This window comes from Chelonia mydas, chromosome 15 (genome assembly GCF_015237465.2).
Source record: "Chelonia mydas isolate rCheMyd1 chromosome 15, rCheMyd1.pri.v2, whole genome shotgun sequence".
NCBI lineage: Eukaryota > Metazoa > Chordata > Testudines > Cheloniidae > Chelonia > Chelonia mydas.
Genome location: NC_057856.1, coordinates 28,159,913 through 28,304,091, shown reverse-complemented (window position 1 = coordinate 28,304,091; position 144,179 = coordinate 28,159,913). Strand labels below are relative to the sequence as shown.

General features: G+C 47.0%; 1 protein-coding gene across 30 annotated transcripts; it reads right to left on the bottom strand.

Annotated features, from left to right (window-relative positions):
• Window positions 1-32,275: 32,275 nt before the first annotated feature.
• RPH3A (rabphilin 3A) lies at window positions 32,276-141,506 on the bottom strand. Of its 30 annotated transcripts, none has more exons than XM_043529511.1 (25): window positions 141,041-141,184; window positions 139,280-139,347; window positions 132,485-132,539; window positions 108,533-108,634; window positions 106,671-106,682; window positions 91,548-91,691; window positions 76,748-76,868; window positions 75,609-75,695; window positions 73,490-73,655; window positions 72,163-72,204; window positions 69,834-69,872; window positions 69,242-69,349; window positions 66,206-66,367; window positions 60,078-60,152; window positions 59,519-59,578; window positions 56,596-56,838; window positions 54,067-54,146; window positions 51,197-51,271; window positions 48,344-48,453; window positions 46,776-46,902; window positions 45,537-45,593; window positions 44,070-44,221; window positions 42,003-42,084; window positions 40,613-40,709; window positions 32,276-39,341 (listed from the first exon to the last, which is right to left on the bottom strand). In XM_043529511.1, the coding sequence occupies exons 4-25, from the start codon at window positions 108,613-108,615 to the stop codon at window positions 39,211-39,213; spliced, it is 2,253 nt and encodes a 750-aa protein (XP_043385446.1). In that variant the 5' UTR covers window positions 108,616-108,634; window positions 132,485-132,539; window positions 139,280-139,347; window positions 141,041-141,184; the 3' UTR covers window positions 32,276-39,210. The 30 variants fall into 30 exon arrangements, with proteins under 30 accessions (XP_043385446.1, XP_037734826.1, XP_043385447.1 ...); XM_037878898.2 differs by lacking the exon at window positions 141,041-141,184 and adding an exon at window positions 140,398-140,544; XM_043529512.1 differs by lacking the exon at window positions 141,041-141,184 and adding an exon at window positions 139,547-139,565.
• Between the last annotated feature and the right edge of the window lie 2,673 nt (window positions 141,507-144,179).

Here is a 144,179-nt window from a genome sequence, read left to right as displayed (position 1 = left end):
AAGCTCTGCAGAGGAAATTTGTCTCACCCCCACCTACCCACACGGGTGGCCATATTTGCTGAAAACTCACTGCGCCGCCTGGTCTCTTTCAAGAGCCTTGGTTTGGTAACAGAGCACGGCTAGGATTCAGGGGTTCTCGTGGCAGTGAGCATTTGGAAGATTACCAGCCGGGTACTGCAAGTGAATCGCATTTCCTTGGCACGTCTCCTCTCACTGCAGGCTCTGCCTTACCCGTCCCTTGCAGTGGGATGCCCCATGCAGCAGGAGCACTGGTGTGTGGGGCTACTGAACATATGGCCCTGGCTTTGTGCCAGGAGTGCTCCAAAGGGTCATGAGCGTGCTAAGCCGGCTCTAATCTCCGCCCCCTGCAGAACACGGATTCGGGCTCTTTAGGAGAACTCCAAAACCTGCAAAAACCAGGGGGCTCTTTCATTAGTATTAAAAGGGAAATTGCTGCATGAGGAGCTGGTGAAGAGAACATCCTGACCTCAGCTCTTGTCTTTGTAATCAGCTGTGAACTGGTGCTTACACACCGTTGGAAAGAACTCTGAGATATGCAGAGGAAGGACCAGATGTTCAACTGATGCAAACTGGACTGGGTTCGTACACCTCATGGGCACCCTGCTGACTTGTGCCAGCTGAGGATCTGGCCCAAAAGGTCCTAAATGTTCGTTATTGTACTAACAAAATGATCAGGATCTAGCATGGCAGTAATGGGCGGTCACGGGCGTTTGCAATGCAACTTCAAACTGCACCAGGGATTTTTTCATGCTTTGTGTGTATAAAAAGATCTTCTACACTTTCCACTGAATGCATCCGATGAAGTGAGCTGTAGCTCATGAAAGCTTATGCTCAAATAAATTTGTGAGTCTCTAAGGTGCCACAAGTACTCCTTTTCTTTTTGCGAATACAGACTAACACGGCTGTTACTCTGAAACCAGGGATTTTTTTTATAACTACGTTTATTCAGAGTGAGTTTTCCAACATCTTGTTTCTGGTGAAGCTGCTCTTTACTCAGATAGGTTCAAAGGTGGGAATTATGGGGCGTGATTAATGAAGCAATGTAGAGCTCACTTGTAGCTCTCAGAACCAGAGCGGGTGTGTAAGGGGCAGGACCATCTTCTTGTTCTGTGTTTGTGCAGCACCTCGGACAACCCCAGTTTTCAAGAATCAGGATGTTGCAAAAAAATAAATAAATAAATAAAAGAAATGCAGCTATCCAAGCTGCCCCACTCTCTTGAAAGAGGTTTAACTATTTATCGTCTCCCCCTTTTCCTACACCCAGTTAGCATTTGACTGATACTTAATAGCCAACATACAAGCCCTTGCTGGGTAAAATTTCCCCCCTGGTCCCCCCCACACAGAGGGCTAGTCACCATGTAAGATCTCAAAGCACCATCTATGTGAGACCTATGTGTGCATGGACCTTCTCAAGGTCCTCTCTGCAGGGGTGAAATTGGCCCTTGTGTTAAGCCACTTCTATTGCCTTCATTGATTGGAGGAGGGCAGGGCAGTCACATTTCTTGTCTGCACAGAATTCACCTTGTATAAACCATGCAGTGGATGATTTGTTAGGGAAGCCCGATTGAGAATAACGCTGCTAAGACACCCAAAAGTGAGAGAGCCAAGAGAGGGCTACTCGTGAGGCCCCTACCGAGCCGAGCCATGCAGGTAGGTCTGCCTGGGTGGCAAGGTCTGAAAGGCAGCTGCCCTAAATTGGGGGTGAGCGAAAACTGGGAGCGAGCTTTCCTGAAGTCTGGGCTGCGAAGTGACAGATGAGGCAATGAGGTTAGGTAAATCGTCTGTGTCGCTGCCTGTAATCTCCCGCGCACACCTGTGATCGGTGGAATTAATCAGGCTGGCGCTGATCACATATATTGTTCCACAGGTGTTTGTTTCTTCGCTCTCAGCTTTTTTATGTTTAGAAGGGGAAACCGTAAATAGCCCTCTTGCGAGCTGGTAAGGAAAGCTGCTAGGATTCAGCCTAAAAGCTCCGATCGCTCCGTTACTACGCATAGGTGCAGATACACGCATCTGTGCAAAACGCAGCGGGTGGGGGAGAGAACCAGTGTCAGCTCTTTGGGGCAGGAAATCCAAGGCCCTGAGCCTGCGAGCTGCTCTGTCCAGGCTGACCACCACTGGCATCCATGCAGGGCTCTGCAGAATGGTGACCTATGAGCTACATCCGAGGGCTTGACTTGCCCTTCTGCAGGAGCCCTGTGTGCTGGGTTGGCAGGCCAGGGCCCAGCTGGCCTAGACCAGCTCGTTGACAATTCTGCACCCCTGCAGTGGCCCAGAGCAGCCAGGTCTGCAAGTTAGTGCTACCCTGACCTGTATGGAGGAGGCACTGGCCCCTGCAGACCCTCACTGGGGGAGACCCAAACAGCCTCTTTCATCTTCTCGCACTGCTGCTTGTGCCAGTAGAGGGATAAATCTGGCTCACAGACGACTAGATGCACTTGGACACCAAGAAGAGGGGACGCCTATTGGGTGGAGGGATCATAGAGATGCGCTTTGGGTGGGCCTTATTCACCCCATAAAATTCCTCTCCCATCTAGTGATTTCCCCAAGCGGAGCAACCAGCAAACAACTCAGCGCTGTCTGCTCTGCAGCAGAACTGCCAGCTGCTTAGGAGTGCAGGGCAGAAGCAGGCTGCATCTTTGTATCCAGCAAAAAGGGGTAAAGGGATTTGTTTGGTCTCCCTCTAATTCCCCAGTGTGACTGAAACATTGGGTTAATTGAGGCAAACTGGGAAGAATGGAAATGTGATTGTCCCCCATCCAGTAAACATGACAGCTCATCAGTCACTGCTCCATTGGACTGATGGTGGGAGCAGACAGAAGATGTTTCCCGTGGTGAACGATGCTGCTTGCTAGTGACTGCCGAGTCTGTGCTGGAAGGAACGCGTACCTCTGGGTGTTACATTTTGTTGCAGCTGTTGCACAGTTCCCCAAGTTCAGTTTCCTCATCTACGAGTGAACGTTCAGTCTCTGGAAGGCCTGCTGTGTGGTGATGAATTTTCTGTTGTACCAGATTCTGCACGGAGGCAACAGCCTTTGGCGAGGGAGCGGTGGGAGCAGCAGGAGCGTTTGCTCTCTACCTTGGTCTCTGAGCAGAGACATTTCCTGAAGCAGAGTTGCTCCCAGGGAACCTGGCATTGGGTGGGCTGAGATCCCTGAGAAAAGGGGCTGTCCTGCATGCTGTTTGACCTCTTCAGTTCCAGAACTGGTGTATGCATGTAAATGCGAAACGATACAGACAGAACATGCTCAGACTTCGCGTCAGTGATTTCTCCTCTACTGGGAAGTTGACTTGAAATTATCTGCCTGGATCCATCTCAGAGGAACATGAACCACAGGGACTGACTTGTGCTGGGCTCTTCCAGTGGCTAAAATTTTGTGTCATTCAAACTCCTGCCAATAAATACGTTGTGAGAAAACTTCCTCCCACAAGAGATGTTTGCAGAGGCCTAGGCTGGCTGCCCCTGCCACTGGAAGAGTGTCTATCTCCTTCTACCAGCTCACCCATCCCTTTCCTAACACCTCACACAGTCCGTCCACTACCCTAACCAGCTGAACTCGACAACCCTCTTGCTGCCCACAGAGGAATTTTTCTAGGCAAGGGCTCAGCCCTGGTTATGCGTCCAACTGGGAGGCCTAAAGCAAGAGATGAGGCCAGGCAATGGAGCATCGGCTCTGTCTCCTGAAGGCAGACACTTCCTCTGGGGCTCTCAGTGCTGCAGTGGGGAGAGGAAGAGGAGGGTGTGCTGGGGTCATGATGGGTGGGCACAGCTCACAAGACACATCCAGGAGAGGAAGGAGGAAGAGAGTCACAGCCCTCCTGCCTTATGGTAGCCAGCAGAGCTGTCGGAATAACCAACGGGTCCACTTCGGTGGCTGAGCCGAAAACTGAAAACAAAGAACATTTCCTTTCTGAGAAGTTGCTACCCGCTTTAGAGTCTGGCTCTAGGGCAGTGAGCCTGAAGCATGCCTCTCCTTTTGGCATGTAATTCAAACAAATACTTCTACAAATCTAGCCGCCGATGGCCTCTTTGTTCCACACCAACTTGGGGTAGTGTATTGATCAGCCCGGAAAGCTGATTAGGAAAGCAATACCTGGAAGAGAAATTGTGGTAAGTGACAGGAAACAAAAGAGGAAGAGCCTCCAAAGTGAAATGGTAAAAGTCCAGAAGGAATTGTCTAATGGGAGCCACCCTCCCGCTGGACCAGTGGCTCTCAACCTTTCCAGATTACTCTACCCCTTTCAGGAGTCTGGTTTGTCTTGCGTACCCGCAAGTTACACCTCACTTAAAAGATACTTGCCTAGTACAGTACTCAGAATAAAAATACAGAAGTGTCACAGCACATTATTACTGAAAACTTGCTCTCTCTCATTTCTACCACATAATTATAAAAATTAATCAACTGGAATATAAATATTGTACTTTATTGTGTATAGTCTATAGAGCAGTATAAATAAGTCATTGTCTGTATGAAATTTTAGTTTGTACTGACTTCAGTAGGGCTTTTTATGTAGCCTATTGTAAAACTAGGCAAATATCTAGATAAGTTGATGTACCCCCTGGAAGACCTCAGAGTACCCTCAGAGGTACGTGTATCCCTGGTTGAGAATCATTGTGCTAGAATGTTGCCTCAGGCAAAGAAACTCCCACTTATTTTAGCAGGTTTGGACTACATTTTAGCCAGTCGTTCCTCATAACTGTCATAACAGCATTACTGTCTTTTCTAGAGATTTCTGGATGTGTGTGTTGTTTACATAATACTGCTGTATAGAAACTTTGAGTAGATCTTTCTCATTTAATACACCCATTTCCTTCTTTTCTCCTTGCTGCACCTGTCCATCACTGACCAAATTATCCCATGGTCCAACCAGTAAGTCAGTGACTCGGGTGAAAAGCTTGGCTTGCCATCTCCAGTATGTATTCCAAACCAGCCGCCTTTCTGCTTCTCCCAGAAAGGGGCAAAGGCGGCTTTCCCTTTTGAAGGATCACCCACTGGGGGGAGGGAGGGGGGGGAAATCTTACTCCTTATGGTCTTTTTAAAAGATCCAGATTTATTAAGGACAGAATCCTACTGCATCAAAAATTGTACACACAGATAGCTACCCCTGTTGATTAAAGACAGAAGGACTTGCACTTTCCCATAATTCCAATTACTGGTAACTGAATCTCCCATCTATCACACCTTCCAGCACTGGCCACTTTCTATTTACATGAGAAACTTTGAAGCCCTGTTGTTTACTACGGCAGATCCCTTCCAGAGGCACAGCGAGGGAGGCCTCAGCAAAGCAGCAAGGTGGGAAGAGGGTTACGTTGCACCCCAAGGTGAGATACCTGTATCAAGCAGACAGCTTGCTGAGCGGAACCCACGCACTCTAATGCATGCCCTTTTTGCACCTGCATTCTGTGCACCTGGACAACTCCAGTGCAGCCCATGACAGCACAGACGCTTAGCACATGAATTTCAGAGTGGAAAGTTAATCAGCATGTGTTGTCCAGTCGTGCCTCCAGCAGCATCTGGCAATTATGGAGATGGTTAGGCCACAAATGTTGTTCCTGGGTCATTCTTCCAATTATTAAAACAAACCAAAAAAGCACCTCCCCCCTCCAGTTCATATTTCAATGGTGATGATTGTGCCAAAGGCCAACCCATTGAGGTTGATTGTAAAACAAAAGCAAACACCAGTGTCATCATGTACCTCCTTGCTACCCTGCTGTAGCTGGCAATTAGTTCCAATGCAGCATTTTTTCATATGCTTTAAGACATGCAAGCTAAGTCGTACTGTGGGTTTGTGTAGCTACAGATTCTTCTGTGATTATTTGATGGCATTTTTTAAAATTTGATTGGCCTACCTTAATACCCTTTATCTGGGTTTGCTTTCTGCAAACAACATAGTCAATGCATTTACAGGCAGGAATGTTGGCTGGAAGAAAAATCATTTGAGAATAAAGACCTTTGAGCTCCTAGAAGTTAATAACTCTAGATGATGCGCTTCCATCAGAGAGCAGAAATTATACTGTTTGATTCATCCAACCAACCGAGCTCCCATTTCAGCAACTCAATACTTGCCATGAATTGCCTGAGAGGACTATACAGACCAAATACTATGCACCGTAGCTAGTTAGCAAATTTGGAACAAATATATTCATTAAAATAAACTGTTCATACACCAATCACATAGGGAAAATAAGATGGTTTCTTTTAAAACAAATAAATGATTAATACTCAACTCTAGTTTGTGACAAAGCTCTGTCTTGTCTCCGTGGGTCACACGTTTCCTGGCGGACTTCGCTGGCCTCAGAGGCTCACCGTGACCCTCCACGTAGCCCTTCTCTCTCTAGAGGCAAGGGTCACAGCCTACTGAGCCATTTTCATCATAAGCCAGCGAGGGAGGTGAGGAGAAGCTACCCTCCCTTGCACAGTCTCTGTTGTCTCCCAGTCTCAGTGATTAATCAGGGAGGGGGCAAAGGGGGGAGCCCGGGCCCGCCCTCTACTCCGGGCTCCAGCCCAGGGACCCTAATAGTATCAGCTATGGTAGCTGACCTTTTAGAAACATGACATGTACAATTCCCTGGGCTACTTCCCCCACAGCAGCCCCCACTTCCTCAAGCTCCACTTCAACCTTTCCGCAGGGCCTCCTTCCTTGTGCCTGATATGGTGTGTACTACTCAGCCTCTCCAACAGCGCAACTTCCTCCCACAGCTCCTGACATCCACACCCACCTGACCAACTGGGAGGCTTTTAACTAGGTTCAGTCAGTCCCTGATTGGCTTCAGGTGTCCCAATCAATCTAGCATTCTCCCTGCCTTCTGGAAAGTTCTTAATTGGCCCCAGCTGTCTTAATTGACCTGGAGCAGCTGCCATTTAACTTATCCTGGTACCAGAGATTTGCTTAGCCTGGAGCTAATATATCTATCTCCCACTACTTTTCTACAGCCATATGGCTTTGCCCCATGACAAGTTTTAATTAACATTACAAGAGCTCTTGTTATCTCATGGGAAAACGCTCTTCTCCCACCACCTCTGCTTAAATAGTTTGACGTTTGTATTTTCATTCCATTTGTCTGAACATTAATTTTGTCTAAAAAGAAAGTACATCTACATAATACACATAGAACGTGCGTACTATCAATAAATACCCTGCCCATGTTTAGTCAGGCTAGTCATTGTACATGTGGATGCATCACTATTCATTTGTCTCAATAGATTACTCTTTTTTAGCTTTGTTAATATCTTTCTGTGTATAATATATATCATTCCCCAGCTCTCCAGTGGATAGAGTTGAAACTGTTCAGTTATGTGTTACAGAACCTTATACTGCTAATGACTGAGGGAGCTTCTCCACTGACTCTCCAGAAAGGCCAGATCTGCAAACCCAAGAACTTAGGATAATTTGGGTAAGCAGCTAAAATTCTGAATGCAAGATGGCACATTTGAAATAGACTCCTAGTTTCCCCAGGGCTTGAGGGGGCAAACAAACAAAATTCTAGTGCATTTGATTATCTTGCTCACCACCTGTAAGGGGAGAAGAACCAGCCCCTTACATGGGTAGAAGATAAAAATGCCTTATCCCTGCTGTGGACCACAGCACCTATAACTAGCAGGCAACAAAGGGCAGCTTGTATTTACATGTCCCTAAGTCTTTTCTGTATCATTCCATTTAATAGCGCCACTGTGAACTGATTTACTGAGACAGAAGAGAATCCGTAGCTCAGTGACAGGATGTTTACTATCAGCCTGCTAGGAAATGATTACTTCTGGGTCATTTTGAACCTCCAGACTATGATGCAGTGCCTCATATATTAAATTGCCGTACATAAAAATACTGGTGCAAGAAAGCTTTGTATTTCATGACTTAATGGAAACTACCACATGGTGTGAATTGGCTTCGGGGTGAGGGGGGCCCTCCGGTACAAACTGTGAAAACGTATTGCTTTTCGTCGTATCCCTTCCCCACCCCAACCATAGATTTTGCTTGCACTAACAGTAACTAATCTGCTGTGGGTGAAAGCAGCCTTCTGCAGCGAGGCAGAACAAGGCACAGACACTATTCAAGTCCCACTTGCTGCAGTTTGTCTCTACTCTTGTGAGCCCGTAACCATTATAGGTGCCCGGGGGGACCCCATCACCTCCTCCTCAAACAGCTCCACTCCCCACCTCCTCACTTTGGGAGTCCAGTTAAATCCCTCCTTGTTTTTAAGACAGTCCGTGGACTTCCCCACTGAGTTCAAAAAGTTTTGTCTCTGCCCTCTCGCTCTGACCAGCTCTGGGCTCAGAGCATGGGGAATCTCTTCTGGTGGCACAGGATCCTGAGCACCCTAGAGAGGCAGGACAGGCTTGTTCAATTCCTGGCTCTTCCCCAGATTTCCTGAGTGAGCCATGCCTACTCAGCTTCTCTGTGCCTTTATTTTCCCATCTGTGAACTGGGCTAACACGGCCTTTCTCCCCTCCTTTGGCTGTTAGACAGGGGACGCTAAAGAGCAAGAACTGTCTCGCCACACACGATGGGGCTGTGATTTCAGTTGAGGCCACTCGGTGCAACCATAATACACATAATAACATGACCAAACTCTAATTTTTCACAGAACGCCAGGAAAACACAAAATGAGAGGGGTGCAAACAATGAGGAAAGCAGGGAGGAAAAGCTGCAAAAGATAGCCATCATTTTCATAAGCCCTTGGCAGCACCTGCTAACAGCAATCTGGGCTCCTTGGAAAATATCACAGCTGGGTCCCCTGTGCCCCACCTCAGGGCCATGAGCTCATGTTTGTGTAAGGTGATAGCAGCAGGGGCCACACTCAAACACCCTCCTACCTTAGTGCCTTCACATCACAGCCCTGAGCCCAGATTCTCTGTACTTCGCTAGGATCCCCTTCCCCTGGCCTGGGCACTGAACCAGGAGGGGTGCTGCCTGAGTTCGAGTCTTGCTTTTAAAGCAATCGCAGGCTCTCAGCCTTGGCGTAGCCCCCACTCTGCCCTGCCCCCCGGTGCAAAGCCGGGGGGGAAGCAGAAGGTAGCTGAGGGAGTGGAGCGCAGTACGATTAAGGCTGAGAACGACTGCGTGATGCATTTGTCAAATAATTTGCCCTCAGAAACATTCCTGGACTATGTTCTCTGATGCTTTCCCTTCTGCTCGGCCTGCCAACAGCACCGCAGAAACGTGCTGGCGATGGCTTACGCGGTTTGTGTTGTGAGTACATAGCTCCATGCTGGATGGGCTAGAATGCCTGCATGGCCATCGGTGCCTATTAAGCTCTGCCTGGATTATCTAGTTTTTGAAAACATGCCGGAGAGACGTAGCAAACTGCTGCATGGGTAGAGCAACTGTTTCAAGAACAAACAGAACCCAATAACAAAGCTACTCCAAAAGGGTGGCGGAATCAAGAGCACTGGGTTCTGACTTAAATGGGAATACTCATGTGCCTGACCTGACGCAGGCGCCGAAGTGATTGCAGGGTCAGGGCGTGGTTCTGCAGAGGTCTAAAACTCACCAACAATTCATTCTAGAAGGAAGGGGCAGGGCTTTAAGGATAAGCTGGGCAGCTCCCATGTTCTAAATTTTGAGCTTCCATCCCTTTAAGTCCCACCTGCCAGTCATAACCAACCAGGAACATCTGGCACATCTGGGCGGAGCATCTGGAATTTGAAAGGCGTATACTCTCTCTTTGTGACAACAACAACTAAAAAGATTTTTCATTTGGCATTGAGGTTTATAACAACAACATGGCTCTCCATAGAGCAAGCTCTTATCAGTTAGATAACAATCCACTGTTCAGCTTTGCTTAACTGACCTCTAATTACCGAAGCTAAACCTTATCTGGTTAATTAAGACAAGCTGTGGCAATGCCTAATTAATTAATTTTCTCCAACATTCCTTTTTAAACAGACGCTCACATTTTAATTTCTGACTCTGAATGGGTTTTAGAGAGAAGTGTCAAGCCGGATTTTCTTTTTTCCAGTTCCAAAGATGAACCTCTTGTATGATGACCTAGGTCATCTTGTCCATTCCTCTGTGAACGGTTGTGTATTCCCTGGGTTACCTAATCCCCTTTAAACTCCTAAATCTATGAATGGTCATTGTGACTAATGGAGGAACAAAACCCAAAAGGTTTTACTGCTCTTCTTCAGGTTAAGAACCTAAAAGGTTTAGACCACTACAATAGCAACTTCTCAGCTAAGCCCAGCTACTGTTTCAAGCTTCGTTCGTCGTTTCTGCTAGAACGCTTGGAGTGCTCTGCAATGATCCATTCACAGCGAGCATTAACTCCATTAAGAGGACTATAGGCTACAATATGCTATGGCTGAGTCAGTTCTGCCAACTTGGTCTGATCTCTACTTTGTATAAGTATATACACATGGGGCCAATCCCTTGGGTCTCAATTCCGTTTTTCACTCATTCCTTAGGCAAACTCAGTTGAACTTGATGGAGGTTTCAGCTAAATAAGGATTGAAAAAGCAGCTCTCACTTTGACCCTTTTAAATCAATGCTTCTAAGAAAGATGAGCTCAATCACAGCACGGAGACCTAGATCCATGCCTCAAGCACCCCAAAATTCAGGTGTGTTTGGATCGCCCTCTAGACAGTAAGAGTGCTGTCCCTCCAATAGGCCCCGTTATTGATCTATTGCCAGCTTCGCCATTAAAACAAACAGGAAATGCCATATGTCAGAACTGAAAACCGAGGAGAAACCTGTCGCCCTTTGATGAACTCAGCTGAGCTCAGAGTACCTCTCCTGCCCCAGCCTTGGATCCAGCACGGTTCTCTTTTTACTCGCCATTTTTAAAAATTAGTATCTAAACAACTCTATCAGCATAGTCAGTGGAACCTGGAAGGGGCTACATTTTAATAATTGCAAGAGTAATATGTGCCTGGCAGGGAATGCTGGGATAGTAAAGAAGATTTTCTGCCCCACGCTGCAGGAGTAGCCAATAACCCGGTCATGGCTTCTATCAATGTAGCTGTCCCAGGGTAAACAAGACCTTCCTTGAAGTTTTGCACCAACTAGGATCTTGGAGATGCAATTTAGTCAAATTTTCACTGTCTCAACGAGGAACTCAATGAAAAATCAGGCCTTGATTGTGCGTTTATAATTAAGTGCTACTTGTTGCCCGCTAACGATTGACTAATATTAGAAATTCAGGGCTGTGTAGATCTGCTAGGTGCATAATCAGCAGTTTTTTATTACTGCTGCCCTTGTCTTGTAGCCATACCCAGCTGTTATCTCTTGCCTTTATCTAGACTGTACGCTCTTCAGGGCAGGAACTGTCTTTTAGTGGACAATTGTACAGGGCCCCTCATCAGGATTGACCCACAGGGTTTGAACCCAGGATCTTTAGTACCAAAGCATTATAGACCTCTACCATTTGAGCTAAAGGAGTAGTTCCATGTGCGCTCATGAGTAGTAAGCTGTTATCCTCTAGTCCTCTAGCTAATAGCAAGGATACATGTATTTTGCCAATATGTTGCACTATCATAATACAACTAGTAATAATTTGAAATCTCCAGAGAACAATATGAAACACAACCGACTGCTTCAGATAAGCTATGTGATCAAAGGTTGTTTTCTCCAAGGAGGAAAGGAAAAAAGCATAGCCCCATAAATTTAATCCAGGAATATTACTAACACTGCAGTGTTTAGACCATTTCTTATTCAGAGTCTATAATCTGGAGCCAGGTACACATGCTGAGTACTCTGAATATATTTACAATAAAATCAGCATAATGCACAATTAATATTCAGCATGTGCTTAATCAAAAAACTCCATTCCATATTCCAGTTAGGCTCACTGTTTGCTGGCATAGCCTGTATTTTTGTTTAAATGCATATGCGGTCAATTGGAATTCAGAATTTACGGTAGCTGCCGAACGCTCTGCTCCCTGATGGCAATAAGTTATATTCCCATTATGCAGCATGCAATAAAAAAAAAGGGCTGATATTTATTCACTGGATTTGGAGAAAGTCTTAGAAACCCACACAGCTACTCCAGCGTGGCTCCATATTTCACACACTATGTCGCTCTAACCCACTACTGTTTAGGGAATCCAGAGGTAGCACTTGAAAAGCCGAGAGGCATTCTGCAGAAAGGCTGTTATAGCTAGAGATCACCGGAGAGCCCTTGTTACTTGGGAGCCTAACTTAACCCTGCAGTAAACAAGCACCAGGGAAGCTGAAAACGTCAGCACTAAGACTGAATGCAGTGGGTCAGAAAATCTAAATCTACAGACAGACAGGGACACGGTTACCATGCATTGCTGACCAGTCTTGTTAATACCCTTGGTATAGTCAAAACTCTCTCCAAAGGAGCCATTGTTGTGCATGACATTAAGGCCCCTATAATTAGGCCTGCTGACTTGGTGTCATTCAAAACCTTATACCCCCATAATGGCACTGTGGGGTGGGAGGGGAGCCTTTATTCATCTGTAGGGTGAACAGTGAGAACCCAGGCTAGGCTGAGTGAATGCTCTGTTTGGACATACAACTTGAGGTATGGCTCCCACCCAGGTCTCCCAGTGGCCAGGAGGGCACTGAGCGCCTTCCAACAAAGCTCTGAATGCCTGTGGCTGGAGAGTGAGCTGCAGTCAACTGAGTGGTGTGAAACTGTCCATGCCGCTTGTGTCCCCTACGAGCTGTCTCCAGCCCAGGTGACGCAACCCCACTGCATCGGGCCAGCAGCCCCTTAGAGCCACCAGCTGGGGAGGCAAGCAGAGCAATGCACACAAGCGAAAGGATAGCCGTTATTTTTAGGCTGGGCACCTGTGGAACGAAAGCCATTGATCTGAGCTCATAATTACATCGTTATCTGTGCCCTGTGAGATAAAGAGACTTCCAGCTGCAAGCTTTTGGAAAAGCAGAGCTATAAAGAGGATAGAAGAGGGATTGATTTATTTGAGCTCCTCTATTTTTAAATTAAATGTTAAATTAAAAAAAAACTTTTCCTAAGATGGAAAGGACTGAAACATTTCAGTCAGACAGTCCAACACTCACACTCCGTGGTGGCCTTCCAATGGGCAGCTTGTCACACTGCGGGGGGTCCAAACAAAGGCCTCAATCCTGCTGCCCTTCATAGGGGTGCATCTGTGCTGAGCCACATATGAGGATAAAGTGCTTACGTTTTCCACTCTTCTGGCCTTCTGGTTTGAGTGGGGATCTGAAAGGTCTTTTAGAAGAGAGAGAAAATGATCAGCAAGCCGTGGACAAGGAAATCTGCCCAGACCCTCAATAAAATGAATCCATTTATATTCATAAGGCCAACAGGATTCTTCTGAGTTTAACACTTTCCCCCTCCCTTTCCTCTCAGACACTAATTAGGATTATATTTATTTATTTGTATTTCGACCTGGTTGAAGTTTTTCATACACTTTTTCTTTCCCCAACAAAAAAATGGGTATTTGCCCAAAATGTAAATTTTTAGAACAATTTTCATTTTGGTTGAAATTGCTTTTTAATAAGAACACCACGTTCTCCTCCCCCGCCCCGGAAAAAGGGAGGGACAAAGTAGAAAGGAGAGAGGAAGGGGAGGGAAGCTTCGCCATCAAACCTTTTCTCATTTAAAAATAAAACGTCAGGACAATTTTTGTCAAGAAAATGAAAAACGTCCTGAAAATTTTCCAGTCCCCTCAATATTTTTTTACTATTTTTTACCATGTTTCAACCAGCTCTGCTGACAACCAAAAACTTTTGTTTGTTTCTGAATATGGATTTAGGCTAATTTTAGGTCTGAACATTTTGACCTAAATATTTCGAAGACTGCTGATAGTCCAGTGTGTGGTGTACAGAGGCTGGAATGTCCTCTCTTCAGGGCATAAATTCAAAATATTCCAATGTCCAAATTATCAATACACCCATTTTTTCCCAGTCACTAAGGCTGTGATTCTTCTTGTATTGAAGATAAGCGTTTGTCCTTGTACAAAGCTTGGTTGGTATATACGGTCACTGAATCTGTGCACATCTTCCTGTTCTGCTGCATTCGTACCATTCCAATGCCTACATCTGGTGTTTCCATCAGTGATCTGCCATGAGTGATTAAAAAAAAAAACAGATGCCAATGAGGAGCTATTAAGCTGTTGGGGGACAGTTGGGTAGCTAAGAGTCCCAATGAAAGTTACACGACAGTTAGTGAGAGTCACTCTCCTAGCACATCAACAAGTTGGCTAAGCACCAACAGGTGGCCTGAACTGGCTTTTGGGGCAAAGAAGTAATACATAATCACACTGCTCAGAGCTCAGCTGCCTTTAAGGACTCCTCCGTTGAAGCAATGGAAGAACCTATCAACATGCTCATAAGGGGAAAGCGCTGAAAATATCTCCCAGAGCTCCCCTCTCTACAAGGGGGAGGTGCACGTTTGTACACCCCTTCGTGGCATGTCCAAACTTCACATCTGGTTCAGCTCATTAGCAAAAGAGGCCAGTTGCACAATGCAGACCCATTGTGATGGTTCTTGGGGTACTCAGGACCGTGAGTCACCTTGTTACCCTTTACCAGCAGGACAGAATGTGACATGCCAGGGTGCAATGCAGACTGCTGAAGGGATGTGTCACTTCCACTCTAGCCCCACTAACCTTGGGTGCCTTACACTGCAGTAGCTCCCACCTGGCCCACTCACAAACAGCCTTCCAGCATGCAGGCCACCCCCTGAGTGCGTGTGTGTGTAACTGCAGCCTGCCAGCCACACTCGGATTATTCTCTGGCTCTCACCAGCCTAGGTTATACTGCAGGGTGACCACAACACACTCCTAGTCCTGGCTTTTCTCCCAAAAGCTTGTGTTTAGCACTGTCCAGACCTCTCCTGGACAGTCCAGAGATATGAGGTCTGTTGTCCCGTTAAGGGAACATTACACAACTTGCCACCTTAAATGGAGTTACCCAGGTAATTTTATGTAAACACACTGGATTCATTTCAATTAAAGAATAAAAGAAGTTGATTTAACTGCAAAGAGAGAGATTTTAAGTGCGTACGAGTAAAGAGGCATAAAAGTTAGAAATGGTTACAGGAAAAATAAAGTTAAAATGCTTCCTAGTGCCTAATTTAAACTATACTTGACTGAAAGTAGAGTCCTTACCCCATCCTTCCAATAGCATTACTAACCAAACTTTTCAGGTCAGGACTCTTCCCCCAAAGTCTAACAGCTGTTTCTTTTGTCTTTGAAAAGAGGGAGATAGACAGGGAGAGAGATCCCTTGGGGTATTTGCCCCTCACTATTATAGTTTGGCCCCACCCCCATAAAGTTCTATTCAACTGAGCAGAAGGAGACGTGGAGTCTAGTGGTGGGGGGAGTCTTGCTAAATTGTTTTCTAAGTTGCAGCTCTGTTTGTTCCTGCCCCCTTTCTTTGCCAAAGAATGGCCTCTTGATAAGTGATGGCCCATCAGCTTTGATGACACCTGGCTAGAGGCGTCAGCTTGTCCTTTGTCTTTGAGAAACAGATTTACCCACTTCCCAGACCTAATTGTTGAACTTCAGTCATGATTTCCACTTATGTTCATAACTTTACATAATTGTTAAATACACTTTACTATGATATTATTGCCCAGTGAGTTATTAGTTTTTACATATACAAGGCATATTTTGTACAAAAGATGATTACAGTCGTGTGTGGACTGTGAATACAGGGGAGTATTTGCTAGTGTTTAGCTGGGTGTCAGCTCCCTGACACTGTTAGAGAGCTTATTCCTTCACTCTCCCACTTCCCTGGTCCTTCTCGCATGAACAGAGAGCAACAATACCTGAAGTCCAAAGGTGCAAACAATTCGATGTTTATTGGGGTGAACTTCCAGCAAGCTTAAATACAAGTTCCTTTTTCCTTATTTTCAAATCCCAGCTTACTTCCTGTTTGCCCCTAATTTATATAGTAATATTCTTAGCTATACCTTAACCAATCATTCTACTGAAATTTAACTAACCAATCCTAACATATTGTAACATGATTAGCTAACCAATTATATCCCACCACCTTAATTAGTTTACACCCAGCAAAATTAATTATACAGCAGACAGAAACAATCACAGAACCAGACAGAGACCATGCCAATAAACAATAGCAAAGTGGGAACTATAATGACAAAACAATACAGAAGTGAGGATTTCACAACTACATCTATAAAGACATAAGAGTTTCCCAGCTGTGTCTATTGATAAGTGAGTTCTGACCAGACAGAAAACTATCAACCTCAATTTCCTTTTACATCTTCTAGGCACTTCCCTTTCTCTGGAGGTGATAGGCACTATCAGGACAGGATTGTATCCTAACAGCCCAATAGCACCTTCTTTCAACGTGACTACTTTGGAATGTGAGGATGTGACCGGTCGCTTCCCAGCTTATGGCTGCCTCTGTCGCTTAGCCAAAGGCCTTAGCCTAAGAACAGGGCCTCAGGCTGTCACAGTAAGAGAAGGACCTTACACTGGCAGACAGTGATTTTGATTTTTTCTTTTATACCTCTAACTAGCCAAGTGATAAGAATACACCTAAATTCTTAAAGTACAGGCCTTTACAGACAGGCCTGAATATCTATATCCTAACAGACACCACCAGCCTGTTAGCCAGCCAAGCACTCTCCTCTGGGCAATGCTAGCCCTTACTGTGCTTTGCTGGTTAACAAAAGGTGTGCCCCAATCCCTTATGACGCTTTCCCCTTCTCCTCTGAACACTGACAGTAATATCAGGTCCGCTGTCCCCATGGGAACAGTGCACACACCAACTTGTATGATGGAATTCCCCGTGCTTAATATCACAGCACTGAGATATATTCAGAGTGAAAACAATATATTTGTGATCAAAGATTCAAGCAATTGGGAGTAAGGATAATGGAAACAAAAGGAATATATAACCTCCTGTCTAAAGAAGTCTTATCGCATCCGAGTCAGAATAACCCCTCGAGCTTATTTTCCTGTGTGCTGCTGCCCAGTTGATTTCACATCACCCTGTTGACTATGTATGAAGCTGTGCAGCCAGAGTGTTAGCTTACAATGCTTATTTTACATGCCAACAGAGAGATAGGTGAATAATCATCTCTTGTCTGATTGAAAAACCTGCTTGTCAACACTACCTTGATGCAGACTTTAAAGCACATTTTCAGTATACGTACATAACTCCTGGAATGGCTGTGAAATGTACGCCTAGATACTATATTAATGACCAGTGTGACCTTGGCTTGCATGTAAGACCTTGCATGATATTCTTTGGTGAATCAAAATGTCTATACCAGGATCAGGATATTCTTGTAACCCCCTTACCAGCTAGAATTGAGGGGGTTTGGGGGTCACACCCATATCCCAGGTGAGCTCCACAAAGCTCAATAGTGTTCAGAGCCAGGCACATCACTCACTGCAGGCCTGAAAGGAGACAGACAAGATGCGCTAAATAACATCTATCCACATCTGACCAGAGTAACCTACCCTGCTTGGGTCCTCAGCAGCATTTCAGTACTAAAATCCTGAGCCTCTACCATTTGAGCTAAAGGACTAAGGGTGATACCTAGCAGCTACCGTACAAGCTTGGACCAGCCACTAGAGGGGGACAAAGACTCACTTTCACCTAGTGTGGATTACTCAAGGAAATGCCACACCCCAGAGGCAAATGGAATTTTGCATAAGGAGAATAATTGCCTCGCTGGTAACCTTGTTCTGAACCAGATTTGTTTTATTTTTGGGGGTAGCTGAAGTAAAGTCCCAAGCATGACTGGTTTATGTCTGTAGGAAACACTGAGGGCCAGATTTATCTCCATGGGTCCTGAGTGAAAAGCAGGATGGCAATATACAGGAGGTAGGGTGTTTACTGAAAAATGGTGAAATACAGACCAAAATGTTGTTATTCTAAAAAAGTATCAGAAACCAAGTGACAGACAGAGAGGAATGAGGATCACACAATAAAATGTTCACCCACCAAACCTCTGAACCACAAAGAATTGAATATTTCACATTCTGGTTCATTCAGATTTTGTGAGATTGCTTTAATTCCGCTTGCCTGCAGCTCGTGAGCTGGACAAAGGAGAGTACTAGCTGCCATTGGCTAGGTGAATTACCTGCACACTTCGTTTTACCAGTGACCAAGAGCAATGGCAAGTTTTTAGCTCCCACAAAGGGCAATACTGGGAGATTAGATGCAATCTGAGGAACTACTGCCATTTGCTGACTTGAGTCCATTTTATTTTATGTTGGACAAGTGAAAAAATGACACCATAAGACCAGATTTAAGGGAGTTGGAAAGAACAGGAATTGCATTATTAAGTTATTGTCAGACTTTTAGGTCCCAGTCCTGCAAAGTGCTCTGGGTGCAGGATCAGGGCCCAAGTGGGTAGATTCTAAGAATACAATTGGGGACATCCTGTCTAACTGCCTACACTATACAGGTCTCTACATTCTTACAATAGTCCCACCAATGCTTCATATCCCCGCCCTTAATTCTCTGCAGTAACAGAAATTGGGCGTGAAAAGAGACGCCCTGTCCCAAAAGAAGTGATCAGAGCCCCATCACTGCAGACTACTGGGACTAGGGTATCTATCAATTTAACAGGATGCCTGGCTCTGTGAGATTTACTTCAAGGGGAAGGTGATAAAAGGGGAGAGTAGAAGGAAGATGGATCATACTAACTCCTATCACAGTACTTGGAATCATGGTACTTCTTAAACAGGAGTCACTTATTAAAGAAAACAGCAACCGACACAAACAGGCTTCCACACAGCTCTAGTTCCAGCTTTGTCACCCTTGTTTACCAGGTACCACATCTTATCTGGAATTCTGTATAGCTCAGAGATACCTAGTGGCTGAATAACGTACTGCAAGTAAACCTATCATTACAGACCCTACAGTTTTCTTGGACTACAGCTCTCTTTTCCAGAAAAGGGTGGTCACATCTCACTGTGCATGACACTAAGGCTTGCCACACCCTGGCTCCATCAGACCAATAGAACCTGAATTCTTGTACATTAAAAGCTCTGGGGTGGCCTGACCTGCATTATATATATCCTGCCTCAAGAGAGGGCAAAAACCTTACACCTTGTCAGCTCTTCAGACAAAGAGGCCTGCTTCCCTCCACTCACTGCTTCTGCAGCAGCACCTGTCTAATTGCTCTAGCCCCTACCCAAAACCAGCATGGGATCCGCTTCCATGTCAGCTGCTTAGTGGGCCTGCTGTTACCCTTGTTTTACCGCGCTCTCAATGAAGAGCAGATCTGTATTGATTTCAGAACTAGAGCTGTAAATTACTGGTCACGACTGGCTTGGCCAGTACCGAGATGAGAATCTATTGATTGCACCAAAGGTCTAGATCTAATTAGCCCACAAGGAAACTCATTGAAACAGCAGAAAAATCCAGACGTCCTGAGGCATAATTAAACTGCAAAGCTACCTGCAAGAGCATAACCTGCAATTAACGGTCCTGGTCAAGGATCAATTGGGATGCAAGGGATCTTTCGCAGAGGAGCTGGGAACAAAGTCAGGGCAGGCAGCTTGTTAAATGGTAACAGAAAACGCCCTTTTTATCCCAATGTCTTCTCCAAATCTCCATTTGTACTTTGAAGAGTACTCGGGGCTCAGATAGCCATCCCAAACTGGGGCAACCTCTTCTTGGATTAAACTTGGGTAAGTTACATTACCAATCAAAAGTTCATTTTGGACTGAAAAATTGAACCGTTTCCTTTAGACAATGTTAAATGGGCATTTTGACCATTTTAAAAGCTTTTTTCCAACCTTTTCTTAAATCAGGAAATTCATCAAAATTGACCCTTTCCTGCAAACAGTTTTGGTTTCAATGAACTGGCATCTCTCCCACACACAAAAATTTTTTATTTTATTTTTTTTTATACAAAAAAGATCCTGACAGCTGTACCTAAAGGCACGTGAGATGGGATCTGCTGCAACTTCTGAGGGCTACACTTTGATCACCTTGCTCTCACTGGTGAGCAGTTATTCTCACCAGCAGCCCCACCGACGTGAAGTTGCTCTTGTCAGTAACTGACCACCACATGAGTATAGCAGGCCATAAACATCAACCGAGCGCCAAATTACAGCAGTTGCCTGCATGGGACATGCTTCTTGTATTGTGATGTCTTGACATGCAGTCATCCTGATTTCAGGAGTGCTCTGTAAATGGGAGATGTCCATAAATATGCAATAGCTCACAGACAAAGTCCTAGCAGATAGCTCTCATGGCACTTATGAATACGTAGCACAGGCCCTTGGTTTTGTCGGACCAACATCGTGTAGTACGCTGTAAATGGCTTCCTCTGTGCAGCTGTTGATGTGGAGCACTTAACAATCCTATTGCAATGCATCATCACAGCATGACATCTTCACCGCCTTCACAGTAACTTCAGGAGGAGACTGCAAGCTTTCCTGGAAGAACATGAGACAGTCTCCTGAAGGTCAGGGCAGGTGCTAACCCTAAAGCAGCACTGTGGTGGAGACTGGATGTAATTATAGCCTTGCACGTCTAAGTCACCACCGCAAAGCCAGCACAGGCTGGTGGGGTCTGAAAGCTGTTGCCATCTGATGCTGTGAAGTGATTTTGGGTGGGTCTCCATCCCGTTCTTAGGAGACAGGTGACCACATCACTAAAACCATTGTCTCCATTAATATCACTTCCCCCCACACCCTTGCTGGCAGCCTGAGCAGAGAGTCCAGAGCCTGCACGGACATAAAGACTGAATTATACTCACCTTCTAGTGGTGATCTCTGCAGAGCATGCGTGAGGCAGATTGGCAGGGCAGCATGGGGAACCTTGCTCTTCCACTGCCCTACTGTACTGGTTTGGGGATACAAAGACGCTGTTGATCTCCAGGGTTGTTAGCATCATTTATCAGCACTGAGGGGGAAATTCACCTTTGTGCACAGGGCAACACAAGGCCTATGCACCACTTAAGACCTCAAAATAGAATTGAAGTGGGAGTTAAGCATATGGCATTACTAGAATGACCCACATACGCCCGATCGCGGGGGGACATGCCATTTGTTAGGGAGCTGGCAGGAAATAAGTTCAACAAAAATATTTCTGGAACAGCAGCCTGGCTAAGCACCCAGGTGTCAGAATTCCCACTCCTAACTCCATAGCCAAACCATCCACCAGGTGAGGATCTGGAGTCACTGTAATACAGACACAGGCTGGAAGCGTTACCTCAGAAAGCAAAGGAGAAATTAACTCCCTTTAGCTCAACTAAAATATAAAACTTCCAAGGGACCTTATGTAGCCATGTTTGGACTTGTATATCAGGGCCGGGTCATGGGCAGTCAGACCTAGTGGTCAGAGCTGGGGTCCGCAGTCAGGAGCCAAGAGTCAGGATACCAGGGGGTCAGAGACAGGAGACAAACTGCAGATCAGAACCACAAGTCAGGAACCGGAGTCAGGCCAGGTCAGGGCACCAGGAAGTCAAGCTCGGGGAGCAGGAGGCACACAGTCCAGGGCAGAGTGGAGCCCAGCTGTTCAGACAGCTTCCTGCTCCTGGTTTAAGTATGGCCAGTAGGCCAATCAGCTGCTCTGGGACGCTGCCAATGAGATGTCGGGGCGGAGCCTCAAATTGGGGCTGGGCTTCTTGGGTCCTGAGTCAGCTATTGTCAGCAGACTGCCAAGGGGAAGGTTGAAGTGTGGCTGCTCCTCTAGACCCGGATTCGAGGCCCGTGGGTCATGACATCGTGCTTCCCCGGGTTTTGCCCCCTCTCCTGCATGCACCCAAACGCTTGTGCCCATCTGGGGCTGTGCGCATGTGCATTCTGCCTCGTGCGTGTTCAAGCTGCACCTGCAGGCGGCTGGGTGAGCAAATGAAGGCTGAACGTTAGTTCCTGCGGCCCCCTTGTTCTATTATTTGATGGCTAGTGTAGACCCTAGGGCCTCCCAGAAGGACCAGCTAAACAGTGCAAAAAGCCGTGCACCAGCATGTCATTAACCGCTCAACTGTGGCCAAACATTCCAGCCGAACACACCTGCTGTGCAGCTGAGTGTACCGGGTACAGGGTAACACGCCCCTGATTTCAGCAGAACGATGGCACAGCCGGTACGGCGCAGAGACCCGCAGAGAAAGGAAAGCACAGGAGGAAGTGGGACGGAAACACAGGAAATTGAAACGTGTCCACAGGGACGGGATGGCTCAGGGGAGTCATAGCGGGGGGTAAAGGCTCCCACCCCTAGGTCCCTGGGTGAGATAAGGCAGAGGTTGGCAGCAGTGGAAAAGACAGTACTTCCCTCTGACAGTGGCCTATGTGAAGTGAACTGATGGTCCCAGCCCAGCTCTTGGCTGCAGATTCAGTGTGACATAAAACACTGTCACAACCGCCATCCTTGCGCCTGATCCAGCCTTCCTGTTGACTGCAGTGGAGGTCGGCTAAGGCCTAGGGTAGGTCAAAACTTTTCAGTCAAAGCTCTTTTTGACGAAAAATTGGTTTTTCATCAAGTGTCTGGTTTAAAAAGTCGGCTTTCCTTAGAACAGTTAGATTTTGGTGGGGGGGCGGTTTGGGGGGATGGTTAATCAAAAAATGGAATGCCCCAAAACCCAAACGTTTTGATGCCGACATTCTGCTGCAGTGCCTCATGAGAGTGGAGTTTGGGTGCATCATGCTCCAATTGTCTTCCATGACCTGCACTCCCTAGTCAGACATCTTCTCCCATGATGCACTGCAGCCACGCGACAGCCATGAGGCACCATCTCCCCAGCCCAAGAAGGGAGAGTGTGATGCATCATGGGAGATGTAGTCTAACCTGGGGAGCCCAAGCTGTACAGGAGAATGGGAGCATGAGTTACCTAAACTACAACTCCCAGGAGGCACCAGAGCAGCGTTTCAGAATCGAAGCATTTCAGTTTTCAGCTGAAGTGGTTTGGATTTGGATTTTTGCACAGAATTTTTTTTGTCTTACGTAAACATTTTCGGCAGCAAGGAGCCCATTTTCCCACCAGCTCTACCCAGGCCTCTGGTTCCCAGTCTCGGCAGCTAGACAGGACTGAATGGCCACAAGAAGTAAACTCCCTTTCCCCCTAGCAGGACACGACTGAGGCAGGGGATGCTGGCAGTGCTGTGCTCATTGCCTGCTCTGTGGCTATATCAAGGGCTTCACTTTACAGAGCAGAATCTTTAGCCATCAGTAGATTCCCCTTTTTTAAAGAAACATCAAGAGTGAGAATCACACGGTCTGTAAAGAGCCCTGGCACCATGGAAACACAACCCACATTGCTGGCACTAAACAAGTCATAGATACACAAATGCCTAGTGTCACAAAGCCAGTGCGGTTACCCCAGGGGTTAATCTGTCCCCAGGGTGTAGCGCTGATTGGAGAGAAGCAGCCAACTGAAAGGAGTGGGGTGACCTTTTGGGTTCTCCTTGTCCCAAACCAGAAAACACAGGCTGTTCTGTCTGATTTTCCAGGGGCACAGAAGACAGAGTACACAAATGCTTTGTCTTGAATGCTGTAGCCCTTTGAATAGAGAACCCCCCATGACTTGTCCTCTGTTGACGTCAGCATGTTCCACTGGGCCCCTCCCGGGGAGCCAGGGGGAGCCAGGGATCACCTCGCTAATTTAAACCCTGACAATTCCATAATTTCCCCAAAATCTCACGACTCGTGTGTTGTTAATGCTGCCGCCATGTGACGTCTAGGAGGGCAAGTGCTGAATTCTTGCCCTTTTAGTTTTAGGCAGGAAAGAAGCAAGAAGATCAAAGGCACATACGTTCATTCAGTGAGTTAGTTCCATGGAGCCAGTGCATTGGCTGCTGGTGGCCTATCACGAATTAATTAGATTAATAGCTCACACTTCTATAGCACTTTTCCCTCCAGAAACACCCAAGGGCTTTACAGAGGTTTGTATCCTTTGCTGTATGAGGAAACTAAGTCATGGAGCCTTTCCCAGTGAAATAGCAGCACTGCGGGGGCTAGAACCCAGATCTCCTGATTTGGCATCCAAGGCCCACTCCGTTAGGCCACACTTCCCCCTTAGATACAAGTGCTCCACTAAATTGTCCCCAGTAGACAGCACAAACAGACCCCCGGATGGTGCCACCTTAAGGCATAAGGAAAACAGTGGCACTCCATTGTCAAACACAAGATTGATCAAACAGATGTACCTCGCACAGGGCTCTGAATCCAGGACACTCTGGTTCTGATGGACCAGCACAACAGAATCTAGGGGGGTGAAAAAAATCCTATGAGAGCCACAGACCAGCCCTTGGGGAAAAGGAATTCCCCATCTCCAGCCACTGCAGCAAACACTCTGCACATAAATGGACTGTACTCTAGGCTAGACTTGGGGACTTGGAGTCAGGATTCATGGGTTCTATTCCTGACTTCTGATTCATTGTGTAACCTGGGCCAACCTCTCTTAAAAATGGTTGAATAATGGTCTCCTAGGTTAAGGCCAGCTTCTGAGCCCCTTCGTCCCATTCCATCAAAGAGCCAGTAGAATGGGAGTCACGGAAGTATCCTAGAGCTAGACCACTGTAGGAGTACGGCTCTACCCAATGTGGCCGCTAGCTGGCTCCGTAAGGCTCTTCGAGATTTTCAGCCGAAGCCCACTATAGAAGTGCAAATCCTCACCCGTATCATTAGGCCAAATCTTGAGCTCGCCGCAAAACTTCCATTGGTACAAAAATTAATAAATGAGAGCTGAGGAAGACGCAGCCACATTCTTGTTCATTTATTGCTAGATTCTTGGGCTGAATGGCTTGGTGGTTATATTTGGAGCAATATTTCAGAGTAACAGCCGTGTTAGTCTGTATCCGCAAAAAGAAAAGGAGGACTTGTGGCACCTTAGAGACTCACAAATTTATTTGAGCATAAGCTTTCGTGAGCTACAGCTCACTTCATCAGATGCATGCAGTAGAAAATACAGACTGTATTCACAAAAGCTTATGCTCAAATAAATGTTGTTAGTCTCTAAGGTGCCACAAGTCCTCCTTATTTGGAGCACTAGTGACACCTGCTGCAGGCTCTGGATATTGCAGCTGGGTATCAAGATTTCCTATTGAATGCTACAGCTCATCCTCATGGATGTAAAATTCACCCGTGATTTTCGAGGGCGAGTTTATTCACTGTGCTCTCCAAGCTTCCGGTCAAATAGATGTGCCTTTCGCAGGGCTCTGAATCCAGGAGACTCTGGTTCTGATGCACTAGCACAAAAGAATTGGGGGGGGGGGGCAGGGGGAGAAGTCTATGAGATCTACAAAACAGCCATTTGAGAAAAGGAATTGCTCCTCTCCAGCCACACTGCACATAAATGACACTCCATTCGTCAGACCCCAACACCTACCTGGCCTCAGTCCAGGTGTCTCAGCTTAGAACTTCCTGCCCATGCTCCTTCTTCTCACCCCACCACACCCAGTCAATTCATGCCAGGGAAAGAAGGATGCTTGTAGACAGCTTCTGCAGCTCATCTTCCCAGACTCTGGCTCCGGTGTCCTTCTCCAGGCAGCCCAGCCAGTTCCCTCTGCTCCTTGATGGCAGGCTGGACTCAGCTTTGGTGCCATGGGACAGTGCAGGGAGCCTGCACTCACTGTAATCCAACCCACTGCTCCTTGCAGGAGAAGTTGGGCAGCAAGTGACAGATCCTGGCTGGTCAGGGGGATGGGCAAGGGAACATTTTACTCTCCATCTAAAAATTCTGTTTTCAAATTCTGAGTCCTATGGGAAAATGCCACATTCCCCCATGAGGGAATTGCAGAGTCCACAGGGCTCTGATTGAGATGAATGGGGCAGGTTGTACCTCTCAGAGCAATGGCTTCAGGCTCTCTGAAGACTCAAACAGGCATCTCTGCTTCAGTGACACTCAGGCCACCTTTTCAAGGTTATCTCCACTTCCACAAGGGTGGGGTACAGTGTTTTGGACTCTAAAGCCCAAGGCCCTGCTTTTCAGAAGTGCTGGGCACTACAGACCCCACTGGGAGCAGCAGGTCAGGCCACCTGCAGATTGGTGCCTAAATATGGATTTAGAAGCCTAACTTTAAGCACCCAGCTTTGAAGATTTTGGCGAAGGTGACCTGCCGGGTCTTTTCCACCCATTATGTCCTGTACTCTAGAGTCGAGCAATCCAGTGCATTACACCTCTGTTCCAAACTCGGGCAAGTTCAGGAACATTTCTAAATTTCCCAGGAGCAAGGTCGTGCATAACTAGCATAGATAACAGACAGACATGCTGGGCCAAACGCCTCCCTGGTCTCAGCTGCTAGAACAGATTTGCCCTTGGAAGCCGAAAAGCCCATTTTAGAACCAAACGCAATGTGACTCCCTGGCTAAGCAGTAGCGAGCAAAGTCCGCCCCAGGAGTCTTCCAAGTGAAACCCCAGTGCAGGCTGATGGAAAAGCCAGGCACCCCCAATATGGGAGTGGACATCTGGGGAAAGAAAGCTCTTCATTTATTTATTGATATAGTCATGTGTCCCCATCATCCCCGGGGCCGTGTCTGTCTGCAGAGAAAGCAAACAATGCACCATGCTCCCTGCATGCAGGGCTGGCCCATGCAGCTTGGAATCCTACCCAAGCCTGGGGTGCCACTTTCAACAGAATTAACTCCGTGGTCACTGTGCACCATTCGGCACTTGCCCATCCTGCCCCACCAGCCCAACTCTCTGCCATGTCCCCAATAGCTGCCTGCCCAGGGGCAGAGGGAGCCCAGCCCTACGTACACACCTAACCCCTGACCCCAGCCAGTGGGACTGGCCCCTGGTTTGCAGAGAGGGGTGGATTTGCTCCATAGGAAAGTCCAAAACGCTTCGGACACAGGGTACCTGAAATGGGGGTCACTGATTGCCACGCACTGAGTGGTTGAGGGAGGGGGGTGTTGTCTAGTGGCTAGACTGGGCCTACAGGCCAGGATGCCTGGGTTCTCATCCCATCCAGGCCAGACAGCCAGGGTCCGTCTCATCCACAGGCTGCTGGATGGACCCTGTTCTCGCAGTCTGTTGGGATGCGGCTGTTGCCTTGGTGGGCAGTGCCCTCTGCTGGTGAGAATTATTAGTTTCGCCCTCAGAAGCGTAACACTTCCTCTCTCCAAAGTATTCTCCCCCTCGGAGCTGGGAGGGGGGATGAGCATCCCAGAATGTTGCCAAGACGACTCCTGCCCCGGCAACCTCCCAAGCCCCCAATCCATAGGCTCAGTAATGCTTCCTCATGGGAGGAAGGGGAAAAGCCACATCAGCTGGGTTGGAGGAACAATCAGGCTAAGGGAAGTTAAAGGAATTCCCCACCCAGTCCCAGGAGGAGCCTCCAGGGCAGGGGTCTGACTCCTTGGGGCAGTGTGGTGTGGGGCACTTGCATGATGGCGTCTGCCACTAGCATGTTAGGTGACCGTGGGCAAGTTATGGCCCTTCTCCATGCCTCAGTTTCCCCAGCTGTAAGATGGGGAGAATCATAGAACTGGAAGGGACCTTGAGAGGTCATCTAGTCCAGTGCCCTGCACTCAAGGCAGGACTAAGTATTATCTAGCCCATCCCTGACAAGTGTTTGTCCAACCTGCTCTTAAAACTCAGCTTTCACATTAGATGGAAAACCGGGGTCCTGACTCTTTCTGCTCTTCATGGCCAGAGGGCACGCTGTACAAGAATCAGCCGGTGTCGCTGCAATATCCAGGCCAAATTCCAAGTTCGACAACTGTATTGTGCCTAACTTCATCCTAGTGCGGTTCTTATACCACAACCCTCTCGGTGGTATCTGGGCTCTTAGGGTTTCAGTCAGAAAGATTATTCTTTCATCCTACCTGCCCTAGACAGTTACTGTCACTTATCCCACCCCAGAGGTGGCTGCATTTCAGGGGCCGACAAAGAGATTCTGCAATTAAAGGGCCCAACTCTGAAAGGTGCTGGGTGCCCTCAGCTTAGCTCAAGGCTGGTTCCACACAACTTCCTTAAAGTCATTCCGCAGAGAGACCTCTGGCGTTAATGCTGGCGCGATCATTTCTGCAGCGTGTTTCCTTTACCCCTCCTTGAGGCCCAACTAACAAAAGGCAAGAGATCAAGCAATACAAGGACAAAGCTGCCAAGGCCAATCAAAAACCGAATGGCGGAGGCTGCTGGGTTTGCCTTCCTCCCTCATCCGCTGACAGCGTGCTTTTTGTCTTCAGGTCCTTAGTCATAGGACCAAACTCAAACTCCTCTGAAATCAGTAGAAATTGATTTGACCCATGGGGCAGAGATTCAGAGGTTACAGGGATACCGTCTTCCAGCGATAGCTCCTTCGAGAAGGGAAGTGATTTGTGTCTTAAGATATGTTTACCCTTGTGTAATTTCCAGCTAAACTTTGAGCTGGCCTGGGTCTATCTACACCAGCTGGAAACTACCTTCCAGCTCCTGTGGAGACATACCCGTACTCTAAATCACGTTCGAGATGCTCAGGTGTTACAGTCATGGGCCCCCTGCAAAATGTCTAATAAATGCTAATAAAGTTAATGGCCATTGGCTGGCCTTCCTGGGAGCCGCAGCACAGCTGGGAGAATCAGCTACCCCAGGTTGTTACAGAGCATGAGGCTGGCTTCCTGAGTGCTGTCCCAAAGCCTTACGAGAAAGGTCACTTTCTGGTCACCCTGGGTCTCTAGGATGCAGGGGCTGGTACAACGTCAGTGCGGGAGGTCTGCTTCCCACTCTCCGCCACTCTGCCCTCAGGAGCGAGGCGGGAAGGTTGCAGGGAATCCAGGCGGACGGGAGAGCCAGCCCCTTTTCAAACGTAAGGTTACCTGAGCCGCAAAGAGGTGACAGAAGGCCCTGGGAGTCAGGAGGTCAGGGTTTATCCTAGCTCTGGCTTTCTGGGACAGACCTGGGCAGGTTGTTTCTCTCTGTGGGCCTCAGTTCCTCCTCTGTAGAAAGAAGCTAATAATAGTTCCCCACCTCACAACCGGCATTGCAAGAGTTGCCATAATTCATGCCTGGGTAGAAAGTGTAGGACACAGCAGCCTCGGGAAACCACTGAATTAGGTATGCAGCATGTAACCACCTGTATGAGGCTTTGATCAGGGCAGCAGCATTAATGCAAACTGTTCTTGCAAAGAGCACCCTCTGAGCTTTCACTGAGCACGACTGGTCAGGACTTGGTCTTATTTCTTATCCACAGGACGCAATGACTCACAAAACAACTGCTAGGAACGCAAGTCCAGCCCCTGGGTTTTGCTGGGTTTTTTTAACTCACCTTTTGTGGTTTAAGCTGCTGATTTGGACCATTGAAACCATCTTCCTCAAATCAGCCCTTCCTGCAGATTGCAGCTTTCAGAGCTACTGCAGACAGGCGCGCTTGGTGGAGTTGTACCAGCCAGTGCTTCCTGATGCTGTCTGATGCCAGCAGATGGCACTGCCGTCAGCAGGAAGGGGCGCTGCCCCAGCACAGCCCCAGGTGCAGCTCAGCTCCCTGCTAATGAGAACAGGCTCACAGCAGCAGCGGAGCTGACAGCTAACGCAGGCGATCCAGATGCTGGCGTTTCCCAGGAGGGACATGAGAATAGAAAAGGGTTTGGTGGCCGTGATTCACTGGAGCATCATCTAAGCCATAAGGGAACTTTTTCCATGTGGGGCGGAGCAGGAGAAGGGTTACGTAGCTCTAAATCTGGCTCACAGGGACCTATGCAAGGGCTTGATTAGTTTCAGGTCTCTTTGATTGTTGCTCCATAGCCGGGGCAGGGCTTTTCCCTACCATCAGTTATGGAGTTGAGGAATTCTGTTTTATTCTGAACCAATATTTACATCAGAGATCAAAGACCTCTCTCGCTCTCCACTCAGGGTTTCCGACCCCCAGGTTGAAGGTAATAGGCACCAGATCCCAGGGAGATTTTGGCCTGTTTCCAGCCATCTCTGATGCTGAAACACTTCCCAACCTCCCACTGAATCTCTTCTATTAAAGACCGGGATCTGCTTTTCTTACATTTTATGCAAAGGTTTGGGGGCTTCTACATAATTCAGCAGGGTGGCTGGTTGGGAACTAAAGGATCTGCTTTGGCAGCCATGAACAATGACTATTATTGGCAGGGGCAGTTAAAATCTATTTAGTATCATGAAATGCTGATTTTTAAAATATCATTCCATCCGTTCTAGAACATAGCCTTATTCTTCTTGGGCAACTAAGCCAAGCTTGGAAGAGATAAAGGAATCAGTGGTCAAGGTTGGTTCTTGGGCTTTATCCTGTGTCCCATGCCCTACCTAAGTTAGTCTTCCAAGGAGGGTCTTCTGTGCCTACCTAAATAATAGCACTTTTAATCAAAAGAGCAAGCTGGGATGGTCACCTGTTCCCCTGTCTAAGGAAGGCCTCTTTCCCCGGGCTGAAATCGGATTATTCATGGTAATTTTTTTTTCAGACTATAACCAACGTCAGCTGTGAAGCTGTTCTGAGGCTCAAAGAACTTCTTCAGACTCATTTTAAACATATAGCTCACTATTCAATTACTGCCACCAGCCGCAAAAGGGATGCCTGGCAAAGAGGAGGCAAACAAACAAGGAATGTGAATTTCAGTGCAGTCAGGCACACAAAAACTGCACGCAGTAAGCATTCTGACTTCTGAATACTGAATAAAATAGCAACAGATCCTCGCTTAGCTGAATTCATTGCTAACAGCTCTGCGTATATTTTAGATGATGCTCTCAATCTGAATAGCATTTCAGGAGATATAAACCAGTCAGTCTTTTACATCAAAAAGTAAATTCCTTGTCAGCATAACAAAGTCCTGCTGACTCTGAGCCTCCTAGACTTCGTGCATAATGCGTGCGTGGTATTGTGAAGGAAGCTAATTGCACTGGAACGTGTTTGGATCCTAAAATATTCTATAGTACGAGCAACGACAAGAATTTTAATACCCATAATGTCCCATTCTAAGCACAGGGCCTTTCAGAACCAGGCAGAGGGCCACTGAACATTGCAGGGGTTGGAGTGGGTTGAATTTTGGACAGAAGACTATTAGATTCTTTTTGGCTTGCAGACCAATCCCAGTCAAGTCAGTTGCAGCCGGGTACTCGTAAGCATTCCGCGAATTCTGCCTCACCACCTAGATCCCTTAAACTCCCTTCTGGCCTGACAGTTCTATGGGTCTATGACTAGTTTGCAGGTGACCATTTTCAGATCAGGTCTCCACAAACTCTACTGTTCAGTATTCATGGTGTGCAGCTGCTCATTTGTAGGTACGTCTACACAGCCACCGGAGGGTGTCATTTACAGCTCGGGCAGATGTACATGTGCCAGCTCAGTGCGAGGTTCACACTAAACGCCGGGCATGGCTCCGGTGGCACGGGCAGTTGCTCCAGCTAGTCACGTGAACACCACCTCACCTGCCACCCTGGGTACGTGCTCGGGTGGCTAGCAGTGCAGTTCCCACACTTATTTCGGTACTAGCTCGAGCAGACCTACTGCGGGTACATCTACCTGAACTGGGAATCGCCTCCCAGCTGCAGGGTTGATGCAACCTAAGTTACAAGGGGTGTGTCTGGATGGAGGACGTCAATGGGAGTTAAACACATGCTTCAATGTTTGACTGGGGCCTAAGGGACTGGAACGCTTTAGCTAGGAGTGTGCCCAGCAGCAGATGTGCCGTATGACGTTGCAGGTGACAAATCACTCATGCTACAATCAGATTCACAAATATCTTTCCCATATGTGGGGGTTGAGAAGAAATTTCTCCCCCGGTCAGATGGCAGAGACCTTGGGGAGTTTCATCTTCCTCTGCAGTGTGTGGATTTAGGTCTCATGCCAGGATTATCTGGGTGTCTCTCACTTAAATCAATTCCCTGCCACGGTGGGGGCCTCGGGCAATTCTGCACCTCGGTCCCTGATAATAGTCTAGTCTCCTGTGGGCTGTAATTCTTTGGTCTAATTCCAGTTGTTGGGTTTGGTGTGCAGGTGCTAGGTGGTGTTGATGGTCTGTGTCATACAGGAGGTCAGACTGTATGACGTGGGGTCTCTTCTGGCCTTAAACTCTATGATCCATTGTGGTTGCTGGAATACTAGTGAATAATAATCCCTACCAGCAATTGTAGTGAGGTGACCTCACCATTCAATCCATATTCACCATTCAATCCATATTGGGTTTTTCATTATCTGACTAAAAGCCGATTCCACAGTGTTCCTAGGATTTGAAGCCGTATCATCCACGAAAGTCAGCCCACACTAACACAATATGGTATACACCCATTCCTGAGACACACGCGCTGTTCCTAAACTCACAGTGAAGCGGAACATCCACACCGGGTATAAATCTATTGTGATCAGTGAGGCCATGCTGACGTACACCAGCTCAGGAGTTGGCCCATTTGGTTGTCCTACTGAAGTTAATCTCCTTCAGTGAGGTTGTTGAAGTAAAATTAAAACCAAGAAGCTTGTCTGGGTTTTTTCCAATAGTCTTACTTTATTAGATATCACACGAAGAGAGAAGATGTTTGTACCTGCATGCAGCGGAAGACTGGAGAGTATTTCTAGTTTCTGTGTTACATTTCTCTTTCATTATTGGTAAACTGACATTTTGCTGTAAAATCACTGCATGCTAGTTAGAACGCAAACATCATTAGACAAGGCTCCTGCCCCATTCCCAAGCCATGTGTGCATGCTTTATTTACAAAGGCAAAAACTAGGTCAGGTCACAAATCGCCAACACAAAAATCAGGAACGGGTGAGAAATGGAGACATTGAATGTGACTTACGCAATACTCAGAAAGTGGTATCAGCAATGGAAAATGTTTTTAACAAGTATATGACTTGAATATAACTTCTTCAAAACTAAAGCAGACCAAGTCGGGAATGTTAAGAGAGGTGATGGTAAGAAGTTGCCAGGTAAAGTCAATCTTTGTTTAATTGTTCTGTGTGTTTATATGTATACACACAAAGAAGGCTTTACTGCCATTTGTCTTTTAAAGGAATTGCTTAGACGATTTTTTGTGGGGAGGGGTCCCCAGGAATTAACATCTGCATTCAAACTTTGCTCCTTGACACATCAGGATTATCTAAATTATGATGTCAATTCTATAATAGAACATTACAGCATAGGACACTGCTAGACCTATAAATACTGTGAGCCCAATTTCCCCACTCAGCATCGAAGGTGGTCAGTTCCACACTTTAGTGCTTGAATTGGCAGAGTCTAATGCAGATTATTTCAATGCCTATGACAAGTTAAGTACTCACATTAATGCCCCACAGTAAGCATCCAAGTTTGAAAATTAAGCCTTGTTTGCAATCCACTTTTTACTTACTTAACATAAAAAGGCAAATTTATACAAAACCTCTGGAAAATAGGGAGGGAATGATAGATTTGGCAAAAAAGGCATTTAGATTGAAGAAAAGACTGAGGGCACTTTAGACATGTATGCTCAAATTTACCACTCAGAAAGGTACTGAAAATGGGGGAGGGAAGGCAGAAATAGACCAGAAAAGCAAAACAGGTAGAATTGACAATTTTAGTTTGGATTCTCAGTGTAGATCAGCTACTATGGACATAATTTATTTGGACTTTGTACACAGTTGAGACGTGCAACACAAGGAAGGAAGGACGGAGGGATATTTTCAAAGCACTCAACCCCAATTAAACTTTCAGTGAGCACCTCACTGCTCTTGTGAATATCCCTCTGAGTTCCTTGAGTGAAGGAATAAATGGATATAAAATACAGAAGACATTCAGGTGTGGAAAAAATATGGGATGGAAGGAAGGAGCGGTCTTCACTGGCCACGGGAAGTTAAAAGGATCAGTACGAGGGTTTGCATCAGTTTTGTTCACTTTACGTCTCATTGGCCTAAGAGAACAGCCTTGCAGAGGATAATGAGATGGTAACATTTGCCGGTGATACAAAGTTAGCAAGGCAGAGCCAAAAGCAGCAGCTGTCGGTCTAAAGGACAAAGGCAATAACATCTCACTTGACTTCAGTTGTCTAGGGGCAGAGAGGGGTTAGCGCTTTATGGAATTCTGTGCAGAGAAATGCAAGGTAATGAGGCTAGGAACCAAGGACATGAAACAGAAATATGTCCTTAATTAAAAAAAAAACATTCGAGCCTGAAAAGCATAGATGTACAGATAGCAGGGGATAAAGAGAACATCTTCAGGTTACTTAGCAGCAACATTGCAGACAGGCACAGAGGTACTGAACTCGAATTGCAAAGAAATTAAGCTAGATGTGCATAATGGGTGAGTACAGTGAACTGCTCCAATCACCCTAATATAAAAAAGACTATTCTAGCAATGGAGACAATGCAGCCGGAGCTGGCCATAAAGAAATTGGGACTGGAGAATCTGTGGCCATGACCCTGTGTGATGCAATTGCCACTGACTTCAAGGATCAGCTATTCTGAATGGCCAGATAAGCTGACCTTGCGTATGGAAACAGGTGCTTAAGCCTCAGGGAGATACAAACTTCCTCAGCGGGACACACAACATCAGAGCTGGTTTTAAACAAACAAATTTTAGGGAGGGCACTTGGGTCTCATTCAGGAAAGTTCCTAAGCATGTGCCTAATTTTAAACACATGCTTAAAGCTGAACACAGCGGATTTAAGAAAGTGCTTCAGTGCTTTCCTGACACAGGGCCTAGAAAAACTGGGCAGAATTTCTTTACCCAAATATAGAGAAAAATAAATACATCTCGATGGGAACTAGGTGACCATTTGCAGAGAAATGTTTCAGGGCTGCAGCAGGAACTCTGATCTCAAGAGCTCCTCTGCAAAACGTGCTTTTAAGAGAGCTGGAGTTAACTATTTAGGATGATTTCTGAGATCTCGCACATTTCTAAATCCGTTTTAGCATCCCAGAACAATTACTCATGTCCTAGGCCTGGGTCTCCGTTACCTTGTACTGTGTCTTGGCATTCATACTAGTGCAAAATGCCTAGGCAGCAGGTACACAAACACTAGTGTTTTATGCCCTCTTAGCACTGGTGTAAATGAGGACAGCAAAGAACAGGCCCTCTGCTTTTAACTGGTCCTAATGGCTGAGAGAGGCTCTCAGACTTGAGTGTTTCTATTCTGCATCACAGCGGCAGCAGCTTGGAATTGCCAGGTATTCCAGCTACTTGCAACGAACGGCCGTTCACAACCCAGACTTCACTGAGGACCAGGAGCTGCCTTACTGGATTCCTCTGTCCTTAAAGCAGCTTTGACTTCTGAACCCCACTCATGTGTTCTAAAAGGAGTTGAGAAAGCAACAATAAAGATGCACACCAAAGAGAGAATCTAACCCATGGAAAGGAAGAGGATGGGGAGATTACTGTACTGCATTTAAAAAACACTGAACGCCCCATACCCCATCCACAGGCCAAATTGCTCTGAAGTAAATTAGGAAGGGTGTCTCAGTGTGGGGCATTGGATCTAAGATGCCGAAAATAAATGTACCAATACAGAAACAAATTCCCTTGTCTCCATCCCTTCAAACTAGAGCGGACAGGCCCTGAATAATCATCATTGCTTGGTCAAGCAGAAGAGGCTGATAGAAATGTGATCGTATTCCCCAGACAGTTGGATTGTACAATCAGAAGTGCATCTGCAAAAAGTTTCCAATCTGGGAAAAGATTGAGTATTTCCCTATGCTGCCTTGCAAATCTTCTCAACGCTGTGGTCTTGCCTTTTACTGGCCACCCTGGCATCAAGCATGAGCTTCAATGACCGTAGGGCAATTTCCTGTGGAAGTCTGTCTACTCCCAAAGGAGGCTTCAAACTTGCCCTGTTCTAGCCTGAGACATTTTGGTCATAGTAAAACAGTCCAGCTACTTAACCGTAAACCCTAGAGTAAGGTCAGGTTCTTCCATTACCAAGTTCAGGAGGGCTTCCCCCCCTCAAGGGGCTGATGCAGGTGTCTCCAAGAAGCTGGGTCCCTTGTCCAGAAGGAACCTTTGCAGGTGGTTTGAGTGGTCTCTGGCTCAAGGCACAAGTTTCCAGGCAACAGAGCTGGGACTTCAGCAAGAAGCCCTGAAAACCAAGCTCTCCAGAATGAAGAAAGAGCCCATAAGGACTACCTAGAAGATGCTCTGGAACAAGACGCTATCCCTTGCGTTTTGCTATATCTTGCAGACCCTGGTTAAGGTGATTACCCACAGCAAAAAAAAAAAAAAAAAAGAAAAAAAAAAGAGAGAGAGAGAAACTTGCCTGAAACAGCCTGGCTATACATTCTGCCAGGAAGCCGCACTGCTGGAAGGCTGCTCTGTCACTGCATTATGACCCGTAGTTTGTTTTTACACTGGACAAAGGGAACTCCTGCACTACAGCCAGGAACTGAGAGGCTGCTGTCTCTCCCCTGAGCCCAGCACAGACAGAGAACGTGGCACCCAGGAACTTCCACAGGGTAGTTACCAAATACATAGGGACAGCCGATCCAATACCCAGTGAGGTCACGGGAGTCTTTTCATTGACATCAAAGGACACTGATAAGCCCCAAGGTCTGGGCATGGGCATGGCTCCCCCTGGACGTGAGTGGCAGCTCTTGTGAAGGAGATTTGATTGAGAAGAGAGGATTCATTTGCATTGGGAATGGCGTAGTCTCCTTCGGTGCGTTGCCAGAGAGAAATCTGAGGAAAGGAAGTTAGCGGGGCTCCTATACATTTCAGTGGACTCTCCCTAACACAAGTGTCCCGGTGGATTCAGCTCGGAGGGGCTGGGCCCAGCCTGTATGCCCTGTTCAGTACACCAGTTACCTCAGGGGGCAGGGGGCACTACCGTCTCAAAAAGGAAAGAAGGGCTGAATAGACGTGCAGGTTCCTTAGCCGAAAACCCAGCTCCGAGTCCCCTGGCCTTGGGAAAGGTCAGACTGTGACCTTTACACCGTGGGCCCAACTCCAACGCTCTGGATTGACCTGAATGAAAAATAAAAAGCCCACCGCACGGACCCACCCGCTCTGCAAGGCAGAGAAAAGACTGGCCCTCTGAAATCACAGCTGGGGAAGGAGGGGCAGTCAGAGCGGGAAGGAGAACCCAAGAAGGCACCATAAACTTTAGCACTGCCACCTGCCCGTCGAAAGAAGGGAGGGGACATGCACCAGGTCTGGATGTGATCCCTTATCAAATCGATGGTGCAGCAGCCCACTGCTGTGAGCTGCAGTGATTTGGCCCAAAGCGACAGCATCCTGCAGTGTTGTGTGGACGGGTGGTCTGAGGGAGCAGAAAGCCTTTGTTGGTTTTCATCAGAACAATGCAAACAATATTGAGCTTTATTCCCCTTGGAGAGAGACAGAGCAAGAGTACTCATCTCAACTCTATCCCATTGACATTTAAATGATTACAGGAGCCAACACTCCCTGTAACGCTATACACCTATCTTCTACGAGCGTAAACAAACCACACTGCACAAGAGGACAAGAACAAATCCACAAACTAGAAGAGCAGCTCAGAAGACATGCGCAGGGCCCACGATCTGGTGATGTGGCAAGAGTGGGGTTATTCAGCTGAGCAATGCACTTCCTTCACTTGCAGGGACTGCCCCCACGGTCTCAAGGCTCCAAAAGAAACGGCAGGTAAAGAAAGCTAAGGACTCCAGGCAGGAGAATTACTAGCCTATAGTTTATTCTGTATAAAAGCACATCACGGGAATACAGTACGGTGACGGCCCATTGAAACCTTCATGCAGGATAGAGGGTTGGATGTTCCCCTCTGTCTGTGAAGTTAAAGCTTTATAAAGATGTTCATAGCAAATGACTAGTACTATTAAATTCCACTGAAAAAAGCCAAGAGTAAGCAAATAACTCATCAAAATAAAAAACTTATGGACTCTGAGGGACAACTCCGTTCAGAACACACCACACAACACCACACCAGAGCAGAGACAGCAGCAGCCTGCAAAGGAGTCATGGGGTGACAGCCTGAACCTAGGTCTTTAGGTTTTGGTTTGCATGCTAAGTTTGTCACTGAGCGACCATATAGCCCAGGAGTACTTACTGTACTAATCTTGACATTGCTATGCTTGAAGGTTGTAAAAAACAGCAGCTGGATCAGACTGGTATCAAAAAGATCAAAATCAATTCAAGAGCTTGTTGGCCCTCCTTTTGTTGATATGAAATAAAACACCCACAAACAATAAATTAAGCACAGATTGAAGCAAATGTTTCCTTTGTGCAATAATAAAAGGAAACCCACCAGAAAATTGAAGTTGGAAGACCACTAACTGTCCCAGATAATTTCATTAAGTATTGTATTTTAAAAGGAAAACAAATAAACACATCAACTCCTTAGGAAATGTTTTCCCATTTGCAGGTGGTAAAATGAACATTTATGAAATTATTATGAAACAGAAAATACTGGCTCAAGAGAGCGTAACAAATTCAGCCCCAAAATACATCTATTTGCTAGGTTATGTAGCCAGCCTCACTGGAATGGGAGGTGGTTGCAAGTCTAAGACAAGGAAGGATTCCTATAGTAAGAGCATGTGCGGGTTCCTAGTTCCAAAATTAATTGTGTCAGAAACAAACCAAAACTCAGATCTGGTGTTTCCAAAATGACCATGCAGAAGGTGGCTCTCTATTTCCAGTTACTTATTTAAATGCCATAATACTCAGTGTCCTTGCTGTGAAAACTCAAAAGTATTTACCACCCCGTTTGCTAGCTCTATACACTGCAAAAATGTTCCCTCTGGAAAAGAAGCCAAATACCTAGTACTCTCCGGATTATATCAGTGGAAATGCAGTTACTAAGTTATGTTTATAACCAAACCCAATGCAGAACAAACAGCCTTTTGCTTATTGCAGCTGAGGTATTGATATCAAATGAACTGAGCTGTCCGATGCTGTGATACCAACTTTCAAACTGCTCCCCCACCACATGCTGAAAGCAATAATAATATGGTAGGCTCAAGGACTGTGCATCCCAATAGACCGAACTGACGCTAAAAGTATTTCAGCTGGCGAAGAGAAAATGAGAGGAGTGGAAAGAGATATGCAGATAAAAATAAACACACTTGGGTTAATGAGGACAGAACAATGAGCACCCAAGTGAAACACCTCCTCAAGAACAAATATCTTCAACAAACAAACTAGGAAGCAATATTATGATGCAGGTTAGACTGGTGAGAAATGAAGACAAATGAAAATCCGCAGTGTGTGGCTATTGCTTGACAAAATCATACATCAGAATGATGCACTAGTCAGAAATGGATTTGAACACACAAAATCCAGGTTGCTCTTTGGGATGAGAATGGCAAACAGAGGATGCTGGCGTCAAGGAGACAGGGCAGCGTAACGTGCCTGGGATCCAAAGAGGTGTAGGCAAGGCATGTAGCATTGGCTTCGGAAGACGGACATCGGGAATCCACTGTGACTTGGCAGAGGACGTGTATTTCAGAGAGACTGGAGCTGCGGACCTTAATCACTTGCAACGTGGCTCTCGTTTTGTAAAGTGTGCCAGCGTTCAATTTTCTTATCCTTATTCTTCAGACACTCGTACCAGTGTTTCAAACGCTCCCCCTTGGCGGTGATGCCCAGCTGACATCCACCTGGAGGAAAGAAGCAGGCAGGATAGTCAAAGAAGACACCAGGGTTCCAATTACCCGTTTCCGTGGTGCCGCTTTTTTCTGTATTTCTTTTTTCCTCCCCAGTTTAAAATGTCATGTGCATTTAATGCTGGCAAAAGGTCCCAGACTGACAAGCTCTGGAGACTGGGGTCTTCTAGTCAGCACAAAATAGAGGCAGCATCACGGATGACCAAAACTCCTCTAAAATGGAGCCCGAGTGAGAGACCTTCACCCCACCCCTCCACACAGGACAACCTAGACAGCAGGGCAGGGTTAGACCCTAGGGGTTCTGAAGAGCCTAACACTAAATATTTAGTTTTTCAAACCATGTTCTCATCCTACAACCCCTCCTCCTGTTATTGTTGGCTTAACCCAATGGAAGTAGTGTGGCATGGGAGGTCCAGATGCACATTAGAGTTCTCCTCAGCTGTAGTAGCAGCTGGAGAAGTTCCTCCTGCTGGGATACAGAAGCAGCATACACGCGTTCAGCTACTTTGATATTTGTGTACAGGGTGCAGGCAGAAGAGGGGCAGGGTGCCATGCCAATATTGGGGGGGTCTACCACGACTACTGATACCACCATTCCCTTCCTTCGCGTGACTAAACTCTGGCTCCTCCCTGCTCAATGCACATGGCTGACCGCTGAGCTGTCTAGGCCCCCACCTATCTGCGGAAAGGCCACAATCTGGCCTGAAGTTTACCTGCTCCAGGTTACTCTGACCTAGAGCTGGGCCACCAACTTAGAGTTAGAAAAAAGTGCTGACCAAAAAAAGAGGTCAAATGGGCAAATTTTATAAAATCAGCCCAGAGCAGAATCTGCTTGTGAGCCCGGGTCCTCTACACAATGGTGCAACATGAGGAGTCGCAACTGAATCCCCGGACCTGCTGCCCACGAGGTCCTACTTCAATGCTTAAAATGGAACTTCTTTGTATTTCAGAGCACTGAAGAGGACCTAAAGACAGGTGAGTCATTTAAAATCACCAAACACAGAGAGATCACTTTGTGGCAGAGAGCCTGCAGCCACGCTCCGATAAGCCCGACCCATTCTTAGCACCCTCTCCGCCGAAGTGCCTGCCGTTTTTAATCACACCCAGCACCTTGGCCACTTCTGGATTCCCAAGCAGAGCCGGCCAACTGTCAGCAATCCTTTGCCTCGCCCCTCTGACCTGGAGCGGTGTGTGACCTCAGAGCCACTGTACGGAAACACCCTGTTCCCATCAATCAGCACAGAGTAGACAGACCTGTAACTCACCGATATAATCGTTAGATTTGCCAATATCATAATCCCAGACCGATATGTCCAGTGATTTCTTAGCCAGATCACTGTGTTTTATGTCATAGAAAAACTCCTGGAAAGCACACAAAGTATTAGAGTTACACCAAAAACCCAGCTTTAAGAGAAGAATCTAAGGAAGCATTACATTCTAAAGCTTACTGTGCACACTTAATTTAAAAGACTGCACAGAGATTTAATAAAATGCTTGCAAATAATCATACTCTGCATGATTTAGTTAGATCACTCGCTCTCTCATAGAGGGGGAGAGGACACTGAATTATTGAGATTAATCTAGCATGTATATTTCTCCCTGATCAAGGAGAAAAGGCCAAAATATCAAACACTTCAATTAGGCTGCCCAGATTCGTGACTCTCAGAATCATAGGACTAGAAGGGACCTCGAGAGGTCGTCTAGTCCAGTCCCCTGCACTCAAGGCAGGACTAAGTATTATCTAGACAACCCGAGAGGTGTTTGTGTAACCTGCTCTTAAAATCTCCAATGCTGGAGATTCTACAACCTTCCTAGGCAATTTATTCCAGTGCTTAACCACCCTGACAGTTAGGAAGTTTTTCCTAATGTCCAACCTAAACTGCCCTTGCTGCAATTTAAGCCCATTGCTTCTTGTCCTATCCTCAGAGGTTAAAGAGAACAATTTTTCTCCCCTCCTCTTTGTAACAACCTTTTATGTACTTGAAAACGGTTATGTCCCCTCTCAGTCTTCTCTTCTCCAGACTAAACAAATCCAATTTTTTCAATCTTCCCTCATAGGTCATGTTTTCTAAACCTTTAATCGTTTTTGTTGCTCTTCTCTGGACTTTCTCCAATTTGTCCACATCCTTCCTGAAATGTGGAGCCCAGAACTGGACACAATACTCCAGTTGAGGCCTAATCAGCACAGAGTAGAGCAGAAGAATTACTTCTCGTGTCTTGCTTACAATACTCCTGTTAACACATCCCAGAATGACGTTCGCTTTTTTTGCAACAGCGTTACACTGTTGACTCATATTTAGCTTGTGGTCCACTATGACCCCCCGATCCCTTTCCACAATACTCCTTCCTAGGCAGTCATTTCCCATTTTGTACGTGTGCAACTGATTGTTCCTTCCTAAGTGGAGTACTTTGCATTTGTCCTTATTGAATTTCATGCTATGTACTTCAGACCATTTCTCCAGATCATTTTGAATTATAATCCTATCCTCCATAGGTGGTAATTAACTTTGTACTCATTTATTTCAGAAATAGCCCTGAACAGTTTGAAGACAGAAAGGAGCCTGAAAGAGCAATTGTCGCTTGGCAATGCCTTGTGTTTCACATGCACAAAGAATTAAAAGTTTGGCCCATTTAAAAAAGGGGATCCATCCTTACCTCATTAAACTCAGGATTCAACGTCTTCCTTTTAATCTGAGTCTTATGCTTGGCCTTTTTCCCCATGTCAGGCTTCAGCCAACTAGGAGCAACATAAAGCAGCTTAGAACTGAAGTGAAGTGAATGAACAGAGCCAGCTTGCAAATTAAAGAAAAAGGAGTTTCTGGACTGGAAAAACAATAGCTAAGGAAGTTAAAACTTAATAAAAATCACAAAATGAGTAAAAAACCTGTTTCAGATCATTCGGTCTAAGACTAGAACGATTCACTTTGCACCAGTTACTGAATTCAGCATAAATCTCTCTTATAGATGCACTGGTGGTACTTAGATTAGAAAGACAACCTTTAAAAAGAATCATGCTAAATCCAAATAGCTAGCACTCCTCTTACTTGGATCTGCTGTAGAACAAGCTTGTAGAAGAGATCGCACTGAGGCAGTTTATTTGTAACCTGCTCCACAATTTTCTCACAAGGCACTTGGAGGGAAAATTGCAATGATCAAAGAAATGGCTGGAGGAGTGTTGAAATGCCCAAGGGACTAAATTGGAAATACACGTACAAGTCGAAAAGAGCTTGACTGATGCTAGTGAGGGCTACGAGCATGGAGAGGCTGAAATAATCATGACACTGACAAGTAGTAGACAAGCTGGTTATTATATGATGCCAAACCATGCTTTTAACCTCCATGGGGAGCTATTCCATTGTGCCTCTGCTCCTGAGAATTTCAAGAGTGCACAAATACAAACTAGTCTAGAGAGACTTGGGAAAAAACCCAACTACAGCTGATAATCAATTAGCATTTAATGAAGCACAGATTAGCATACTGAATTAGTTTTACTTATAAGTATGGAAACAATTAGCTCAGTCTTAACAGTCCAGTCCAAACGCAATGCTAAATTGTACAGTTTGTATTAATTAAATCTTTGTTTAAATTACCTTTGAAAGTAAAAATCTCAGTGTTCTATTTGGAGAGCACGAGAGAGAATAAAGCATGACACTGGAGGAAAAACATTCAACTCTGTTGAACAGCAAACAGGACTTGTGGATCGTTATGGGCAGGGGTTATCAGTGTTTTTTATTTCATTTTTTAGAGGGAAAGTGTTCTTGTTGTAAGGGGAGAAAGGAAATGGAAAATGACCAGGGGAAAAAAATATCTACGTGGTTTAGGTGTAGAGGGAAGTTCTAGCCTGAAAGGATAACTGTGGAATATCTATTCCGGATTAAGAGCTTCAAATTAAAATTTGCCCAGTTTACAAATTGATTACATGTCATTTGACTTTGCAGTGAGCTGAGAATGTGAATAGCACACTGTGTTCTTCCTGCCTCTTGCAGTGTCCCATGTAATTGTCAGCTGTACAGAGATTGTTAAAAAAATGCATATTTCCAGAGGCAGCACCACCGTGCAGTGCAGTAAAGGCCAGCATGGCTCTGCTTATGGCAAGGGCATAGGACAGATCAGAATCTGGGCAGCAGGGATGAACAGCGAATCTCGTATGCACGGCCATGCCCCGCAGCCAATAGCGAGATTGTTTTGTGTATTATACCACACGATTATCAAGACTTCAATCCCAATGGGTCCGCTATTGAGGGTCTGATTCTCCACTCTGCTACAGCCATTTTACACTGGTGCGTCTTGAGGAGTGAAGAATCAGAAGCTGAGTTTGGAATCACTTTGGAATGCGCCTGGAAAAGGCGCATCAGAAGCCCACTTAGTGTGTGTGTATTTGCGCCATGTGAATGGCAGCATGCCCCATTGCAATCCCAGAGAGCCTGCAGTTACAGTTCAGCTGACAATGTCATTGGTTTTGCATGAAGCTGGATAGAATCCATTTTACCCTTCCCCTGTTGTATGGGCTTTGCAGCAATAATGCCAGTTAAAACGCATTTCGGTCAGTGAAATTCATGGAGCAGGTACATTACAGAATTAGAAGCCACCATGTTTAACAGAGAGTTATTCCTCTGCCAATAACCAGGCTTTAAGGTAACCCCCCTTGCACACGCTCCATCATGGACTTTGCTCCCCGCATGATGACACAACAAACATCAGAACTTTTGGGCTCTAACTTACAGTTTAACGAAAGGATCTGAGTATCCATTGGCATCCATTGCAGCTAAATGGACACAACGGACGATGCCAACAATCAGGCCTCCCTGCTGGGTGCTGTACATGAGGGACACAAGGATCTTTCCTCGTTCTTCCACATCACCACCGCGGTCTACCTACGAGAGGAAGCCAGAGGAATGAGTGGGGACTGGGATAAGAGAGACCAGAAACACACTCACACGGGAATATTGGAGGCAGGGACTTACCATAATCCATTGTGCAGGAAAGAGGAAATGACTAAGGGAAAAGCTTGAAAAGGGACCACGAGAGATTACAGAGGAAGGCGAGGAAGTGTTTAAACACAGGAACCTACTTGTTGAAGGTGACCAATACAATGTGCAGAAGCCACGTCCAGTTATTATGATTCTATTTTTTATATTCAATAAGGATTGAAAAGGTTTGTATGTGTCAGTTAGGTTAAACTCGGCAGACCCTGTTCAATGGCTTGCAAGAAAGTTTTAGCTGGTTTCGCTTTGTCGGGGGGGGGGGGGGTCACACGTGGCACCTTTTAGTCTCAGGTTCAGGTTGGAACGAACCTACAATCTGAAAGGGCGTTTGCAAGCAGATGCTCTGAAGGCAGAACAGGGAGAGAGTTCGCACTTGTAACATTTCCACCTCCCACCTGGCACTTTGGCTGCTCCTTCTACAACCATTAACTAACCCTCCCCTCTTGTCACACGGCAAACAGGAAAAACATGATGGCTCATGGGGGAAATGCCTGAATTATCCAGGCCTGCAAAGCAGTCAAAGAAACTCACCTCCAATATTCGCATCAGCACCATGACTAGACGTTTGAGCCTCCACTAGAGAGATACGCACATCCCACCCAACCGGTAGCATCATGGGTTCCCCCGTGAAAGACCTGGACTCAGGAATGACTTTGGGATCCCACACCCCAGCTGGCTCTATACTGGGGGCATCAGGAGAGCAATTCTATTACTCACTGAAGAGGCAGATAACTGGGAAGCGGTGCACTCTTCGGGTACGTCTACACGTCAATCAGAGACGGGATTCCAGTACGTGTAGCTATACCCAAGATAGCGTCACTCTAGCTAGCGCGAGTACCAACAGCAGTAACGCTGCGGCAGGGCAGTATGTACAAGGACGCTGGCTATGTACTCCGGCGGTAATCCATGCTGCCGCTGCTTGACCGCTACCAGCGCTCGAGCTAGCTAGCTCACAGAGAGCGGCTATGTCGGCACACGCTGCAAACACATCTCCGACTGCAGTGCCGTCACACCTAGAGCATGACTCTCACGACGGCCCTGCGCTGTAAGGAGTGGCTGAGAGGCTCTGGAAGTGGGATTATAAAACAAAAAATCCATCATTCACTAGTGGCACCAAAAGGATAGAAAACGGTGCCTCTCACCCTTAGCTAAGGATGCCCTTTGAAAGCAGAGCCAGAGGAGCATGGGCAGCACCGGATCTTACCTCCTCTTCGTACAGTGCCATCCCGCGAGAGGAGCCGGTCGTTCCAGCCCGCTTCATCTTGGAACAGGAACAAAGAGAGATTCCCTTTAATAACTCCAAAGGCAGAGAGAGGTCTCTCCCTACAGAAACAATATTCATGCACACACCCAACAGGTCAAACTCAGCCATGGTGCCACCCTTACTGACCACGGGGGACGGGGGGCTGTGAATTTGTCCCACACACCTACAGGCTCTTCAGCAAGTGATGTGGCTTCTATCCACCCATCGAACTTCAAGAGTTTCTTTATTCCTATTTTCTGATGGCCAGAGCCATAGATCTGAATCTATTCCACGCACACAGGCGTGCAATCTTTTCCCCACCCAGGTAATCAATCATCTCCCCTAAGTTCCCTTCTGAAAAATTGTGGTAGGATACTGGATTGCAGGGTGCTGTCTTGTCAGGAGAGCTACCGCCACTGAAATATTTAAAGCAGCTTGTGGGCATCCATATGAGTTATTTCTAGGGAAGAAAGCCACCCATATTCCACTTCACCTCCAAAGCTGTACACGGGAGCATGCAATATGCTACTCGCTCATGGGGTCAGTCCTTTACCTAGGATTCCGCCTCTAGTTGTAAACAGTTGGACAGGACATGCTGGAACTCCACATAGGCTGCTCAGACAGGTTCCTGCTAGCACTATTAGTGATCTTACCTCAGCAATTTGCCTAGTTTTCCTTGTTTAAAGCCTGTGGGCAAAACTCTGCTCTCAATCCTAAAGCAGTGATCTCAGCTCTGTTACACTGCTCTTCCTACGTTTACAGAACTCCGTCTGGGAGACCAGGGTAGAAGAGTCAGCATGCGGATCCAAGAGCAGAGTTTTACCCTTTGCCCACATCACAGGATGTTTTCGAGGGGCAGGGGTGTTAATATCTTATAAATTAGACTTGTGCTAGTCCATGAAACAGAACGCCCCGTGCACTGAAGAACTGCCCTATCACACCAGCAGGCCAGGCAGTGCTTGGGCCAGATTCTGATCTCCATGATGGCCTACAATGGAATTACTTCATATTTATACTGCCGCAACTGAGAACACAAACTGGCCCCCAGGTTCTGAGCACCTTCCCAGACACCTTCACATTCACAGGTCACATAACCTCTCAGGAGTCTCAAATTCACGGTCACTCCAAAGCCCATTGAATGCTACTTTTATATTGAGCACCAGAAGAAATGACAACATAGCAGAACTTCACGAGACTTACCGGTATTACTCTCTCCAAGCAGATGTTAAAGTTCTTTTTCTGATTGGATTTGAGTTTCTTCAAAGAAACTCGAGTTTCACCGATAAATTCATTGTGGCCAAATTTGTCTTCATCACACACCGAGATCCTGAATCGAACAAGAAAAAGGACTCAATATTGAATGGGCTGGAGGATTTCCCAGCTCAGACTCTGTGCGATGCGACCCAAAAGAATTGTTTGCGGGAGGAATGTAAACAGCAAAGCCTAAAAATCTCACATCTAAGATCCCTGCCAAATCTAGCAGCCTCAGTTTAACTTCTGATCAGAGCTGGTTGGAAAACAGAATTGCCGTTCCTCAAGAAATTCTGACATTTTTTAATTTGTTCCAGGTCAGAACAAAAAGCCAAAATTCTGAAATTTCCTGTGGAACGGAAATTCTGAAAAATGTCAATTCAGAATCATTGAAACATTTTGCTAGAATAATGTGAAAACATCTAGTTTCAATAAGGTAAAAATGTTTCATTTTGATAATGTCAAACTAGAATATAAAATATTTAATATTAAATAGACATTATTTAAAATATAATAGTGCACAAGTTTAAAGGAAATAAAAAATGATAGTGTCAAAATGTTTCACTTTGACTTCATCCAAACAATTTGTTAAGACTTTCTTCCATCAAAAATGTCATCTAAAATCGACATCCCCAGGAAATGTTGCAGTTTTGATTAAGCTGCATTTTCTGATGGAAAACTGATCCTTCCAACGTTTTTCATTCACCTCTACTTCTGCCCAGTTTCTTAAAGGGTTGCAAAGGTCGCTAACTTTAAGTGCTGCAGCAGGGAATGACACTCACCCCTGTGCAGAGGGAGCACCCAGTTCCCCATCACAGTGCACTTTCATAGAATCATAGATGATTAGGGTTGGAGGAGACCTCAGGAGGTCATCTAGTCCAACCCCCTGCTCAAAGCAGGACCAGCCCCAACTAAATCATCCCAGCCAGGGCCTTAAAAACCTCTACAGATGGAGATTCCACCACCTCCTTAGGTAATCCATTCCAGTGCTTCACCACCCTCCTAGTGAAATAGTTTTTCCTAATATCCAACCTAGACCTCTGCCACTGCAACTTGAGAGCCTTGCTCCTCGTTCTGTCTTCTGCCACCACTGAGAACAGCCTAGCTCCAGCCTCTTTGGAACCGCCTCCTTCAGGTAGTTGAAGACTGCTATCAAATCCCCCCTCACTCTTCTCTTCTGCAGACTAAATAAGCCCAGTTCCCTCAGTCTCTCCTCACAAGCCATGTGCCCCAGCTCCCTAATCATTTTCGTTGCCCTCCGTTGGACTCTCTCCAATTTGTCCACATCCTTCTGTAGTGGGGGCCCCAAAACTGGATACAATACTCCAGATGTGGCCTCACCAGTGCCGAACAGAAGGGAAGAATCACTTCCGTCGATCTGCTGGCAATGCTCCTACTAATGCAGCCCAATATGCCGTTAGCCTTCTTGGCAACAAGGGCACACTGCTGACTCATACCCAGCTTCTCGTCCACTGTAATCCCCAGTGTAAAACACTGGGATTTTGTCTTCAACTTGCCTGAGTGTTTTCCTTTGCATATCTTCATCCGTGATGCCATGATACACCAGGGTCTCATTCCACATGGGGTTGCGAGTGTTGCGCAGAGTCTTGGTCCTCAATTTGTTTGACTATTGGGTTTCAAAAATCAAAACAAAGAACTAATCACACACACTGTCTGCCGCCTAAAATGGTCCCGGGTCAAGCATTATGCAAAAGATGGGTCAATCCTATGATCTTTCCTCATATGAGCAGTCCCACGGTTCCCCTGTATTTGATTTCACGGGGGGCCACTCACCCAAGCAAAGTATTACAGGATCTAACCTAACATTTTTAATATTTTTAAGTAATGTTTGTAAACCAAAGACACCAAACTAATCTAATTTAAGAGTTAAACTCCAATCCTCATAATTTGACCCAGGTGCACATGGCCTCTTCTTCTAAAGGAAGTTTGTGGTGTTTACTATGCCATGGCAGTTTAGGTGGTCAGGCACAGCCCACTGGAAAATGAACTTGGTGGCCTAAAATAAATGGAAAGTCTAAGCAGGAACTTTCTTGCCTCTCTCACTTGTTCATATTTACTTACTCTCGGCCAATTCAGCCCTTGTACAAACAGAAAATTAACTGATTCTCAAGTTAGTGAAGTTTTGGCTTCTTCAGCTCTTGTGCCACATGGGAAAAATTTGTATTCCTACTAAATCGAGATTCCACATCTGGCTGGGCTTCTCTGCCTGGGCAAGATTGGTAGCTTCCTTCCACCGTTGCAAAGTAGAAAGATACGCCATGAATGAGAATTGGATCAACAGAGGCACCTAAAGCTAATAACAAGATCCCAGATGCGTCTAACTGGAGAATTTTTTTCCAATGTATGAAAAAAGGATAAGAAAGGAAGACTAGCCCAAAACACTGGGGACATAGACTACTCAGATCTTACACTACGGATGGATTCTGCCCACTGTATTTTGTGGGTGTGCTGGAATGTTTCTTTTGTTTTGATGTTTGAGCCAATCTGATCCCAAAGTGCACAAAGTGTAAATTACAAACTTTTTATTAACATTATTTTGAAAGAGTGTGGCACCTCAGTCATTTCTTTTGAGTATAATTCAGCCAGAGAGAGGGGGGAAAAAATCTTTGAATCCCCACAGCAAACAGAAGAGACATTTGTTAGGCAGTGGGCCAACAATGTTCATTTCTTCCTAGAAGTTTTCTCCACTGAATTCAATTTTCAGCTGGTCCTGGGAGCGGGAGTTTACAGAGCTTTCTTTGATGAAGAAAATAATTGGAGCATTTCCTCACTTGGTGGATATTTTTCACAGCTCTAATTAGAACACACAGAACCTTCAAAGTAAAATTGATCTTTCAAACTCCAGTAATAATTAGATTTTGTGTCAGATGTTTTGCATTGCATTAACAATGTCACCTTCTCTGAAGCGTCTCTGTGCTCATTAACTAGGTATTAGTCTTTTGAGATGTCCTGTACACTGCTTGCTTCTGCAAGGCTGCTGTGAAAAATGCAAAACTGAAGGCAATACAAAAAAACACCCTCTCTCAGAAATCGGGGAGCGCTCATCCATTAACAAAGACCACCAGGCTGAGCTATTCCTCTCCCTATTCACCAGTGTCCTATTCATTTCCACCCAAAATTAAGGAGATGCTGATATCCTTACAATAATAAGCACTTTTCTCCACTAATAACAAAATGGACTTCAATGGGACAAAGGGAAAGGTCCTATTTAACAGCAATGAGGGCATCAGAAGCCAGTCATCAGGTGGAGGAGGATCCTGCTTGGTACACAGTGTGTAAATAAGCTTAATTGGATTGATTGTGTTCATGTGCCAAGGGAGAAGAAAAAGACTAGAGCTGGCTCTGAGACAAAGAAAAGTCCAGATCCAGATTGAGAAGAACCTGTCAGAGATTCCAGCTGGTAGGAGCAGCTGCAGAAGCAGCCAATGCAAGGAGTACTACTGCAAACTCTCCAGGGAAGAGACGCTCTGCTGTTCTGTGTTGGTACAGGGCCTCCCACCATGGGCCCTGCTCTTGGTGGGTCCTTAGGCATCACCGTAATCAACATGATTAAAAAATAATCGGATTCAAACTTCTCCAACACAACAAGTGTTCTCAGCTCTGGGGTTTTAGTTCAGCCCACTGAGCCAATCCCATCTGTTTGCATCCAGGTACGAACATCAGCGGTGTTAAGGGGTGTTCAGATCAGTCATCTGTTGGGTGGACCCCAGAAAGCATCTTTTTTCTGAATGTTGGTGAGCAGCCATCACACAGGCAATGTCCTAGAAGGCCTGTGTGAGCTCCTGAGAGAGTCGGGGAATAGCGGACCATTTAGTGCAGTTCGTCTCTACTGAGTTACGGTAGGTTTCACACTTCTGATTTTCCAGGACCTACAGCACAGCGTCTACAAAAGCACCATTCATCCTAAGAGACGCAGGTGTCAGGAAGGTTGCTTGGCCCAAGGCTTCATTTTCTTGAGCAGGTCACATACTAGATAACAGCAAGGAGCAACCGTGTACAGAAATCAGAGGTGAGAGACCAAGGCAAACTTCCAAACAACAACAGAGCAGCTGCCTTTGCGACCTGCTCTTGTTCCTTCCACGCTATTGTTATTTTCAGTTTTAAAAGTATCAGTACTCAGGATTAACGCAGCATTGGAGATTTTTCTCTCCATGTGGAATATATTTAGGCCTGTGAATTGAGATTTCCAAAGCAGCCTAGAGGATTTGAATGTCTAGCTCCTATTAATTTTAATGGGAATTAGCCATCTCGGTCCTTTGGAAAAATCTCCACTCTAAAGCAGTACCGTAATATTTTTGTTCACAGTTTCAATGTAACAGAGTTAAGCAAATTAATTGATAGATATTTACCTTACTGGCTCCTGGCAATAGGTGCAACTTTACATAAGGATCAGCTAAACCATTGGAGTCCATTGGTTTTAAACCCTAAAAGATAATGAAGGGGGTTAGCCATCTTTAAATGCACTGAGGGGAAGGATTTAGCAATAGTTTATTACGAACTATAAATTAATAAAAGGAACGGAAGGTATGTGGTGGATAAAGCAAGGCTCTTTGTTCTGAATAAGCGGAACAGTCCCAACCCTGAACCAACACTTCAAATTCAGCTTCTAAATATCAGACCAATGCTACTTTCTGCTATCGACTTGCTCACATTGTGTTTGAGTCTTGTGCAACCTAACGGACAGATCTGCATTATCCGCAGCCAGCTTCCAAACTCACATGCAAGAAGCAAAGGTTTGCCTCCACGTCTTCATCCCCTACAAAAGGGTCAGAGCTGCTGAAGAGCTAGCCTGAAATGACACCGCTGGGGCAGCACGTTTAGCACAAAGAGGAGAGACCTCCTTCATCCAGAAAGTCATTCCTGAACACTGAAGAGGATTGGGCTCTTCCAGAGAGAGCGAATGCACGGGAAGCTGGGACGCAGTAGAAGATGAGGCATGTTCAGAGGTGCACACTGGCATTTTCAAAGTGGAAAATTCTGCACACTTCACTACCACCAGCACGTCTACGGACTGGAATTAGCAGCCTTCTCTACAGGACAGCGGTACCTCCTGCAGGAATTCGAGCATTCAATGGCATTCACCCTACAGAACTGGTGAAATGTGAACATCAGTTTCCCCTCAGGCCTGCAGGATCCCCAGTTACCTTCAGCGGGACCTACCAGGGTTCTACCCAGGGAGGAGCATTAGGCTTCAGGACTTTACCTCTGTTTCTCAAGGCACTAGGGATACAAGTCCATCCTATGACCTCACCACAAACCACTGAAACACAGCTGGCTGCAGCAGAAAGCCCTTGGGCCTACATTTTCCCACATGACTCGGGATTTTGGGTGCCCACCTCGAGGCACCTTAAAAGGGGCCTGATCTTCTAGAAGTGCTGAGTCAGGTGTTTCAGTCTGAGATGTTCACTGCTATGGGAAATCAGACTGTCGGTCAGATCTGAGGTTTGGGGAATTGTCACTGCAGGGTGCAGCCCGTTCCCATCAGGCAATATTGAGGAATGGCAGCATTGATTCATTTGCTGTACTTCGGGTAGCCTGACGTCACCTGCTCTAACTAGATACAATACAAGTGCTGTGGGCGCACCGGGCAGTCAGGTACGGTATCTGTGAATGTCAGCGGGCGGTGGTGTTATCTAGTGACAGGAACAAATTCTGGATTCAGACCTGAATCTGTGCTGTTAAATTCAGAGATTTTGTGGACTTCTCTGCTTTGCGATTTTAACAGGAATGAAAGTAGAGTTTTAGGACCTAGCCAGACATTGCTCACAGTGCTGTAGCTTGGGGTTTCATTGCACATTCACTCAATGGCAGCTAAACGTTGCTGATTTTGCCTGATCGCAGGAACAGAAATGGCAAGTCGACTGAACCATTACAAACAGGAATCCTGGAAATAAAGGGCTGACATCTTAACTTTGTCTGCTGACATCTCTGCAAGGCCCCTGCTCAGTTCTGAGAGCCTTGGTACTAATGGCTGTTGCAGGTGGTTAAAGGAGATGGAATTAACTACCCCAATTATCCTCAGCATAACTCAAGTAACTGTCCTGGTTACAGCTGCTATAATCAACCCGCTGCACATGGGCAGAAGTAACCCCGATAACCCCGTGAGATGGCTGTGGGAAATCAATTAACCTGAGCAAGCTGGTGGGTAATTACAGCGCACTCAGCCGCTCGGATGCACTCCTATCCAGAACACGCATCTGCACGCTCAGGCATAGGTTGCCTTCAGCTAGGCTCCAGTCAAACATGTGGTGCCAGCTCCTGGCATGTGGCCTCTGAAGATGGCTCAAGTCTCCATTATCTGCTCAACTGCTGCAAGAAATAATCACCTCCTCTCATCCATCTCCTAACGACATACCCCAGCAAAGGGATTCCAGTTCAGAGACACATCACATGGGAAACTGCCTATTCAAGGACCTGGTGGCCTTAAGTCGCTGTGGCTTAGCTATCCTGCCTACCCAAGTCTACTGCAGCGGATGCAAGCAAGGGGGACACGAGAGCAGATGATGAAACCCACACTGTAACTTGCTGTCTCCAGGGACAGACTGTTTATGGAGGAGGGCCTTCCACAGGAGAGTTTGCTACCACTAACCATCAGACTGAGCCCGTGCCTTGCTACCTCTTAGGGCGTGATACAAGACCCTCCCATCTGCCTTTTCCTGGATGGCAGAACAGGGGCTCACATATGTCTCCTACACTGGGAAAAAAAACACTTCTGCCACTTTTAGAGACAGCAGAGTTTTCCAAAACGTTCCCTACACTTGGAATAGGGAGTCTCTCTAGAGCCAGTCGGTGCTCTAGCACTGGAAGGAAGCTTAGACGTGCCCAATGCAGTCCTACATCCTCCCAAGTCTGCAGCGAGCTGGAAGGACAGAGAATCCTGCACCTCGCCCTTAAGGGAATTATTGTTACCTCCAGCACCCAGCTATTACAGAAATGGAGATCACACATCCTTGTTAGTAACACCTGCGTGGGACGCCTGCCTGCGGGGGGACAGATGGCGGCAGAACTAGCTTCAGTTCCATTACATTCGGTTAGGTGGAAACCAGACTGGGTCTTGGGAAGCATATGAAAACAGAGAGAGGCGTTTCTGAAATACGCTCTTCCAGGGGAGGACAATGTCCCGTGTACATAGAATGAGCAGGGGCCAAGGATAACGGATCAGACCCTGCCAGCCGGCCTACTCTTAAGTCATTTTATTTTGCTCCAAGGGCGCACTTACTTTTGCTTTGATGAGAGTGCAGTGCAAAGAGCTCTTCTCCTGGTCGTACAACAGACTGAACTCCAGCGCCCCCAGCGTGGCTAATTAGCAAGAGGGGAGAAGGAAAGGTAAGAGATGGTTTTATTAAGAACAAAGCCACTGGAGATATTTCATCCACCCAGCCGAGTGATACCAATATGAAACCCTGGCAGCTCCTAGCCCCAAAGGCAGAGCAGCGCTAAGGAAGGGAGGGTGTCCGCATAGTCCACTGCGCACTCTGCCATGCCAGTGAGAGCTGACGGTGGACGACAATTCCATTTCATGGCAACTCCCGAGGTTCCGAAATTTGTTTTCATTCCACGTTGGAACAAGAAAATCTTTTGAACGTTTTCACAAAAACGTGGGGGCGGGGGAGAGGAGACCAGGTTTAAAGTCCCTGCCTGCCTGATTCAAAGGAGTTTTTCATCCCAGACCACCCCAGTTCAGTCAGGGGCTTGAACTGGGTCTCCCAGTGCCCTCACCAAGCATCGCAATAAAATCTCACTTCATCCAAAGCGTTCTGACCAGCTCTCCATGTCATTTGCCTGGCAAGCCTCCTCCCAAAACTCACCTCAGGCAGAGACACCATTTTAAATTGCTGACCGTGACCTTGGCTGCTGTCTCCTAAAAGGACAGCATTGCTCTGCCAAGGGGCATTCCATCATCATAGAGAGCCCAAACCTCTTGGAGTACAGGGCAACCATGTTGCATCACATCATGAAGACGTCAACCTACAGCATTATGACACGCAATACATTTTAGCTTCTAATTTAACATCCGGAATTGACTATGGGCACAATTCATTGGGACTGTGAAGGATAAGCCTGCAGACCAGCTCATTAGAGGCTGTTCCCCTTTGCTCTTGTGACTGCAGATGAAAAATTCTGTGCACAAATTTAGAGGGCATTTCAAACACTGCAGCAATTATTACACACAGTCACCAACTAACCTCTCATCACAGCGTCTCCTGGCCAAATTCAGGAGCTACAGTAGTCAGAACATTATCAGGACAGAGCTATGCAAACGTTTACCTGGAACACAGGGGAGGGGTCACTGAGAGTTTTAGCAGAGTTTAGTGCTCAGCATGCAAACAAGAAGATGACAGCACAAGCGAGACCTATTAAAGGCGCAAAGCAGCTGCACAATGCAGACCCCATCTTTATATGACCTGCTAGTGCATGTTAGCCCTGAACTTCAGCAGCTTCTCCCAAGTGAGCAGAGACTGCCGATCACCCCAAGTTTCATGTTGTTTCCAGCCTGGGTTCTGCACACTCGCCTCATTGGGTGCTCACCCAAATTTGACTGGAGAGAGGAAATGTCAAACACGGGCTCCCACTGTACTAAATTTCCTCGTGGCCACTTTCCTCTCTGCCTAATATTTATGGACTGCCTCATGGTTCCTAACCACCCTTGTCTTTCTCCCCAGAAAAAGGATTGAAACATGAAGTGATGCCTTCTTGGAGTTCCTGATCTTCACTCTTATGGCCAGTAAGCTCATGAATTAGGATGGGCGGCGGGGGGGGGGGGGAGAATCTTTGTGCAGAAGTACTGAAACCACAAGGATCTCTCCTTTATTCAGATGGATCTGTCTATTGGCATTTCCTGCAGCTAAAGAAAAATAGAGGCTTCACCTGAATGTCTTCTCATATGCGTACGCATGTGGACATGTGCATTTACACACATGCTACAGAATGGCATATATTAGAGAGAGTAAAATAAACTAAGGTCCTGGGGCCATAGACTTAGGTGCCTACATACCTTTAAAAATCTGGGCTCTGATCCTGCAAGCCATGTCGAAATCAATGGGCGTGCCCCATGGGGAAAGTTTACAGGATCTAGCTCTAGGTCAGAGCCAGATTCTCCTCTCAGCCTCTGCAAATACTGTGCCTTTAACGGGGCTCTACATTAGCAGTTCAATTTTTTGACTTTCCCCTTTTTCAAAGTTTAAAACCAAGTTGCATGAAGTTGCCACTTAGACCCTTGGGCTCCTTCCTAACAGGATGAATTATTCAACTCGAACGCTGAATTTTTGGAGATGGTTTGTTATTTTCAGTCAGAGAGAAATGGAGTCACAAAATAGCACAATTCCCTCCCTGATTACTTATTTATCAAGTATTAAAAGCACTTAGTGGATGCCAGGAACATGACATGAGCCTCAGAGGATCAAAGCTGCAGTCACTTAAAAAGGACAGCGTTCCCGTTTTTTGCCAAATATAAAACGGGAGTATAAGGCGACATAAAAAATAGAACAGTTTCGCACAAGGTGCACTTTGCAGGGACCTGCTGACCTCAAATTTATAGTCACATTCCCACGACGCAGCCCTCTGAGCCACCTCCACTGACCCTCTGAATAAGGGGCGACGTTCAAGAGGGACTGAGCGCCGCTGAAGCCAGAGGGAAAAGCAGGTCCTCAGATATTCAGGATCTGGCCCAAGATTTGTTACTTTTCTTACGTGGCTCAAAACAACCCATCTGTATCGGAGCTGGACAGTACGACACAAGGCTACTTACTTGCTTCATCAGAATCATAGCTGTTGGCCTCATCCTCTTCGTCGTCCTGAGGCGGCGGGAGCGGACGTGCAGGTGCAGTGGGCGCAGGTGGGGCGGCGGCTTGCATATATGGGGCAGGCTGGCGCATAGCCCTCTCCTCTCTGGCTGCAGGCATCGAGTAACCTCCACCACCTCCTCTCTCATCCCTGGGTGCTGCTGCTGAATAGGCCGGGTCTGTCTGGGGAGGGCCGGTTGACTGGCTCACTGTGCAAAAGAAAACAGGCTTTCAACATACAGATCCCGATGAGATGGGGGGCAGCACTGGAGATGAACGTTATTCATGTCTGAAAGTTCAGCTAGGCCAGTTTTAGGCACCTGGGATTTGAAGCTGCACAGTTCGTGATCCTACTTGATTTTCATAGATTCAGAGATTCTAAGACCAGAGGGGACCCCGGTCATCTTCTAGTCTGATTTCCCGGATAACAGGCCAGAGAACTGCCCCAAAATAATTCCTGTTTGAGCTAGAGCAGATCTTTCAGAAAAACATCCAATCTTGATTTAAAACTTGCCAGTGATGGAGAATCCACCACAATACCGGGTAAGCTGATCCAACAATTAATGACCCTCACTTACATTTACGCTTTACTTGCTGTCTGAAATTTGTCTAGCTTCAACTTCTAGCCATTGGATCTTGTTATCAATTTTAAATTCCTCTTCCCTCTGCTTCTCCTACTTACTAGGCAAGTGCATCTCAAGCTTATTCCATGGACTCCATCATAAAAGGGAGGGATCTTCTCATGGCCTTATTATGCTAAAAAGCATTTAATCATTTTTAAGTTTGTTGCCCTATACGGATTCACCCGCCAAGAAAGGCTCTGCCACCTACTGCCAGTCTGGGTACCCACGGGTTTGAAAACGACACCAGTAGCTTGGTTTTGGTGTGTCTGAGACATGAGATGAACTGGAATCCTTTCTATGGCGACGGTGACACAGATCTAGCAGCGGTTCTGCTGCCACTTCGAACCTATTGCTTGTTGTAATGATTTGATCTGTGTAAGTTCATTGAGGATAGGTCCATCAATGGCTCTTAGCCAAGAGGGTCAGGGACACAACTCTATGCTCCAGGTATCCCTAAACCACCAACTGCCAGCAGCTCAGAATTGCCCTGTTCTGTTCACTCCCTCTGAAGCATCTGGCACTGGCCACCAACAGAAGATGGACCATTGGTCTGATCCAGCATGCCCACTCCTATGTTCTTATTTGCATAAGCAAATCTGACGTTCCACATTCTATGGGATTGCCCCTTGTTTATACCGATACTTTCCCCCTTAAATTGCTAGGCAGAAGGGGGAACCCGTGATGTGCTAAGGAGTTTGGGGAAAACTCTGCTCGACTTCTGTGCCTTATGTATACTATACCCATGCTTGTGGTGCCAATACCCAAGTGGGTGAGCTTTACGTTGTGTTTTACTCACATGGAGGCTTGGGGGAAACATATCTCCTGCTGAAAGCAAACTCAAAAAGGAGGTAGCATGGTCTACTGCCTAGAGTACAGGCCTGAGAGTCAAGTGACCTGGCTTCTAATCTGCCCCAGGCACTTCGGTGCTCAGATACCGAAAGGATGGAAGTGCCATAAGGACCGAATAAAACAAAGGGGCATGAGCATGGCCATGGCGATCGGTCAAGATGGCTGCTTGGCTTACAGCTGATTCAGCTCGTAAATTAAGAAGGGAGGAAATCCATGGTGAGCGACAAATGAACTTCATCCTGGATTATTTCTTACCCCATTGTGCTCCATGGAAGCCGTAACTGGGGTCCTTTATACTTCTGCATAATGCACTTGCGAGGGGTTTTGCTTTTTTATCAGGTGATCTCTACATAATGGGCTTCTCAGTTTCCTTTGCCGTGGGGTTAAGCCGTAAGTGGTGGGGGTGCTACATTTCAACCCAACCTTTTGCTGAGTCAGAATTCCCCAAATATAATGGACTCAGTCAAGGAAAATCTGAAAGCTCGGAAACAGATAGCTAACCCACTTTTACTCTCAGATCTTGGAATGAAAGCCTGAGGGGAATACGGCAGCACCTTGTTAATGTGAATTAATAGAGGAGATGGAACTGAATGCTTATAATTAACATCCTGAAATTCAAATGTGGCACAGCTTGTTTCTCCAGGAAGGGAAGTGAAAGACGACATTCATTTTAATTTGAGCATTTATTTTATTTTTAATACTACACGGGCAAAATTCTATTCTCAGTTCCTCAGGTGCAAATCAGGTTACCCCATCGACATCAGTAGTCACTCCAGATTTACACCAGGGTAAATGAAAGCAGAATTTGGCCTTCTAAGAGGAAAAGCAAAGCTTTAAATAAATCATAACCTGCAAAATTGCTCAGAAAGCGAGTCCCCTGACCTGGCCTGTCAATTAACATTGGCAGAGACTTAGCCATTCAATCCATCATTATGGTGAAGAATGAAAGAAATGGGAGCCACACAGAGAGAGGCAGCAGTGAGGCACACAGACTAAACAAAGAGGGAGAGCAATCTGCTCCTAATGCCACCGTTAATCCACCTTTTCTAAGCCATTTATCTTTATGGGCTCACCAGTAACCACACCAACAGGTCACTAGGCTAGAAGAATTTCTTGCCCTGATGCAGAGAACAGGCCATTTACAATATGGAAACATCTGAAATGGTGTTTGTTAAATACCAGAGACCAGAAGAGCAAGCTGCAGAAGAGACAGTTTAGGTGCAATAGTCTGGATTCATTCTGCTCTGAATGATATTTTCATTCCAAAAATCTCCGTGTTTTCCATTAACTCTGTCACCTGCTTTGTCACCCTTTTGAAGCATTTTGACATAAGGACGGCAACCTCTCTCAGAGCAGGAAACCATGTGATCCCAAGACAGTGCGTTACAGTGGATGGGGACCCACTGAGATTCTTTACCTTGTCTTTCTGGATATCTCCCAGCGGGCCCGGGCTCTTGTCTGCCACCCACTGGAGGAGCTGTGGTATAAAACAGTTATCTTGTTATCCTGTACCAGGCAGCAAAGCCAATGGCCGCTCAAGGGCAGGCGATTAGAACCCCCTTCTCCCCCACCCACCCCCGTCGGTCCTTGGGAACAGAATCATTTTTACCATTGATCAAGCAGCAGTGAGAGAATGGGGCATGCAACCTCTTCCACCTCTTGGCACAGGCCCAGGAAACAAGCCTGTACCAAGCCATCCCTGTGGGAACAGCGAGTTGTTAGAGCAGTGACCCAGGAGTCTTGGCTCCCATGTCACGGTTTGGGCTCCAGCACTGGTTCATGGTGAGATACTTGAAAAGCCATGACACCTCTGTGCGTGTGTGTAACTGGGGGGATAACCCTGATCTACCCCAGTGATCAGTAGTGTCTTCAAAGCACAGTCCTGCACCCCGGGAAGCCATTCTGCACCATCCCACTGCAGGCCAGCACCTCCATGGCACAAATAGACCCAGAATACGTAAAAGCAGAACGTGTACCTGGTTGAGCAGCAGAGCTCTGACTAGTCACCGGAGGAGGCCTGGCAGCTTGAACAGAATTGGCACGTTTTACACCTACAAGGAGGAGAGAAGATTAGAGGCGAAACGGGGCATTTAGAATCTGTAGACAAAGGCTACTTCAGAGCCATGACAGCTGTTCGGTAAGAGACAGAAACATGCACATCAGCGAGTGGCATGAGAAAAATCACTGGATTTGGTGTGTGGTGTTGTCTATTGCTACTCATGTCAGCATGACTCCACTAATCATCAGTGGAGCACCACTGATTGACACCAGCTGAGTGCCTGGCTCAACCCGTTTATTTTCAGAGAGGGAAGACAACCCACCCCTCTCCTAAACTGCCACCATCGCAACAAATTGCATTAGCACAAAGGCCATCTCCTGCTCGGATATATCCAGGGGGAGTACACGAGAATTCAATTCAAAGCCCACCTCAAAGTTTCCTAAAACAGGGTCCCCGCTTACCGAGCTGGGGATGTATTTGCACACACAGGCCCAGATCTGAAAGGTGTTTACACCCCTACCTGCCACTGAAATCAAATAGTTCTGAAAAACTGGGCCATAGTGACCAGTCAGTCACCTAGTACCAGAGTCTCCCGACACTTTCTGTATAGCAAGAGTAGCTGCCAACAGACTGAGATGCTCAGATGGGAGGAGTAAAGTGCACTGCAAAGCTGGACCAGTACTACTGACGGGGACGATGAGGCACAGAGCAACTCAGTGGCTGGCCTGTGGGTGCCCATTTACAGTGTCGACTGTTTATAGTAGATTCATTTTCCCCAGATTTCCCATCTTTGCTACTACCATTGCAGTCCTATTGGTGGCAGCAAAGGGGAGCAGACTAGTGTGGGCCAGTTCAGAACAGGCTTAGTGACACTATGATCAAACGTGCCGGTAGCCCCCAGAGCCCAGTCCATACCAGCACTTCCACCAGAGCTAGCAACAGTGGGGAATGTTAGGAGAATAACCCGATGATGGCGTGGCCAAGACAGGGTTAAAACGGAGATTTCTGGTCTCCAACAGCCAGATGAAAGGCAGTGCTACCTAACGACATTACAGGGGAAGTGTGGTCCCATGGATAGAGCGCTAGGAGTGAAGCAATTTGGCTCCACCACTGGCCTGCTGGGTGAGCTTGAGCAAGTCACGTCACCTCTGTGCCTCAGTTTTCCCATCTGTAAAATAGGGATAATGATGCGGACCTCCTTTGTAACGCACCTGGAGTTCTACCAGTGCAAAGCGCCATATAAGAGCCCACTTTTATTGTTATTAGATGCTGCTATTTTCCCGTTTCCTCTCTGATATTCTTCACCTGTGTCAATAACTCACAGTTGATTTCACTCATTCCTTACTGCTGCTGTTTCAATGCTAGTTCCATACGCAGTTCTTTTTAAACCAGCTGTGCTCCGGAAGCGTGCCTTTATTGTGATATCCTATTGCTACATACAGTGAAATGAGCCAACGTACTGCATGCACTTAACATCCATTTATCCACCCAGCGAAACGGCTCACTCCATTTTGTGCTTCTTGTTTCCAAAAACGCTGGGCAACAAGGAGAGATTGACGGGAGAATATGGTGAAGGAAATGGGCTTTGTGGCCAAGGAATAGTGTGGAGTTTATTCCCATAGGGATTGACAGAGGCAGGATTAAGCTATTCATGAAGGGCAGAACCACGAACCACCACCCACCAAACGCCAAAGTAAAGGGACTTTGAGCAGGGATGTTCTGTGGGGGTTGGGTGGAGGCAGTCTACTCCCGATCTCACACAGCCAGGAGCACTGATAGATGCTCTCTGGTCACCACTGCACCCCACTGACTGCACAAGTCTCCACAGCTGTGCACATCACTGTTTTCCCCCCTTAAAGGAAAGAAGAGGGCTTTGGCCAATGGAGCCACATATTCTAACAGCCTGTCCTGTGCACAGCTCCAGGTGTTGCCCCCGCCACCGTGACTAAGGCGAAGATTTTGTCACACGTAGTTTTAGTAAAAAAGTCCCGGAACAGGTCAAGGGCAATAAAGAAAGATTCACAGAAGCCCTATCCGGGACTTTTACTAAAAATATGCATGACAAAATGGGGAGCTGCAGGGTTCCCACACCTCCCACGGGGGGCCCCAGCTCAGAGCTGCGGGGTTCCCCCACTGCCCGTGGCTCAGAGGGACTGCTGCTGGGAGCTGAGGGGGCCACCCCCACCCGCCGGGAGCCCTGCCTGTGGCAGCTCCCAGAGACCCTGCTGCCCCCGGCGGTTTGGAGCTCCCAGGGGCCCCGCTGCCCGCAGTGGCCAGAAGCTGCAGGGTCCCCCAGATGCCTGAGGTGGCTCAGAGTTCCCTGGTACCCCACAGTTCCCCAGCGGCCATGAGCTGAAGTCACAGAGGTCTCTGGAAGTTACGGATTCTGTGACTTCCACGACCTCTGTGACAAAATCGTAGCCTTAACCATGACACAGCAGAACTAGGCCCACTCCAGGGCCTTTCAGTCCTGCCAGTCATGGAACTCGCGGTCTGGCTGCAGGCCTAGCCGGAGACATCTGAGATGAGAGAGGCTGAGGTAATTAAAGCCTCTTGATACCTATCTGACGCAGGAAAATCACACTGTTCACAGGAGGGCTGCAGAGCGCAGGGGAGAGGCGTTGCTGCAGCCAGACGCCATCCAGAAGGCAGGAAACAAGAGATTTCACTCAGAGGGGAGAGAAACTGGCTGAGCTCTATTTAGAAGAAATGAAATAAGGAGGAGACGTGTGTGTGTGTGTGTGTGTGTGTGTGTGTAGCATGTGTGTGTAGCATGTGTGTGTGTGTGTGTAGCATGGAGTGGAGAACAGAAACTGATTAAGAGCCTTGTTACAAGTTATAAAGTCTCAAACACCCACTACTATGAAAGCTTCCATTGATCCCAGAGCCTGATAGGTCTCAGAACTGGTCTCAATCACCTACCCCTTCATTTCTGTGGGTCAGGTAACTTCTGGGTACAAGCTGACCTCTTGCCCCTCTCCAGCAGCCAGGTGTAAGGAGTGCAGGAAGAGGTGAAGGTTTGCAGCAGTTCCCACAGGGATCAGAGCATAAGAGCTGCCAAGCATCCACACCACTGACTGGCAAGCACGCAAGCACCAAGAAGGTGAAGCAAAGTTTTTCAATGACCGGTACCGGCAGAGGCTGATCAAGCAAAGCCAGATCAGCATGGCCTCTGGGAAGTTATATTTATAGTCAATAGAATAAGGTTCCTTGTCTGCTGCACAGCCGGAGTTATGACCTTACAGGATGTGATAAAACAGATGCTCCTCTTTTGTCACAGAGAGAGAAGAACCTAAACCCCCTAAACTGGAATACAATGGCAGGCTGCTGCCGCTCCTTTTGAGCAATGGCCTGGTGGAAAAACAGCCCTAGGACCTAATCCTGAAAGCTGCTGCGGGGTGAAGGGAATTCAGCACCTGGCAAGATCAAGCCCACAACCCATTCACTTCAGACCACGTCTAGTGCCCCTATCAATACGTACGCACATTGAAAATTATTTCAATAGGGCACAGAAAGAGAAAGCCACACTTCCACCTTTATCTGGTGCTGGCCACTATCAGGGACAATGTACTGGACTAGGTGGATCCTGGGTCTGATCCAGCCCGGTGGTTCCTGTGTTTGAGGTTGCAACTAACTCAAATTCATTCTTTATTTTTTTCCCCCAAACAATCCTTTTTTCCCTAATTTTTAACCTGGGTAGAGACTAGAGCAAAAAATCCTCAACAAAGATTCACCATTCAATCTGTGCTGAGTGGGAATGATGTGAGTCACATGGTATTGTTTCTTCTCCCTGATTGGATGAGTGTGTCGGGAAAGCATCCCTATTCAGGAAAGCATTTAAGCTTATGTTTAACTTTAAGCACATGCTTAAGCCCCATTGCTTTCCTGACTAGGGAAGGATTTAAGCACTTGTTTAAAGCACGGCTGAGCTGAATTCAGCAGCAAACCTTATTCACAGGAGATTTTATGCTGTATTCACCCAGCTCTCACGGCCTGGGTGCACTGGGGAAAATCTTTATAAAGTTTCCTGATGCAGTCCTTCCAACCTACTGCACCAGGTTAGCCCAGTGCGTAGGACAATGAACTCTGCTGATAGACAGATTACACTGATTCTCTGCAAGTAACGCTAAGATAATAGGAACTACTGCAGCAATCTCCACTGCCCATACATATGGACTGGATTAAACAACAGAACTACTGCCAGGCTGTACTGCCCAACAGAGATTACGGTTGATGAGATAAACTGTGAAAGTGCTCTGAGGGCTCCTGCATGACCCGCAGGCTGATATACACCCTTAATATTCAGTCCACTCTACCTCTGTTATTCACAGGAACATGAAATTGAAAGCACAGACTCCATCTGGCACCAGGCAAGGGAATTACATGATTAGTATCTCCAGCAGTTGGCTATTAAGTATTCCTTTTATATCCAAGGAATTAAAGAGAACTTGGATTTTTTCCAGTGGTGTTTAGCTCACAACATAAATTTACCAGCTCAGCTCCCTGCTGAAAGGCCGTCTCTGAAGTTGCCTGTCAACCTACAACGCCCCCTAGGGAGAATTCTGTCCTCGACAAGCTCTGGCATAAGCTGTCAGTCATCAGTTTTTATCAGAACAATTTACAAGAGCTTGGGGCCCATTAAATTTTCATGGAACAAGTGACACTGAGCAGAATCAAGGCAGTGGCCTTCATCAATGAAGCTTTGAAATTACCGCACGGAGAGTATGTGCAGCATCAGTGTGTTATGGCTGGGCTCATTCGGCACCTGTCCGCCTCACCTTGGAAGAGGAGACATGTTTGGGAAACGGTCTGAATTCTCCAAAGGTAACAATTATTTTGCATTTAATCTAGTTTTATAACAACTAAGATGCCATGTACATAGCACCTTCTACCTGGGGATCTCAAAGCACTTTGCAAATTCTCACACACACACACACTATACATATATCATTTATATTAAACACACACACACCCCAGCATGAGAAAGGCAAGAGAGTCTGACACGTATTCAGCATGGTGGCCTAACAGAAGGACTGGGTCCCAGGATTCTTTGGCTGCTAAAGCTGGCTCACAGACTAACTGCAAGCCCCCGACCTTTGTACCTCAGTTTCCCCATCTGTAGAATTTTGATCTACCTCAAGGTTAAGTACTGAGGATACATTAAAAAAATCCAGCCCACTAGGAATTCTGTGGGAGTCTGGCGTAAATAATGACAGCAGGATTTCTCCTCTGCTTGTGCTTAAAGGGAGCAGCTCAGACAGACCCAGGCAAACAATGGTGCTATTTCTCTTCAAGGAGGAGGTGAGTGTGCAGTCCCCTCCTACGTGAGCACAGCTCTGTGCAAGCAGATTCACTTGCTGCATGGTCAGTTCTGAACGTAGCTTTTGGTGATTATTTGTGCCACTCAATCTCACTCCCACGAACATTCCTGGGTAGCAAAACCCAGCAGGGGGCACTGGCACGGCCAGAGCAAATTCAGCTGAGTAGCCCTGGTAACGGTTTGTGGCATGATCCCCGTTCTCCCTTACGCTGGGAAAGTGAAGAAGGGAAATAGTGTCAGCGTCAAGGGAGGAAATAAGAAAGAGTAAGTCTGTGTCTGCCCAGCATCAGTGACTGGGACCAGAGCTCCTCTTGGGGGAGGGAGGGAGGGACACAGGCTGGTCTCGTCATTCAAATCTGATGAGCCTGATCGGGCTCTGGGCTTCAAGCCTCCTGAAGCTGAAGGGAGTGTTGGTCCTGGACTTGTCCAGAAACCCAGCCCCACTCAAAGCCAGATTTATTTGGTCTGCAGCAGCATTCAGTCTGCTAAGTGTGGTATATTGAGGCTTGTGTTGCTTGCTATCACTTTAAGGGGAGGGGGAAGGGGTACTGCTTGTCTGCTGGGGGAAGCTCTGGAGGGTCAGTCTGGACAAAGCAGGCAGTTTGCTATAAGGCAGAGAGGCACAACTTACCCAACTTCATTCCAGGCTGGCTCTTTCCAGACTGACACTGATCGCACACTATCCTACACAACGCTATAGCCTGCAGGCAGGACCAGGAACCCACTCCCCCCCTTCCACCCTCCCCCACCCAGCCCCCAGTAGACTTTTCATTGCTTTCTCTCACTTCCAGGGCTTCTGTTGACTTCACTTTCCACTGCGTACTCCCAGTTCTCAGCAACCCTGCCAGCAAACTCGCTGCCACTTGGAGCCATTCTGACCTCAGACGGTTTGCGGCTAGGAGGTGGGTAGCTTCCCCGGCCAGAAGCAGCAGCCGTTGGTTCACTGCCTGAAAGTACAGCAACAACAGCAACGGGGAGGTTGGCTTTTCTCAATCAGAATTATAAATCCATCCCATTTCCATGTATCGCAAATCACCCCACATGGAACTCTGGGAACGTCGCCAGATCTGGGGATTTTTTATTGCCCATAACTATCGTGTTTATGAAGTTAACGTTGCTTTGTGGAAGGGCAACTTCCAGCTTTATCACTGCCTCTGCCACAAGCACATGTCACAGCAAGGGAGGGAGAGACGGGAAAGAGCAGAGAAGGAAACTGAGGGGGAGGGAGAAGGAGAAGAAATGTGCTAGCATTAGCCACCTAGAGTAGGACAATGGGAGTGAAGGATTCGGCCAGAGGGCAATATACAATGGCCCGCTTACAATAACCAGCTATCCCTAGCTAGATGATAGGGGTTTCTTAAAAATCACACAAATCTGATCAATCAAGCCACCAAAGCCAGCCAAGAAAACAGAAAAGGAGGACTTGTGTCTCCTTAGAGACTAACAAATTTATTAGAGCATAAGCTTTCGTGAACTACAGCTCACTTCATTGGTAGCTCACGAAAGCTTATGCTCTAATAAATTTGTTAGTCTCTAAGGTGCCACAACTCCTCCTTTTCTTTTTGCGAATACAAACTAACACGGCTGCTCCTCTGAAACCAAGAAAACAGGCAGCTGTTAGCAACAGCCAGAGCGAAGGTGGCTGGTGGAGAGCACGCTTTTGAAGAGCAAAATGACACAGAACTCATTCTGTCTCACAGTAGGGTGAAAACTCAACGGCTTGAAATGTCTGAGACCAGCTGGATTCATTCAATAGATCCAAGCAGATGGCTTCACCGTGTGTCTCCAATCGAACCATTTTGTTAGGCAGATCTGAAAAGAAACAACTTCTCAGCAGATTCTAGCTATGCTTATTGCTACCTCAAGTGAAGCCTGTCATCACTAGCTAAGGGCCGCTGTCCTGCTCCTTAGCATGCAGTTAGATTTACTCTTTGTGCCAGCTGGGGGAAGCAGGAGCTCAATCAACCGAGTTGCTCCTGCTTATGCCAGCTGTGAATCTGGCATGTCAGCTGTTTGCACCAAACTACAATCACAGGCATAAATGCACAAAATACATTGTTTGACAGCAATGCATTGGGATGAAATACATGTAAGAACGCGTGACCAAGCCCAGTGCGTGTTCTAAGGAGGGGTATGTACGAGTGGGTATTTTGCATCATTCGGGGTATCTTATGCCAGACGGGGACACTAACGAGTCCTACTTAGCAATGGCTTACCCTCAGCTCAGCTGCTCGGGGGAGGCCTGTAGGAGTGGATGCTGGAGAGACAGAGAGGAAAATGCCTTTGGGAGGTCGGGCTCAGCATGCAGGGGCCATAGGGCTAAGTTGAAACCCATGCTGGAGACCTCCCTTTATGGTAACTTCTCGTGCCCACTAATGAAATTACAGCCTTACTGTGCCCTAGAAGGCGGTGTAATATTCTATCACCTTCCCTTTCAGAGACAACCACAATCGCGGTCTTTGTCTTTATTTACATTCATCTGGCGCCGGCGGTTTGAATAGATAAATTACAGCCACGTTGGCTAGTGATTCTGATCTCCTCTTGTTGATAAATTGCAACCCCTGGCTGGAATGCAAAAAGTCTCAGCACTTACCTGGCTTGTGCTGAAGATGCCAGGTATAAATCTTTCTTATGACATAAATGGTATCTTTACCCTTGGATGAATTCTCAGGGTCTCCACACACCAGGAGAGTGTGTATAGCAACAGGTCAGGGGCGGCTACGTAAGTGTAGAGAGAGTTAATGTGGGGAAAAAACGTGCCTCTCACACCAGGAGCCTTGTCTCTGCAGAACAGCAGGGATATATACAAAAGGCAGCCTTGGGAAAGTCATTGGCACACTAAGAGGGCACTGATTACCAGGAGCGGCCTGGTTAAATAGTGATAAATGGCCACACGCAGTAGGGCTAATGGTTTAAAGGTTGTTTAAGACCCTGCCTACATTGCATGCAGAAATGCATAAGCGGCAGCCATATTTAAACAGCGGCTGTCCCCAGCCATTGTACATAGGAAAGATTTTGAGGCATGGTGTGTTGAGCTAGTGTGTTGATTAAACCAGCTGCATGCTCAGGAACCCCTCCCCACCCACAGTGGGATCTGCTCTCAGTGGGTGAAATCCACCCCTGGGCAGAGGTCCCAGCAAAAGGCCTAGGCGTTCCCCTCAGCCTCGGATTTTGGCTGCCTCCAGTTTTGGGTGTCAAGGCAACCAAAAATCAGAGGCTGGGGGGACTTGAGCGGTGCACGAGTGCTGCGCTAGCCGGCCGAATAGAGGTGAGTTTTGCTCAGCATGGAGAAGAGACTAATGGCCTGGTTTTCATTTGGGCCTCGAACCCCCACCACCGTCTGATGTCAGTGGGAGCAGCAGGTGCTCGTTACCTGTGATAATCAGGACAGGAAAGATTGAGCCCTGGCATAAACAGGTGAGACTCCTAAGCAAGTGCACCTGCTTACATCCAGGCCCAAGCTTTTCCTGAGCCAAATCAACCCCCAAGAGTCAACAGCATGCGTCAGTGCTGGGAGTGGAGAGTGCATGTAAAGCTGTGATGTTGCTCAGGATGTTGCCTTGCCAGATTTCCTGAGTGAAAGCTGGGGGAGGGGGCAGCTGGTCTCTCTCTGCTTTCCATTCAGAGAAACTTAAATGCATTCAGCACCTGAATTCCCGTTCAGGCTTGGACTGAGGCACCGGAAGGCGTATTGCCAATGGGACAGGTCACAGCCGCCAGAGGGCGTTCTCTGCCCCATCAAGAGCCAGCAGATTCATTGTACAGAATCCCGATCCTCCCTGCATTAGTCACTGCTCTCAGCCAAGCTAGCAAATCTTTACCTGCTTCTGGCCTTTGTCTCATCCCCTTTCTTCCCCTGTAGGCAGCAGGATTCTCTTCTTCTGAACTATAGCCACGTTCAGAATCATGGCTGGGGTCCCGGGATTTGACTAAACACAAACAAAAACAGACTTTGATTAAAACAGTCACAAAACCCCAAAACAAACTGCAATTCCCTGCAAATCAACAGGCTAATGTGTATATGTACTGCTGCCCTCTACTGGATGGAAACAGAATTGCTCAAGTGTAGGTCATAAGCCCTATATTGCTAATGGCAAATGGAGATTCTCCTTTAGTGCATGTAGCAGGACCTGTGGTGTTGGAGTCTGAGCTCTATTCTGCTATCACTGTGGAATTCTGAGTGGCCACTGTGTGCTCCAGAGGGATAGTTGTAAAGTCCTAGGTAGCCATAGCTTTGTCACAGTATTACGCACTTGGAAATTAAACATGGCTTCGCTAACTAATAATCAAAACTTCCAAGCTATTGAAGGCATCTGGGCATCTGCCCCAGCAAATTCTGGCTCTGGAATAAATTGAGGGAGGAAATCCTTTATTAAGGAAGGGGGGAAAGGCATCCATAGCTTAGAAACAAACCTGGTTTCCTGCCCATTCCCCTCTTCTCCTCAGGGCCACCTGAAAGGAAATGGAAAAGGTGAATGTTTGCAGCGACACAAGGCTGGGAGTTATGCTTTTGTACTGCTGGCCAGACCTCAGTCTGCAAGAGCCATACTGATCAGTGACCCTCTGCTGCTCTGAAGACAAAGTAACCAGCAGGCTAATCGTTATTCCGACAGCCTCAATCCCAAGGCACATGCCTGGCATTAAATGTGGGTGTCAGGTAATTCTATGGGATTTACACTGTGATTCAGATTTTAACCATGGGGCTACGATTCCAAATAAACAGGCCGGCCTGGTGATGCCAGCTCACAGCCAGGCAAGAGAATTGAGCTTGGGACCAAGCACCACCACTCGCTCCCCAGCAGCCACGCACAGGAGTACGGCGAGAATGCAGCACACGGTGACCCTTGCTCTCCCCAGGCCAGGTAAGAGGTCCTCAATCCAGGATCAATGACAGGTTTCATCCCACCTCTGCCCAGAAGCAAGGGGCTGCCTGATATAGGGCAGGGTTAAAAGTCAGGGTAAAAATCTTGGACCTCCCTGCCAGGAAAGGTGTTAAGGAAATGACTATGACCAATTGAAAGGATAGATGTGAGTAACAATGCTGCCCCCTGAATAATACCACCTAGCACTTGTAGAGCACACTTCACTTTCAAAGTGCTTTACATTCTTTTATGTATTAATACCTGCCCCACTGGAACAGTTAAACATTAGCATCCTCCTTCACCACAATGAGAAATTTAAGGCTAACTCACCACCCAGGTTTGGTGAGAAGCCAGGACTTTCAGTGCTAACTGCATGCGCCTCTACAGCTTAAGCTAAAAGAGTAGCTCTTCTAGCTGGAAGCTGTAGTAAACTCTTATCCTCTTTGTGGACCAGGCACTAGAAGGGGCCATTTTCCCACTCTGTGCTAGTGTAGGTTATATTGGCAATATAGGGAACTCCAAGGCAATAGAGGGAACCCACATCAGGAGTAGAAGTTGCCATTCTAGGGTTGCGGTCTCAGTCTCTTTCACAATGTGTAATCGACAGCTATCTCTCTCTAAAGTTTCTCTTACATAAAGGGTTTTGGAGGAGGGGTTGCGTGACTCAAATTAAATAACCTGAAAATATAGTGAGCAGCATGTGAATCCACGTCAGGAAACACCACCTACAGATGTAGTTCGGCTCTTTCAATTACAACATTTCAACTGAGAAATGGACAGGAGGTGGGAGTGCCCCAAAATAACTAAATTCCTGTGAAATGGGTGGTGTCGGTATAAAAATACCCTGTTATGTGACAGGCTTCCCATAACTACATTACAGTGCTAGCTGGAACCCCTGGATAAAAATAACCACAGCAGAAAGGACTTAATATTTGTAATTGATTAATGACAAGAAAACAATGGCGATTCTATTATGACTTGTGTTATGCAGGAGGTCAGGCTCAGTGATCATAGGGGTCCTTTCCGGGTTCAAAACCCCTTAAATCCGAGATGGGACCAATCCAATAACCTGAACTCCAAACATCCCCTGACTTTGGGAGCTTGAAATTTGGACCTGAATTTTGCAGCGGACCCACATCTAACCATAGCTTTGGATCGAATCCTAAGAAGTTCCCAACACAAACTCACATGCAGCACAAGCCAACTCCCACTGAAATAAACAGAAACACTCCTGTTGCACTTTGGTCTGCAGGGGCAGTACACGGCTCCCAACCGTCACCTGGCAGCAGGTTTTCAAGCCGATATTTACACAATCTCATGAATAGCATTGTTTTGCTATGGTCCCCAGGTGACTTCAAGTCCCACCACAAATGACTGAGTCATTGGGGGGGTGTCAGAAGAAGAGAGGGAAGATTAAACTAGCTAGCAAGAGCTCTGAATTCTTGCTCCAGGGAAGGGTAGGTTTCCAGAAGACGTTCTTCAGAATGGAAGAGCGGAAGCACATAAGAGGAACGTGGGAAACAAGAGGCGAGCACCTCTGAGCCAGATGCCGTGGGCATCATCGCTCAGCAGGGTGACACTGGTCACCTCTCTGGGTGAATGAGCCTTTTCCATCACATGGGAAGTGTTCTCTGAAGGTATCCCATGCCACCCACCCACCCACCCACACACCTGTTTATAAATTACAAAGAAAAAACTAAAGAGGAAATTAAATGTAATCAAAAGCTTTCATGCACTTACGGGCCCTGCTGATGGATTACGGAGGGGTGGGAGAAGAAACCTGGCTGCTGCATGTCCCTGAGCATTAGCAGGCAGGAACATTCAGCAAACGCGCTAATGAGATAGCAGCCGGGTAGAGGTTTGAAAGCCAGCGCTCTTACCGTAAGAGTCCTGTTCGGCAGAGGCCCCGGCCTCAGCTTGCCCTGGGCAGCACAAACAAAGAGCAGTCAATGAATGGAGCGAACCCTCGTACCAAGATGAAAAGAGGAGGAGATCCGCAATGAGCTGTAGTGCTGCCCTCCTAGCCAAAAGCTGGGGCAGCAGTGCAGTCATTAGCTTGAACATAGGTGAGTGTTCATCATCCTGGAACTGGGATGTATGGCTTATATTAAGGCAAAAGCAATTTCCACTCACAGGGGGTGAATATCCTACAGTACCCTCAGCATCGTGACTTTAAAGGGAGGAGGGGAATAGGTAGAAGAAGCTGAGCCAATGGGTACAGAAAAGCTGGGACACACAGGCAAGTTTGCAGGGCTTTCCGAATGTGGCTAGGATCTGAACTGGGCATGGAAGACAATGAAGCCTTGTCTTAACCACTTGAGCAATAAACTTAAAGTAGGATGCCTCAGACTCAATCTTCAACGAACGGACAGTTATGTGATCCTGGAGCTCCAGGAAATTCCACCAAATGGAGGTCGCCTACTGGAAGAATTTTAGCAGTTCTTCTCCATGAGGTTTTACTGAGCAGGATTTGAACTCAGGATCGAGGTTCCCTTCCCTATTTCACTCCACGCTGGAATTTAGCAGAGGTCCTCCGGGCTGATTAGATGTGTGTGATTAAGTTAGCAGAAGCTTTTGAAGAAGAGGGTGGAGGGAATTGCTCTCCTTTCCCTCCAGAACAAAATCAAAATCCAAGGCTTACTCTAGAGAGTATCAATCAGGCTGCTGGTTTACTGTATGAACATGCCTTTCGTTCTAAAGGGTCCATTGATCGTTTTAATTGAATCCATAAGGGGCCAAAATTGTTTTGTTGGGGTATCTTATTTTAATTACTGCAGTACCAAGGTTTCACATTAATCACATTCCCTACAATCATCTCAGTGAATTTGTCTCCCTGCACAGAGCATACTTTGGTATTTACCGCAGCCGTGTGTGTGGCTTAGGTTAGAGAACCTTTAAAAAGCTGCCCAGGGCCTTGGAGATCTTCCAGATAGAAGAGGCACAAGAGCTGGGTCTTGAGGGTTGGGGATGGAGCCACCCAGCTACCCGCAGGGGGGGAAAAGGACGAACTACAGGCTGATCAGAAAACATACACTAGCAGTAAAACAACTGGGCATTTTACTGTCAACACGTGTTCATGTAGGGATGGATCTTCCAAGCTTTCACTACCAGACACTGCACTATATTGCCATGAGCCACCCTACCACCCCCTGAGGCTGCGTTAGAGAGATTGGAGAGGAGATGGAAGGCCAAAAATCCACCCCCTACCACGGCTCGGCGTGCGGGAGTGAAGTTTCAGGTCCTGAGCAGGTGGCTCCGAGGAGGCAGGTTCGCTGGGAGCTTGCGGCGGCTTGTTCTTGCTGACGGGCATTGGCCGAGGCAGCACTTGCTTCGGCAAGCCCTTGAAGAACCATGCGCCCGAACGCTTCCACACCTGGGAAAGAGGCAGAGCACAAGGGAGGTTCAGAGGGAGGTTCTCACTCTCCTGAAAATGGCAGTGCTTCGCCCACAAGAGCATCCCTTTATTAAACAAGGTGGGATGTGCCCCACATTTAAGGGTTAATCAGCTCTCAGCAGCTGCCCCATAGCTACATTCTGGCTGGGCAGATCAGCTTTCGAGAGCTCGTTTGATGCTTATCACCTTGTTTAGTGAAATGATGAGCATGGTACCCAAAGCGATGGTGGGTGGAGCCTTTTGATAGCCAGCCTTGAATTAACTCTCCAGCCTGCTTGAACGGATGATTCTAGCTTTTCGCACACAGCAGTGTTTTGACTCACTCTCCAACTCACAAGCATGCTGGGCACAATTCACTGTGGCCCTGCCTACTGTGCAATCACATACACCAATGCAAAGTGAGTGCAGAACCTTATCATCCCAGAATGACAGCACCTTACGCCCACTTGGCATTGGGGCAAATGACCTCACCAGGTGCCATGCAACCATGAGTTGGGCCCTGGTATTCCAGACTCAGCAGAAGCATGGAGTACTGTGACGAAGTGGGACTGTTCTTAATGTTTCCTCTGAATAGTGTGGGGGTGATGCAGTTCCCCTATGAAGTTCTTAAGTATCTAGGGGGTGGGGTAAGGGTGTATGATCATTGCAGAGCCCTAGAGGGCAGGTGTGTGCAGGAGTCTGGACACAGAGAATGGCCGACACCCTGTTTCCTGGCAACTGATGGCCTGAGCTCTTCCGCCCTGCAAGGTGAGAGCTAAAGGGTTGGAGAACAAAGGAATCAGGTGACCTCCTGGCCCGGGAAAGGAACAAAGCCCAGAGGAGGAGGGGCTGGAGGGACTTTCAGTTTGGGGCTGGCTGGGACATGGAGTGAAGTGCAGACGTGGTTGTCTGGCTCACTGCCCCCCAAAATGGACCCAGCCGAGGGGTCCCGTTCTCTGCACCTGCAAGCTCTGTTTTAGACCATGTTCCTGTCATCTAATAAACCTCTGTTTTACTGGCTGGCTGAGAGTCACGTCTGACTGCGAAGTTGGGGTGCAGGACCCTCTGGCTTCCCCGGGAGCCCGCCTGGGTGGACTCGCTGTGGGAAGCGCACGGAGGGGCAGAGGATGCTGAATGCTCCGAGGTCAGACCCAGGAAGGTGGAAGCTGGGTGAGCTGTGTGTCCTGAAGACAGGCTGCTCACAGAAAGGCGACTGCCCCAGAGTCCTGACTGGCTTCGTGGGGAGCAGTTCCAGAGTATCGCCCATTGGACTCCGTGACAAGTACCAAGGCCCCAAACTTCACCTCTCTTTGAACAGACACTGTGCTACAGAACATATATATCCACAGCGCTTGAAAGCGACCTGTCAGAAAGGGAAAGTCTCCACGTAACCTATTCTCTCAATTTGTGAGCCATAGTACAAAAGCACAGGGCAAGCCAATATACAGGGCTGATGGCCATTAAACCCTCTCCAGAACAGATGATTGGTACACGCAAAAGTGGTTCATTTTCTTAGGGAAAAACACATCTTGTTCAATCTGCTTTTCATCAAAAAAAGTTGCCTCATCTCTACTGAGAGGGTCCTGCTAACTCGGAGCTGTTCATCTGTCAATGGGAGTTTGTCCGTGGAGTGAGGGTAGAGAATGAGGGGGGAAAAGAGAGAGATTTAAATGATTTAATGGCTTGGGAAAGAAGTTGGCCCTATATCTAATTAACACAGTTCCTTCTGGGATTCTTGGGACAAGCCTACACAGAATTAGTATTGTACAAGCATGAAGCCAGCCCCTTAAATAATGTTCCACGTGGCAGAATGCTTAATATCAAGAAATGCTAAGGACAACTATCGTTAAAGCTCCGACTTCAAACCGCTACCGATTCTGGAACCACTAACCGGCAGGAAATCCCAGACATGGGCAGTGAGGAAGTAAAACCAGCCAGGAGAATTGCACTAACCTCTCTCTGCTCACTGCAGATCTTGCACAACCAGATGGAATGAGGGCGGCTGTTGGTTGCCTCGACGCCACACTTCGTGCAGACGTTCTACCAACAAAACAAAATCACATGTTTATGGCACAATGGGACACTAAGTCGCTGCCACCGAGCATTGCCAGAAAGGCCTTGTGCAGAACAATCCCTGAATCCTACTGTAGTTAAAGACTCACAGTTGTTCACCCTAAGAGGTGTGTTTGGGTCTGGTTTCAAAGGTACAAAAATAAATGATCAAGGAAATTCAAAAAGTTAAGACTGAGACTGCCAGCAATGCTCACCGTGCTGTGATGGGGCGTTAGAGCGAGTCCAAAACAGAAGGACATTTTGCATAGCATAAGTTCGGCTATGTCAAAGTGCAACTGAGGGACATCATTTCAGATTTAGTGATAATAATTACACTTGACATTTCCTGTGGCACTTCACACATTCAAAATGGTTTAAAAATGATTTCTCACGAACCCTCACAAAGCCATGCGGAGGTGGGTTCGTTTCACGGAGGCATAAAGTTTAAGGCTGAGATTTGCAAAGCTGACCCAACAGATTCAGACTAAAGCTGGGAAACATTTTTTGAACTAAATTTTTCCCCCCCACGCACACACAAAAAATGCAGATTTGGGCCAACCAAAACATTGTGCAAATTTGTGAAGACTTGGTCACATTTTTTCTTTTTTCAAAAAAAAAGAAAGAAAAGTCTTGAGTCAAAAAAAGACATTTTGTTCTGAAACTTACTTCAATTTTATTTTAAAAAAATTAAAAACCTGAAGGAAAAAAACAACCTCAAAAACCAAACGAAAAACCAAACACTTTGCTCTACCCAAAACAAATTTCTTTTCATTTTTTCAGCACTGCAAGTGAACAAAAAACAAAAAACCAAACAGTCATTCTGCCAGAGCTCATTTAGATACACATCTTCCATTAAAACTAATGGGAGTTGTGTCTCTAAATCCCCTACTCGGCTTTCAAAAATCACAACCTATGTGATTTGCCCAAGGGAGTCGATGTCGGAGCTAGGGTGGAACCCAGGAGTCCCCGAATACACGAGCTGAAGGTTGCACCATCAGTATGATCTGCAGTTCTCAAGTTCAGCCTAGGTGAGGGCTCACCTTTTTGCAGTCCTCACACACCACACAAGCTGATCCCAGCTGTTCTCCACACAGGATGCAGCGATTGACCCCATCGCCAGCCACGTTCTTGCGCATGTCCTCCAAGCGATTCATGAGACGCCTGCACACACAGAATGTGACACGGTAGCACAAAGACGGTCACGGGGCAAGAGACAGGAGAGTGGTGCTGGCGAGCCCTCCTCTGCTGGACAGCACAGATACTTATTTTAGCCCTTTAGTTCATTATTTCTCAACTAACAATCTGAGGACCAGCGCCGGCCCAAGAGATCGCCCTGACACAGTTTAGGAAGGCCGCAGTCCTGCTACCAAAAGGTTGAGAAACACTGCTAGTTAACAGATATATTTCCATTGGTAATGCCCTAGCAATCACCAACATGACACAGACTCTTCTTTTAGACAGGGCAAAGATATGCATGACCTTCCCTCTTTGATCAGGATTTCCCTCAGTAGCAATGCCTCCCTCAGACTAACCCAACAAGGAGTCAGTTAGGAGGGAAAAGCAGGAGACTAGAAGGAAAGAAGCAGCATAAGGAGTTTGGGAGGAGAAGAAAGAAGAATGGGTATTGTCAAAGGTTAATGTCTCAAGTTCGCCCCCTTGGAGTAAGAGCAGACACCTCACTTACCTCCCATGTCATTCTCTGGGCAACCACAATCCTGTGGTCTTGTGGCAGCACACAGCCCTCTGGCTGTACCTTTCAGAGGATATAAAGCTGTCCAATAAAAAGGAAAATATTTCCCTGACCCCCTTTCTTGTGCCAGGGGGAGGGAAGCTGTGATGCAGCTGCTCTGCAGTACGCTCTCTGTGTAGCCGCTCTAAGCCAACAGGATAAAGTTCTCTCAATGACTTAATTAATCCACCCGCAACGAGCGGCAGCAGCTATGTCAGCAGGACAAGCTCTTCCGCTGACATAAGCGCTGGTGTGGACGGCGCTAAGTCGGCATAAGTTATGTTGCTCAGGGGGGTGGTTCATTCACACCCCTGAGCAACATAACTTATGTCGACTTAAGATGTAGTGTAGCCATAGCCACAGAGTCAGATCCTTACAGGTGCTACGCATGAGCACCTACAGCCCATTCAAAACCAGGATCAGGTTACAGGGAAATGAAACATTGGCCATCCCTTCACTCTTTCCCAAGAATCCCAGGATCTTTAACTTTCACCATCCTGGACAGCCACCAAGGACCTGAGCCAAAGCCCATTGTAGTCAATGGGAAGACACCCACGCACTTCCACAGGCTCTGGATTAGACCCCAAAGCTGGTCAAAAGGGACCTCAAAGTAACAGTCACCCCATGTCAGCACTGCATAATAAATGAAGTCCTAGATGACCCAGTAACCATCCAACCCAGAGACAAGTGTTGCATCATAACTAGACTGGGCAGAACTCAATTTTTATTCTTTTTATAATTTTGATGGATAATATTGAGGTTTATTTTTAAGCATTTTTCCCTATTTTTATTGACTCGTTTTCACAGGTGCACAAAATTATGGGTTTTAAGCTTTTTCTACTTTTGTCTATTTAAATGTTCAGAGTTGTGGGAAATTATGGGAGTCAGACAATAAATATTTAATGACAGTAGATATTGATATTCATAAAGTTAAAACTTTAACTGTTAAAATAAGTTGTGAACATTACACGTCAAGATATACAAAGTAACTATCATTAAAATCAAACTCGCATAAATTCTCAAGCAGCATTTCTTACTTTGTTAATCTGTACATTTCAATCATTATTGATGGAAATATTTTTAATCAGAGTGTGTGTGTGTGTACGATGAATAAAAGCTAATCCTTCCAAGTCTAGTCATAACTGTACTGACTCATACAGTCTAAGTGAAAATAAAAAGATCCTGTAGGTTGAATGAAGTAAAATATAATTAGGAAATGTAAAAGTAATTAACCTGAAGAAAATGTATCACTTTCCACTATCATTTTGCCTGAAAATATTGAGACATCTACAGCTGTTAGTGTCCAATCTAATACATTCTGGGAATCTCTTAATAGGCAGCTAATTTAAAACAAAACAAAAGTACAGTGGTGAGGCGTATGGGTACGGAAGACATTGTGCGGGAGGAAGCACAGTCTAACTGAGCAAAGGGCACCAAGTCAAGAGGTTGTGAGTTCTTATCCTGGCACTCCGATCCTATTGACTTGCTGTGCGATCCTGGACAACCATTTATCTCCCTCAGTTTCCCCAGCCATAAGAAAGTGAGGATAATACTGCTGTCCCTATCCGTCAGCAAGGCCATGAAGATTAACCTTTGTCAAGCACTATGAATATGTAAAGTTATAGATAATACTGTTCCTCAAACTGGCAATACTATTTCCTTAAATACCTGTGCCCGCTAGTTATGGTCACAGCCTGCTTGGGAACTTAGCGAAAAGCCATCAGGACTTTTTTGCTAGAGCTGTTCAGGAACAAAATTTCCATTCTGTGGGAAATTCCAACATTTCATGGGGGGTGGGAAATCACTCCAATTTGAAACAAAAAGCCAAAATTCTTCAATTTCCCATTAAACTAGAATTCTGAAAAATATGGATTCAGGGCCTTCAAAACATTTTGTTTGAATACTTTTTTGATTCATTTTGTTTCAGCTTTAATATCATATTTAAAATATTATACACCATATATATATGTATTCGTGAATTAAATATAAACGTTGAAACTAAATGACTTGAAAGAACACAATCAAAATTAAACATTTTGACTTTTTCCTATCGAAAGAGTTAATCAGAATCAATATGTCCCCATAAAATGTTTCAATTCCAAACAAAACTGCATTTTTCTATGGAAAACTTCTGTCTAAAATTTTCTGAGCAGCTCTAGTTTCAGTCTGTAAAAAGGACGCAGGATAAAGGACTTAGTTTATTTTCAGGGATGACATGTAGTGTATTAATGCCGTCTTTACATTTCTAAGAAAAAAATGTAAATATTTTACTTTGCAGCAATTGTTAGTCTTTTGAGTAAAATGCAAAAAGCCCACCAGAGACTGCAACTGTGCAAACCTATCTGCTTCCTGTGCAGGTGAAGAGACATAGCTAGCAACTTCTGAAAAACCAACCGTTTGCAAGCTCTGGAAAGACGCAACAGCACAAAAGGTTTGAGTGGTAAACTGTACAACTGGTTAACTTACAAACCAACTAGCTAAAAATAGCAGAATGTAAAATGCATTATTTATTCCGTTCAAAGGGGGGAGAGAGAGAGAGAAAAATCCTTACTTGAGAGAATTTCAGGGAAAAAAAAATCAAGCCCGCAGGGGGCTTTATGCACTCCCATTGCAGCATGACCCGAATCTGACAAAGCAGCTAAAACACCATCCATTAAAAAAAAAAAAGACATTGTCCCCCATGTCTTATGACAGTTTCAGGTTTATCACAGTTACACTGACCACACTTTCGGATCATTTACAAACTATATGATCCCTAATTTGCATGTGGCAAACCCTGAAGAGACCTTACTGAGATCCGTGGATTTCATCCTTAAACTGCAAGCTGTTCACAGAGTAGAAACCAAGAATACCTGCCAGACATTTTCTATGGACTGCAGAAAAGAGAGAATACGTAAGAACTCGACAAAGGAATATGCCTGGACAGTGCAGCAAGAGATAGAAAATACATTGTAGGCACCAAAACCAAGCCATTCTATTTCAGTTCGTACTGTGCCGGATCCAAAGCTGGTTGAAGTCAGTGGGAGTCTTTCCACTGACTTCTCTAGCTTTGATTCAGGCCCATAATGCTGACGTCTTGTTCTGTGGGTGTTTATTAAAGGGACACTATCAGGTCAAGTTTGACCCCCAAATTCAGGTGGTATAAAAAGAAAAACAGGGGTAAAATCCTGGCCCTATTGAAATGAATGGAAAATTCCCATTCACTTCAGGATTTCACCCTAGATTTTTACTATACTTGAGGCTAATAGAAAAGTTTCCAGTTTTAAGGTGGAGGGGAAAATGGACATTTTAAAAATATAAACCCCCCTAATATAGAGCACATTTCTGCAATACATACAGTAGGACTGCAGCAGCTAGAGCAGGGGACCCTGAAAGCGAATGCCTAGAAAATGCCTATCGGCAAAACTGAAAGAGCCCAGTCTATTTGCATTGTCAAAAAGCAAACCACCAACATACGGGTGAAAACTCAAGTCAAGGAGTTTAATTCTTTCAGTTTGCATAATCTAAAACATTGTCAATAATGCAAGGAAGGCACTTCTTCTTTCAGTAATTCTGATTTTTAACCTGACAAGATACTTTCTTAAAGGAATAAAATGGGTTAAAGATTAACAGTCTCTGGTCTGAGTTAGGTGGGTTGATGACTTTCTCCTGTACTTTTAATGGTTAAACTGTTTTCTAGCATCATTCTCTCTCATGCCTTCATTCCTAAAGCCTGCTGCTATCTATCCCTTACTTTGAGCTCAGTTCACTGGAGATTATTCATCCACGATTCTTTTCTAGATGTAAACTCAGCTGCCAGACTTGGTGATGCAGGGGAATCACTCCTGACCATACATCCATAGGTTTAACATTCCATGGGGAATACATTTAGTTGCAAACACTAAGGGTCCCGTTGATTTTAATGGGCCCTGGATTAGGCCCTTAATATTTAGATCAGAATGAAGATTATTCCAGTGTTTCTAAAAAGAGAAAGTTGGCTGTTCTCAAAACACTCCTTAATTAAAATTAACCACTGCAATTTCTATCCTATAGTCCGGGAAGCTTTTCTGTCAACTCTCTGCACAGGGGCACATTATGGAAGTGTGACAAGTGAGTGAAACCAACAAATCTAGGAATATCATTGCCTAGCGTGTATGGTGCTAGCGTTATATTTTTGATTATGGCAAGTACTGTATATCTTTGTTTAGAAGCCCCCGCAGCAGATACATTTCATTATTTAATCAAGTGGTTTATCTAGGGACATAATCTATTACTTTCCCCACAGATTGCATGCTACTGCTGCTCACTCTAAAAGTCACACCTTACGTTTTATGTAATTGTATGTAGAGGTTTGGTTTGGTGCAAAAATTCTGGCAAAATGGCTATTTTCATAGGGAAAAAAATCTGCAAGTTCAATTTTTCACGGTTTTGTCAATGCCAAGCCAGCAATGCTTGAAAATGGGCCCATTTCCATTGAGCAAATCTGCATGTCCAAACAAACCTTGTTCATGGAAAGTTGAAACAAAATTGCAAAAACAAAACAAAAACATCCTTTACCCTCAAGCAATTCTGAATTGGGCTCCAAATGTTTTGCAAAACCATCCCTTACCATGGGGCATAGAGCCTATTTTATTAATAGTGCAAAAAATATATAACAATGTGTGTACTCGCACAGGGATTATGTGACTCCTTTAACCACAGATATTTACCTTATTACAGTATTGATGCTATAATCATAAATGCTGCTCTTTTCTTAGAATGTAATGCTGCAGCCAGGAGTTTGTACCCCAAAGCGGTAAAGATTTTGTTTTCACAATTACACACACATGCGCCCCTGCCTTCCAAGCGAGGATGTTAAATTGAGGCCCGAGGCCCATCTCTGAGGAGCAGCCAGGCTAGGAGTTAAAGCTTCCTGGGAATCATCAGAAGGGGTAAACCAAGTTCTAATGTTCAAAACTGCGCAATTGTGGACGGTGGCTGAGTGCACAAGACTGATGGTTTTGCCATACAGCAATTGCGCTATTAGCGTCTAACTCCTAGTTTCTTTAAGTTCCTGGGGTACTTTAAGACAGAAAAGTGCTCTAGAAAATCAGATTCCATTCTGTCCCCCTTTTATTGGGGGAAAACAATTCACAGAGCCACAGGATAGTTCCGAATACAAGTATCTGAATTTCCAGAACACTCAGAAAATTCACATCTGTATCTGCTCCACAGTGACTCAAGGACCCTCAGGCAATGGCACACCCCTATGCAGCTCTTTGATCCTCCTCTCTTTAAACTGCCTCAGTCCCATAGCTTTGCCTTCCCTCTGTGGGGGTCGATTCTTCTCTGTCACTGCACCTGCTCTTCCTGAAACAGCCTGCCCTCCTCCTCACTCTGCTTTCCCTCCTTAAACTGCAGTTCAGACCCCTCCTCTTCCATGCTGCCGACAGCTAGGGAGCTGTCACAAGTTCGCCATACCATCACTTACCAGTCCTTCACGCTTCTCCTGATCTACTGCTTCCTCCTACTTACACACCTTCCGATTTTAACTGCTCTACTTTGTAAGAAAGGCACGCTATAATTAAATTGCAATAGATTGTACTCGACACTGGAACAAAAAGATTTGGTTCTCATCAAACTATGTCCTCCTCCATTATGAGGTCTGGTTACTTTAGGGCTACCTACATACAAGATTTGCTCCAGTTTCACTAATGCACTAATTTAATTCAATGGGTACATCTGCGTGTGGACACTTGTACAGCGGTATAAATCTGGCTTTCATTGGTTTAGTTTGCCCCAGTTAAACAACTTGGGTTATTAACACTCACAGTGGGCCCTGGTATGCAAATTGGTTCTTATCTGTATATTTAGTGCTAATTGAATCCTGAGAGGAAGGATGATCCAATGATTAGCGTCCCTGTTCTGCCACAGACTTCCTGTGTGACCATGGCCAAGTCATCTAGCCTCTCTGTGCCTCCGTTCTTCATCTCTAAAATGGGGGTGAGCAGTGCCCCACCTCACAGGAGTGTTGTGAGGAGACGCTCCGATACCATGGTAACAGGTCCATACAAGTACCACAGATAAACCAGAATGAAATGTTAACAGAAAGGTGGGGTTAGCCTGTCTGCTGAAGATGGATCAGTGCAGAGCCAGCCCCGACCAGAAGAGTGAAGGAAGGTGCATTACACAGGCCACCTAAATTATCCTCCGCTAAGCTGTGGACAGACTCCATTTTGGAAACCAGATACTGATCATGAAGGACAGCAAGAGAGAGACCGAGGATAATCAACTCATACATATGGCATGAGGGCAAGCTGAATGTAAATTATTGATTCAAGTTTAATTACTGGTATCAAAAGGTCCAGGTACTCCTGACTGGAACAAACTCGGATTTCTTCCAATGTAACCTAATACATAATACATCTTTGCAGTAAGATGGATTCTATGTAGACTGGCTGTTTTCACTGCTGCTAACAGCTAGAGAGATTTATATTGTAACAAACCATCTTCCTTTCTCAACACTTTTCAGCTGGTCTTAGGTCAATTTTAGGTCAATCTCATTCAGCTAATACAATTCTTGCAAACAGAAATGTTTTGCAATTGAAGTCTATGTAACCATATCAGTCTTACTCAACCGATGGCATTCTGCTGCTCCGTCATGGCTACGAATCAGCGTCGAGGCCTCCTCATGGCTTTTCCTCCCCTCTCCTGTAGATGTCATTTGCTTATCTTTCTAATTTTTGCTGCATGTATAAATTAACCATCCATTTAATCACTTTCTACTATGTGTCTCTAACACAGGGGCTGGATTTTAATTACCATTATGCACATTTCCGAAGTGCCCATCACTGTGGTATCAAATGGGCTAATTTTAAAAAGCAGCGTGTACATTTTATGACTATTCAAATCTGCAGTTGAACAGGCCAAGATAAGAGTATCAAATCACAGGCTACAGTGCCTAGTATGAGAGGTACAGGGAGCAATATTTTCCTTATGGTGGGAGGAGCAGTATCCATCCTCTAACAAATCAGGTATTGGTCACTAATGGAAGCAAGATATGGGCCGCATGGACTGGTATAATATTTCCTTTGTTCCTAACATTAGCCCCAGGCAAAGTAAGCTTATTCTTTGTCTGGCTCTATAAATCTACACTGTGCTGTTCGGAAGACAAAACCAGACTCCTTCGCCAGTTAGGGATCCTTGACAAGCACCACCCAGAGACAGCGATGACCCTTGCGGAGCCTCCGAGAGTTCATCCATGTATGTCGTCACCTCTAGTCTAAGCCCCCACAGGTGGCATGGTACCATCCTACATGGCCATGAAGACGACCTTGCAAGAGACTTGGAGAGTCCACAACAGAGGCGACATGGTCTGTCTTCGGAGGAGGGAGTATAGGGCAGCATTATTCCTGCACCACCGGTTGGCCAGTCCAGGGAACTGTTCTGAAGAGGCTACAGAAGAGGCTTAGGTGCCTAACATGAGGCACCTGTATCTATTTAGGCACCTAATTCAGTGGCTTGATTCATAGGGTCCTGGGCACCCGCACCTCCCACTGGACTACCATTAGTAGTAACATCACCATCGTGCCCAGGAGCCCTAGTCATAGGCCAGGTGCTGCACAAACACAGGGCAAAAAAAGACAGTCCCTGCCCCAAAGAGTTTACAGTCTAAGCGTAAGACAAGAAAGAACAGATGAGCATGGACAGACAGGGGAGTACAAGGAAACAATGAGACGATACTGGCCAGCACACCAGCAACCGAACCTTTGACTCAACCCTAGCGTCTCACTGCCCTGGTAAGAACAAAGATGCGACAGGAGCAGTCACTACCCTACACCGCACTGATGAATACGAAATAAATGTCTCGACAGACCAGAAGCATTTCAGCAGGAGCTTTGTGTTCAGCTTGACATCTATTGCAGAAGCTGCAATTGTGCGCGCACACACTCGGCATATACTGTGCCTCTAACAGCAGTACCCGAGAGCAGCGCCATTCCAGCAACCCTGCAGCATGATGGCATGGGCATTTTCTCTTGCCTTTTTATTCCGGACAAGCTGTCATCAACCAGGGGGATACAGAAAGAACCTTTATTAAGTGCAAAACAAGAACGGGCACCAGCGTATGCATGCAAAAGTTCTCTCTAGTTAAATATTTATTGTAGCTCCACAAAAATGAATCACGAAGACAAGCCTAATGGGTTTGAAACAGCACCAAGCAGTACGTTCAATGCAGCATGCAGTACAAACGGGGAAAAAAACCTGAATCACAAAGGATAAATGGTTTTATGCCTTGCCTCACAACTGCACGGAGTTGAACACTGAAATTCTGTGATCAGCTTTAAAAAAAAAAAAAACACTCCTGTCGCAACAGATTTGATTGGAATGAGCTTGTAGAGGGATCTTGCAAAGATTTATAAGAAAAGGGGAAAAGTTAATGCAATACACAAAAAAAGATCACCCAACTGACTCCAGAATTAAGCCACTACTATTTTTACTGGGACCTCATGTGTATTAAACGTTTGAATATTAAAACTAAAGTTAACATGAAGGCCAAAAAAAAAAAAAAATCGAACATGTGATCTAATGTTTTTTAAAAAAAATTAAAATTAGGATCAAAAGTTTAGGAGCAATTTTCTTTACATATGCACATACGTCTAATGGCAAAATGTGGTTCGACCATTGTCTCAGCTTGAGACACTGAATGATCATGAACTTGGTGCATTCAGTGTTTAAGTATGTCAAATATCGGCATGACGCAATGATGCCTTTGTTAGGCTTTCAGCATTTTTATATGCCTGCAGCTACTGTTTTATGTGCAGGGACGTTCATTTCTATACACCCAAGAGTCACACTCCTGCACAGCAGGTAAAAATCTCACACATTTCATCCAGCAACCTTTGATCCAAATTTGCCAGGCTCCTAGCTAGGTACACACATGCTGAAACCAAACTGAGGTTGGCCATGAACAGAGAAAGGGGGGAGAAAACACACACACACACACACACACACACACACAGAGAGAGAAAGGAAAACAAAATAGCTGATCCATTCCCCGCGGAACTTGTGAAGGCTGAACATCAGCAACATGAAGAGTTAAGGTGAAAAGTCAAGCCCAGCTTATGAAGAGAGCAGTTTCCTTCAAAAGACAGCAATATGCTGTGCCAGATTGCACAAAACCAGCCTGTTTGTAGAGGACATTGGTACATTCTGGCTGAAATCTGCTAGCCATTTCCAACAGGCAACGTCAATACCTACAAATCTCTACTGTAAACAAAGGCAGAGATCACAAATGTTAAAGAGAGGAATTCAATATGCTCTTCTAAGGTGAGGGGTTGGAATCGCAAGGAGCTCGGAGATCAAAAGACAAACAAAATACAGAACTTTTGCAATTGGAAAATTTCCTGCAAAACACACACACACACACACACACACACACACGAGAGAGACAGACAGAGGGTTTTTGGCTTGGAGATTTAGCTCTATTCCTGCGTGATTTCAAGAAGTGAACTTTCCCAAGTGGAATATCCACCATCATTCTCTAGCTGGGTATTTTACCGTACATTTGAAGGTACGGTTGTGAAGTTTGCCTCTGATCCATTTGCTTCTGATCTCCCCGCCTCCACCTGCCCATGCATTCCACAGAAAGTTGGGGAGGAAGGGGAGAAACAAGCCATACCAGAGAACGTTTGGCTTTGAGTCAAGCCTCTTTGAATCAAGCATGTTGCTGCTCTCAGAACTGCTGCTGCTCTCTCGCCAGCTCTGAACTAGCTTGTGAATGAATAAAAATTTCAGGGGTTCTTATACAACCAGGCCATTTATCCTCAAATTACACGTCAGGAGCAGGAAAAAAAAAAAAACTAACCACCCTCACGAGGACTTCTGCACCAGTATCTCTGCGCTTTTCAGAAAAGCCAGTCTGACAGATGGCTTCCCCTGCATTGCTTCAGCAGGTCTTCAACTGGTTTTGAGTCTTCCATAGGAGAAAGTTTGGATTTCGAATGCTTAACTTCACCAAATTCAGCATTTCAGGATCCCTTCCCCTCCCACACCCCAAGCTTCTTTCCAGTCATATTTAGGGCAGATCTCTGATTATATCTTTACAGCTTACTTTGAATTCACTTTAACAGTCAGGTGAACAGGACTAGATCTCAGCTGAGTCAGAAGCAGCCAAGTTACAGTATCCGTGGGTTCGATTTTCAAACACTTGTTTGCTTTCAACATCCATGTGTTGTTTCTCCATTTTCAGGAGGTGGAACTGCTCTGCCTTTTTATGAATCAACAGCCCCTGAGGGCAACTTACTTGTAGTAAACAACTAGAGGGGTTTTTAACATTCTCTGAAACAGTTCATAATGCTGGCGCTGGCTGCGCCCGACTCCTACCCCGAGATGGAAAAAACAAGTGGCTGACTAAGCCTGGATAGAATACAATCACCCGCTGTCCTTAAAACAAACACAGGATGTTAGACATGAAGGATTACAGGATTTCCCTCTGCGAAACTGTCACTGATGGAGCAGGTTGATATATAACTATTATTATTTTGCTCTTCTCTGGTATCTTCTCCAATGCATGGCACAAACTCAGATGCCGAAAGGAAACGGGGGATCTTCTTACACTGCTCTGCTAGGTAGGTAGGGCTAGAAGGTATACAGTATCCAGCTCTCTGTGCATCCTCAAATGGAAGATGGTCTTGAAGTTCAGGAAGAGGATGGGGCATTAGAAGAGATGGTTTATTGCCAGCTCTCCCACAGGTGCTCTCCTCTTTCAAATGCCACACCACGCCCTCTGGGAATTTCCCAGCAGGCGTGCTGATTGGCCTTCCTGCTCCAAAACCACCGCTCTCTAGCACGAGAGGAGAACTGCCCCAGTATGGGGCTTATGACACAGTCAATCACTTCTCCTTCCAACCAGCAGAGAGCAGTGGTATACAGAGGCACGGTAGCTACTTAACTTGCGAGGTGCTGGCTGCAGCTCTACAGTTCTACTGAGTTGGCAATATACTTCTTCAAAGCGTTACGTACATAAAAAAGGCCGGTGGAACCACCTGTAGCATGGCTGGCAGTGTCCAAGCCAGCCCTATTCAAACCAGAATAAGGTGCAGGTTGAAGAGTGAGGGTGATTAACCACAGGAACTACCTACCAAGGAAAGTGATGGATTCTCCATCTCTTGGTCTTCACTTGGAGACTGGAGGCCTTTCTGGCAGAGATGTTTCAGCCAAATGCAAGTTACTGGGCTCAACACAGGAGTAACTGGAGGAAAGTCAGTGTTACACAGGTCCGTCTAGATAATCTAATGCCACCTTCTGGCCATAAAACAAGCCCTATGAATTCTATCCGTTTTTCAGTAGAACACAACACTGTGTACATTTCCTACAATAGTCCACAGAGCAACAATATGAAGTGGCTTATTAAACTGCTAGCCTCATTTAAATAAATGAATGCAGCTACAATGGGGGTGTATCATGATTAACAAAGGAGCGTGGATTGGGATCACAGCAGCACGGGGATACGACGAGGCGAGAATGTTGGGGTCTGGTACGGTTTCCATCGCGGCACTGAAAAAGGCGGAGGACACAAGAGGCTGCAGCTGGAGCTAAGGCAGAGCTTAGCCAGTGTGGGGAGGAGACTTTCCCTGGCTGAACAGGTCACTGCAGGCCCACGGTGCCAGCTGGAAGAGACCCCCTGAAGGCAGTTTCCATCTCTCCCCTAGTAGAAACATTGCAGTACAGTAGCTGCTGGCTAGAAAACGAGTCAAGCGAATGCTTTGTGTCTCTCTCCTGACCCTCTGACTGGGCCAGGGAGCAAATGCAAGTATGACTGAATCTCTGGGGCATAATACAGCCTACGCACTTCTCCCCCCCCCCGCCCCCAGCAATCATCAAAACGTCATGAAAGGGCACCCCTACGACTGAGTCGGTCACAAGATACACAGACCTCTCTGTGGGATCTGGGGCAAGGAGCAGGATGCAGAGACCCATGGCACAGGGGTCCGCCCCGCGTATGCTGCACAGCGTTCCACCACATCGTCAGGCAGGAGTGTTATTAGGGAGGCGGGGGAGGGGGGCAGGCATGGCAGGAAACCTTCAGCTGCTGCAGACTTGCTCGGGTGCAGGTCTGCAGCCCAGGGAGGGACGGGTGGATGGTAAGTTGCTGTATTACTTCAGAATTCCCCTGCACCAAGTCCATTTACTTGTGCTTGACCAAGGGGAGAGGATTTAGGCCCATTGATAAAACTCAGCCTGCCAAATTCTGCTCTCTCATTGGTGCGGAGCTAAACCCAGAGTCACTCCAGTGGGGGCAACTGAGCGACTGGACTGCCATGGGTAACACAGAGCAGCATCTGGCCCGGCAAGGAAGGCCTGGTGGCTGTCTCCATGGAGGTGCTGGATGTTAGATTGTTACACAGACACAGTTGTATCCCATGCTTACTCGGGGTGGCTCTCTGTCCCCCCTGAGTGGCCAGACAACTTAGAGGTTTGAGTCCACTGCTGGCTTTGAGCTAACAGAGGTGGGTCTTTTAGCTCATGCAGTAGAGGCTCGTCCCAGAGGTCCATGGTCTTCTCCCCACTGCCAGCCACCCATGCTGGGCATCGTCTTACATTGGTACCCCCTGAAAAAGCCTAGACCGCATTTTAAATGACCTATCGGGGCTAGAAGTTGTAGAAATGGGCCCACGCTATAATATTCAGCTCCAAATCCAGGTTTCAAATACCCCCCAGTTCCAGGGTATCTAGATCTGAGGATTTGACTTACCCTATTTGAGGGGCTGGGGAGGGATAACCAAAATGTAGATGTGGCTCTGAGTTTGAATCAGACACCTCATGAGTTCAGGGATGCTTCAATTCATGGGTTTGATCTTTGCCCACCTAATTTTCACTTTTGCTGTTGGTCAGTCTCCCTGCCAATGAAGGATTAATTACTAGATCCTTCAGCAAAAGTCAATGTTATATTGTCTTTCCTTGTACACTATTTCACACACATAGCATTGGGTGTTCTCAGCTAACTTAACAAAACTCTCCTTGAAAAACCCTTCTGCTCCCATCCTGACATGCAAGAGAACACAAGCTGAAACTTCCAGGACATGTTGGGACCCCCTGTTTTGTTCATTTATTTACTAAAAGAACTCCTATCCCAGTATCTAGTTATCATTTTCAGCAATTAAAGAGACATCCATACACAATCAAATCAGTACAAACATCAAATACAGTAGCACGGACCTGCTACATACAACCACAATCAGCAAAAATTAAATTACAAAACAATATCTCCCCAACCCAAGTTTCCAAAGGAACTGCCTACTTCCCCTCAGTCTTCCCCAAATGCCCCATGGTATGTCTACACTTACCAGGGATTGACACTGTTGTAATCGTTGCACCAGGGGTCGATTTAGTGGGTCTAGTGAAGACCCGCTAAATTGACCGCTGAACGCTCTCCTGTCAACTCCGATACTCCACCGGAATGAGAAACGTAAGGTAAGTCGACAGGAGAGTTTCTCCCATCAACCCAGTGTGGTGTAGACGCCGCAGTAAGTCGACCTAAGCTACGTCAAGTTCAGCTACGTTATTCACGTAGCTGGAGTTGCATAACTTAAGCCGACTTACACCTGTAGCGTAGACCATGCCTCTGTGTTTTGTCTATTTAGATTGTAATCTCTTTGGAGCAGGGACGGTCTCTTAGTGAGTGCTTGTACAGCCCCCAGTACAATGAGGCTTAGCTGAGGCCTTTATGTGCTTCTGTAATACAAGTCAATATGAATAATGAAAATGGATTTTCCAGGATGCCCCCTAGGTCAATAGATTTGGGCTATTTTGTTCCAGGATGGGGAAACTGAATTCCAAAATGTAGGGGCCCTCTTGGGGAATCAATCTTCTTGTAATGGAAGATTTGATTTCAGCTAACCCAGATGCATTGGATGGGCAAAGCCATGTTAGCATTACACAAATGTCTGGGCTCAAAGGGGTTTTGGAAGGAGGTAGGTGGCAGCAGATAGCAAGGAGATGCAGCTCTGTTGTATGAGGATCAAATGGGTTCCCCTATGATCTTCATGCCACAAGGCTGAATCTAACACATACAAACAAAGTGAAGCCCATTCACTGACTCATGTTACCATCTTGTGGGTTCCATGGAGCAATTAGCCAGGTCGTTTCCTTACCCAATACGCTCCTGCTCCATTTCTTCCATTTTCTCTGCTCGAGCTATTACTCGGTTGATGATCTCCTTCTCTTCATCTGTCAGCTCTTCATTTTTCCGTTGCCTTTCCGGCTGGTTTCCATGTACCGACCATCCAGCAGGGAGTCTGCAAAACACACAAAGGCAGCGAGACTGGGAGTGGGAGGAAAGGTACATTATACAAGCACAGGGTCCACTAGAAATAAGTTTCCCAGAATAGAAAGAGTGCAGACAATCAGCACACAGAGAGTGAGCTTTATAATTATCTCATGTTTACCAGTTCTCTCCCCATTTATAGGTTTTAACCACTTGTTGAATCTCCATGCATGGGAAAAACTCATCAGAATTCATTGAGTGCCACCTTACAGTCTGCCAATCATCAGTCACCACATTAGCCATCAGCATCTGTAACTTCCATCCTGGAAATTGTATCAGCAGCTGTGAAATTGGCTGTTGACATTTGAAATGAGAGATGGGAAGCTGTTTCCCCACTTAAACTCCTCTCCCTCCCTCTCCAATCCTCCACTTTTCCACACACTGGTAAGGCTTTGACCACCACAGCGTGAAGTCTCTACAGAGGAAAGATAGGTCTCTTTTGCAGACAGCACCGATTGTCCACACAGCAAGAAAAGTGGTGGGAACACCACCCAGGTGGAAGAGCGGAGATTCTTTTACCCAGCTCTGAGCATTTTCTTAGATAAATACTTTCCCCAGTACATTCTTTGCTCCTTACCCGATTCTAGTGACACTGCTCACAGTAGGGGCACCTAAAATACGACAGTCCTATGAAACAGTCTCATTATCCCATTTGGAAACGGATTTTGTTTCTTCAGAGATCTCCATGAAAGTACCTACATCTTACAACTCCCGTGTCTGCTTAGAACAGGCAACGCCAACCAGATACTTATTAAGACAAGGCTCCTCTACTATGCTCTCTCACACTGTTTTGTGCAAGAGGAACCTAACTGAAAACGGAGCTGCCAACATGATGGGTTAACGCAGCTGGATGCATTAGTTTAACTAAAACGAGACTGCCTTGATCATGAGATGTAGGCCTTCCTTGGTTCTTTACCAGAATTCAGGCTTCGTGAAGAACTAGCCATTAACCTGTTCCCATTTTGTATGCATCCGTACAGGAACTACACATTTTCATTTGCTGACCCAAGTCCAGACATCACTACCAAAATGATAGGCATTATTTGAAACGAGTAATTGCCCAGGATCTTATTAGAAGGTGAAAGGCATATCTGCCTAATTTCATTCTGCTTTAGTTATTCCATCTATACCATTGCATGCAGAGACAAAATTACTGTCCTCTTCCTCTCTCTCTTGCTCCCCACTTCTCCTGCAACCTTTTTTAATTTGAAATATATATAAACATCCCTGGGATAATCTTCCTTTTGTTTCTTCAAACCCAGTTCCCCTGGCACAATGGACAAAACTGTCAAATAGAGAGACGCATTTTGAAGATTGCCCCCATATGCCCTGGTGTCTTTGTATCGTGACATGGAAGGAAATCTCTGGAGAACAAAATTGGTTTGACAAACCGAAGCTGCTGTTCGGAAATGAAAATCCATTTCATAGCAGTTCGTTTTCGGATGTTACTTTCAGTTCACCTTGGTCCCACTGGGAAGATTGTACAGGGAGAGGAAAGGGGGTGGGGGGAATATGTTCAGTGACCAGCTAGCTCAGAAATAAATAAAACATCCAGTCACAAGACTGCTATGCAGTGCTTCCTTGACACTTCCAGCATCATAATTAGATATAAAGTGATTAGCTCTGCATTCTTTTCCTCCTGAAATCCAGTCAGCCACCTAGCACAGTACATGACCTTTTTAGTCAAGTATCAGTCCCCACGGAGATGAACCTCCCAGAAGCCACTGCCCATCCTCTAGACTCATGGGCTATCAATCTTCTGTGCATCCCAGATAGTCGACAACCAGCATACCTAAAAGGCTGAGGGCCCAATCCTACAATGTACTGAATTCCCCCAGCAGTCTTGTCTACACTAGGGACATTTTTAGAACATTTCCATCATGTAGACATGGCTCAGGAGTTGAAAGCACTCAGCAGCCCCCACAAGGCATTCAGGCCCAGATTTAAGGCATTGCAATGGTGAATGCAGCAATGCCAATTAATTTAGGAGTCTTAAAATCTCCTAAGTGCCTAAATCCCATTGACTGTCAATGCCTAAGTGCCTAAATCCCTTTAGGAAATGAGATTTTAAGACTCCTCCATGAGTTAGGCATTGCGATGCTGAGCACAGCAATGTCTCAACACCTTTAAAAATCTGGGCCTTTGTACACCCTAAATACAAGAGAAGCTTGTTTATTCTGAAAGTGTGGGAGTCACACGACGTCCTCCTCAGCAGAAAGGTTTTTTTGGTTGAGAGAAGAGGTGATGAGAGATCCCAATTCATGTCCCTGCTCTGTCTGAATCAGAGGGATCTGGATGACAAACTCTGCTCTGACTTAGTTGGAGCACAGACATGAATGTGGCACTCACACACAAATGGGTTTGTTTTCACTGCAATGCGGAACAAAAACAGAGTTGGGAACCTCAAAAGTTGCTGCGAAATAGAGTTGTCATCCTCTAGTCAGCTGTAACCCCGTACTTGGTAGCACATCCCAGCTAACCTGTGTGCTGCCTTGAATGTTTACCCCATCATACATTACTACACAGCCCTAGGTAACACATTTACCTTGGAGAAAAAACTACCTTGAAAAGAACACTAGAACTCTGTCTGAAATTCACTGAAGGAATAAAATCTAGGCTTAGGGTCAACCCCTTAGAGATAAAAACAACGAGGAGTCCGTGTGGCACCTTAGAGACTAACATATGTATTTGGGCATAAGCTTTCATGGGCTAACACCCACTTCATCAGATGCCACAAGGACGCCTCATTGTTTTTGCTGACACAGACAAACATGGCTATCACTCTGAAACCCTTAGAGATAAGAACTGTCATTTACTTTTCTTTTGTGAATTCGAGAGGTGTTTGACATTCCTCTGCTGTTATGACGACAGAAACACTTACAAAATGGTAAATGTAAAATTACTATTTTTATAACAACTAAACCCACTTCCTCTAAGCATTCTCTTCCCCAGCTCTGAATGCTCAATAACTTCCCAGCCAGAAGACGTGGCTACAGAATTCCTCCTCCAATTTGCAGGCTGATTTGCTAAATATATTACGAAGTTAGCTCAGTCCCCATCCCTCTCCATTCTAGAAACTTCAGGCATAAAATGGGGGTTGTACGTTTATTTAAAACACAGCACAACACCACGCTGCCAAAAGAAATACCGAGCAATTGAGCCCATTTCCACAGCAGAGGAATGTAATGAGATGGAGGGACTCAGGATGCTACAGGTTTAAAAATCCTGTAGAATGGAATCAGGGGCGGCGGTGCGGGGGAGGAGAAAGGCAACATTTTCAGTCACTTTCAAGGGGACTGCGGCACATTTGAAAATTGCTCCCCAAACCAATAGGATCCTGTGGAAATTACTCTCAAAGCCTATTGAAATGAATAGAGACCTAGATCCCTGGGATCTACAGTTGTCCAAGTGGGTTCGAAAATTCTATCGAAAGGTTCCCATTCTCTGTTACACTCTGCTCTGAAGGTCCTGCCCCCAGAGCTGAGCCATTTGTCCTAGTCATAGAGGGAACTTCTGAAAAATCACGTCCTGCTGCTGAGCTACTGGCTGGGTCCAAACGCACCAAGTCAAGGAGCTCCACACACAGGCACAGGAATCTGCAGGCACAGAACAACTGCAAGGGTCCGGGTCTTAGAGTCAGATTTTCAAAGGTCTCTAAGCACCAGAAGATGCAGCTAGGCGCCTAGTGGGATGTTCAAAAGCACCTAAGCAGCTGGAAACCTAACTCCCATTGAAATCCCTTGGGAAGAGTCACCCTAGGCACCTATCCGCGTATTTTGGCACCTACATATCTTTGAAAAGCTGGCCCTTTAGTGACAGATGGCCTGATCCTGCAAACACTTACCACATACTTATCCTTCAGCAAGTTGAATAGTCAATGGGACTTCAAATTAAGCACATGCACGTTTTCACATAAGGGCCTAACGCATTATGCTTAACGCTCCATCACTAGATAGACTGAAGGCTCCAATTATAGACTGAAGGCACCAATTATAACGATGTTCCATGATAAATCAGACCAAGTTTCCCTGCTATTTCTGACAGCTGTTAAACAAAAAGTGAACAACCTACACCAAAAATCCTCACAAACACACACACACACACACACACACACACCAGTGTGCAGGCTTTTAAAACAGAGAAAAAACTGTTTGGCTGATGCACATGGGATTCTTGCAACACCTGTGGAGTGAGTATGTGGAATTCAACTCTCTGCCCTGCTTATGTGTGAAGTGAATCCTGTTTGCATTGCTGTTTGTACCGAGCGTGTACGGGAGGGCGGCATCGTGACGGATTGTTGCACACTCCTCCTCAGTATCACACACAGCGATCTAATGCGTGTGAGCTTTCGATGGAAGACTCCGATACCGTGAAGGGGAAAGAGGCAGAAAGAGACCCAAGTGCATTAAGAATATTTGGGGGGGGGGGGGGCGGAGGAAGTGGTAGACTTCTTTTAATTTTAGGTCCCATAGGAAATAACTTCAGTTACAAAGATTCCCATAGCAACTTCATAGCTCCCAGCTAAAGTAAATACCCCCCAGAGTTACAGCAAGCCTTTGTCAAAAATCTTTCCAGGCTGCTGGTGTATTTATTTATTCCAAACTCACTTCAGTCCCAGAATGACTAGATCTTCCACAGCTGGGACTAGCCCCAGCTCAGCCCAGGCTGCCTGGCCAAACCGATTCTTCCAAAGCCAAGGTAAGCTTTATAGCTCCAGAATCCCGCCTCCAACAAATTCCAGCCAATCAGCAACCACTCTCAGTGATGGCCACTCCAACACACAAAGCTACTACACAATCTGTGCGCTAATGTGGCTCTGTTACGTTAGAGGCCGGGCTTCTAGTCCCAGCTCTTCCTGACGTGAGCTTGTGCAACCTCTCAGTTATGTTACCTGTGAAATGGGTGAATGCTAATTAGCCTCCAAAGTCACAGTAGGAGACCCCAGCTAATAATGAGGGTTGTGAAGGGCACAGAAATATTAAAGAGCAATCAGCGGAAGAGTTGGGACAAAAACTCTGGGCTTGCAGTTTAGAGCAACTTCCCTGGATTACAGGAGATTGATGTGGGGATGGAGTCTCCTCCCCACTCCCAATTTTGCTTCCTGAACATCAAGCAAAGGCCTACAGTAGGGGCCAGAGTCGGGTTAATCATGATAGACTAGTCAGATTTAGCAACACCGATTCCCACCGTGGAAACACAAAGTTAATGAATGATGGTTTGGCACACCAGTCCCAATGCCTGTGAAAGGCAGGGATGGACAGAAGCTGTGCCACACTAACCAGAGTTCCCCAGTTATTTAATCTCGGCTTTGTAATAAATTCTTCATACTGAATTTATTCAGGCTGCGCTGACATCATGCAAATAGATCTTTGCCTTCCAAACGCTGCCTAAAGGTGTTTTCAGAAGGTCACATTTTTAGATTAGCAGGTCCTTCTATTGCAGTTTGCAGAGCACAAAAAATAAATTTAACAGGGGCGTGGGTGTCAAGTAATTTATTGCCAGTAAAGATTAACACTTGCATAATGGAAAACAATTAGGAGGCCTGTTTCATATAGAGAAAAGCAATTTCCTTTCCAAAACTATTTCCATAATTTCAAGTTAAGCAAATGATCCAGTTACATTTTATACACTCTTCTTTTCCTTATTTGTCAGCTAGGCTGTGCAGCAACACAATGGCCTCCTTCTCTTGTCAGAAATGATCCCTGCCCACAAAACAGTGAATAGAATCATAGAATCATAGAATCTCAGGGTTGGAAGGGACCTCAGGAGGTCATCTAGTCCAACCCCCTGCTCAAAGCAGGACCAATCCCCAACTAAATCAAGTGCTTCCAATTGATTTTCGTTTGTAGTCTTATTAACTACCATGTTCATTCTGTATATTAATGTTCTGCACAGAAAGAGCTAACAAACCACTAAAACTGCTAATGATGGGAGTAAGTGGACTTTTAAGAGAGAGGCTGAGATCAGAAGTTTGTTCTCCAGTTCCCAGTTCACATGCCGGTATCGCATCTGGAGAGATTACAATTCTATTCCCTTTCTGCCCAGCAATCTCCTCGGGAAGCTGAATCACCGTGTTTGCAAAATAACCAAGCACAGATTCAGCTCTCTGGTGGGGGCTGGCTGGGAGGGAAGGTCTAAACGGAAAACATCTATCAACATTTTATTAAACGTTCCACGGCCTACATTGAATTTCAAGCCCTAGTATAAAGCTATGTATTTAAGCACATGGATGCATCATACTTCAGGAATCTTGGCCAACGAGTCAGTTAAAATGATGGTCCTATTAGACCACTTAATGGAGAGTGAATAACCCATAAGATGTCCCAAATGATCCTACAGAACTTTAACACCCCATTACGGAGTCCACCATTTTTCTTGCTTGCACTGTTAATGCCCTTCTAGGGAGAGACATACGCTACACATTATCCTCCAGTTGGGAGGACAGACTTGAAGGCTGATGGGCACAGTGCAAATATGACTCAGGTGCAATCAACAGGAGGTGCACAGCTCAGGTAGCAAGATAACCAAGGCTGAATTCAGTCTCCGGGCCTGCTCAGCACACGTTTGGTACAGAACACACCTGCACTGGCTGGCAATAGAAAACAGGTCACTGACGGATTCTTGCACTGAAGGGCATGGCGCTGCTGCCGCCAAACCACTCAGTCAAACTAGCTGCTCTTTACTTATTTAGGCTGATGACTCCTGAGGGGATTCTGCGCCAACATGTTAAAAATGCTGCGCACGATATTTTAAAATTCTGCACCTTTTATTTGCCGAGAAGTAAATGCAGAGGCTCCATCATGGCAGGGCATGAAGGTGGGAGATCACCCTGCAGCCTCCCCGCCCCCGATCCTGGGGACATGGCCTCCGTGGTGAGGCTGCACCTGACACAGCACAAGGTCTGGGCCTGTCCCAGAATCACCCTGGTGCCCTGCCCCTCTGCACCAGGTGGGGGGTAGGCGGGCTCAACCAGGCAGGATCCAAGTGTGGAGGGGCTGAGTGTGAGGGGATCTGGATGCACAGAGGCTCGTTGGAGGGGGGCCAGGGTTCCAGGTGAAGGGGCACTGGGACTCTGCAGGAGGTTCCAGGTGAAAGCGGTTGGGGCTCAGCGAAGGGGTCAGGGTGGTGGGGGAGTGGGGCTTGGTGCAGCTAATTGTGGGGGTCAGTGGTGTGGGGGTCTGGATGTGGGGGCTCAGGGTGGTGCAGGGCTCATCAGAGTGGGGGTTCGAGAGCAAAAGGCTCAATGGGGGGTGGTCAGGATGCAGGGGTGGGAGTCTGGGTGCGGAGGGCTCCAGATGCAGTGGTTGAGGTTCAATGGGGTGGGGTTCAGGTATGGAGGGCTAGGGGGGTTCTGGGTATACAGGGTGAGGCTTGGCGTGGGTGTGTGGGTATGCATGGCTGTTGGGCAAATCCCACATTCAGAGGCTCTTAAAGACAATGCTTTGGCAGCTGCTTCCTCCCCTTTAGACCGCTGGGACTCAGCTCAAGCACTTCTATGGACCATGGCTATAACTAGGGTTGCTCACAACCCAGAACTTCTGTTCCGTGGGAAGTTCTGACAGTTTTGACTCTTTCTATCCTGAATCAGAACAAAAAGCGGAAATGTTGATATTTCCAGTGGAACAGAAATTCCAAAAAAATCCTCCCGTTTGGGATTTGACCTTCGATAAGGCCCAAAGTTTCATTCTGATAATGTCAGAGCGTGATACAATTATTAGTTTAGAATGTAAAAATCCAAACAAAATGAAACATGACTGACAGGAGAAAGCCGTAACAGTTCATTTAGACTTTTTCCGGCTGAAATGAACACATTCCTACAAAACACCTTGAGTTTGACTAACCAGCGTTTTCTAATGGAAAACTATTCCATAAAAACAAACTAATTTGGCCAGCTCTCCCAATGGTGGTCGAGCACAGGAAAAGGCCGTCGTTTCAGGCAGACAGGTCCCGAGACGCTCAGGGTACATCTACCCTGGAATAAAGGACCCGCCGCATGGCTGCGGCTGGACAGGGTCGGCTGGCTCAGGCTTGTGGGGCTCAGGCTACGGGGCTAAAAATTTCTGTGGAAGACGTTCGGGCTGTGGCTGCAGGCCAGGTTCGGGGACCCTCCCCCTTTGTGAGGTCCCAGCACACAGGGTCCAGCCCAAGACTGAACATTCACACAGAACTTTTACAGCCCCTCAGCCTGAGCCCCTCAAGTCAGAGTCAGTTGACCCAGGCCAGCCAGGGGTGTTTACCTGCAGTGTAGATATACCCATACGGCTTTATAGGACAAAAACATCAGTGCCTCGAACTCCACCCTGCAGCCAGCCGGTCTGCATAGAGCCCAGAGCACTGTGCCTAATAGCCACGTATTGGAAGCTGGTAATTTTTCCACTGCAATGGGAGTTGATACGTTTCCTCTAGAGACGGACCCAAGCTTTGATGTTTGGATCAGGATTCCAAGGGTCTCTGGATCAGGGGGTGGTTCGGTACATTACGAAGAAGGGCCAGATCATGTCCACCCTTGGAGGGATTCAGAGCCAGGATTACAGGCTCCACCCATCTCTTTGGTAACCAAGAGCAGAACCTTCTAGATTTCCTGCTCCTTCCAGACCCTGTCAGGAGGGTCTCCCTGGTGCAAATCTCCATGAAATGGTTTGTCTCTCTTATCACACAGCCCCAGCAGCCAATCAAGCCCGTTGTCTCAGCCTTAAGACGTCGAATAACTCTCCCCGTCCCATTCAATTACGGAAGGCGAGAGCAGCAGGATCGCTCCGCGGAGCGGCCTGCGGTCCAGGGGGAGGGTAGCCCCGAGCAGGCTGCAAGGTCACTGCAGCAGCGCTGCAAATTGCTCGCACCCGCCACGCCGACGGAGGCCGAACGAGCCGCTGCCGACACTCTGCGCGGTGCGTAAGGGGAGAGTGGGGAGGGGAGACAGGTTTCTATGCATTTATAATGCAAGGAAAACACAGGAACACGCTCTTCCTCGGCCAGCCCAGACGCAAAGCCCTGATCGACATTTTGCAATTCATCAGCAACTATTTCCATAAATCTTGCTGGGTTGCCGCTGCCTCTCCGTTTGTGGGACCGACGCACCCGGCATACTGGTGCTGCGTAAGCTGCCAAGTTCCGCTGAGCAGTTCTTTCCCAGCCACTACAGAACACGGCTTCTTTTTTATGCACGCTTCAATGATGCCCTAAATATTCCACTCAACTTCTTCGTTAATAAAACAGAACTCCCAGCAAAGGCCCCAGGATGGAGTCTAACCATAGCTTCGAAGACTCGGGGGACGTTCAGTCCTGTGGTCCCCAGAACACATTTTCCCCCTTCTGCACTATTCAGCAGAATAGCTAAGGCCCCTGTGAGAAACACAGTAGATTATGCACTCACGAATCCTGAAAGAAGGGTAGTGGGGGAGGGAGGGAAGGTCACTTACACAAACTCTGCATACGTGCTGCTGAAGTACCTGGCAAATCAAGGCACGCTAACCTCCTTACATCAGGACCAGCAGGCTAAAATTATGGAATATACAAGTGCCACTGGTAGAGGAAAATAAAGACCAATTTCCTGCACTTGAGAACACCAACAGCCTGCCAGGGAAAAAATAGTACAGTAACTCTTCCTTCTTGCCAACAGCTAGGGTTGCCAGGCGTCCGGTTTTCAACCGGAAGGCCCAGTCGAAAACAGACTCTGGCTGCTCCGGTCAGCACTGCTGACCGGGCCATTAAAAGTCCAGTCAGCTGTGCAGCGGGGCTAAGGCAGGCTCCATGCCTGCCCTGGCTCCGCATGGCTCCCGGAAGCGATGGTATATCCCTTCGGGCGACCCCACAGTGGAGGGGCCAGAAGGCTCCACGTGTTGCCCCCACCCTGATCTCCCGCTCCACAGCTCCCATTGGCTGGAAGCTGTGGCCAATGAGAGCTGCAGGTTCAGCGTCTGCAGGCAAGGGCAGTGCGTACCACGCACCATGCAGAGCCGCCTGGCCCCTCCGCCTAGGAGCCGCCCATAGGGACATACCGCGGCTTCCAGGAGCCACCTGAGGTTTGTGTCATCCAGAACCTGCACCCCCTCTCACGCCCCAACCCCCTCCCAGAACCTGCACTCCCTCCCGCACTCCAACCCCCTGCCCCAGTCCAGAGCTCCCTCCTGAACCCCAAACCCCTCATCTCTGGCCCCACCCCAGAGCCCCCACCCCCAAACAGAGCCCGCACCCCAACCCCCTTCCCCAGCCCAGAGCCCCTCCTATACTTCAAACCCCCCAGCCCAGAGCCCCCTCCTGCACCCCAAACCCTTCATTCCCGGCCCACACCCCACACCCCTGCCCTGAGCCCCTTCCCGCACCCCAAAGCCCTCATCTGCGGCCCCATCCCAGAGCTCACATCCCCAGCGGGAACCTTTACCCTCCACCCTGCACCCCAACCCCCTGCTCCAGCCCAGTGAAAACGAGGGAGGCTGGGGGAGAGCGAGCAACAGAGGGGTGGGGGTGGAGTGAGCGGGAGTGGGGCCTTGGAGAAGGGGCGGGGCACAAAATTTTGCATACTCAAATATTGACACCCTCCCCACCCCAACTCTGGACAGAGGTTGAGTCAAGCTGCAAAATTACAGGGATTCAGACCCTGGGTTTGGGCTCAAATGCGTGTCTTGCTGTGGGGTACCAAGCACTCATTTTTACACAAAAAAGGTCATTCTGGCACCCAAACCTGGGAGCTGAATGGCCAACTTCCTGACTTGCACATGCAAAAAACACCTGAGTTTCTGAGCATCCAGAATCCTAGCCATGAAAAAACATAGTAGCTGCCTATGAGAATTTGCCATGTCAAGGTTGGGAAATTAGAACCATTTCAAGTAGTCAAAGGCTGCACCTAGGCTAAGTCTCCAAGTCAAAGGCTCCTCCAGCATGCCAAAAGAAAACAATGGCTTAACCTAGAACACTGGAAATCATCCATTAAGAAGTCCTTCCATAGGCAAGCCCCTGTCTTAACCATGTAGTTTAGCGTATCTCCAGGTAACTTCCACTACAATTGCATGGGACTGTGGCATAGGCGGTCTGGCCTAGCAGTCACAGCTGGACTGAGGTCTGGCCACCAAGGACAGGAATCACTAGGCTGGAGTTGGAGACATTGCAAGGCCAGGTCCCATAAACAAGAGCCAGAGTCAGAGACTGGAGATCAGGAGATGAGGTGAAGTCAGGCATTCAACCTGTGTAGTTGCCCAGACAACTTCCCAGGCCAACCACTGGGGTTAAGTAGGGGCACTTGGCCAATCAGAGGCCACAGGGTACTCTCACTCTGGGTCTCAGAGGTGGTACTTCCTGTGGCCTACTCTCCAGAGTGCTCCCTGGCTGAGCCTCTGCATGACCTCCTGGATGTGCTATCGGAATATCAACTCCCCCAGACTATGCAGATGTGGGTTCTAGTCCCTGGGTCCTTACAACAATTTTGTTTGGCTGGCTATTGTCCCATCTCTGCTAGACAAGTGGAGCTAAATATTGCCATGACTTACATGCTGTACAACCTCGACCCTCGCAGCTCCTTTAGGCAGGTTTCTCTACTAACATCTACAATTCCAAAAGTGTATTTCATCCCAGCCTTGAGAAGAAAGGCTCTCTTGGGTGTTCACAAGGGAAAGCTAGCAAGAGGCTTGTTTCCCTTAGATTAAAGGACATCTAAGGGGCACTGCCTGTCAGACTTCAGTGGTTGCTTCTGAGGGGGCAAAGAGGGAGTGTGTAGAGGGAGGTGAGCCCTGTAATTCTAAAGCCCCTCAGGAAAAGCTTTGTTGGTGGAGATGTAGGTCTAGCTCCTCCTGCCGTGCATTTGGGAGAGGACAGAACCAGGTGAGGAAAAGGAACAGAGAGGACTCCTCATTCTCCTCTCACACCAGAGCTGCTCCATTCACTTACACTGGTAGTAAATCAGGAGCAACTCTGTGAAAGTGAAAGGAGAAGCAAGGAGACCCAAGGTTTTTGAGACCAATATTTGGAACAAGGTTCTCACAACTTGTAGGCTGCAAAGCACTAAACAAAAACAAGCATTCATTTACGATCTTAAATGAGATTGTGCCTAGATTCTCTATGAGTAAAACCTTCCAGTGCATGCCAGCACCCAGCAATCCCAAAGTGGCCGTTCGTGTATCGTGTGCTTTAAGTCAATAACTGCTTAGGGACTGTATCCTGTATGAAAGTCACAAGTAACATTTCATTTAACTACAGGGCAGGCAATATCTCATTTCTAGAGCCAAGGACTGATTTTGTTTTTAGCTCCATCCTAATGGGTCTTCAGCCACTCCCGATAAAGTGTGATACAAGGTGGGTAAATTAGCAGTTGCATCTGAATGGTTTAGCGACTACGAAAACGTGTAACAGACAGCAGGTGTTTGAAGCATCCAAGTAGTTTTTGAGGGATAAATACGACATTTCTCTTTCATGATGAACAGTGCCAGATTTCAAACGTCTGATTTCTTTGTAACGTTCTCGACATGGATATGAAACTCTCTTAAACAAGTATTTGTCAACATGCCACTAAGGAGATTAGGCAACAGTGATTTCCAATTTGTGTTTCAGATAGATACACACCTACTGAATTGAACCGATTCATATAAATAGATGACTGCAACATAACAGCTTCAAGCAGGAAACATTTCTATTATTTCATGCTCCCTACACAGCAGCAGCTGGAGCGCCAAACAAAGACAGCACGCCAGGCAGCAAAATACTGTGTGTCTAGAGAGCACAAATTGTTCTTACTACTGCTTGCAACATCTGAATTGAACACTATGTTCCCTGTTCTCATGTATGAGCTGCAGGATCCTGTGCATTGCACAGGTATAACAAATAGTATATGTCCGCTGCTCATTTCATTGTATTTCTTTGTCAAACTGCCTTGGCTAGGTCCTGTGTTAAAGTAAAGCAAGATCAGAATAATGACGGATTGAGCCGCAATTTAGCATTGCAAGAAGGTGGAGGAGAAGGGGCCTTGTTTTTAGAAGTTCTATGGCGTATTGACCCCAGATATCAATGTGGCATGTCATTACAAAGGGTAACTTACCCTGTAGATTGTGGCTTGTAATTAGTTAAAAAGAACAGGAGGACTTGTAGCACCTTAGAGACTAACAAATTTATTTGAGCATATGCTTTTGTGGGCTACAGCTCACTTCATCGGATGCATAGAATGAACATATAGTAAGATATAGATATATCTAGACACACACATACATACAGATAAGTTGGAAGTTACTATACAAACTGTGAGCGGCTAATTAGCCTCTCACTGTTTGTATGGTAACTTCCAACTTCTCTGTATGTGTGTGTGTGTATATATATATATATCTTACTATATGTTCTGTTCTATGCATCAAATAAAGTGGGCTGTAGCCCACGAAAGCATATGCTCAAATAAATTTGTTAGTCTCTAAGGTGCCACAAGTCCTCCTGTTCTTTTTGTGGATACAGACTAAGACGGCTGCTACTCTGAAACCTGTCATTAATTAGGGACTGATCCAAAGCCCATTGTATTCAACGAGACTCTTTCCACTGACTTTAATGGGCTTTACTTCAGATCTTATAGGAGAAAAGCAATAGTAACAGGGAGACAATACAGTGGCAAAAAAGCCTGGAGGCTGCTCCTCCTGCATCCAGTTCCTCTGCAAATGCAACAGTGACTCAGCTGATATTTCTCCAATCGACATCACCGGATTAAGCAGGGGTTCACTGTCAAGTTGTTGTGCACCAGGCTTGACTGCGTGAGCCACAACATCAGACGTTCGTTTACAGTGCTGCCTCCGAGGCAGACTGCCCCCGTGCCACCCAAAGGGTGAGCGCTGCTACATTGGCACAAGCTTCTTCAGTCCGGCCCCTGGCATTAACTTCAGCTCATCAAGCGGCTCCACGGTCTGCAGGGCAAACTGCTTTAAATAAATAATAACCCACTCACAGGGCATTTCATTTTGGTCTCTCCCCGTCCTAAGGGCATCACAGAGGCCCATTTGTGCAAATGGAATCCTAGCTAATTCAGTGCATTTGGGTTCGGTTTGTTTGCACTTCTGCAGTGATTCAGGTGTTTTAAGAGAGAATGGTTCTGATCCAGATCGCATACCTGTGTAGAGCAGGGTGATCTACACTGGCTTTAGTGGAGCTGCTCCGGATTTACACATAGGTGAAAGGAGAGGCGGTTAGAACTGCTGGCCAGAGATTGCACTCAGAAGAGTGCTCTCTCAGTAAACTCTAGAAGACTGTGTGAAGGGGAATAAATCTGGATCCCTTCCAGTTCAGAAGGTTCAGCACATCTCACAGCAAATGCCAAGAAGCCAAGATCATTTTTCATACAGACGGCGATGGCAGGGGGGCTGCGGTCGGGGGAAGAGACTAAAAATTGGCTTAAGCAATTCTCTTCCCTCATCCTCCAGCCAGCCATGCAATTTTGCTACTGGGGCTACAAAAACCCAGTCTCCTCTGTAGCTCCCACCATCTGGCACAGCTTCCCTGTATCTCTCTCATCAGCTCTGCAGGCTAGATCTTCAGCGGATATAAATCAATGGCAGACAGGTCTGTTTACTTCCAGGGAGCCACACCGATACACAGGGATCTGGCCTGTCATCTCTCTTCAAATCTCAGGTGAAGACCTCTCTTTTTCTCCCTTGCCTCTGCACGTTCATTTTTCTCTACCTGTGCTATTATTTACTGCAGTTATTAGCTCTGAGAGCAGTAAAGTGCCTTGGACCGCAGGATGTACCTACTACAGCTTGTACGTAGGCCCGATACAGTTGCATTGCACGACTGAGCGAGGGGATGAAGCAGAGACATTCGGGGATGCTGCGGAGCTTTTTGAAAAATTCCCTGAAGTTGCTTAAAATATATGACAACTTTTTCCAAAGCTGTTATTTTTAATGACATCTCGACTTTCCTTTGAAGCCCATAAAAATGCCTCTAGGTGCAAGCAAAATACAACAGACCCGGAAGCAAGCAGGATACTTACTGTTCCTTTTCACTGCAGGAAGGCATACAAAAAAACAGAGAGGGAATAAAGATTAGGTGAGAAAAACAATGACGACCACTCATTCTAGCAGCAGAAACAGCATTTCTTGTTTCATTGGTGATTCTAACTGACAGTTCGTCGCTCTCTCGAGACTGTTCCCATTACTCCTCCCGAGCCCGATGCAGAGAAGCAGGTGCTGAGCCCAAGCATCAGAGCAGGCGGGAGTCATTTGGGGCCTGCACACGCACACCCACACCCTCACAGGAGAGGCTACACGTTCTCCTCGCTTTCCCCGAAGACCCCGCTGCACGGGAAATGGCAAACGCATCTCGGGCACTGGAACATGATGGCCATGGCCCTTAGCACGGGCAGCAAACACACAGAGGAAAGGAACAGGGACAGATTGTAACTGCTAAAGAGAGAGGCCCCAAGTAAACTCCTGGGCCCAACAGGCCTGAATTTAGGAAAGTGCAGACCTAGCGCCAAGCACCAACACTAACCTACGCAAGAGGGCCTTAACTCTATATGGTTCTGAACAAGCCCTGAATCGAAATACTCCCAAACTCTCGGGACCATTAGATCCAGTTTCTGTGTAGCCATGCTCCCATCTCCAGTCATCCTTTAAACCTATCAACCTTTGACTTGTTCTCTCTTGGCAAATCTTTCCATCCTTGCAGTAGTTGATTATTTTGACTGCAGTACAGATTCTTCCACAAACAATTAACACGACGTCCTGTCCTAAAAATTACTCAAGTCATTCACACCGATCTTCAAGGCTCACTTTCCCAACGCAGCAGGTTAATACAAGTCAGTGTTTCCATCATAAACTCCCCCACAACCCCAATGCCCCACTTTAAAAAAAAAAAAAGCTGAAGGTTAGAAGTTGAAAAAGAACTTGGCTAACAGGTCCAAGTCTTTCTTGGAAAGAAATTTTTCACATGATCTCCTAGCCTGGGGAAGATATAATTAACACCAATTCACCTTTTTCTTTTATAAATAGAGACGGCTCCCTTTTCTGACGGAGTGAGAGATCAAGTATATAAAACAACGTTACTTATATGGCTCTGGGCTTTGATCAGCAAACAATTTAATTTCTGATCAACTCGCTCCAGAATACAGCGAGCTCTGCGAACGTCTATGATGCCTAAACTTTAGAAAATAAAAACAAATCCCTGATATTTATAAGGGATACATCACACATCCATTCATTTAAATTATTTGGATTTCATTCCAGAGCAAACTGACTGGCTTGATTGTTGTTTTTTTTATTTATTAAGGTCTGGTAATAAATGGGATTCACTAGTCCAAGACCTGTTTGGACGCATCTAAATTCAGGGTTCACCAGAGACACACAGGGTGTGCATGAAGTGTGAGGATTTGCTGAAAATCTCATACCATGGTTGTCATCCATGCAGCTCCATCAATGCGGGACAGTGGTAACAGTGCCAATGCAGACCAGGCACGGGCATTTTAACCATCACATGAGGTACCCCTGTTCTGAGCAGACTTAGGGAACATGCTTGTACAAGCACCAGCAACCAGTCCACATAGTGATAGACCGAGTGGATTTTCACAGACAATTCAGCACGATCAAGGCCACAGTGCCAGCTTCCTATCTCAACGGCAATGGTAAACCCGGAACACCACCACCCATTTCAAAAAGTACTGACACCAAAGTGATGGACACAATATAAGAATCCGATTGACAGCTGGAGTTACTTGGGATTTACATTGGTGTAACAGAGTAGAATCTACATTGTTTAATCCAATTTTGTATGTAAATGTCAAATACATTTTTGTAGGAATACGTTTTTTAGCCGCAAACAATTCTAGATTGACCAAACAAACAAGAATTCCCTTACTTGGCCTTGGCTCTGAGGGACATCGGCCTGTCATTTGGACACATCCACCGATCAGTACTGCTGCCGAACATCGTGTCTGTCATGGCTGACTCTTGAGACTGTCTGGAAAAATAAACAGAGTTTGCAAGTCACCAGTAAGATAAAATATTGGATCATCTTCCTCAGCCAAGTTAAGAGAAGCTACAGGAAATGTATACAGTGGAGTCTTTTAAAAAAAAAAAAAAAAAGGTATTTTTCCACTGAACATTTCGATATTGCTGATGCGTTTTCTGTCACTCTAATCCACAATAAATCTCACTTTGGCGCATAAATATGAAATGTAGAGCCATACTGAAATGAACCCAGCAGTGCTAATTCTTCATAAATCTGAAACAACGGTTGGAGATCTTGTTTAAACAGGATGCTTCCAGCTTTAAATGTCCTCTGAAACCTAACATCATGAGAATTCACTTTGCACAGCTTCGGCTCCAGGTTATAGTTTACACCTTGGCTGTGCAGCCACTCAGGAGATGGAAAATTTAAGAGTTTCTGATTTTAAAAAAATAGATGGGGGGAGGGGGGAGAAATGGTTAAAATATTTTTGGCTAAATTTGTTCTAAGTTAAAGAAAGGGGGAAGAAATGGAATATCAGTTTCATCCACAGTCCAGGCACTGTGTATCAACAACACTGCCCTCTAGGCCAGGGTGGTATTTCCAGGTAACAGAAGTGTTCACAGCTGTGCGTGAGGGACAGCATGTCCAGCGCCCATTAATGATACTCCTTTGCACTAGACACAGGCGAGAACTGGATTTTTCCATTTCATGAGAAATTCCGTAATTTTGAATGACTCCATTCTGAAATGGAAAGGAAGCAAAAGAAACTGAAATTTCCTGTGAAATAAAATTCAAAAATAAAAAGAAATAGTTTTGAGACTATCAAAACATTTTGATAAAATCAAAACTTCTCATTCCAATTTCAACCTGTTAAAAACTTCTTGCAATTTTTTTAATAGAAAAAATTATTTCAATTTCAAAATGAAAAACCAAACCCGCTGTTCTGAAAGTGTTGAAATATCCCGTTTTGAGCTTAGAGAAACAAAATGAAATGAAGTGTTCTGGTAAACAAAATGTTGTCAGAAATAGATTTCTAAAAGTTTCTGTTTTGATGAAAATGGCATTTTTTGTCAAAAAAAGTTAGATGAAAAATTTCCAGCCAGTTGTACTTTATGCCTATGAGTCTGCATAAGTTGAACATTAGTTTCCTCTTTCCTTGAGCAGAGAGCTGCTTGTTAATCCTGCCAAACGCAAGCCACAGTATGAGGAGAATAATGTGATGTAATCTACCATGCACTCAGGTAATGATCTGGGACCATCAGATTTCCTCCCTTAGATAGCCCAGTCATTAATTTCCTCTTCCCATTCATCTTTCCTTTTTAAACCACGGCACGTTAGGAGTTTTAAACGGAACACCCTGACGAGCTACTGGTCGACCAGTATGTACAACTACTAGGCCGTATACAGAGCTGGCGTCAATCAAGTCAGATTGTTGAGTTCAGTGAATCTACGCCAATTTTTACGCACTGCGGATCTGGCCCACTGTGAGGTTTTTAGTAAGCCGAAACAGCATGGATCCCAAAATGGTCTGGTTCTCGAAAGAGGAACAAAGGTAGGTACCAAGGGACGACTTCCTACTTACTGCATAAGCACTGGGTAAATACCTAAACCAGAAAGATTCGATCAAACAGATGTATCAATAGGCAGGGCTGTAGCAGTCACTGTTATCAAAGCCATAACTGCCTTCATGTTGGACCACTGAGTCACTTTTCAAAATAAATAGCGGTTACTGAAAATGAAACAACACGGCGCCCGGTGGTCGCGCATCTGAGTGATTCACTGCAAGGGAAACTGCTGTAAATTTTGGAAAGGAAAATCTGAAGTGGAGACTGCGCTGTAGCAGACAGAGTTCTGAGCAGCTTTGGAGCACTCTGATTCACTGCATCATGAAACCACAATCATAGCTGTATTCACTGGCCCGGCAAGTTGGAAGTATCCAAATATCAAACAGCACCATGGCCAGTGGGGTGAGAGACCAAGCATAGGATATGGCAAATGTACCCAAAAAGTGCAAGCAAACAGAAGCAGTGGCAGGAAGCACAGAGGTGACTCAAATGGTAGTGACGTACTCTGGTTGCACAAGAACATAAAAAAAACTTTGTCTCTCTAATATCCTAGGACTGACATGGCTACAACAACACTGCATACCAGAGAGAACTTGGCATTTGTGTTCATGATTTCCATAGGATTCCTTTTTCCCATTTTGGAGCCATCTATAGAACTGGCATAACATAAAAGCTGGTCTGTTCATGGTATTTCCTCTTCTCTGGAACAGACCAACCATGGGAAAACCAAAATCTTTCTTATTATTTCAGCTTCACAAGACGATCCGGCCCATGAAGGATGAAAACAAAAATAAAAATGCTAGAAACCACACTTGCCCTGTTTGAATATTGACTGATGTTCCAAAAAGCAAGTAAAGGACAAGTACAAATTATGCAGGTAGACAGTTCGACACGAAACACATTTAGGAAATCCTGCAAAGATCCAAATATGTTTTGTGTGTGCAAGTAAAGCCCAACTCTGTCCTAAAATAACACAAGTAAACATTGCTGGAGAAATCTCAGATGATACTAAACTGCAGGGATCAACCACCACTGAATAAATCATCCCAGAATTTGGCAGTTTATTCTGCCTCTTCAGGGGATAATGCCAATTGAGGGGCATTTTTTACATACTGCACAAAATACAGCAGTCAGAGCACCAGCAGTTTGTTAGTCTGCTGGCATGGGTGAGAATTTAATTCAGCAGGTTCTCCTTATACAGATGATTTCTTCTGTTTGGCTTGATACATGCAAGCAACTAGGGAGATAATAATATTAAAGAGCTACAAAACAATGGGCACATGGGAATGGGAGAGAGAGGATATTTAGGGCCTCTTTGCTCTCAGCTGGTTATCAGGGAGCTGTCAGATTTCCAGAGACCAGCAATGTGAAGGCGCCAACCCACCTTTCCTCGAGCAACTACCATTTTCTAAAAAAAGTCACCGCAGCAGCAGCTCCTCCAGTGAAAGGGCATTAATTGTGATTCTTAATGCTATTCCTTTGTCACAACCAATTAGCTAAAGAGAGTTAAAAGGACACTACATCTGCCCTATGGAGACTATAGGACATCTAGAGATCAGGCTGATTCGTGCACAGTGTATTAGATAGATACACAGATAAGAAAGCAAGGATGGTCTCTTTGCTGTGCCATATAGCACCTAACACAACAGGGCACCAATCCCAATTGGGATCTGCGTCTGCTACCATGACATAAATATTTACGGCCACCACCACCACCAGGGAAAGTTTGGTGCTGTGTTTTTCCTCACACGGTCATCAGAAGACACTAGTAATACAGTTTGAGAATAAGGGTCACTGGAGTTACAGCTGCACTAGACTCTTTTACCTACCTACGAGGAGAGAAGCTACATTTTCCTTCATATCAGTAGTTTGGGAAATAAAATCAGTGAGACATCTCTAAAAGTGTTCATTTTGCTGCAGTTTTAATGAGACCACAAGACTCCAGAATAGATATGAATTCTTCTTTTTCATTAAAAACTCTCTACAGTTAACAGGAATACAGGCCCCCAAGTCTCAACCCTGAGAGCACGGATCCCCCAAAAGTTTTACGATTCCAGACATTTTTCACATCTGACCTTTTTTTTTTTTTTCCCCCTTTCCTGCTTCTCTTCCCTTCAGAGCTGGCTGATAGAGCTGCTGGTGCTGCTGTCAAAGGGTGATCTGCTGGGATCACCGCTTCCTTGACGGTGTTCATCACACAGTGGCTGATGCCTGCATCGCTTCCAGCACTTGCATTTGAATTGCCTTTTCCTGGCTGCAGCAGAAAGGAGAATCTCCTGCAGAGCCCAAGTCAGCGTAAGAAGAGGGAGAGGGGGCTGGTGCATAGCCTGGCCTCCAAATTAATCTCTTCAAACCTCATTCCTCACCTAGGAAACTGCATCCTGCCGAACGTGAACCCTTCTCGCTCTTTGTGCATCAAGAGAATGCTTCACATCCATTTTACACCTGCATCACCCATTGTCCTCTGCTGGTATGACTCCATTGACGTCAGTGGAGTTTCATGAGAGCCGAGAATCTGCCCCTGGGTTTGTGCTGCCTGGGCCAAAGGCTTTGCTCCTTTACACCCATGCAACTCCAAATGTTGGAAGCTGCACGAGGGCTGCGGAGAGCAGAATTTGTCCCCGAGGGCTTGATTCTCTGCTCTACCCAAGCTCTGCTCCGGTCACAACTTCTGCCCAGCTCCAGCCAAACAGCTGCACAGAGGCAATTCTCACTTACACCATTGGCATAAGGTCCCATCGCTTCCTGCCTCTGGAAGGCCCTGATATGCCCCTGTAGCTCTTACACCAGGGTGTGTGGCAATGTTTAAAATAATGGGAAAACAACCATACAGCTAGACTAGAATCAGAAGCTCTCTTTGGGAGCAGGAGACCCCATGTTCCCTTTAGGGACAACACAAGCAGGCAATGAACCTCTGGCCAAAGAGCCAGCAACCAGTGCGGGGACTGGCTGAAGTGTGTCAACCACCAGCGCTCCAAAGGGATCTGGTTGCCAACCTGAAAGATGTGCCATGAGTACGACCCATCGTTTTTCCTTCTCTTCCACTTGATTCACAAGCCCCTGTGGGGAAATGGTGTTTGCTTGCTTTCAAATTAGCCTAGGCCCATCCCAGCATTCCCCTCCCACATGTTACATCTCTCCGGCCGGTTGGGGCTAAATTGCTCAACTGTTAGAAACCATTTAACCTTCTAAACAAACTGGGCATCGCCATATAAATTCGCCCAGGTTGCCGTACCAGAGGTCTTAGACAAGCATTTAAAGGAACAGCATGAAGCCACTGCAAAGCTGCTGCTCAGCAGGGATTGTACATGCTATAGCCAGCCTGATGCCCACGCAACAGCATCTCCGCATCTAGCCTAACAAGGAGAACGAGCACCGAGGACCAACGTTCCCTCTAATTTTTTACATCCACGGGCGGGATGAATTTTGCTATGTGCACTAAAACGGAGGTGATGCGTGGTGGATGGGGCCATGGGGTTCAGAGTGTGGGAAGGGGCTCAGGGCTGGGGTGTGCGGGGGGTTCGGGCTCTGGGGTGGGGACAGGGATGAGGGGTTTGGAGTGCTGGAGGGGGCTCAGGGCTGGGACAGTGTTGAGGTGGGGGGGGCTGAGGGCTCGGGGAGGGATGAGGGGTTCAGAGTGTGGGGCTCAGTGCTGGGGCAGAGGGTTAGGGTGCATGGAGGTTCAGGCTCTGGGATGGGCGCAGGGATGAGGAGTTTGGGGTGCTGGAGGGGGCTCAGGGCTGGGGCAGAGGGTTGGGGTGCAGTCCTCAGCTAGCAGACTACAGGTATTTATCATGGCCCGGTGAAAACTCACATAACAGTAAGTCATGCAATGAGCCGCCAGAACAAACATCCTGCATCTCTCTCCAAGTTACCTCTGTCTGTACCAAGTAAATGGCCACTACAGTTCTTGATTATTTATCTAGCATCACTTGCGCGCAGTGCTTTACCAGCACCCAACTCGTTTACCAACTAAACTAGACACAATACAGCAGTGAGGTAGTGTAGCCTAGCAGGTATGGCACTGGCTAGGAAAGTCAGGCCACCTGGGTTCTACTCCCAGCTCCGGCAGAAGTCGTCAGGCAAGTCACTTCACCTCTCTGCGGCTCAGTTTCCCCGCCCATCTTTTGTCCATCTAGATTGTAAGTTCTTCCGGCAGAGACACTCTCTTGCCTCGTGTCTATGCAACCCCTAGCACAACAGGGCCCCCGGTCTCCACCGGGGCCTCTCTACTGCAGTACAAACAACACAATGCTCACCACCACCACAAATGATCCTTTCCAAGAGCAAAACATTGCCTTGGAGTCTCATGGCGGGAAGCAAATCAAGAGTACTGTGTGCGGAGGAGGAATACAGCGGCGGGTGTCACTTGGCAGCTGTCTACTTTTCTACATCTGCTCCCAGCACCTCATAGAATAGAATATCATAGAATATCAGGGTTGGAAGGGACCTCAGGAGGTCATCTAGTCCAACCCCCTGCTCAAAGCAGGACCAATCCCCAAATTTTTGCCCCAGATCCCTAAATGCCCCACTCAAGGATTGAACTCACAGCCCTGGGTTTAGCAGGCCAATACTCAAACCACTGAGCTATCTCTCCCCTCCCATCTTTGTGCTCAATGCCTTTGTGCTCATAGCATCACCATGTGCATGCTCAGCAAGCCCCAGCTGCATCAATTGCCTTTTGGCCTCCTTTAGCTAGCATCATGCCGGGCAGCCCTGACTCCTCTATGCCCCCAAACACACAGATTGCCCTCTAACTTTGTAAAGCCAGGAAGAACAATGGTCCATGAAGCCCATATCCTTAATTTAACTACAATTCTCAGCACATTAATCAATCCGTTCTCGTCTCCTCATCCGTCTCCCGAGTGCCATAAGCTTGTGAGTGCCATCCCCACCCCGCAGGCACAGCAAGCCCCAGGCCTGAACTGCCACCACGCCATAGCTGCAGGAGGAATGCATACGCCAGACAGGCAGAGCAGAAGGTAGACCCGGGTCTGAGCTGAAACCCAGGTTCCAAACGCTGCACTTTTATGATGTGCAGAACCCAAATCTCAGATCCAACCAAACCTCACTTGGGGGTTGGAAAGCCAAGGCTGAACTTTGGTTTACTTTGATTTGGGGCTCAAGCAGAGCCCATGAAAGAGATAGCAGGGGTTAGGGAGTATATAGTAATAGTACCTAGCATATTTCACAACCACGATCATTAAATAGCGGAGTCTAACTCAAAGGGGCACTTTCCAAAAAAAAAAAAAAAAAAAAAGGACCTGATGTAAGCTATACACCTGGATTGTTCATCCCATCCACCACAGAACTGCAACTATCTCTGGGGTGCAGCACAGCAGCTGCTTACCAACAAAGAGCAACAGTTTTGGGCAGGATGTAGAGCAAAGCATATTTAAAAGCCCCCCTCAAATGAGTACCAACCTTTGTACAGCAGCCATGTTAGCCTTCATAGGGCAATTCAGAGGGTGAGAACCATTACATTTAATAAAAAGCAACCTCATTCCAAAAGCTCCCTCCGTTGAAACCTGCATGGAGAACGGATTAGAGTCAATGCCGGCCAAAGATATACAGATAAACAAATCGATTTGAAAGGAAATTTTTTAGTTTGTATCCAAGCACAATGCTGTGCATGGAATCTTATTAACATTCATGGTGCAGATTTCAGCCTCCCCAGAAGGAAGGCGGCAGGAAAGCGAAGCAGCATTACCGCAGTGGGTTTCACAGGCCAGGGCTCAGAGCAAAGGTTTCCAGTTCAAGTTTCTGTGATTTATTTCTAGACTACAACCAGAGCAGAGTCATTCACGATCCCCAACACACCCGAGTCTTTTCAAAATATGAAGGATTTTCCTACAACAACATTAACAAATCAGATCAAATCCACTTGGACTCAAGTCCCCAGGTCATAGATTCCAAGGCCAGTGGAGACCATTATGATCATCTTGTCTGACCTCCTGGATAACGCAGCCCAGAGAACTCCACTCAGTTATTTCTGCATCCAAACCATAGCTTCTGTGTGAGCTACAGCGTCTCCTTCAGAGAGACACCCGGGCTTCTGCCCAGCCAAGCTGCTACCTTCCCTTTGTCCAAATCCTTCCTTAAGAAGTGCTTATCCCAGGACGCTCAGAAGAAGCGAGTCAACAACAATCGTTATTAAAAGTTCTTGTGACTAAGCAAAAGCCCTATTATTGCCCCAGCCCTGCACCTTCCTCCATCCCCTAAAATTAGATGGTAAGCAGCTGAAGCAGGGCCGGTGCTGTTCTAGGTCTGCTAAGAAGGGTGTAGCACGCTCTTGGGTACTGTAAAAACAACAGCTACATAACAATTCTGCCCTGGCACAGACCTGGGCAAAAGCCACTGAGTTAATCCCAAATCTATGCCAGTGCTGAGTGAAACCTGCACTGAGGGTGGCCAGATAGCAAGTGTGAAAAATCACGCCACTTTTTTTCGGGGCTGGGGCGGAGGGGTGTAATAATTGCATATCGTGATGTCTGGTCACGCCACCTGCACTTAGTGTTCTGTAAGGCTGACTCCTTCTTGAAGATCCATTCAGACCATGGGTTTTCCTTCACATCTCATGCCCACCCATCGGACCCTACGACGTAGCTACACCACCCCAGGAGGCCAGAGAACAAACTCTGGGCTCAAGGAACCATCAAAATACAGTCACCAACCCAAGACTTCACAACTCATGAAACAGGCTCCCTCACACATACACTCACAAACCCCAAAAATCACACGATTGGCTTAAAAATTAAGAGATCTATCCTTTTAAAATAATACACTGGGAGGCTGGATTTGCCTTTGGCTTTTGAGCCTTTAAGAGGCACACTTTCATAGAATCATAGCTCTTTCAAGCTCTTCTCTGCAGCCACATGGGCTAGACCCTTACTTTGTTATTGAAATGAAAAGAGAGATTCCTGCCTCGTCCCAGGACTCCAGGAGCTGCGCCTTTCAGAAAGGCACCAAATATCCCAAGACTCACACTAAACAACCCAAGACTTGGCAAAACTAAGGTGATCAGAACAACCCCCTGCAAAAGTTAAAATGCGACCACGAAAAGGAGGCTTCTAACAGCCCCTGCTATTTACAAGAGTCTTAACAGCTTTAGCACAGTAGGAAGACGAAGGAAGCATCTCCTCCTGAGATTAGGAGTGAAGTCCTGGCCCCACTGAAGTCAGTGGCAAAGCTCCCGCTGATTTCACTGGGGCCAGGATTTCCCCGGAAATGTCCCCATTTGCTCCTACAGCCTGTAGTGTTTTAACCCTGAAAAGAATACCATTCAACGAACCTTCAGGCTGCTTTGCCTGCTGCCCCCACCCCCTTCCATAAACACACTTCATCTGGTGACTCTTACGTGGTTTAACAGATGCCCCTGTGGCCTGCCAGACACAAGAGCAGAGCTAACGCAACACGCAGGTTCATTCTGTGAACCCCGTGGGGAACGGAACAGGAGGATTCTGGCCTCGCGTGCCTGCATCCTGCAGGTTACCTCACCGGAGGCATGAGCCAGCCCTGGGAGAGCCTTCCCCAGCCAAGCTGGCAGGAGCCACGTGCAGCTCATCCCAGCTGGAGGGCGCAGCTAAGCTGTTTTGCAGTCCACACAGCAGGACTCCACAGCAGTCAAGCAGCTGCTGTTTCCAGGGCCTCCTTCATAATACCGAGAACTAGTCCAGTTCCCTGGGTGCTGCTGCTCACAATGGGCGACTGGTTAGTGGCCACAGCAGGAGCTGCATTGACTCTGCACAGACCTGGAGCTGTCCCGGTCTCGGCTGACTTAAAGCCCAGCTCTCAGTGAAGTCTCATCCTGGGAATTAGAGGGTGACCTGCTAGGTTCTCACGGGGAATTGTAGAATTTAGCTGGGAAAGGGCTTCTGCATGTCCCTGCTAACACTGAGTACGAGTACGTCACTCTGTTGGATATTTTGCTAAGTCCCCATGTGCCTCCCCTTACTCGGATGTGCCAAGGCTCATGGGAATCTTGCTCAGTCATTTTGCATCTATGGGCATGTCTACAGCACAGCCGCTTCAGGTAAACGGAAGGGGGCTTTCCATCACTGTAGTTCATCCATCTCTGAGAGGCGGTAGCTAGGTTGATGGAAGAATTATTGTCAACCTAGTCGCGTCTACACTGGGGGTTAGGTCCAACTACGGTGCTAAGGGCACGACATTTTTCACAGCCCTGCACGACACCGCTAGGTTGATCTAATCTTTAGGTGCAGACCAGACTTATGAAATACAGGGGCTTGGCTCCCCACAGGCTGGTTTGAGCCACAGTGAAACGTGTGACTGATGTATTCGCACTTCACTGTTAATCAAACAAGTTAATTTGCTACTGACTGCAGATGAAAAGAAAATAATTAAAATTAATGGGAGTGAGGATTCATAGCTGCTCAGGTCCCTTCTAGGCTAGCTTGTTCATTTTATTTAGGATGAATAGTGTGTGAGCCAGACCCTTAAACAAGACAACATTTAGCGCCTCGTGTTCACACCTGCTCCACACGATGCAGCGCTGGAGAGGCGTGAGAGCCAGGGGGCAGACCACATCCCAGCTGCTGCTGGTGCCAGCCCAGGATGGGAGGTTGCAATGGCAGAAAATCATCATCTTCTTCCCTCGACTGGTAGCATAGGGGTCAATGGCACTGAAATGGAGGCCAACGTTGGCTAGAAACAGAGCATGGCCAGAATGGAGCTGTGTGGTTTCAGCGCATCCCCTGAGTAGCATTTAAGACTTGCCCTAAGCCAAACCCCTCTTAGGAAAGGCTGGGGGACCAGCGCTTACCCTATGCTCTAGTCTACGCAGGTTCTCATACCGTGCTCCTCGCCGTAGTACCTGAGCACCACAGTGGGTTTCAAACTTACAACACCTGGGGGTAGCTGAGGTTCAACAGCCACCACACGCCCTCTTAAGCCTCCCATGCCACACGGGGGTACAGTGAGCCAGGCTGATGGGCAGTTTGCCCCTCCTTGCGCCAGCTCCAGTGCCTCCAAGCCAAAGGACTTTGCTTTGTGATGGGTCAGTCGTATTGGATTCCAGACAAATTGCTTTTGGCTGGCAAAGCAGCAGCCATCTAATCTATGGCGCTGTCCCGTTCCTCCCAAACAAAGAACATTTCACTCAGGCGCCCACCAGATCTGAACTACGATGAAACAAAGCCGTCCCCAAAACAAAGAATTTTAAAAGTCTGTTTTACAGCTGGTTAACACATTATCTCCCCCCGCCCACACCTCCTAATCCACACTCTGCAGGCAAAAAAGAAAGAAAGAAATGAGACCGGGGCCGTTAATGGCAAAGTTATGTACGCAAGCAATGAGAATGATCTGCACATTCAAGCCGAAGTGACTTGTATTGGGCTTGCAGAAGTTAGCTGGAAATGGGCTTCTTCTCTGAGCCGCTGCACCACTGATTATCAATGAGATTCTCTACTGGATTTCTGCCTAACCCCTGCAGTGCTACTGCTATAAACCCTGGCTTCTCAGATTCATCATGTTTTTAGAGAGGAAATGTGCCATCTGTACAGTGTATATTTATGCTTCCCAGCTAGGAAAAATCAAATCAACGTGTGTCCCCTGCTCATCCTGGCTTTTAAAATGCAGATATTTCTATCCTGAAGCTGCAGTTATCGTTTTTTGGGTTGTTTTTCATTTTTTGCTGGTGCAATAAAGACAACTCACTTCAGCAAAAGCGAGACAGCTTGCGGGCAGGGCCAGTTGGTTTGACTAGTTCCTCTTTGCCGCTCAGCCTGGATGATGACAGCATGAATGGCTGCAGACTGCCCGCTTGACGGGGAGGGCCCCAAATTCCAAGGCAAAAAGCAATTCTGCTATTCATCCCTGGTTTCTTCCATTCAGGCAGGGGCAAGGCTGCGCTTCACGTGATGGAAACCTGTCAAAGGGCATGGCAGAGTCAAGCAAACACAAGTGAGTCAAGCTCAGGCGTTGTGGGCGACAGCGATCGCTCTGACGGATGCCACCAGCACCTGACTGAAGGAATGAAGCCGGTGACTGAAAACTAACTCCTGGGAAACTGATGCTGGCCGACGTGCAGTGTGTGCACTGCAAACCGATGTCCCCTAAAACACAAACATGCACCTCATCTAGCATGACCCTGGTGCACCCTTAAGGGGAGCGCAGAGCTTTTACCATGGTGCAAACAAACTCTCATGCAGATATTTAGGGATGGGTGGACAGGCAGCCTGATCCAGAGAGGTGCTGAGCACGCACAGCTCCCACTGTGCTGCAAGGCCCTGATCCTGTGATCAGGTCTGCTAGCACAGGCCCCTCAGTCTGCGCGTGGCCCCCCGGCGGGCAGGGATCCACGTTAGCAGATTCGAATGCTGGAGCAGGACTAAAGAGAGCCATAGGTGCCCAATCCAAATAAGTGTCATTGTGCCTGGGTCATTTCTGAGTCAGGCACCGGTGATCTTCCAGGTCGGGCAGCAGAGCTGCTGCTCCCTGCTCAGCTACGGGTGCTCACGTTGTCCCAGGGGAACACAGGCAGAGCTTGAAGCCTCAGCATGCCTAGCAAGCCAGGGGGACAGGCTCTCTCAGCCCCCTGCACCAAAAGAGGCACGTTCTCATGTTCAGGTTGTGTAGAATGCAAATCTCCCAGTGGGGCTTCAACTCCTCCAGGGCTACAAGGCCCCACACCAAGCCAGGGCCATTCTCCACTGCTCCTATGTCAGCCAAGGAGGTCACACTGGAGCTATCCAAGATGTCCTCTCTGGTCCTGATCCCAAGCCCAGTGAAGTGAATGGAAAGAGACCCACTGGGACTGCCTGGGCTGTTGGCTCAAGCCCGCTAGCCCCCCAAGGGCTGAATGCTACAGCTCTGAAGCAGACTCAGCTGCAGGAGAGGAGGAGACGAAATCTAACCAAAGTCTCCAGCATGGCAACGCAGCGTGGTGCCGGAGCCAGTGCACCGTGTGCTTTTCCTCTCACCCTACAAGCTCGCCCTAGAAATACGCTCAATTGGCAACAAAAGACGGTTGCCAGTGGTCTTGTGGTTAAGGCACTGGGCTGGGATTCCAGGGGAGCTGCATTTCACTCTCCCCATCCTCCACTCTGCATGGTCTCTTAAGGGCACCCGCTTAAAGGTTCCTGGTGCCCAGCCACCACCTCTCCTGGGTGGAAACCCACGTCTCACTTCCTCCTGATAGCCCCAGCAAGCCAGATTGCCCAAAAGGCCATTGCCTGTGTGTTTTTCTCTCTCTCTCTGAAGGCTGTGACCAGTGGGGATTGCCTGCATTTATAAAAGTTACCACACAGCCCCTTCTAAGCAAGCCCTTTTTTTCTTAAGGTTACACAGAAAACAGATTAAAACAATAGAAGTTCCTACACACCTACTACAAAGCTCACCACAGGGTCACCCCAGTTCCAGCCTAGGGCTCTGGTAGTTTTAGTCCATCAAAACCCACAACTGGCTTTTCCCTGTGGTTACAAGTTCATACCAATCTTCAATCCAGAACCAGACCAAAAACGGGCCAGACCAGTGGCTTCTTTATACAGCTCAGGCCCATGAGCCTGGCCTTCTGTAATAGAGACTCAACAGTGACCCTCTCCTCAGGGTGTGGCATCAAAAGGCTGGCTTTTTGCATAATCAGAGTTGGGGAACTTGCATTAACCACTCCCTAGGAATTCCCCAGGAAATCCACTTAACACTTATTGTCCCAAAAGTCCACACTTGTCTGGCATATTCTCAGTGTAGCCTTTTGAACTCCCAGTTCCTACATCGGTCCCATCTTCCCCCTAGAGAGGTTACGTATAATCCCAGTCAACAATAATACACAAAGTTAACACAATAAGGTCTTTCAAGGATATTGCAGGTCAATGCCCAGCTCTGCCACAGTTTAACATGACTCAGTGTGCCTTAATTCACCTTCTGTAAAATGGGGAGAATGATTGTGCTTCCCTCCCACTCAGGATGAGGAATGGAACAAGATGGCGTCATTCAGCCACTTTTTCTTCTTTTAAGAAAGAAAAGTTATTGGCAAAACTAAAAGGCAGTCCATTCAAACTCACCCTCTGAAAGGGCAGAGTTTGAGCCAGGAGAGAAACTGCAACTTTCCCAGACTGAGGCAGGGCAATAAAATCCCCAACCTGGCAACATTTTATTTATTCTCAAGTATTGCAAAGGGTTTTCTTTAATAACAAGGGACCCTCTCTATAGACACCAACTTGTAAAGAAAACAAAAAATCTTCAGTGCAAGCAGCTCTGATCTGGATAAATAACGTTCCCCCATTTTCCTACAGTGCACATTCCGGTTTGGCAAAGAGAAGTTGAGGGCGGTCAGTTTAAATTAAATGACTCGTTTAATGTAGAGCACGTTAGCGGCTATTGGAATCTGCGCTACAGTGACATACTCCTCCCAGTTATAAGGCGTTGTATTGTAGTAGGCCCTTCGGGCCATAATCTACCATGAGGGCCGTATTGTGCTAGGTGCTGCATACACAGAGAGAGAGTTTACTATCTAAGTCAATTAAAACCTATGGCAAACATGCAGTGTTTTTAACATGTTATCTTCATCTAGAGTAATGTATTTATGCAATCCCCCATTATCTGAGCACCCCACAAACTTCTAATGCATTTGTCCTCGTTACTTACCTGTGACTTAGGGCAGTGATAGATTATCCCCCACTTGTAGATGGGCGGCAGGCACAGAGAGCTTAAGTGACTTGCCCATCATCACACCGATAACCTGTAGTGCAGCCGGGAACTGAACCCCGGTCTCCCATGTCACAGATCAGCACCGTGGAGCATCTGCCCTCTTCCCCCCACTGCTTTGCACTTGATAGCTGGTTGCCCTTGTGCCTCATGCAGCAGCAAAATGAAATCTAAAAAAGGGACCATTTTCTCACGTTGTCTGTCTGCCTAACCAATCAAAGAAACCAACTGACCTTTCAGCCAGGAATAAGCAAAATTCGCTTCTTGAACTAGAACTTTCTGCTCATAATGGTTAAGCCAACGGCATTTCCTACAGGTACCAAAAAAACCCAGAGACCATCCCTGGTGAAATACACAAGCCTTTCTCTGTGCCTATAAATAACAGATTCTGAAAATCTAAATTGCATCACTTCCAGCAGCCACTCTTGCTCATTCTAATGCCTGCTGGTGCATTTTTAGCACAAGATAAAGAGGAGAAACAACAGCTCACCGCTGGATTTGTCCAACCCTTTACACTCTGGCAGAGCAGACTGCAGGTCTCGATCCGTGGGGTGTATGAAATATTTAAGTTAAAAAATTGAAATATTTTTTCCAAGACTTTGCTAAAAGGATGCTGCCAACTCCTGTATAATTTAAAAACGGCTACTGTGTTGCCATTCCATTACGTCAGCCCAACACCTAACGTATTTGTGAGGAAGGATGGGCTTCCGGCTCAGGCACAAAAGTCCGGTCGTCAGGAGTCCCGCTTTTCATTCCCAGCTGCTGTGCCAGTAATATCTTGACCCGGTTGCTTTGGCTTCTCTGTCCCTCTTTCAAGACCAGTGATGTGGGAATAACACTTGCCAAGTTCATAGGGAAGAGTGAGGCTTAGTTCATTAGCGTTTGTAATGTGTTCTGAGATCCTTGGGTGAGACCGTGGAGAAATGCAAAGAGGTATGAAAAAAAAAAAAAAAAAAAAAAAGGTCTCAAATCAATCTGGCTTACCTTGAAAATATCATATGGGACAAGTCACATGATAGTTTACAACATGGCCACTCGTCCCAGTCCCAGCGAGCCTTCGTAAACTAGTTCCATCCAACCCTCCGCAGCAAGGTTCGACAATGGGGAAAATGGAGTTTGACTGAACTTTAACCTTTCTGACTGGAAATTTGAAGTGTTCGTGTAGCTTTAAGATCAATCTCATTAAGGGCTGCCAGGGCTTTGCACAGCATGGCAGCAAAGACTTTAAATGAACCAGGTCCTACAGCGTTAAGATTACATTTGTGGCAGCTAATGTCATTTTACTTATACAAATTACATAGCTGGATCCTGGTTACCATATGTAAATAACAGATAATCTTTGATTTTAGAGATGGGGAAACAGAGGCAAAGACCAGGAACATGACTTGCCCATGGTCACCCAGCAGACCAGTGGCAAAGCTAGGAACAGAAGAACCCAAATCTCCGGCATCCCAGTCCGGTGCTCTAACTACTAGACCACACTGCCCAGCCTAGATTTCTGCTCTTGGATCTTCCAGCTCAAGCAAAAAGAGGAATTTTGATCTCATTGAAACAAGCTTTTCAGCTATTTCTTTTTACTTGCAAGATTCAATCCAATTCATGGCTAACCTGCATAAAAGAGAAAATGTATTTGCTTTGGGATCCTAAGAGGTGACAAAATTCACTGGAATAACCAAGCCCAGACTATCTGGAGTCAGATCAGATAATAAATCAGAGTTGGACAAGAACTGACTTAAAATTCTCCTCTGTCCACCCATAAGAATGTCTTTAGTTCTGCCCTCGGAAACAGAGGCTGGGGATTGATGTTCGGTTGTTGGAAGAGAGTTGCCCAGCCAAAGCTGCTTAATTACTCAAGTTTAAGTTTCTGTAGTAGGGAGCCAATTTCAATAACTGTCTCATTCTAGCAATTTTTGCTGGAGCTTGCTACTTTATTACATATTCTTTCAGCATCACACTTTGTGCAAATACAGCCCTACTTAGCCGAAGGATCTCAAAGCACTTTGCAAACCTTAATGCATGTAGTCCGATATCAGCCCTGTCACACTGGCACAATGGTCACCATTCAAAAGAGCTCGTCACCCACACAGTGGTATTTGAGATCTCACACATTTGTCCTGTACTAATAGGAAATAACGAGACACAGCCACATGATTACTTGGCAAGCGATGACTTTCTCACGGTGACTACCCTAAATAGTATTGCAGCCATTTTACAGATGGGCAATCTGAGACAGACGTGGCTTGCCCAAAGTCACACGCTAAGTTCAGGGAAGAGCTGGAAATAGAGTTGAGGTCTTCACTCCTGGCCTTGTGGGATAGCCGCAAGACCAAATCCATTCTGTATGATGGAGCCCACGAATCTGCTAATGCATGAATTAAAAGAAAGTCCTCTATGAATTGCTCCAACTTTACCCCAGCATAGTATAATACCTGTTCTCTAGCCTGAAATCCTAGATGTTTATAATGCTGCTGCTAAGCTCTTAATGTTAAATACAGTGGGATCCATTAGCAGGAACTAATACTATACACACAAAAACTACAGTAGGATTACAACTTGAGTGCATAAAGGAAAATTCACACAAACACATTAGCTGCTTATCTCTGTATTTGGGACTTTTCTAAATGTTTTGCTGACTCCATATGATGAGCCAACTGCTTCAGAGTCTCAGCCTGAAGATAATCAGAGCTTCTTTTTTTTTTGGCCTCATATTTAAAACTGGGCAAAATCAATTCAGGAAGCACAGATGCTCCCCTGCACAAGCATATTTGTCTCTTCACCAGTAGAACAAACACGCAAACCATGTGCAGTCAAAAGTGGGTCATCTAGCATGGGGAGACTCTGCCAACTGGCCCTGGTTTTCTGCAGCACATGTCCAAGTACAAAGTTTGTTATTCACTCCCAGCAGACAGGATACAGAACTTACATTTCTATACAGTCCCTCTCAAGAGATCCCTGACTTAACTGGCATCTTTCCTATCCAGAGATCACATCATCAAGGCAACAGGGGTCAGCAACTGCCCTGAATTCTAGCCCCAAACTCACCTGTATCAAAGCCATATAAAGTCACGGGCAGAAGAAAGATGTGGTCTGAATTTGAGGGGGTCCAACATTCACATCCCCACTACCAAGCAGACCCCTGGGTCAGACAAGAGATTGTAGTTCTGTCACATTCCAGTCTGGTAGCTCGAACCAAGAAACGTGTATGGTCAAAGGAGGGAGAGGGGGGAATCTCACCACTGTTTGGATGTTTCCTGCTGAGAGTTGTGACTGGTCAATGCCTTCCGAATGCAAGAGGAGAGTCTTGCACTCCCTTGGTGTGGCTCAAAGGGAAGATGTGTATTGGCAATGCAGTGCGGTAGGAGGCCCTGATTTCAAAGCCAGAAGCAGCACTGGACTTCCATAACATACTCAAATTCTGCCTTCCATGATACCAGTGCAACCCCATGGACTCGTGTCCTCATTGACTTCTGGCATTCCACCAGAACAACAAAGCAGAATTCCACTCCAGAGCACCAGAAGGTTGTTGTGTCCAGACCAGATACCGCTCCAGACAGCGGGGCAATGGAGACTCACCACTTTACACCAGTGGAGAGCGAGAGGGGGCACTAGTGACAGCAACCGTCAGCCATAATTATACCCTGAGGAGCAGCGAACCCTCACCACCTCAGAAGGCATGGTGATTGGTTTGTGCCTTTTCTCTTCAATCCAGAGTGGGTCCGGGCTACTGAAAATAACCCTGAAAGATATGAAAGATAGAGAGATTCCCAGGCTTGAAAATTCACAAGAAAAATCTCTTAGTGCACTGGACTCTCTCCGGCCGCTCCCCCGACTTCCCTTTCCCACAGCCACCTCCTGTCTGCTGGTGCCACCTGCCACATCTCATGCCTCTCTTTGTACAAGAGTCTTTTCCTCTGCATCATTCATCCTCACCGATCCTACAGTTCTTCCCCAATCTCGCCTGCAAACATATCCTCTCTCCCGTCTCTAGGCCTCTTCAGATTTATTCCCTTGATTACTGGCCATATGACTGCATGCTCCACCTTTTGATGGTCTACTAATTACCACTGGACACAGAATGACTAGAAAAGGGAGCTGGGGCAGCCGCATAGGACCTGGGAAACAGAGATTCCTCCTAATCTTTCCCTCCTTAGGAAGAGGTTTTGGGGGCAGGATGGCAGGGGGAGGAATGAAGAGGGATTGCAGCCGTGCTTTGCAACCTAAACCTCTAACACTGGGAAGCCTCAGGAATCTCTGCTCCCCAATTTGGTGGGTTCCCAGAACCTCTCGCTACACATCGTTCCACAATGACTGGAGCCCCCCGCTTGTCCCTGGCAGCATGGCACCCTCAGAAGCTCTGCTGTGGTACAAGCCACAAAAGGGGATCAACATGGGAGCCCAGCAGCATTAACTCCTGCATGAATACGCACAGGGTCAAGAGGGGAGTGTCTGCTACCGTCAGGACCCCAGCAAGGGCAGTCAGGGCCAAGGCAGAGCAAACCCAAGGCTAGGAGTAGCCAAGGAGTTCATAGTCAGGCCCAGGCCAGGATCGATACCAAGGATCAGAATCCGAGTCGGGAGGCAAAGTCCAAATCAAGCCAAGGTGAAGCCAGGAATTCCACGGCAAGGAGCAGTCATGGCAGCTACAGAAGATCCACAATGTTGCCTAGACGCTTCCTGCAATGTCCCTTGGCTTTATATAGGGCAGGAATCCAGTCATGAGCCAGGGGGCTGCTGTCTGTCAAACCCATGAGGCGGAACTTCCCATGGTCTTTGTTCACAGCGGGTCATGGGAAGTGGCGCGTAAGCTGGTTACAGCTGCCGCTGGCTGGCAACCTGGGGATGTCAACTCCCTGATACTAGCCTGGGTACTAGTTACCAGCTTCTCCCTGACTACTCCCAGCTACTTGGCCACCAAGGCCCTGCCTTCCATTCTGTGGGAGAGGTCCCTGCAGCTCAGGGAGTGCCCTGAGGAGCTGAGGAGACCCTGCACATTTTCCATACTCCAGTCTTGCCATCAGCCAGCGGCTCCTCTCCGTGACCAGCCCCCTGGGGCTATGCCCCGCTGCAGAATTAGGTTGTATTGTGCCGGGAAGTCAAGCAGGGCAAAAAAGCACCAGCCCCGTCCCAACCGCACCCGTGCCCAGCACGGCTTCCGTGCTGCTAGCAACAGCGTTCCAGACAGGAGACTTCAGCTCAGTGCACCCCCCACCCCACCCACCCAGTGATCATCTGGAACACTTCCCAGATTCCACATCTGCTCCTCTAACGTATATCCCTGAGGATACAGCTGACTAGGGAGGCCGCGAGGGGGACGGCGCTGATCCATAGCGAGGCATCTACTCGGGTTCAAACTGTCGTGACAACCCCCGCACTGATCCCTCCCAGACGCAGAGGGCTGGCTGCTAGCAACTACCCCCTGGAACTCCTGCATTTGCCGGTCACCTGGGCACAGCACAGCGAGGGGTGCGACGCTGCGTGCCACGCCACACTCCAGCACCTTGACAGCAGGTGGCTAGGAAGAGAATTCAAAGGGGACGGGGAGAAAGGCCACAGATAAACGTTAAACAGCTTTTCCCTTTTTGTTCATTCAGCCTCACCGAGGGACTCAGCACCAGATCTCCAGCCGGGGCAAATCAGTGGAGCGAGGCCCATTTACACCAGCTGAGGATCTAACCCTTGGTTTATTCGTTACAACAAAGAAAAAGGCCCGCTCTTCGGGGGGGTTCCCAGTTCTCTGGGTGTGACTTTTACACTGTCAGTTCTTCAGATCGGGTAGGGTTGTGTGGGGTCCACAGTTCCTGTCAGCACTTAATAAGAACAGTAATACATAAATAATAAACTCAATTTCTGCTCAGTCTATGCAGGATGGGAGCCCAGAACACAGCTGAAACAATACTTGTGCCAGCACCAGGAAAAATAATCATCACTGAGTCATTCTCCAGCTCCTGTTCTTCAACCCTCGTCTCTTCCTCCCAGGTAACAGGTTGGGGGATTGTATTAATTAGCCCCTGATACTTGGGAGGGATGAACCCAGCACAAACGCAGTCCCAGCCCCTCTGAGTAGGAATAACGAAACAGATGCAGAAGAACGAGCCTGCAGAGCGAGCAACCGTGTGCACGAGAAACTTAGCATCAAACCCAAACTGCATCGCCTCACCCACACTTTAACAATGCCGGCACAGAGAAGCCACTGAACGGAACAGTCCCACATCTCTCGTGTCCATGGTAAAAAAGAAGAAGCGTCAGTATTTGAAAGATCATCAGTTCAACAGCCAAGCGCTGAGCGGGGAGCCCTCCATTTCACACCTCACGCTGTCTGCAGAAATCCAACAGCCACGATACTGACCCAGGCAGCCTATCTCCCCAGGCTTCTCAGCTCTGCAATGCAGCTTTCTTAAACATTGAACAAGCCTGCTGCTCCTACACCACCTGCCAGTGCCAACGATGAGAGAGTTTTTACATTGAAAGCCTAATGCCATTAATCTGGTTAAAGAGAGCAGGCTCGAAAGCCCGTGCATTCAGCAAAACACACTGATAACGTCACATCTGCAGTAGATTTTCTTGTGTTAATAACTGTCTGGCAAACAAACAAACCGAACTGCAACGCAGGTTCTGGGCTGAAGGTTTCTGTCATCCCCAAAGAAGAGTTTTCAAACTCAAACAGATCCAAATACCCTCCTGTATCGAGCTGATGATTTTTAAACCAACCCACGTTTGCGGTCCTCTCAGCCTGGGAGAACACGTTCATTTAGATCTCTCAGCAGTGTAACGGACTTCGAGAGGACAAAGGAAGGCTCCACAGAATTGTTCGATAGATCCTCTAGTGGAGTTCTCTGCAGGGCGGATGGTGCAAATTCATCCCCATTGCCAGTTTTGCACGCTTTTGGGGTGTCAGCCAGGTAACCAAATACACTATTATGAAGCTCGTTCCTTCCAAAAACTCCCACACTCACCCACAGCTTTGCCCTTATTTTTTTGCCAGGCCCTTTACAAGCACTCTGAAAAGCCCACGAAAGCTTATGCCCAAATAAATGTGTTCGTGTCTAAGGTGCCACAAGGACTCCTCAGTTTTTTTGGTGATACAGACGAACACGGCTACCACTCTGAAACCTGAAAAAAGAGCAGAAGCAGCTCTCAAAGTGATTCTTCTCCATAGCTTTGCTATCCAGGTATCCTGCCGTGTGATGGGGATAGTTACTTCCATTCCACTAGCCAGCGGGTGCATGCTCACACACACAGTTACCAGGCTTCTGATCCAAGGATTTTCTAATCCATTTCTGAAGATATGGTCTCCATTAGCATTGAAATATGCCATTGTCTCACAAGTCCATCTACAAGTGTATTTAACAGGTTTAATCCTACCAACAGAGCATCCTACTTTAATTCAACTGCGCGACTTCACTATCAAGCCTGCACTTCCCAGCTAAAAGTGTGCTCACCAAAGCCCATAGCGCAGGGACTAATGACACCACATCCACGGCCGAGAGACAGTCAGGGTTGCAGGATCGCTCTGTACAAAAGGCTCAGCACAAAGGTAATCTGATTGAGCAGACAGGGCTAGCAACGTAGCACACTTCCCCTGCGATATTACATGGAAAAATCCATGCACACAAAGGGCCAGAAGTGATTTGGATCCAAGTTCCATATTACCTAAAAGCACCCAAGTTAGAGGGTATTTAGGTAACAGAATCTGGTTTTGACCCCGCTCAGATTTTCAGAGATGGGCCAACATATTGTTCTGACAGGTGTCACCAGGTGGTGCTGTTACACGTAGTCTTCCAAGATCTTTTTCTTCACGTTGGAGCAAATGTTCCATCTTGGGGAGATATGCGGTGTGGTGTTCTTCATATTATAATGCAGAGGATCAGGTTAGAGAGCTGTGCAAATAGCAAAATAGTTTGTTCTCTGCTTTGGCCTCTGATTAGAGTCAATTCTTGAGGCAGAGTTGCTCCCAGAGAACTGGGCATTGTTTTGGGCTGAGATCCCTGAAATAAGAGATTGCTCTGCCTGCTGTTTGACCTTCTCTATTCCAGGACTGGGGTAAGTGTGTAAATGAGACAAGTTATCCTTATCTGTATATATTTCAATGACCTAACTGCTCCCCTCCAAAAATTAGACTGTTAAAAGTGGTTTCCCTGTGGTATATACACGATCTCCTACACTGCAGTTATGCATTCCTGGCCAATGGGAGCTGCGGGGGGGGTGCCTGCAGATGGGGGCAGCGTGTGGAGCCACCTGCCCCCTCCCCCCCAGGGGCTACTGCCGGATATGGCGGCCACTTGTGGGAGCAGCATGGGGTTAGGGCAGGCAGGGAGCCGCACATCCTTGGTTGTCACCTACCACCTCACACTGGAACCCATATGAGGCATCATCAAACAACTACAGCCCATATTCGATGGGGACCCCATTGAGAAAGAAATCTTGCCTGACCCTCCACACACTTCTGGCCTTCACACAACCCCCCAGCCTCTCCAGGCTCATCAGCAGAAGCAAGTTTCCCACAGACCAGGACACGCCAACTCAAAGCAGCACCAGGCCTTGCTAGAACAACAGATGCAAAACCTGCAGCCATAGCTCCAATGCTCTTATGATCAACACCCCCCACAACACACTTTTCAAGATCCATGGGTCCTACACGTGCCTATCACATAACGTGGTGTCCCTCATCTGGTGCACTAGGTAGGTGAAACCAGACAATCACCGCACTCTCAAATCAACTCACACAGGAAAATGATAAGAGACAAGAATACCACATCACTGGTGGGTGAACACTTTCCACAAAGCGACCATTCTACATCTGACTTATCAGTCCTCGTCCTCCAAAGGAAACCTGAACACCACTTTCTAAAGACGAGCCTAGGAGCTTCAATTCATTGCTCTGCTAGACATTGAAAATCATGAACTGAACAGAGACACTGGATTTATGGCTTATTACGACAATCTGTAACCCACTAACCCCCCTTTCTGTCCTAGGGCTGTAAGGGTTTTTAATGGACCACTTCACCTTGAATGGTCCCCTAGAAGTACCGTTAACTACGTATGCTGAACTATCTGTTTGCTCTTGTACTTAGCTGTGACGCTCTCAGCACCCTTCCCAGACGGGAAGGAGAGCTCCTCTCTCTCACCAACAGACGTTGGTCCAATAAAGATATTACCTCACCCCTCCCCCTTCTCTCTGGCAGCAAGGAAGTCATTTAGGCTAAACCTTTCCCAAGTGGCCCCTGATTTCAGGTGCCCAATTTGAGACAGATGGAGCCCAATCTGCAGAGGTGCTGAGCACCAGCAGCTCCCGTTGACTTCAGCTGGAGCTGGGGGTGCTCAGCACTTCTCAAAATTTGCCCCCCACCCTCCCGTGTCTCAAGATGGGCCCCCAGAAAGCAAAGGATCCTCAATCAGGGGCCACTCCGGAAGATTTTGTCCTTAATCTCTCATAGACATTAAGGTCAGAAGGGACCATTATGATCATCTAGTCTGACCTCCTGCACGACGCAGGCCACCAAATCTCACCCACCCACTCCTGCAGTAGCTCAGACATAGGTGAGAGGTTTATTGAAGTCCTCAAATCATGATTTAAAGGCTCTCTGTGCCTCTGGTTTGCTTGCCAGTAAAATGGGGACGCTACCATACTTACCTATCCCGTGGGGGTGGGCTGCGGGCACTTGATTGTGATCCACAGGAAACAGGCCCTGCAGAAGTGCAAAGGATTGTGAGTAATCACCAGCATTAGAACCCCTGCAGGCTACAAAAACCCAGCCATTTCTACAGGCTCCTGAACTCGAGCACCCGAAAGGAGTACAAGCCTACAATGCAGCCACCACTAGATCAATTCTCTGAGCTTGAAGGACAGCAAATGTGACAGCCATTCAGTTAAACAACAGGAGGACTAATTTCATGGCTACTCTTGCTGAAAAATCGCTGGAACGCTGCCCAGCTCATCTCTAACTGTGCGACCGCAAGGGTGTAACACGGCTCCCAAAGCACTTGTGCAAAGGTACCGCTTTAAACAAAATAAACCCGTCTCGCATAAATATCCCTCAGGCACACTCAGATCTTCGCCACCTGTTTTCTGCCCTCCTGTTTTCTCTTTGTTCCTATTCAGATCCACAGGGACCCAGTAGGGATCACAGTGCTAAGGAGTATTCCTCCTGCAAAATAAGCCTTGGTGGATACTGGTATACGGTCCTCTCCTTGCGACCTCTCCAGGATTTATCTTCCTGCATTTTGCATACCAAGTTCTGCAGAAAGGGATTTAACGAGCAGCTCTACGGCAACAGATTTGGGGGGATAAAACCCTCCCCGTACACTTTGTTTTATGGGTACCCCCTGATGGGCGTAGGTGACTATATAAAGGCAAGAGAGACTATTAGGCCAGGTCTATACTACAGACGTATATCAGTATAACTACATCGCTCAGGGTGTGAAAAATTCACCCCCCCAAGCAACGCAGTTACACTGACCTTAACCCCGTGTAGACAAGGCTATGTCAACAGGATGGCTTCTCCCGCTGCCATAGTTACCGCCTCTCAGGGGAGGTGAATTACCTAGGCCGACAGGAGAGCTCTCTCCCGGCGCATAGGAGCATCTTCACTTAAGCACGACAGCAGCATCAGTACGTGGCACCGATGCAGCGTTTGACATGTAGACCTGCCCCCATTCTGCTCTCACTTACAGTGGTGTAAATCAGAAGTAACGCCACTGAAATCTTATTCACTCCAGACCAGCTCCACTGAAGTTAATGAAGGAACACCCGTGTAAGACCGGAATCAAGTCCAGAGAGATTTAGCTAATTCCCCTTTCCATACCCCCATCTCTTTTGTTTAGCTAATGCTCTCTTGTTGGTATGCGACTTCATTTACATAGCATGCGACATGCGGAAAATGTCTTTTTTCCATCAGTTTCCTGTCAGTCTCTAGACAAAATAGAACAAAGGCAGCTAAGCTGTGGTGAGCAGGACATTTTATTTAAGCTGTGCAGTGACATTTTTCAAGTAACTCCTTCACAAACCAAACACCATTAGAATGCTGTCATGTGAATGTTCTCCTGTTGATTAAGAACAGGGGGGAAAAAACAAATCAGTCCTTGGTTCATATGACTGATCTGTGAGTGCTAGGCCTTGGGATCTCCAGCAAGACAATATTACAATGTAATTTAAGGCTGCATCATATTATTAAACCTGATGGCAGCATTACAGTTACTTGTATCAAAGCTGGCTCGAAAGCACTGCTCAGGAGCAGTTCACTGCACGGCTATAATGCGCATCGCTGGATGCCAGCTCCTGCAGGGTAGCGAAGGCACCACGGCGAAAGGAGGGGGCAGGGGGAAATCACTCACAGAGCACCTGATGCCTGCCTAGAGCTGCGAAAATTAATTGGCTTTATTTAAAAAAAAAAAATTTTCATTCAGCAAAATGAAAACTCCACAATCAGGTTGACACTGGATTTGTACAGGGAGAGAAGATTTGGAGACAAATGTTCAAGGGAGCCTTAGGAGAGGTCTGTCTGCGGAGGATTTGTGGGTGCATTTGATCGTCAACACAGATCGGGTAAATGCACCCGCAAACCAGGGGTCACAGTACCCCGGTGCGTGTGCCGTTTGGAGGGTCTTTTGAAAAGGGATCTCTTGGCAATACCTGGCTGCAGTGAAAGGCGCTCTCAGATGCTACCGTGACAGAAGCCACATCAGTATCTCAATAGCTGCCTTTCAGCCCCAGTGACCAGGAAAATGAGGAGAGAGCCAAGACCGCAGAAAAAGAACACATTACAAGGAGGAAGAGAGAAACCTCAAGTGCCTTCCAGGAATTGACTTTTCCCTTCTCTGGTTTCCAGCTCCCTGTTGGCCCAGTAACAATTTTGTCAGAGGCTGGCCTGGGTCAGATATTAAAACAATTCAGAAATATAATCCTGCTGCCTAGACTAGAAATATCAGCGTGATGGTGCAATGACTGTCCATGGAGGACAAAGTCCAAAAGACGGCAACATTCAGTTGATCATCCCATGGTGATCCAGTGGCCAGCAAGGTCCTGATCTGTTTAAAGTTTACCCACCTCTGCAGGCAGCTAGGAGTAGTAACAGAATCGTTATCCTGAGATCAGCAGCTGGAATGAAGCCAGAAGACACCCCACTAGTCCATCAGAGTCAGGGACGTAAATCAGCCAAGCTAACACACACAGGAGTTGGTTTCCCAGGAAAGCTTAGGTTTTGTGCCAGAGGATTAGATGGGGTGAGAGGGGTGTGGTGGGGACAGGACCACCATTTTCTCTTTCAACACCCAAAAAACACAGAAGCAAAAATGTTTAATTTCGCGCAGATTTTGCCCTGCCCTTCCCCGATCAGGATTCATAAACAGAGCAGTACATGGGCAAAAAGGGGGCCATACAAAAACATTTTGATTCCATTTCAAGAATCCCCAAATGCTAAGCCCTGTTCACGAAGTAGGACGGAGGAGAAAGAGCTGTTCCTTAACATAGCAAGGCATTTGTTGTGATGGGGTCAATAAATGCCACACTGGGCCTGACGGGATTAAAAGGCAATACAGGGCCCTGGTAGACCCACCCCTCCAGGCCTGCCGAGCTGGAAGGGTGGATTTAAAGGAGCTCAGAAGCCAGGCAAGGGGGCGGTGAACAGGCTATTCCAGAGAATTCTTCCCCAGGAAGCCAGACAAAGGTAGAGCTGAGAGGGGACCACAGGGTGGGTTAGGCCACTAGGCAGAGCCTTCTCCAGCCATCATCCCCTTTGAGAACGAGCAGGTGCTGCTGCTTTGGACTGAGAGGTCATAGGTAGGAAGTAACCCAGGGTGGCACACTTGGACTTTCTCCAGAGAGGAATCTGCCAGTGTTACTTCCCGCAGGGCCCCCTGGGGAGGGAGGCCCTGGGTCCCTCTACCATGCCCCACTTAAGGGCAAAGACCCAGATGCGACAGGGGAGGCCCAAACGCTCCCAGCCTAGGGTCCAGAACCAGGCAACACTACTGCCCCCTGAGAGACAGACAGAGGGCGGAGGTCAGATGTGCTAACCTCCAAGCACCCTATCACACGTTATTTTCCCAGCCTTACAAACCCAACACCATAATTAGGACCAGTGGTGACCCTTGTTCACAATTTCATTGAGAAGCCAAGGAATGACTAGAGATGGACCGGGAAGCACCACTTTGAGAGACGTGCAATTGCTTAGACTCCTGCCTACTCAAAAACGAAGCTCTCTGCTTGCAGTGATTCATTACTAGCACCAATTACAATGGTAATTTTCATCACAGATACCTGTGTACCAGGAACAGACTGAAGACACTCCGGTCATTCCATAAGGATCAACAGTTGTCAAATAGTAACTTTTAGTCACCACCAACTTGCATCCTATTCAAAGTGATGATGAAGCGTTGAAAGAGTCACATGCCATTTTCTGTCCCCTGACCAAGGCAGCCTCTCAAATCACTCCTTTAAACCCCAAAAGAAACTTCAGATCAATGATAGTTATTTTCCCAGTCAACCACATAGACTCCATTCCTAACCAACGCGTCCAGCCCGTGCAGTTTCTTTCATCTTGCTCATCTTAATAAACTTAAGATCAGCAGGAATTTAAATTTACACACACACACACACACACACACACACACACACACACACACACCTCCAAATATTTGCTCATATCCAAATGCAAGGCTAGTGACAGCCAACCAAATTCCATCCTTAAACTCCCCAGAATCAAATGATGCACCATAGCCAGCAAGAATCAAAAATATTTTCAATTCAGGTGGTCTCTTTTTTGTAATACCTGTGAATTTACAAAGACATTACAAAAAGAGCAATTATTACTGGGAAATATAAATCAGGTACAACACATAGATATTATGTATATCCAGACCAGTTCCCTTCTTTCTCACTCTCACATACAAAATACTTCACAGGTAACAGAGAGACAAATCAAGGCCACCATTTTGTTGAGCATCCTCAACTCTCTCTGGAGCCAGTGGAAGCGGAGGGTGCGCAGCAGAAGACTCTAACCTAGGGCAGCGGGGGAAGGAAGAAGAGTCGTTAGGTGTCTGTATCACTCCGTAGCACCATTTTTTTTTTTTTCCTCCAGGAAAAGGAGCCAAAATCACTGAGACCAAGTCTAGGTTCTCTGGGCTTAGGGATATTTTGAGGCCTAATTCAGGTAATTTATTACCACCTACTGCCCTACTCCATTGATTGGGGCCAGTGCCAAATGTGGCTGCTTCTTTTCATTTATGTGAATTTTGTGCTGTTGAAAAGATTCCAGCCTAGAGTCCCCTATTTAACCACAAGCCAGGCAACATCAGTGTAAACTTCCCCAGTCCTACCCCTCACAGCCTGACTGGACAGAGGGGAGTTTAGTGTCCATGTCCATTCTGACCTCAGATTCTCTACTGAAGCTACCATTGGGGTGCCAGATGCGTTACCGACATCTATCCATCAGGGATATCCCAGGGACAGCACAGGGCCACCAGTTGTTAACAGCTGTAGGCCACTGCTGATGTGAACAGGTGACATGGAGAAAGAAGAGCTCATGCTCAGTTACCAATTGCTGGAGCTATTGAGTGCTACTTCTGTAGATGACCGAGACGATGCTGGAATGAGCCAACGGCCTGCTACTGGTACAGGGTCTCTTTTCCAGAGATGCCAGAAGATATCAGAGCCCTGCAGCAAACAGCAGCCTGGCGAGAGAGCCCACAATGAGGGCAGTTAGAGGATTAACTGAGCGTGTCCATGCTGGCTCAGCAGCACTTGGGATTCAGTGATTGTTTCAGCAATTCCTAATTCGGGCCCAAGCCTAAAGCCCTTACTCTGTTTTACTCCATCCCCGTCCCTGAGGAAGGACTGAATCTAAACCTCATGAACTGCCCCTTATATCATAGCTGAATAGCAGCACCATGAAGCCCTAGGAGCAGATGAACAATGTGTCCTCCAATCCATCCCAGCATCAAAACATTAACAAGATCTATTTCCATGCTACATTACAGCACAAGCTCTGGCTATAAGTAATTAAACCCAATTATTAATCTGTTCTCCTTGTCATATCCATTGTGGAGAATTCTCCTCCTAGCTCTGAAAGCACAATCTCACAAGGGGGGGGGGGGGGGGGGAAATCAGTCTACTCGGTGCATAGACCTCAGTTTCCAGGAACAGCATAACACTGACAAAGTTCAAAGTATAGAAGCATTCGGATGGAGCCATCTGGTTCAGATTGTTAAGTGGCAGACCAAACAAACGTTAATAGATGAAACCTAGCAATTTGGTCCTTCGATTTTATTGATTTAAATACTGCCTGCATGTCTGCTGGAGAACAAGACAAATAAGAAGGCACAGAGAAGTTAAATAACCATGGCCTGATTTTAAATTACCTAGTTATGCTAGAAGATTTAGCAGCATTACCACATTCCACTTGCTTTACTGCTGCATTTTGCCCACAGGAGTTAAGAGACTATGATTCTGATGGTCTTTTTTAAAAATGCCCATGCAAGCTTTTGCACGCTCAGGGAGCGTGGTGGAGGAGATACACTAGAAGAACAATTGAACACATTTGAGAGCTACTGCATTAAAAGCCTTGGTTGAATAGGAGGCCAGGACCACTGCAATACACAAATCAGACTAGTGAACTCTCAGTTCCAGCCGGGATGGGGAGGTTTCTACATCGCCACCAACGTTATCGTATTTTAAATGGTGTGGCGTTAGGTTGAGTTTGCCGTGATCAACTCTGATACAGTAACTACTGTTCGCTCTGTGCAATGTTCGCGCACCATTTGCTGTTTGCACTAAAATAGGAAGGTAAAGGATATCTGGGGTATTTTAAAAAAAAATCTAAGTTGTTGGACAATTTTCCCCTCACTACATTTTGCATTGATCACCATGATCCCTGCATAACCACAAAATCCATGATCAACATTTCTTTGAGACAGGAAATAGTTCATTCCCTCTGTCTACATTAAACTAGAATAACACACTACAACTCATGCACAATTGGAGATGCTAATTTCACATACAAGTCCTGTTCTTTTGTAACATCTCATGCTTTGTGAAACCAGTTTGTTAAAATCTGGGGTTGGGTGGGGGGTTTCTCTTTTCTTTTCTTTTTTTTTTAAACAAAAACAAAGGTTTTGATAAAAAAACACCAGTAAAACAAAATGGTTACATTAGCCACATCTGCAGCGTTTTACCTCCCTGGAAATACTCCTAGAGCAGAAGCAGCCTAGCTCTCAGGCTGCTGGCCAGTTTACATCACATCCATTCTGAAACTTTCACTACATCCCTCTATTTGCTAGGTGCTCCCCCTCAATACAGAGAATCAGGAGATGCAATGAAAACATGCTGTCAGCTGATTTCAACGGTCACATAAGAATTCTTTTTCTTTATGCTGTTTCATTAAGCCCCCCAAACTCACCACCCTTAGGACCATGAACTCTGCAACATTCTCACCATGGCAACAATCTTCTGCCCCTCCACAAAGACAAGCCAGCCAGCCAGCGGCAGAGACACTAGAGAATCTACAAGGAAAATGGACAGACAATTGCTACTGAAATCCAGGCAGGATTACCCCCTGCTCTGCTGAATTTTAAAATCCACCTGTTTCCTTAGACTGCACACATTTTTCATAGATCCATTTCCAAGGGCTAATGCCCCACCCTTAGCACTTCCCCCAATCTCAGATCTTTAGTCTCCGAAGCGAAAGACTCTTGTTCATACCTGTCTCACGCATGGAATATTCAAAATATTGGAGTTTAAACCTTGCCAGAGTTTTGGTGCAGGCGACAAGCCCCATCCACCACTCGCTCTCTTCCTTACCCTTCAACCCAGATTTTTACATGTGTTTAATATTTTAGCCACTAGAGTTATTTGCATCCATTCCTCCCTTCTCCCCCCGCCCCACTCACTTCAATTAGAGAGGGTGAGGTCTCGTTTTATGAATTAGAATAGCGAAAAATACAAAAACAATAATGAAGCCTCAAAGGTTGATCTGGAACAAATGCACATCTGATTTCCCCAGGTTCACTGGAGCGAGATTAACCCATGAATCACTGATGGGCTGCAAGGTTCATCTTCTGTCCGGCGCAATCAGCATCCTCCTCTCCGCGAGCAGTTTTAAGACGAGGGCATCTGGTGCGTAAAGGACCCAGAATACGGGACCTTCCCAGCTGCTGACTCTGACCCGCTCCAGGCGCCAGTGAATCCAGCGCGCCCACCCCGCGGCAGACGGGGGAGCGGGGACCCGTCTGAAATGCCAGGGCTAATTTACAGGGGGGCTAGCAGACGTTACAGGCGTTCAGACGGGGATCCCCCCGCACCCCTTTTCCCAGGGGGGAGCCCAGCTCAGCGCGCAGTGGCTGCTGCAGGGATGCAAGAACAAAGGCACCATTCAAACGCTCCTAGACAAGTTTGGCCAGCGGGCGAGTGGGCGGCCAGCACCCCCCACCCCCAATTCCCGAGCGTCTCCCCGCACCGCCCCAGCGGGGAACGCACCGCACCCGCCGTCCCCACCCTCCTGCGGGGGGACAAACCCCGCTCCGCGCCAGCCCTGCCCCACGCCGCGCACTCACTCTCCAGCCCCGGCAAGCGAGCCGGGTCTGCCGCCGAGCGGGTCCGGCTCCCCGCAGGCGAGCCCGGAGCCTGCGTGGGGAGAAGCGGGCGCGTTTACCAGGGCGGCGCCGGCCGGGAGGCTCCGCGGAGTTCGTGCCGCTTGGCCCCGCAGACAGAGCAGCGCTGCCCGGTGCGCGCAGGGCGCAGGCGGCTCCAGCCCACACCCCGCCCCGGGACCCTGGTGCGCGCAGCAGGCCGGGGCTGAGCGCAGGGGGCGGATCGGGGACCCCCCGCCCCTTGCTCCGCCTGGCAGCCCTGCTGCAGAGCTCCAGCGAGCCGGGGGCGCCTCTCCCAGCCCGGGGAAGGGCTTTGCCAGCTGCCACCGGCGGGGGGTCAAAACTGGCCCCAGACCGATTCCAGCTGGGAAGTCACGCCCAGGGCCAGGCGAGGTGGGGGGCCAGGGAGTCTTGTGTCCCGTCCCTCCCCCCCCACCCTGAGCCAGGCTGCTGGGCTCTTGGGACGTTTCACTGCCTTGCCTCGCTCCCCCAAGGAGGGGCTGGGGCCCGGGGGGTGGGGGCTCAGGGCAGCCCAGGCAGCAGGGGAGGGGAGGTGACCTGGGGAGCTGACGATCAGAACAGCGGAGGGTGTTTCCCTCCCACTCACCCCCTTGGCTCCAGACACACTAACAGCTTCAGCCCCAGCAGGAGGACACGATGAATAATCGCCTCGCCCCCTCTCCGGCCTGAATCGGGGCTTAACTTGTGCCAGGGCTGAGTCCCAGCCCCGCTTGGCTTGGCCGTTCATAGCCCCAGCCCCGCCTCTTTCGTTACAAATTAGGCACTTGCCTGAATGCAGGGAGGGGTCTGCAATCTCTCTCACAAGCAGTTGCCCCGTTGTTTTGCAGGGCTGTAGCTTCGGAGAGTCGCTGAACCTGCCCGCAGGGCCCCAGACTGCACCAGGAACCCGGACCGCCGCTTCCCCACAGCGGGGAGTGAGGGAGGTCGCTTGCTCCAAGGTAGTTCGACCTGCTGGAGAGAGGAGAGAGCCACGGAATTTGGGAGTGATGCTCTGTTCTGTCCAGTCTGCTCCAGCCCCCGGAAGGATCAAGGGGCCACATTTCCAAAAGCATCTAAAAAAAGCCATTTAGGAGCCAACATCCCTTTTTCAAAAGTGAGTGAGAGAGGTAGGTGTGAACCTAAGTGCCACTGACATTCAGTGAGACGACTCCCAAGTAAGTAGGTTCCAGCACGTTCTGGCCCTTCTGAAAATTTCACCCTAAGCACCTTTCAAAGTGTGGGGAGTTTAATCAGGAATGAGGCACCCCTTGTGCCAGAAGAAGAGTGTCCCCTTATGGGGTCAGTCAGGAATAGACTAACAAGACAAGCCCTTAGTGAGTAGAAGGAATCAGAGGATCAGCACTGTTGTCTCCTCTCTTTCCCCCTTTGGTTCTGGGCCATCTTTAATATGCTGTTTGGTTATAGTGTTGTGGCTATAATCACTGCCCCCTGCCTCCCTTAGAAACCAGCTGTTTCATCTCAGTGGGTTGCCTTATCACATACTTTAAACAAACCAGACCTTTGCTCAGGTCATTGGATACTGCAGCTGGCCCCAGTTTGGAGTCATAATCTGGATCAAAGAGTTTAACTGCTCCTTCCTTACAAAGTGGAGGGAAGTGCTAAATCAGAGGTTCTCAAACTGGGGGTCGGGACCCCTCAGGGGGTCGCAAAGTTATTACGGGGGGGGGTCGTGAGCTGTCAGCCTTCACCCCAGACCCCACTTTGCCTCCAGCATTTATAATGGTCTTAAATATATTAAAAAGTGTTTAATTTATGAGGGGGGTGTCGCACTCAGAGGCTTGCTATGTGAAAGGGGTCACCAGTACAAAAGTTTGAGAACCCCACTGAGCTAAATGAATAGCATGCTTTCCAAGGACTACATCACCCTCTGCAGCTTCCCTTGACTGTTGGGTCATGCTGAGACAAAGCAGGCTGGATTGTCTGAGGTCAGACTTACCCCGACCTCTACCTCTAGGTCGGTCAGTGGAGATCTCTACGCCTGAAGTGACACTCGCTCCTCACTGGCAAACCACCCCCAGCCTGGGGTATTTTCCTGCGGTTCTCAGGACGGGAGGCTGCAAGGGCATGGCGCCATAACGTACGTTGTGGCCTGTGCGCTTTCTGCCTGTTGTCTAGATTGTGAGCTCTTCGGGGCAATTATTGCCACCACTTCGTGTTGCGCCAGGAACGAGCCTGTTAATTCCTCACACCAACAGTAACACGGCATGGGGCTGGGTGAGCATTTCAGCTGGGAAGTACGTCTCCTGGAATGAGTTTGCTTGGCCTTCGGATTTTTGACCACATGGGCCGGGCAGTCCCCTTGTGTGGATTTCCATCCCGGATTCTGCTGCCAGGGATGCACCAGCGCCTCATGCAGATACACACCCCTCCTTCATTGGCAAACCCAGACCATGTCACCTTAGCCGCCACACTGCTTCTGCGGGTTAGCATTAAACATGATGGCCAGCCCCGCACTAAAGGAACAGCAGCCACGTGGATTTAGAGAAGTTGTCAGGGGCCTGAGCTGTTGTTACAAACTATTGAAATTCCTTTGCGTTGGACAAGGACAGCTGGCAGCTCTTCAAGAGCCCTTAAAGGCAGGATTAGCTTCCCTACACGAGGCCCTCCTGTGGCAGCCCAGTTTATGAAAATTATTCTGTCGGGCTGAGGTGGCCTCACCTGGAAGTGACAGCAATCTTGTCAGGATATGATCCTTGCCTTGCTCCTGGACAAGGTGCTGAAGAGCACGCTCTCTCTGAAGCGAGCAGACCACAGATTGATTTTAGTGATGGACAGATCTTAGGAACTGCAGTGGGGCCTGGCTGCCAAGCCAGAGTGCCAGAAGATTAAAACAAAGAGAACCATTGATCCAGTACCCTAGAAGCTGAAGTGTCCACGGCTTTACCAAAATGAAACCTTCAGGAGTCTGAAACCACTCCCCATCTCTCAGGAATGAAGTCTGTAGTAGAAAGTCTGTCCAATCTTGCCTCCCTAAGATGATCTTTAATTTAAATTACTTGTGGCTACTTTAAGATACACTATTCTCAGGGGCAGTGTAAGCGGCCCCCCGTGGACACATGCACTAGTGAGTCAGAAGAGGTGCACCAGATACCAACTGGGCTCCCTCTCTTACCCAGAACATTAGCAGTTCAGAAATGGGGAAGATGACAAGAGTCCCAAATGAGCAGGGGGAAGTTGTGGGGCATAGGATTTGCCCACGTGAATTCGGATAGGTTTGTGGCTTTAACGTGAATCCGGTGCTTCTGTCCATGTTTCTCTGTCAGTGCAAGGGCTTGGCTGAAATCCAGGGTATGGGAAAGCAACATGGATCGAAGGAGAAGAAAAGAAAGAGGTCTCGTGCACTCTTGGAAGCAGTCCTGCTGAGTGTCACACAGGGCTGTCTCTGGGGCAGTTATACCAGACGTCTCACGTTCAGAGCTGCCAGAGAGATACAAACTGGAGGGGGTTGATAGGGAACAGCCATGAAAAGCCAGGGGCTGAGGAATGTTCGCATTAAACAAGCTCAGCTTGGCCAAGCAACAGCGAAGGACGGCAGGACAGCAGGCTACAAATACACAAAGGGGCGTCAACACCATGGAAGGAGAGCAGGGGAGGGGTTCAATTAGGCAAATGGAATGAGTCCAATAAAGGGGGAAACAGGCTGAATATGAAGGAAAGTTTCCCTGCAGGGAGATGTTTCAGGGCCTGGAATAGCCTCCCAAGGGTTGAAACCCATCTCTAGATAG

Bases quoted from the DNA above. Each gene is read 5' to 3' on its own strand.
- RPH3A (XM_043529506.1), bottom strand. From the start codon at position 141,506: ATGCTTTTGGAAATGTGGCCCCTTGATCCTTCCGGGGGCTGGAGCAGA. The intron at 69,350-69,833 runs GTTTGTTTCTAA...GTTTGTGTTTAG, and splicing joins GGGAATGGGCAGGAAACCAG to TCAAATCCCGGGACCCCAGC. The intron at 42,085-44,069 runs GTAAGTTAGAGC...TGTTGCTCCTAG, and splicing joins TCAGATCCTTTCGTTAAACT to TTGGCTGAAGCCTGACATGG.